This window comes from Lontra canadensis, unplaced genomic scaffold, assembly GCF_010015895.1.
Source record: "Lontra canadensis isolate GAN:19392208 unplaced genomic scaffold, GSC_riverotter_1.0 scaffold96, whole genome shotgun sequence".
NCBI lineage: Eukaryota > Metazoa > Chordata > Mammalia > Carnivora > Mustelidae > Lontra > Lontra canadensis.
Window position 1 is genome coordinate 7,876,573 of NW_022631090.1, and position 144,179 is coordinate 8,020,751.

Sequence of the window (144,179 nt, forward strand, 5' to 3'; positions counted from 1 at the left end):
TCTCTTTTGGTTTGTCTCCCTTTCTGGTTTTATCTTGTTTCATTTTTTCCTCTTCCCCTGTGATCCTCTGCCTTGTTTCTTAAATTCCACATATGAGTGAGATCATATGATAATTGTCTTTCTCTGATTAACTTATTTTGCTTAGCATAATACCCTCTAGTTCCATCCACGTCATTGCAAATGGCAAGATTTCATTTTTTGATGGCTGCATAATATTCCATTGCATGTATATACCACATCTTCTTTATTATTTCATCTGTTGATGGACATCTAGACTCTTTCCATAGTTTGGCCATTGTGGATATTGTTGTTGTAAACATTGGGGTACACGTGCCTTTTTGGATCACTACTTTTGTATCTTGGGGGTAAATACATAGTAGTGCAATTGCTGGGTCATAGGGTAGTTCTATTTTCAACTTTTTGAGGAATCTCCATACTCTTTTCCAGAGTGGCTGCACCAGCTTGCATTCCCACCAACAGTGTAAGAGGGTTCCCCTTTCTCCACATCCTCACCAACATCTGTCTTTTCCTGACTTGTTAATTTTAGCCATTCTGACTGGTGTGAGGTGGTATCTCACTGAGGTTTTGATTTGTATTTCCTTGATGCTGAGTGATGTGGAGCAATTTTTCATATGTTTGTTGGCCATCTGGATGTCTTCTTTGCAGAAATGTCTGTTCTTGTCTTCTGCCCATTTCTTGATTGGATTATTTGTTCTTTGGGTGTTGAGTTTGATAATTTCTTTATAGATTTTGAATACTAGTCCTTTATCTGATATGTCATTTGCAAATGTCTTCTCCCATTCTGTCAGTTGTCTCTTGGTTTTGTTGACCGTTTCCTTTGCTGTACAAAAACTTTTGATCTTGGTGAAGTCCCAATAGTTCATTTTTGCCTTAGTTTCCCTTGCCTTTGGCGATCTCTCTAGCAAGAAGTTGCTGTGGCTGAGGTCAAAGAAGTTGCTGTCTGTGTTCTCCTCAAGGATTTTGATGGATTCCTGTCTCACATTGAGGTTTTTCATCCATTTTGAGTCTGTTTTTGTATGTGGTGTAAGAAAATGGTCCAGTTTCATTCTTCTGCATGTGGCTGCCCGGTTTTCCCAACATCATTGTTGAAGAGATTGTCTTTTTTCCATTGGGCAGTCTTTCCTGCTTTGTTGAAGACTAATTGACCATAGAGTTGAGGGTCCATTTCTGGGTTCTCTGTTCTATTCCACTGATTTATGTGTCTGTTTTTGTGCCAGTACCATAGCTGTAATCATCAAGACAATAGGTACTGAACCCAAATCAGACACATAGATCGCTGAATTCACTTATTAACTAACTTTTTTTGGTATATTCTTTAGGATTTCCTACGTATATGGTCATGTAATCTGCAAATACCGATAACTTTATTTCTATCTTTCGAAATCGGATACATGTTATTTCTACTTGTCACCCAGTTTTGTCTGACTAGAACTTCTGGTATGTTAAAATATGTGGTTCTTTATCTTTGAGGATGTACACTAAGTTAAACCAAGCTAATGAATTTTTCATGCAAAGCTCTATCAAGATTTTTTATTGAAAAGAATATTCTATAATCAGCATATTAATATGTAATGTGTGTGTTTAATAGATTTAAAAACTTTGAGAAGCTGTCTCAGGGTTTCATAAAAAGGTTTCTTATGATAGAGCTAAGCAACTACTGAAAGTCTATAATCTTTCTTACAATATTTGTTTGATAATTTGATGCCCCTCCCAAAATTGTTATAAATTTAGAGATGAGCCTGTCTTATTCATATTCATTCAGACAACTTGTCTACTTAGAATCTGTCTTCAGGGATAGCCTGAGGTGCAAGGAACCAACCTCCTTTATTCTTTTTAAGTAACTCTATGCCCATTGTGGGGCTTGAACTCACAACCCCATGATCAAGAGTCATATGTTCTACCAACTGAGCCAGCCAGGTGCCCCCCAGTATCCTTTTGAGATAAGGAGAAATTAAGGATTCCTGGAAGCTGACATCAAAGTATTCAACTGTGAAGATGCATTTTTACTTGCAAAATTAATAAGAACTAAATGAAGAATCATCAATTTTTCATACATTTTTTAAACTCTCTGATGGAGGTGTGAATTGAATGTTCACTAAAATGATCAGACAAGAGTTACTATCTGGGGAGGTGAGATTCTTTAGTTAAAGGAAAATCCCATGTTGAGGTCTACATTTTGGCTCACTAAATGTTCCTTTTGGGTATTCTCCAAATTCTCACTTAAAATAGTTCAACTTTGGGGTACCTGACCGGCTCAGTTAGAAGAGCGTGAGACTCTTGATCTCAGGGTTGTAAGTTTGAACCTCACGTAGGGTATAGAGATTACTTAAAAATAAAATCTTAAAAAATTTTTTTTAATTAGTTCTACTTTTTTGACTCAGTTCCTAGACTCTCCCCCTCCCTCACCTCAGCCCCACCTCATCTGGTTGAGCCTTCAGACCAAGAACAACAGAAAATTGAGACACTTATAGTTGAGGGACTTGCTCTAAATGACGCAACTCAGATCAACAAGTGAAGAGCCATTGGGACAGCACAAAAAGTGGACCAAAAAAAGAGGCTTTTTGTTCATTTTTTTTTTTTGCAGAATGGTAGAAGGCATTAAAATAATTCATTTATGAAATGAACGGTCTTCACAGAAGATCTTTCCATTCATTCAAATCTTGTATGTTGAGGAGACATGTAGGACGAAGGAAAGATGAACACTGGGGATGAAAAGCAAACCTGGGGGCGCCTGGGTGGCTCAGTCGGTTGAGCATCAGACTTTGTTTCAGCTCAAGTCATGATCTCAGAGACTGGAGATTGATTCCTGTGCCAGGCTCTCCCCCTCAGCGGGGAGTCTGCTTGAAGATTCTCTCCCCCAATCTCTCTCTCACTCACATACTCTTTCTTAAAGCAAACCTGCATCCAAAATTTAACCAGCCCACTGGAATGTCATATGATCAGGCAATGCCCCCTCAGGTTAGGGTTGCAAGATATTCTATGGGTCATACTTGTCCTAAAAAATTATTTGTTGTTTATCTCAAATTCAGATTTAACTGAGTATCCTGTAGTTTTGTGAGGGTTGGTTTGTTGGTTGATTTTTGCTAACTCTGGCAACCCTATTAAGGTGCTACTCCATCACACCTGTGGCATTTAAAATTGGGAGTCAGGTTATATAATTGAACACTCTTTAAAGGATAAGGACTTTTTACACAGCTATGTGGAGAAAAAATGTTTTTTTCCCTTGACTGTAAAGAAAATTTGAACTCTGGCTGTCCTATTACTTTTCTAAAGGTTAGGATGATAATAATTTCACCTACAGAAATTAGAGCCTAAGTTCTATGCAGTTTCAATATCAATGTCACAGTAAGTTCTAGGTTTATAAGTTTTCTGACTACGCGTGGATTCTTGTCCTTTTCAATCAAGGCCCGATATCTATTGATACCAGGCTTTCTATTTCAGTGAACTTGGGGAACAGAGGGAAATTCAAGGACCACTCCTTTGCTATTCGTCCTGGCTCAATGAGCACAATGTGGGCTCTGTGTCGGCTTCATGCTTGCTGAGCAACAGAGAGTTAAAATCTTTTTCAATATTGCCACTCAAATTACTGTTTACCATCTAAAGTACAGGGTACAGAGTGAGGAGAAAGGCCACAAGGGTCATTATGCTTTGGTGCCAAAAGACCTATCATTATTTTTCTTCTATTCAATGCCAACAAACCGTTTATTAGAGGACGAAATTGGAAATTCTCGACTTCGCTCTTTGGAGGACTGTTTTATTTTATTTCCACAACCTGAGGAAAAGGAAGAAGGCTTCACAGATGAAGCACAGCAATTGTCAGGTCTTCTGGTGCCCACGGGCTGCCCTCATCCAGTGACACTACGCTCATTGTTGGGACAATTGAATTTCATTTTTTTCCCTTACATTGAGTTGAAATATTTCAAGATATTGTTACTGAAGCTCCGCTGGTTTCGTGAGACTGAAATATTAGGTCAGTCAGTGAGGGAAATGAATGACATGAGGTATTCAGCCTGGAGGAACCTCTCCCTTCTCTGGAGATGCATTCTCTTTCATTTGTACCTCGAACACGGCATTCATCCCTTTATGCTGTATAACATGGCGGCCTGTGCCTCGCCTTCCTTTCCCAACTCTGTGAGATCTCAGCAGAATTAAATTACTTAATTTAACTCGTTTCATCCTCCCATCCAGAACTTCATACTGGATATCCTAAGTTCTCGATAAATATTTATTAAATGAGTGAATGTAGGAACTGTTTTTAGGTTGTACTAAACTCCAGCCCCATCGTACCCAGATGTGTGGGGCTTCCAAGCAAATATCTCAGAAAGGAGTTTTTTCCTGTCTCACTAACTCAAAAGACTTTACATGTCTATTATTGGGAGCTACTTGAATGCAGAGAGAAAGAGGAGAGAGAGGTTTTGAGAGTTTCCCCGCTGACAAAGTCTAAAAAGTAAGTAGTGCTCAGCACAGCTGGATCTGTAACTCCTTGGTCCCCTGTGGGTCAACAGAGAGGTTTAGCTGAAGTGAGTACTGACCACAGTGCAGTGTCTTCTAGAGTCTTAGAACAGGTCTCTTGTCATATGCTCAAAATCGAGTGGTGAAAGCTCTAGCCTGGTTGGGATATCATTCATCATTTGTCAGGCTTTTGGTCAGTCTGTTCTTATATAGCTATGGGAAGACTCGGATGTAGCCGGAAGAGGATGACAAAACATGAAGGCTACAATAAGTTACTCTGGAGTAAGGGTGGGGGGTGGGGGAGATTTTAAAAAACCTGAGATACAAAAGCCCGATAGGGCACGTGGGTGGCTCAATTGGTTAAGCGTCTGCCTTCAGCTCAGGTCATGATCTCAGGTTCCTGGGATTGAGTCCCACATCGGGCTCTCTGCTCAGTGGAGTGTCTGCTTCTCCTCCTCATTCTCCCTCTGTCCTCTCTCCCCACCCCGCCCCAATAAATAAATAAAGTCTTTAAAAAAACAAACAAAAAAAGCAGGATAAATGATGCAAAATAAACAAGTTTGAGAAGGAGCCAGGAAAAAATGTGGGAGGCTAGTTGAAAGAGATTCCTCTGAGCAGAAGACCGAAAGAATATATTCAGTATTCAGGACACTGAGGACAGAATTTTCCACCTAGAGAGAAATGGTCCTAGATTCCAGAACAAAAAGAACCTCACTTCCTTAGAAATGAAAGTGGGAAGGACAGAGGAAACATGAAAGGGAAAGAGAAAGAGAAGGAAGAGCTGGGCTGGATGCTGCAAAGAAAGATGAAACCAGGAAGGAAGCAGACCCGAGGAAGGGGACTATAGCAAGGAGTTGAGGTATTTTCTATATTAGAAAATCAGAGGGACACCTGGGTGGCTCAGTGGGTTAAAGCCTCTGCTTTCAGCTCAGGTCATGATCTCAGGGTCCTGGGATAGAGCCCCGCATCGGGCCCTCTGCTCAGAAGGGAGCCTGCTTCCCCCTCTCTCTCTGTCTGCCTCTCTGCCTACGTGTGATCTCTGTCTGTCAAATAAATAAAATAAAATAAAAAAGAAAATCAGATAAGGAGTATGGAAATTGAAAAAAACAATGGTTGAAATTTGATTAACCAACTAAAAAAGGACACTGCGCCCTTACCGTGAACCAGTCAATACACCGGGTTCTTTTACTGTTATAACCGATTGAGTCCTCAAATAACTATTTGAGTAGACAATGTTATCTTTCTTTTCCAGAAGTATAGGATGGTGGCCCATAGACATCCTATTCAAGATCAAACAGTAAGAAATTGACAGGGAATTCCAACTCAGAAATAATTCAGGTAGCTCCCAACAGACTGAAGCCCATCTCTTTCCACTAGGCTTAATGAATAGTTTGCAACCGGCTGGTTCAAATAACTATGTGTATCTCTATTTACTGCTATATCATCTATTACCCACTGAGACTTAATCACTCTGGAATGTATTAACTTTGCAATAAAGGCAACTGAAATCCTACGGGAAAAAGAAATCAAAAAGGAAATCAGATTGTTCGGGGGGCAGCATACCTCCCATTTCCTGAGGCTGTCACAACAAAAAAAAGTACACATTTTTTGGAATCCTTCCACCTTCCCTCAAGCCCCAGAGCGCCCAATCCTCTAATTCTATGAACCTCTTCCGGGTGTCCCGTAACCTCACACCCTGACATGATCCTGGTTCTGAATGGGGAAGGGGAGTGATGAAAGAACTTGGTGGCTGTTAGTCACATTGCTCAGTAAGACTGAGACTCTTGAAAGAGCCTGACAGCTCTGTTCTTTCCAATGTGGGTCAGCCGATAGTAAAGCATAAAGGGATGAATGTCGTGTGAAGGATACAAATGAAAGAGAATGCATCTCTAGAGAAGAGAGCGATTCCTCCAGGCTGAATATCTCATGTGATGCATTTCCCTCACTGACTGACCAAATATTTCAGTCTCACAAAGCCAGCTGAGTTTCAGGGGATGTACTGCCCTCTCCCTCCGCTCGCCAACCCTCTCCCACCCCGCCTCCAACCCCCCCCCCCCCCCCCCCCCCCCCCCCCCCGCACCACACTTTCCCCCCCGCCCCGCCCCGACTTCAAGTCCTTCGGGGACAGGATTTCTTGACCCTGAACTCTACACTTGTCAACACTGAGTCTGTGTACCCCGGGGCCACATCATCTGGGTGCTGACCACCACCAGTACTTCCTCTGATTCTATCACTAACAATAATGCCTACGAATTTTGCAAGACACTATTAAATTTATATTTCCCCCAGTCTTCACCATCTTGTATGGTTGGGCACAAGTACTTCTTATCCTCATTTTATTTTTTTTAAACCTACCTTTAAAAAAAAAAAAAGGTTTTATTTATTTATTTGAGACAGAGAGAGAACACAAGCAGGGAGGAAGATCAGGGGGAGAGGGAGAAGCAGACTCCCCGCCTAGCAGGGCACCTGATACAGGACTCGATCTCAGGACGCTGAGATCATGACCTGAGCCGAAGGCAGGTGCTTAGCCAACTGAGCCACCCAAGTGCCCCCACGGATCCATTTCTTAAACTAATGTTCCTTCCTAGCTCAGAGATTCTCAAACTTTATTGGGCACAAGAATCACCTGGGATGCTTGTTAAAATGCAGATTCTAAGACCTCAACCTCGATGGATCTGATTTGTTATGTTTGGAGGGAGGACACGGGAATCTCCATCTTGAAAAGGAGTCCAAAGACCACCCTTTGAGAAGTGCCCTTGTAGGTATTCAGAAATAAGATAATCCTCGATGTGAAAATTGCTAGGGGAGTCTTCATTTTGAGTGCTGTGTTGCCTTGAGTTACGGAGCCCTTAAACAATGTGAAGTGAATAATGTGGAACATTCAATCAACACAGTTGTTCACTGCGATAAAATGTCAACATTTCAAGTCTTTTTTTTTTTTTTTTTCAAAAGACTTCTTAAGAATCCCTCTCTTCAGACACGGTCCTGTTCAAAAGGAATTACAGCTGCTCCTACTTTTGTAACTAACACTTCCAAGTCTGTGTATAAAATATTTAAAAAGAACAAAGAGCGGCAATAGCTATATTTGCAGTTGTGTAGAACAAATCCATTGCCTTCAAAATTATAAATCTGACTAATTAAAGCTAACCTAAAAAATCTACTGAATAAGAATGGAATTTTTAAGCATATAAGCAGTGGAAGAAACCACAAATGGAAAAATCAATAGACTTGGACTACACAAAAGTGGAAAAAATGGAAGCTCAAAAGCCATTACTAAATAAGAAAACCTAAGAGACCAGCCACACGGGCTAGGGAAAATATTTGCAACAGACTCTAAAAAGTGATGATAGATTTGAAGTATTAAAAAGCTCACAAAAATCAAAATGGAAAATGGCTAAAGAACAGGAACAGGGATAAATACACAGGACACAAGTTCAAGAACCTAGTGAATACATATTTTGGAAGGTTCAATATTTTAAAATACCAGTGATAGGGACGCCTGGCTGGCTCAGTCAGTCAAGCTCCTGTGCCTCTTGATTTCGGGGTCATGGGTTCAAGCCCCACGTTGGACGTACAGCATACTTAAAATCAAATAATAAAATAAAATACTGTGATATATATCATTTTTGTCCATGAAATTAAGAACTTTCAAATAATTATTTGGGAGAGACATCAGTGAAATGGACAGGCACCTTCAAATACTGCTGGTGGGCAGGTAAATTGATACAATCTTTCTTTAAACAATTTGAAAATTATTATCATGTATGTGTGTATATATATATTTTTATTTTTATTTATTGATTTGACAGAGATCACAAGTAGGCAGAGAGGCAGGCAGAGAGAGGGAGAAGCAGGCTCCCTGCTGAGCAGAGTCTGATGTGGGGCTCGACCCTGAGATCATGACCTGAGCTGAAGGCAGAGGCTTAACCCACTGAGCCGCCCAGGCGCCCCTGTATATATATATTTTTAAGTAAACTGTACCCCCAATGTGGGGCTCAAACTTATTACCCCAAGTTCAAGAGTGGCATGCACTTCCCACTGAGCCAGCCAGACACCCCTCATGAGTGTTTTTTGAAAAAAAAAAAAAATCACACACTTAGACCAAGTAATTTCCGTTGTAGGATTCTAGTCTAATGAAGCAATCAGAAATGAAGACAAAGATAAAGTCCAGAATTATTTTTAAGATGGAAAAATTGGAATCAAACTGAATGTCCAACAATAAAAAGATATTCTTTTTAATAAACAACGTATGGTACAGTCGTGACAAAATGTTATCCAGCAGTTTAAAATGTTTTCAAATACTTAATGGTACCTGAAAATGTTTCAGATGTAAGGACACTTTGAAAACCCAAGATGAAGCACTTTATATCTAATAGAATCCCAATAAAAATATGTTATACACACATTAGAAAGCTGTAAATAAATACATCAAAACACTAACATCTGTTATCTCTAGGTGTCGAGATTTTTATTCTTCTCTTTTCTGTCCTACCAATCTCTACAATGATCATATGTTACTATTACAGTCAGAAACTGCAACAAATGGTATTTCAAAGGTCCTTCTGAAAGCATAACATAAAGAAGGAAAAGTTGTCAACTTAATGAATTTATAGTTTGCAAGTGACAGAGAACACTCACCACTTGTTTCTATAGAAGGCACTGGAATCCTCTTATGGAATGTCAGTGACCTTATATTCTCAAGACAACTGCTTATCTGTCTCCCTAATTGAAAGACGAGGATATGGAGTAAAGACAACAGTCTCCGGGAACACATGTCTGAAGGGAGATAAGGCAAGTATCGGGATAAAGTAAAAGGAAAATTTTACTAACAATCCTTAGTCTAGCTACATTCTCATTTAAGACTCTGAGACTAAAAAGGTTTCACCTTGTACTATCTGATACATCAATTGATCAACATAACACCATTAATATTTATGAGGGTTTTTTATTTTAACAGAAAAGGCTTTCCTTCAAAAATTTAAAATTGTAATTGTAAGGGAAATGTCTTACTCCTTTCTTGATGACACAGGCTAGACCAACCGAAGACCAGCTTTGCATGAGACAATACTAAGGAAACTTAGGCATCCATATTAATTTTGTATTGGTCACGGTCAACTTTGCATCAGTCAGCTTGACAGACTCCTAAAGCAGCTAATTCTAGTGTCCTACTTGTTAGCTGAATACCCACCTAGAACACAAATTTCTTCACATTAAAATCAGCACGGAAGATGATCCCTTCTTGGTTGCTGGGCAAACAAAATGAACTGGGGGTCACATTAGATAATCTGGAAGGGAGGTAGAACTAAGATTTTTCTCCTAGCTCCATGGGAGGTCATGACTCGAGCATTCCCAAACTTGAGCGGGCAATTAGACATGATGAGGTTAATTCTCTAATTAATGCTCTATGTAAAAGGACAAGTTAAAAAAAAAAAACAAAAACAAGATATTTCACAGATGGGTGCACTATCTCTAACTTATCACATCTCTGCCCAGGGCTAGACATGCCAACTAACACACTGGATAGTCACCATATACAATGGAATTTGGGAGATATTTTAAGGACTATGCATCCAAATCACCCCCTCCTCCCAAACAGGCTGTGATGAAGCCAGATACACCGTCATTTGCCCGGACATTTACAGTACAGCTGCACTGAGGCACTGATTGGGAGAGAGAGCAAGGAGTTAGCTATTGAAACATTAGCACAGATGAGTTTACCTAATTTAAACCTATCCTTTGGTACTAGCAAAAGAAAGCAGAAACTGAGAACACGGAAAGACAGATATTGTAAGGATCCTGTAGTGGGAGGAGATCCTGAAGTAGGAGGAGGAGAGTTACTCAAATACAGAATAGGTAGGGGAGGGGGGCTCCTGGGTAGCTCAGTCGGTTAAGCGGTTAAGCATCTTCCTTCCACTCAGGTCATGATCCCAGGGGCTTGGGATTGAGCCCGTAATCATAACCGGACTCCCAGCTCAGCGGGGAGCCTGCTTCTCCCTCTGTCACTCCCCTGCTTATGCTCTCTTGCTCTGTCAAATAAATAAATAAAATCTTAAAAAAAAAAAACAAAAAAGAATAGGAGGAAGAGCCCTAATGACAGATCTTGCCTACATCAATTCAACATTTATTGATTTGGGCACTGTGTCACTGCTATGAATACAAGGAAAGAGGGCTTCTCTTAGATATCGTGGTTTAGTGGGGAAAATATGTGATTTAAAAAGTATAGTCAAGGGGCGCCTGGCTGGCCTAGTTGGTAGAGCATGCAACTCTTGATTTCAAGATCATGAGTTCAAGCCCCATGTTGGGTGTAGACATTACTTAAAAAAAAAAAAAAAAAAGGTATGGTCAAATCCTACATTCTAGAAAAGCTTTGGCAGACAACTCAGTCTCTTCATCTTTCAACAAACATTTAGTCGCTCTGTCGTATACTTGGAACTCAGAAAATAGAAACACAAAGCCCAATAAGGTAAAATCATAGCCCTAAAAGAGCTTCCTAAACATAATTGCGAAATAAATAAATTACCAATGGCAACACAGTGTTCTGAGAGGTAGGTGTAAGATGCTGTGGAAATGTGGAGCTAGAACCATTTGGTCAGCCTGGAGGGGCTGGAGAAATCCTCTCCAAAGACATGTCATTTGATGTGGGACTTGAACGGCTCGGGATTCAGCATTGTGCGGCAGTACAAATTCTCTGAATTTTCGTAAGGCACATGGATACTAAGTGATTTTTCTGAAGCCACACAGATAGTAAGAGGCAGATTCAAACCAAGTCTGACTCTCTCCTAAGCACACATGTTTTCCATTCCACCCCTAAAACTGGATTGTATAGGTATACAGGCATATTTGGGAAATGATGAAATTTCTGGTTTGGCTAGGATATAAGAGAATGTGGGGAGGGGGTGGGAAGTGGCAGCAGAAAATTTGTGGAATGTTTCACTAATTTGCATGTTAAGGTTTACATATCTGATCATTTGCGTTTGATTTTAGAAAAGGAGAAATCGTTCCTTTTTTATGCCTTTCCAAGAAGGTCCTGGAACAGGCACAATAATAACTTTTTAAAGTTTTTAGAAACTTATGACCCCACCATGTTAAGAGGGAAGAAAATCCAAGAAGGAATTAAAATTGACTCTCAGAAAAAAAAAATGACTCTCAGTGCAACCATTTTTTACTTGCAATTACTTTAAAATATCATGAATATTTGTCACTCAGCATTCCAGACAATATGCCAGAACTCAAGCAATGATAAGAGAATAGCTATCTGAAGCAAATATGGAGAGAAGGACCAAATAACCTTGACTTTGCATCACCACTGTATTGTATTTATGTAGTTGCATATTTACATATCCCAAAAAACATTGCCAAGATCTGCATATACCTTGACAAGTGTTTCTCAAAAAATTACATCTCATTAAACGATCTAAAAATAGGTTAAGTTGTGCTAGAAAATAAAAGAAAATGTTTGGCAACAAAGATTGAGTTGCTGATAATACTTTATATGTTAATTAATTGATTTTAAATAATTCTTTTAAGAAAGATTGAGTGGCTGAGTAGTGCAAACCTATAGTCACTTCATGAGACTTCTGTTTTGCCTTCAGGGCAATAATTGTAATGACCGATCTCAGGGGTCACAGAAAAGAATTGCACCCAGTGTTGAGGTTAAAGATGTTGAATTTATGTTTGTAGACATTAAATGTTTAAGCATATATTTCATATGCTTCTATTTTATATAGAAGCATATGCTTCTGTGGAGCACCAAAGCATTATAATTAAAGGCCCTTTAATTGGAATAACCAAAAACAGAGAAATTAGCTCCGAGCACTGCACTTTCATTTTAGATAAAGTAATTGGAAAAATTCTACTAATAGTTAGGTATATCTTGTATTTATATAACGTTTCGTGTTTTCATACACATCATAAACATTGTTATAAATTATGCACCAGCTTCCTTTTTAGAAGCTGAAATTGTATTTCTAATTATTTACAAAATGCTATGAGACATTTGGGAAAAATGATACTGCTACGGATAAGCACTCAATTAGCCCGATTTTCTGACCTGCTCTTTGGAGGCTGAGCTGTTCCATCCTTCAGAGGATTTTCTTTTCTACACACACACGCGCGCACACAACACACACACACAAACTGGGTTGATATAAATATTAATGGCAGTATTGATTCACTTTTGAAAAATTTATATTTGATTCAAAATGGAAAATAAAGCATAGGAACGACCTTAATGTTCTGAGTCACTTCTGGTAAAAAGAATGATGTATATTACTATTTTAAATATCCCAAGATAAGTTTTAAAGAAGAAAGCATCTTGAACAAATGGTTCGAGTCTTGCACATCTATTCTGTGCACCTGGGGAGCTCCAACACATAATCATATGTCGCTGGCAGGTCGGAGAGGCTGGTATTCATAGCTGGGTTGAAAGGAAGTAATTCCAATTTTTTTTTGCAATCTGTTACCTCTACCTCTCTCTTTGGGGTTTTCTGCTCTGCTAAAGTTGTACATTCTAATGACCCAGAATGATGATGCCCTTTTAATGAGCAGTACCTGCTTTAATCAAGGTAAAAAAAAAGAAGAAGAAAAAAGGAAAAGAAAAGAAAATAAAGAAGAAAAGAAAGAAATTGGGAAGAATGAAACCAGAATCTCATTCACAGATTCGATGAAGACAAAGGGCTTCATTGTCCGTTTACAGAAGGGAAAGAATTTTGTATAGTCAACAGTAAGGTAGGGAAGAGAAGGGAACCAAGGAAGCAAACTAGATGAAGTCTTTCCATTGTGTGGCCGAGTGACCTGACACATGACCTCTTTGCAGACACTGACTTGCTTCTAATGATGTAAATAATTCCCTCCAGCTTCCCAAGGAATAATGCAGTTCCTTCCACGCCTCTTAAAATCAGGGTAATTAATCAGAAGACCAGATTAGCTCTCTGCTTAGTTACTAGTCAGGTTTCCTTTACCTTACCTGGCCTTCTTGTCAAGCGCTCATCTCAGATGAGATTTTATTTTTTTAAAGATTTTTACTTATTTATTTGACAGACAGATCACAAGTAGGCAGAGAGGCAGGCAGAGAGAGAGAGGAGGAAGCAGGCTCCCCACTGAGCAGAGAGCCCGATGCAGGGCTCCATCCCAGGACCCTGGGATCATGACCCGAGCCAAAGGCAGAGGCTTTAACCCACTGAGCCACCCAGGTGCCCCTCAGATGAGGTTCTTAAAGCTTGCATTTTGCATTTCTTTTGGTTGACAGAGTTCCTGGTCTCCGTCAGTCCTGGCCCTAGTTTTGCTCCGTAAAGGTGCAAGGCTCTGGAGACGCACTTATACCCCATACGCTATTTGACTTCAGCCTCTACCCTCTGGTTGGCTTCCCTGGTCCAGGAAACTAGCAGCTGGAAGGACCCCCCCGGCTCCATGGCACAAGTTATGGCAATGCCTAACATATCTGCAAATCCACACTTAAAGTTGAATTACATAGAAAGAAAGTTATAATCCTCAAAATGCCACCCTAGCTCTTTCATCGGGGCTGCGGACATGCCATCGAGACTCAGAAAGACCTGGAATCATCGGGGCCACGGGACCCAGGGGAGCCAGGGGAGCCACGGGAGCCACAGCCACTGCCCCATGGGCAAGCTCCGGAAGCACCCAGGAGACTAGGGGGATGTTGGCGGCAAGCGTCACCCAGGATCAGCTTCCACAAATATCACCCAGGCTCCTCTGGCAAAGCTGGTCTGAGGCATCACGATCACGTAAAGAGGAACGGGAGCTTCTGCCCTACCGTCAACCTTGATAAACTGTGGACCTTGGTCAGGGAGCAGACACAGGGAAATGCTGCCAAAACCACAACGGAGGCAGCTCCTATCACTGATGTGGTGCGATCGAGCTACTACAAAGTTTTGGGGGCGGCAAAGCTTCCCAAACACCCTGTCATCGTGAAGGCCAAATTCTTCAGTAGACGAGCTGAGAAGATACAGGGTCAGGTGGAGGAGTGGGGCCTGTGTCCTGGTAGCTTGAAGCTGAGTCAAGGTTGGCAGTTGGGCTGATGTTTAATGAACAGTTCCTGTGCTTTATTTCTTGGGATAAAGTAGCGAACATTGCCTGTAATTCTCTCCTCCCCGCTCCCGTACCCCACCCCACTCCTGTATTACAAGCCAAATGACCTTGTGTAAAAGTTTACTTACTCTGTAAGCCTTAGCTTTCTCATCTGAAAATGGGGATAATAGTATGTCCATTGGTGGAATAGTTACTAGTGTGAAATGAGGAAATATACATTAAGTTCTGAGTGCAAGTCCCACTACATTGAAGAGCTCAATAAGGGATCACTGTAGATTTGTCCTTTTTTCCCCCCTTGGTACAATTTTGTCATTGTGATTATATTAAAATTTGAAAGCTGAAAAAGAAATGAGAGTAGAATATAACCATCTGTTTATTGCTTGGGATTAAAGATTGTGAAGACCTAAGATTGTAATGAGGGACGGGTGCTAATTTCTAAACGTTTCCTATGTCCAGTTGCCAACCAACTCTTCTTCTTTTTTTTTTTTTAAGATTTTATTCATTTACTTATTTGAGAGAGAGGGAGAGAACGAGCAGGAGGAGCAGAGAGAGAGGGACAAGCAGACTCCACACTGAGCGCAGAGCTGGACACAGGACTTGATCCCATGACCCTGAGATCATGATCTGAGCGGAAATCAAGAGTCGAAAGTTTAACCAACTAAGCCACCCAGGTTCCCCATGAATTAACTCTTACTTAAATATCCCTTTAAGAACACAAATTCATACAGATGTCAAATCCATATTGGAGGAAACAGAGAAACCCAGACAGGGGTCTACTGGCAAACCAGCCCAATCTACTGAAATAAAGTTTTATTGGCACACCAGCATGCCCATTTACTTACTGGTTGTGGCTCCTTTTGTACTACAACAGCAGAATCGAGTAGCTCCAACAAAGACTGTAGGAACTGTATGCCAAAAGTATTTACTATCTGGTCCTTTATAGATAATGAATGTTTGCTGATACTTGAGCTACAATATTCCTTAAGAGTTTGATCTCATTTCACATGATGTCCTTTCCGGAGGACTCCCACATATTTCAAACTTTTTTAAAAGCGTAGTTAAGTTTAGTTAATTATAGACCTATTCCATTCCATCCCCTAAATGAGATATATTTTCCTATAATGTTGCCCAGTGTGTGAACAGGAGTGCTTCTCTGAATGGACAACTTGACATTCCGTTTACACCCTTGTCCAGGTGACCCTATGGCATTTATAAAGAAACAAACAGTAAAAGCATTCTTGGTTCTGAATTATCAGAGATGTTTGCTGATTCAAGATGAAATTTCTGTGACACTTTCTAAGGAACCTCTTGGTTATTTAGACCAGATCTTCTAACTGCAATTTGTTATGAAAATCTTGGCACAATTTAAATCTTTAAACCAATACAGTCACATAATTAAACTTTTCTAAAAATATCAAAAGAAATACATCATCTTTCACTGTCTGGGTTCTGACTCTGGCTTATTTGGTTGGCTTAAAATGTGTTTGCAACATTGAAATCTCTTTTGTGGTATATCGAAGCACTTTGTCCTTCTTTCAATGACAGTGGCAAACAAGGGCTCACACTTGACCAGGACATCGAATCCTTTATATTCCAAAATACTTTTGATTTATGAGTGTAGTTTGTCTCTTGCAATACGGATCCATATAATAAGTTTTTGCCCTCACACATCATATCCTCATTGATATGGTTTTCCTGTGTTGAAGCAGCTTAATTGTGTCAATTTCTTTTTTAATACTAGCTTTACTGAGATGTAATTCCAGTACCATTCAATTCACCTGCTTAAATAGTACAGATCAATGGTTTTTAGTGTTACTTACAGAGTTGTACAACCATTATCGCAATCTATTTTTATTTATTTATTTATTTATTTATTTTTAATTTATTTGACAGACAGAGATCACAAGTAGGCAGAGAGGCAGGCAGAGAGAGAGGGGAAAGCAGGCTCCCCGCTGCACAGCAAGCCCGTTGCGGGGCTCGATCCCAGGACCCTGGGATCATGACCTGAGCCGAAGGCAGAGGCTTTAACCCACTGAGCCACCCAGGCGCCCCTCGCAATCTATTTTAGAACATTTTCATGAACGCAAGAAGGAACCCCATTAGCAGTAACTCCCCCATTTTCCTCCATGGCTATCTCTATGAATGTTCCCTTCTTGTACATTTCATATAAATGGAATCACATAAGTATGTGGTCTTTTGTAACTGGATTCTTCCATTTACCATGTTCTCAAAGTTCATCCATCTTGCAACACTGTCCATCTCTTTTCAAAGTCACATTTTGCATATTTAGTAGACACAGACTCAAATATTTATAGCATTTTAAAATCTGATTATATTCTCTCTCTCACATTCACACACACAGACACACAACCACACAAACACATGTACACACGCACTCACACACAGAGACAGACACTCCTAAATTCACCAAAATCTAGCCTAACAGTGGAGAATCAAACAACCAAACATAATAGGCTAGACAGGACTCTTTCTTGAGGAGCCCGATTAGTGGTGTGGAAATCTATGGATATGAATTTTAAAATATGCTCTACAACTTATTCTGAAAGTCTGTAGTATATCTTTAACAGACCCTTCTCATAGGAAAACCTTCAGTATTTGAAATTATGTTCTGATGCAGGGTTAGGTTGAATATTTCATCCAACAGAATGCTCTTATAACCCAGAGACACAAAATAGTGAAGTCAAGATATGTACAGGAGCTAGTGTACCCACCTACCCTGCCCCGTAATTTACAGGCATGTTCATTTTTCCTCTAGAACTAAACTGTGACATGTGCTAATTAGTTATGTAAACTTCACAGGAGGGACTAACAGGGCAATACCTAAAACGACTGTCAAAATTGCTGTACCCAAAGTCAAGATCTGGGGTGCCTGGGTGGCTCAGTGGGTTAAAGCCTCTGCCTTTGGCTCAGGTCATGATCTCAGGGTCCTGGAATCAAGCCCCGGCATCGGGCTCTCTGCTCAGCAGGGAGTCTGATTTCCTTCCTCTGTCTTTGCCTGCCTCTCTGCCTACTTGTGATCTCTGTCAAATAAATAAATAAAATCTTAAAAAAAAAAGGCAAGATCTTCTGTAATTTGCAATTTTGATCATTGTAAAACAAGATTCAGAAGTCTGTTCTGTCTCTAAAGGAAATATAGCAAATATTTTATCTTTGAAGTGGATTAAATAGATGAGATGTCAAGCCACCCTTTTTCCTGATTTAACTGACTGATTTTCCTGATTTAACTGATGTTATCACTGGACCTTTAAAACAGGCAAGATCAAAGCTTTTGTTTTGCAGATGGCGAAGTGGTAGCCTATAAAGGAAGCCCAATCCCAGAAACTCACCCAAAGCTGTCCTTTTGCTTTTCTCCTAGAAATGGAATGCCTTTCATTTCCACTTAGCCTTATCAAGTTTTATGCATCTTTTAAAACCAAACTCAAGTCCCATTGCACCAAAGATGCCTTTAGGACTGCTTTGGCCTAATCATTCCCATTTTCTCCAGAATTCCTACAGCATCCCTTGTATATTCTATCTTGCATTATTGTCTCAGTATTTCATCTATGTTGGTTTTGCTATTGATTTCTTTGACTATTAATTCCAGGTGTGTTGGGACCATACTTCTTCTGTGTTGCTTATAATATTTAATTCACTTTTTAAAGATGTATTTATTTGAGCAGAGAGGGGCAGGGGGAGAGAGAAACTTAAGCAGACTCTGCACTGAGTGTGGGGTCCAAAGTGGGGCTGGGGATCCCAGGACCCTGAGATCATGACCTGAGCCAAAACCAAGAGTCAGATGCTTAACCGACTGCGTCACCCCGGCACCCCATAAAATTTAATTCAATGCCAAGAACATAATAGGCATTTAAAAGAATATTGTCCATTAATGATATATTTGACAGGAAACCTGCGGGTAACAGTTTAATTCTGAGCATTTCCAAGGATGGATAGTGACCTTTATTGGGTCTACATAATAGAAGGTTAAAGTTGATCAAATATATCCTAATCCTAGTAAAGACATTTCATTTGACTTTTTTGGTCTTTTGTTCTTCTTTTTAACAAGTGAAAATGTGTAAACACTCTTGGATCTGTCACAATAATTTCTTCATGAAAATGTGCTTATAAGAAAATTGGAAGGTTTCAACAGACATTCAGATTGATAATTGATAGGAACTGCTGAGACTTGAGAAATATTTGAAAATGCCTATTCAAGGAATTAACATTCATGTGTTTTGAGTTGGAAACATGAAAACCACTTTCACTTAGTAAACAATGGAAATAACTTGCAATTATTACATTCTGGGTCAAAACATCTTAAGAAGTTACAGGTCTACCAAGATCACCTCCATGCCTAATATTTAAGAATAAGAGAAATCTTAAAAATCACACTTATTAAAGAAATTATATGTCACTATTCACTATGGATATTAACATATAAGCTATATTTTTTTTATATAAGCTGTATTTTTAACCAGATACAACATGTTGAATAAAAAGAGGAATCAAGGATCAATCCAAGAACCTAAAATATCATAACATGGAATCAAATTATCATAATAAAACATAAGATGAAAGCAAAATATATTGGTTCCTGGAAATGAACAGCTAAATCAAGAAGAAATTAATTAAAATAGATTGGTACACAATTACAAATTTAGACAGTGAGAAAACAATAATGCATCAGAAGGAATGTATTGAACTGATCGAGATTCTTGATTTCTTCTATCATATAATGGTTGTGTAGCAAAATCACATTTTAATGGGCTATAGAAAGAAGGCTTAAAAAATGGGTAAAAGGGAAACAGAGAATTTACCCTAAGAAACTGTTAGGGAAAAAAACTCAGAATATGTGCAAATAATAAATTGTGAACTGGACTGGTGAGAGCGTTGGCAAGATATACAGAAAGCAGAGCAAAGAAAAGGAAGGTATGCTTGGGGAAAGGAGGAAAGATACATTGGACAGAGATAAAACTTAAGGGTGAGACCAGAGCCTTGTCTGATGTCGAAAAAAATACAGGAAAAAAGAAACAGTTTTCAAAATTTTGTGATATTGATTTGAAGCTATTTATTTTAAAGGCCTGTGGAATTAAAAATTGGAGATGGAAGGAAAGGGTGAAAACTTACAGGCTGTTGATTCACAGAATCTGCGAGAGACCTATATATATATATACATATACTTTTTGTCTTGTTTTTGGTTTTACAAGAATAGAACCATAAAATAACCATTAGTTCAATAAACGTTTACTGAACTGCTACAGGCCAGGCTGTTGTGCAAGGTGTTCTGAGATGAATTAGGGCCTCTGTCCTGAGTAGAAGGAGCTAGAAAGGATGCTGGAGGTCGTCTGCCCCAAATTTTTTTTACAAAGATAGAGAAATGACCAATTCAAGGTTTGTCTGTGAATGATCCTGTGGGCGTTAAATTGATGCTGTGCAAGATCAGAAAGAAATGAAGTTTGAATAAATCTTCGAGTCTGAGGCTACTTTCTTAGAGAAAACGCTAATCTTTGAAGATGTCTTTCAGATTTGGGGCAACACAAAGGTAGCTTAGTTACACCAAAATGCCTATTTTAATAATATTCATGAAAATGCAGTTCTGCCCAGATGCCCGGGTGGCTCAGCGTCTGCCTTCCCCCCAGGTCATGATCCCAGAGTCCTGGAATCGAGTCCCCTCATCAGGGAGCAGGGAGCCTGCTTCTCCTTCTCCCTCTGTCATTCTTCCACTAGTGCTCTCTGGCTCTCTCTGTCAAATAAACAGATAAAATCTTTTTTAAAAAAATAAAATAAAATGCAGTTTGACCTGGATTATACTGCTGAGCTTGTTACCTAGAAATCTCAACTAGCATCCAAAGAGGTGCTTCCGTGTTTAAGGCACCTTTTTTTCTCTTGAGGTCATGAGTAGGGCCCCGCTTGGACACCCTGAAGCTTTCAGACTGTAGACCACTGCACTGCCATTAAAGTGACGTTTCTGGGCAACAAACTCTTGGCTGAAGTCTGACATCTGCAGCGTTAGTACTGAACAAAGACTCTAATTAACGTTTCGACGGAAGCTTTTCTGGTTGAGAAACAAGAAAGCAAAAAGAGGATATGCATAGAATTCTTAATATTTTGACTTACTCTAAATTCCAAAACTTGAAAAATAAACTAAAGTAGAAAATTAAGTAAGTGAGGCAAATATATCCATCCTCGAAAACGATGCTTCCCGAGTTCCTTCAGGAAATTGCTAAGTCTAAGTCTAAAAGCAGGTGGAAGTTTTCTGTGGTGACTCACAGATAAAAGTTAGGAGTACCAAGGGCACCTGGGTGGCTCAGTCAGTTAAGCGTCTGCCTCCGGCTCAGGTCATGATCTCAGGGTCCTGGAATCCAGCCCCGCATCCAATCGGGCTCTCTGCTCAGCAGGGAGCCTGCTTCCCTCTCTCTGCCTGCCTCTCTGCCTACTTGTGATATGTCTGTCAAATAAATAAAATCTTTTCTAAAAAAAAAGGTACCATATTTACTGTGTCTAGAAATTCTGGGCAAAGAATTCCAGAAACCATAACAAACCTCCGGACGATTATTGGAAGTCAGAAATCTCATTCTGGAGCCTATTGTCAATGTGTGTGGGTCAGGCTAACGGCAACGTGTTGAAATATGTATTTTTGCGGCGACCCCAACCTGACCTGGTATGAAATCTCTCGTAACAGAAATGTAATGTTTCTGAAAGCACTGTTGTCCTCTCATTTCTTTTTCACCTTCCTGTGCCTTTCATAAGTCCTTCTGGTTGGTTAATCATTAATAAATATTTAACGAGGCTTTTTTGCCAGTGCCAAATCCTTCTCCGCTTATCTAGCTTTTAGGCAGTCTATGGACTCCTCTACGCCTTCCCATTTAAGTCCCGGTACTCACTACAGGTTAATTTGTTTAAGGAAGTTCATAATAGCAGATCAAGTGGGGGTTTCTTTACAAGAGCATTCAACTTTTCAGGCCACTCTTAATTTAGCATTTTCCCCAAAATGCGTGGAAAATGGGATGTATTTGAACCAATTTTAAATTTATATTAAAAAAAATCCAAGTACGCATTTCTTGAACCAAATAGTTACGACTGGAAAGGGAAAGGGCTTAGACTTTCTCTTGGACAGCTGTCCTACAAGCCAATCACTTGTCCTGACCCTGGAGAATCCCTCCAGCTCTGGTCCTCCGAGCTGACCTGGAGTGAGCCAAAGGTTTGGAATGCAGATATGCAGGGGAAACCTCCCCGTGTATTAACGCAAGAAGCTAGCTATGATATGGATGGAGGCAATCTCACGGGTAAAGAAGAAAAGGGACTCTGGGGAACAGAAAAGGTATTCTGGGAAGCAGGAGCACGTCTCCAAGTTTTCTCTGGTGGAAGGAGATTGATGAGAATTGACATCCATTTCCCAACGAATGGAACGACGTTACTCCCACCATTCCTGCCCACCTCGACCTCTCACCGCTTTCCGTATGGACAACCCTAACTGACAGGTGATTTTGGTCAACAATTCACTTGGCACCAAACCAAAGACCCGAGAGGCGCGTCCTGCCCATATTCTGCTCCCTAGACCTCCGAAGGGAAAAGGGAAGATTGCTAAGGTTTCACACCTGGGCTGATCCGCGCAGACGAAACTGCTAGTAAATGGTCCTTTTTGGCCGAGACTCTCTTTACTATTCCGGGGAGAAAATGTACCCTCGGACTTAAATAGGGACTTGGTGACTTTCAAACGCCCATTCCCAACATTCCTATCTTTCCATTTATTCCACTTTATTTTATTTTATTATTGCATATGATTCTGAGCCAGGCACCGTGGACTTCTAATCTCTTACTTTTTAGCCAGGGAGAGGGAGAAGCAGGCGCGAGGGACCGGTCTCCGCTCCCTGCCGCAGAGTTAGAGCCCCCATCCCTCCAGGGTGCCAGTCCATTCCTCTCCGGGCTCCCCACCCAGTTGATGTGACAGGCTCGCGGCCCAATCCCCTTCCAGGTTCCCAGGCCGACCGTGAGCACCACCCGAGCCAATGGCGGCGGCCGAGGGGCGGAGGGGGCAGGCGGGAGGGAGGGAGCGCTGGCTTTAGAACCACTGCCGCAAAGATTCCAAGAGGCAGAAGTTGTCTGGCTGCGTCGGTCGGAGGCTGTCGGGCCAGATCCGGGACTCTGCGACTTTATGTAAGTGCTTTGTGGGCACGCCAGGGCACGACGGGAGCAGGTTCCCGGGGCGTGGGCAGGCGTGGGTCCAGCGGAGAGCATCTCCCGGAACCTCAGCTGGAACGTGCCCCGCGCGGGGGGACGCGGAGCGGAGAGGGGGCTGCAGAAATTTCGGTCCTGGCACCTTCGGCGCTAAAGCGGGTCGTTGGCATCCAGGATGGGTGGGAGTGACCGTGTCCCCCACGACCACCCGCCGCAAACACGTTTTCTGCTCTTAACCACCGGGATGGTGCTTTCTCGCTAGCTGCTCGTAACTTGTTGCTTACCTGGGGCTGCAGTCCTTGACGCCAACCCTTGTCCTCCCTTTCCGTGACGACGGCCCCGAAGTGGAAACCGAGCGCCTAACTTCCCTGTGTCGTCCTTCCCCAGCTACTGCTACCCTCCCCTCGGCCCCCCGCCCCCTCCCGCCCCGGACTCAGGAAATCCCGGAGCCCGCAGCCTGCGACGCCTCCGGCCCCCGCTCGCCCGCCTCGGGTGACCTCTCGGGCACACGCCAGTTCCGGGGCTCTGAGCCGCTGCCTTGGCCCAGGGAAGGAGCCGGGCGGGCTCCGGCTGCCGGCCTCCCGCTTGCTTCCCTGGCTATTAGCGAGAGCTCAGCGATTGCACCGCGTCTCCCTATGAGTAAGCACTTTTTTCCCTTTCAGTAGCACAACATCTCCGGGCCACTGGGGCAGAACCTCTCAGTTCCCCATCTCCCTGGACCCCTCTGTCCACTCCCTGCTCGGCTCCTCTGGCTCTGCAGCTCCGAGCGCGCGGCCGGGGCCGTGGCAGCCCGGGACCTCTCGGGGCTCCCGGGGACCAGGGCGGCAGGGGCGGTGGGAGGGGGGTGATTTCTCCTGCCCCCGCCCCCCAGCTGCACTTGCCTCTGTTTACTTTCCTCCACCCGCAGTACTTTAAGCGCTCCAATAAGAGGCGGGGGGACGCTGACCACCCCCGCCCTGGCTTCTTGCCAGTCCCAAAGTTGCCGCCGCCGCCGCTACTGCTGGTAGCGCGCTGGCGGCTCCACCGGCCCGGCTCCAGGACTGCAGAGGATCCCAGGCTGGGAGGTGGAGTGGGGTTAATGCTATCTGACATTTGTCCGACGCGCTCGCGGCTTCTTGCTCCCCGCCGGATCTGCACACCATCCCCAGGGGTGCAGGTTGGGCTTGGAACTAACTATTGGAGAGCCTCGCCATTTAGGATCCGATGGAGGGGATGCTGGGGGTGCCCGACCTGTTACGAGGGAGGCGGTGGGATGGGGAAGAGAGCCGGGCTGGCCCCACAGCAGGTAGAAAACATGAAGTGAAATGGCAAGCTCCTGAGAAGTAAGCACTCGGCCACTTTAATGATGTCACAGTGTGTTTGGGAGCCTCAACTGGATCCTGGAGATGCGGTTTCCAGTGAATTCCAGCGAAGTGGCCGAAGTCCCACACTTGCTGATTGGCATCACGTGCCCCAAGTCTCTGATGCCCCTAGGGTAATGGTCACATGACTTCTTTTGCCTTGAAAACTGGAATGTAATGGCTGAAGCCCATTTTCCAAAAACTACCACAACAAAAGAAAAAAGAAAAAGAAAGCAAGAAAGCAAGAAAGCAAGAAAGCAAGAAAGAAAGAAAGAAAACGAGAGAGGGAGAGTGTGAACTAGTCTCTACTCCAGGGAATTCTACTTGGACTTGGAGAAAGGGAACGGAAAGGGAATTTGGTGCTCCGATTTTATCCAAAATAAAAACGGTAGCTGTTTTTAAAATAAGGGCTTGAAATTTGTTTGTGCCGGACAAAAATCTCCCTGGTGGCTTTCCTAAATTTAAAAAAATATCTTACTAATTATTTTCTGGGAAAATCGACCTTTAATTCTCACACACTTCATCCCTAGATGATAGTTTTGAAGCCATAGTCCATGAGATAGTGTTAAAAAAATTAAGATTTACCCATATTCCTGGTTCTGGCCTATATTCTAGTTGAACTGTTCTCTTTATTAGGCATCTACTTAAAGGTGGTGGATCATTTCTTGACTAAAATTAACCACCGGTTTAATTTTTTGTGGTTTGCAATTAATTGGATCAGAAATGAGGCACAAGAACAGTGGATTCTAAATCTGACCAATCGAACTGATTGGGTTTTGCCTGTCAATATCTTGATGGAATAACGAGAGGCCCCCCGAAACAGCTCTGGTGATGACCAGGACCGGCCCATGTGGCCCAAGTTAAGATTGTTGTTGGAAAAAACGTGGCAGTTCTGGTATTCAGATTATATTTTGCAGAGTATAGAAATGGGCAGAGGAGTCTCTGAGGTCAGAAGTTTAAAAGCTTTACTTATTTACAAAAATGGATCCAGTTGATACATATTCAGCCTTGAAACTAGGGCAGCTGTAAATGAAACGGGGAACATTTAAGAGATGTTGGTTTTGTATGCATTAGGCAAAAAAAAAAAAAAAAAACCCTCAGTCTACTGCTGCAACCTCCTCGGAATGACTTGAGCACTCCATTTTTGTGCTGGGCTGGGGTTTCTGAGCCTAAGTACTAGAACTCCTTGAAAGCATAGAGTTCTGACCTCAAGGCTAGCCTTGTGGCACAGATTAGCTCAAAGTGGAATTAAGCAGCACCTGAGTTATTGAAATTAACTACACTGGTAGATAGAACCCCCTAGTGGAAGTGACGTGATCATAGAATTTTAGATTGAACTAATACATATTGTAACCTCAAAGAGAGACTACAGCTAACTATCAAATGAGGTTAAAGTGGTAGGGAGATAAGCTCTTTTTAAAATATTATTAACTCATGTCGAAACAGGATCATCACTAGGCTCTTGGTCTGTGGAACATTTTCTTGTCTTCCAGTGTCCACTCATTTAAAACCACTGACTTTGTTACAGACTTAATGTGAGGGGTATCATTTAATGAACTCGGGTTTTTATTAAGATTAGGGGGTTGTGAGTCTAATTCTTAATCTCTACTGTTAGATCTAGCAATTTATCAGCCTCTCTCTTTACCCGGGGTGGGGAGCCAAGCAAATTATGCTCTGCCTTGATGTAGTACAGACAATCAACATTGAAGTCCAGGGTCTCCAGTCTGATGCCATCATTTAGATTTCATTGCTAAAAATGTCTGGGCTTATGACATTTGGGGTAGAAGGATTAATTATAACTGGTGAGTAATATTTTGGTTGAGATTACATCTCTTCTACAAATGGTTACATGCACATTAGACTTGACTATTTATACTGGCAGAATGTCAGTATCCAAGGCACTATCAGAAACCAAATGAAATTTCGCTCCTAGGCAAACCACATGACTGTTGCTGAAAAGAAGGGGTAGCTTGGCCATGTTGCCTGAGAACTAAAGTGATTCTTTCTGGTGAAACTGACAGGGATAAAAAGGAAGAAAGTCCACTTTCCATTATTCCATGTTCTGTTTTAGACATCATTTCTGCTTGCCTTTCCAAGAAATATATTGACGTGATAGTCTTACCACATATGATCAGCTCCGGAATCTGCTGTTGTGTATCACGAGCACCATCTAGGCACCGTGTGAATGCTAAACTCTTCTTGCTGTTCAGCACAGATCCCAAAAGCAGCTGGCATAAAACTGAAACTGAACATCTATCGGTGCATGACAACTTGGGTGTCTGTTTTTAAAATCATTTCATATTTGCTCATGTGATAATTTTTCTGTTGGTTAAAAGTAATTCAGAGAGGGAAGAATTTGAGTTGTGAAACTAATAAAACACAGTTTGAACGAAAACAGCTAGATTGTGGTTTGAGTCCATGTCATTTCTCTAGAGAGTGATCTACCATATATATATGTTTGTTCAGTGTGTTGGGAGGTTTCAGAAGCTTTTTAGATACATTACACAGTTGGAAGTTCTTTTTTTTTTTAAGATTTTATTTATTTATTGGAGAGAGGGAGAACAAGTGGGTGGAGGGGCAGATGGAGAGGGAGAAGCAGACTCCCCACTGAGCAGGGAGCCCCAGGTCGGTCTCTGGGGCTCATTCCCAGGCCCCCAGAATCATGAACTGAGCTGAAGGCAGACCAAGTGAACCACCCAGGAGCTCCCTGGAAGCTGTTTTAGATACCAATGGTCAGGACTAGCTGTTTTTAGTTATGGTACAACTTTGGTTATAGTTATGGCTTAGAAATATAAAATACTGTCTAATCATGAAATGTCAGTCTCAGAAGATCCTAATTCTTGGGGCCAACTCACTGTAGTTATGAAGGTGAGGCACTGTCAAATTCAATATGTTTAGTAATATCTAATTTGCCTTAATCTTGGTACTTGAAAGACAAATGTTAGTATAAAATGTTTTAGGGATGAAAAAACATGCTTTTAAGTGAAAATTGAAATACTAAGGTAAAACCATATTGGCCTTGCTTTCAGTAGAACTAAGTTTGAGACAAGATTGTGCTACTGACTTATAGTTCGACCTAGAGAAAGTCACTTAAAATTATTATATGGATAACTAACATCGAGTACATTATGCATCTTGCCATTTGTACAAGTGAGAGCATGGCTCAGGGTTTTTGGTTTGCCGGGATTTTTTTTTCCCCCAGTAGTCATAGTCTGGCTTATTTCAGTTAAAATTAGTTGATTTTTTCAAATTTTAACACACCGGTGTAGAACCAAGCTAACTACTTTGTTAGCAAATTGGTAGCCGTGCAGGAAGACGATCACCAGTGGCCTATTCCATGACTCATGTTAGTTCTTTAAAATATAGAGGTACCGTGAACATCACTCCTTAGTGAGGACTTTGGTGCATTAAACCTACCGATTTTGTATTACAAGAAAGCTTAATTTTTCTTAACGGTCTAGAAGGTTGTTTGAGGGTAAGGAGGGAGTGTCGTTTATTGGAAAAGGCATCAAATGTGGAATCCAAGGGCTTAGCGTCCTCTGCAGTTTGGGCATATAGGCCATCGTCAGTAAATCACACAAGCTCTCCTGTGTCCGGGTTTGGATTTTGCTTTATCAAGCCATCTGTTTCCAATCTGTGTATGTCACAGCCATGCTGAAAGGATAAGTGAGCCTTGGCTCTTAGCAGACAGGTGCTATATAAACTCAAAGTACTGTCGTAGTCTGTCATTGACACACTAAAACTTTAACAGGACCTTGCAGAAATGGCACAGTCCTCATCACTTAAGTCTCGTCCCCACTTGTAGTTGCCTGCAGAGATTCTCCAGCTATCCACATTTACAAGCAAAGAAGAAATAAAGCCAGGCATAATCTACTTCTGGCTGATAACAAGAATAAAAACCTATATGTAATGCTTGCTTATAGTCTTTTTCCCCCTCAAATGTTGTGCCAGATAGCCTGTGAAAGCCATTCCTGTGATGGGTTTTGTTGTTGTTGTTTTTTTTTTCCCTCCTCCTGAAGTAACTACTGAGCAGTATTTTAGTGTTTGTTGGTAATCTTACAGAATCCGTTGGCTTATCCTACTTCATTCTTAGTTTTGTGTCTGCCCATAATGGGAGGTCTTGTGTAAATCAAAAAAGCAAGTGCTTCTCCTTATAATTGCCCTTTAAAGAAGTACGGGTTTGGAAAAGCTCCTAATGGAGGAGATAATCTGTATATTTAACTGGTATGCCCTCATTAACACAGAAAAGATGAAAAGTTAATGTAGATCTGCATTTGAGAAGCCTATTGGATAGCTGGCTGCCAGAGGGGTCCTTTTCAACTCCCACCCTTAAAACTGTTAACCTTGGATTAATTTCCAGTGTTTATTGTCATCTGGCCAATTCTATGATGGTTCATTAACTCGGTCATTCTTTGCGTTATAATGCATTTTTATCTCATTGGTTAAAATTATGTTCTTATTTATTAAATTCCAGTATAGTTAACATAGAGTGTTCTATTAGTTTCAGCTGTACAATATAGTGATTCAACATTTCTATACGTTATTCGGTGATCATCACCATTAAATGTACTCTTTTTTTTAAGGATTTTATTTTTTTTATTTGCCAAAGAGAGAGAAAGTGCAAACAGGGGGAGGGGCAGAGGGAGAGGGACTCGGATCCTAGGACCCTGCGACCATGACCTGAGCCAGAGGCAGACGCTCAACCAACTGAGCCACCCAGGCGTCCCCATAAATGTACTCTTAATCCCCTTCACTTGTTTCCCCCATCCCTCCTCTGGCGACCACCAGTTTGTTGTCCACATTTAAGAGACTTCTCTTTCATTTCTCTTTTTTCCTGTGTTCGTTTTGTTTCTTAAATTCCACACATGAGTGAAGTCATATGGTATTTGATAGTATTTGTGAAGATATCATTGGTAAAGTGATAGTGCTGAATTGAAATAAGCAGAAACATCTGAGTGAAAGAACTTTTGAAATAACTTGGTATCTTGTGACTAGTTCTGAAGAGTGGGTTCCTTTTGCTCATAGAAGTCAATTTCTTTTATAAAGTCTGAGCTCTTCTTTCTGCTGTCTTTGGTTTAAAAGATTCAGTAGCAAGTTATTTTTTGTAATCTCGTAGTGCTTTTATTGAAAAGCTAACTCTGATTCTTTTAAGCTGCTTGTAGATATGTAATTTTTATATAATATATATAGTTTTCCTCTTCAATAAAATAAAATTTGTGAGATCAGTATAATAGCTTTGAATATTTATTGTATGCTCTAATTACATAGTGTTGCACTCAGATTGACATTCTGCTGTTGACAGTGAGTAATACATTATCTTTCATAGACTAATATAATCTGTAGGCTTTTTTTCTATATTTCTTAATCAGCTTGTGTACTTCCAGTTTTGTCATTTCTTATCATTCTTTTTGACATTTGGGAGCTTGTATTTCAGGTTAGGGAGAATTACCATTATAGACTGCATAGTGTTTTCTAGAAGTGAACATGATGGGAAATTCTACAAGGGTCAATATGTATGATTTAGTTAATCTACTAGAGAAGTATCTTAAGTAGCACACAATTAAAATGTTTTTAACCACTTCGCTTTGAGTTAAAAAATACAAAATCATTGTAAACATTTTAGAGGAAAATATAAAAGGATTTATAATGAAGAAAATTAAAATTATTCATAATTGTACCACCTGCTCATATTTTTTTATCTATTTCCAGTATAGAAAGTTACATATTCTAAAAGTTGGAATCATACAGTTTGTATTCCATTCTTTTCACTTACTACTACATGTTTTCATGTAATCAAAATTTTTTTTAAAGATTTTATTTATTTGAGAGAGTGTGCATGAGCTGGGGGAGGGGCAAAGAGAGAGGGAGAAGCAGACTTCATGCTGAGGAGGGAGCTGGGAAGGGAGGCTGGATCCCAGGACCCCAAGATCACGATCTGAGCAGAAGTCAGATGCTTAATGGACTGAGCCACCCAGGTGCTCCTGTAATCAAATTTTTTTAAAAGATTTAATTTATTTATTTGACACAGAGAGAGCAAGAGAGGGAACACAAACAGGGGGAGTGGGAGAAGGAGAAGCAGGCTTCCCACTGAGGAGGGAGTCCGATGTGGGGCTCGATCCCAAGACCCCAGGATCATGACCTGAGCTGAAGGTAGACACTTAACGACTGACCCACCCAGGTGCCCTTGTAATCAAATATTTTTGAAAATTTTTTAAATTACTATGATATTCCATATAATGGGTATTTAATAACTTCTTTCACTAATTCTAGGTTGTTGCAAGTTTATATTGTTTCCGTATCTTATAGATAATGCTTCGGTGAATATCCTTGCAAAAACCATTTTGCAACTCTGATTATTTCTGAGATAAAGATTAGAAGAGAAATTGCAAGGTTTTTGTTTTTAAAGATGAAGTTCTTTGACAATCTCTGAAATTTAAACATGGGCTTAAGCAAAAATAGGCCTTGATTTCAAACAGTGGTATTCCCAAAAAAAAAAAAAAAAAAAAAGACTGTTCTTTATATAGTGTATGGTATTTGACTCTAAACGGAAGCTAGTTTAGGTAAAGTATATGTCTTGGAAATATTTTGGTTTCCTCTGATCTACTTAACAGGTGCAAAGCAGGATAAAGGAGAATCCTGTGGGGTATACAATCATAGGAAGTCTATTTTTTTCAAACGGAACTGTTAATGGGGGAAGGGAGACAGGTTTTGTTTTTAACTTGCCTTTAGATTTTAGGTTGCTTTAAAACTCAGTTCAAGTATACAGAGCTTATTTGTGACCGTAAACCTTCAGTATCCTAAAGGAACTTTCAGTCCTGGAGTTGGTTAAATGAATGTGTTTCTTGATAGGTTTTTTTCCGTCTCACCTGAGACAGAGGGTTATAAATGAAATCAACATTAAATTACCTTAAATTACCTTGACATCAGTCAATAAATTCCAAGTTTTATATTTCATTCACATTGCCTAAATAACTAAGCAGAGATCCAACAGTGGTAGAAACTCTGATATTCCCACTTATTTTGTGCCTAAGTTTGGTGTATGGTGGCTCACCAAATTGCAAACACTTAACAGATACTTTGTAGATTTGAATGGCTTGTTGTACACTGCATGTCCCTCTCATAACTCACCCCATGCTGTTTCACAGACCCTTCCCTGATATTTTTCTCTTTCCACCAGGTCACCAGTCTCTATAAGGTCCATGTTGGTCTGGGCATAGCATGATGACCCGGAAGTGATATAGAAAATTTGTCTGACCTGGGGCACCTGGGTGGCTCAGTGAGTTGAACCTCCGGGCTCTTGGTTTCAGCTCAGGTCATCTCTGGGTCCTTAGATTGAGCCCCACATTGTTGGGCTCCACACTCAGCGGGGAGTCTGCCTGAGATCCTCTCCCTCCCTCTCCCCCTCCCCCCACTCATGCACACATACTTTCTCTCAAATAAATAATTCTTTAAAAAAGAAAATTTGTCTGACCTGAGAACTCATTCCTACCACCTTCTTTTTTTTTTTTCTTTTCAGCATGATCATCTACAATTATGCTTTATTGTCAGAATGGATTTTAGCATAAAATATGGGTTCCAAGGGCTTTGCTGTTTACCATCTCTGTGACATTAGGGAAGTTCTGTAACTCCTCTAAACCTCAGTTTCACCATCTCTAAAATGGGGCTAATACCACTTGTTTTCAGTGTTTTCCTTCAATCAAATGAAAACATGTATAAAGAAGCTAGCAGATAGTAGGTGCTCAATAAATACTCCCCTTTTATAGGTCAGTGAATGTTGCCTTAGATGACCTTGTTAGGTATGTATATATCTTTCTGTTCATTTTCCTCTAATTCAAACACTTTTTGCTTACGTATCACCATTCAACCTAAGATTGTTTATTTTTTCTGCTTTATTTAATGGCATTATAAAAATATTGCTTTCTGTTGCTTTTTATTATGGATAGGGAAGATTTTAACAAAGTTACAGGTTGAAGAAGATTCTTGACTTAGCTAGGAAACCCGTTTAGCAGTTCATTTATCCTTTTGTGAGGCTATGCCTCCTGAAGGCTTAAAGAATTTGCCCTCAAAGGAAAATTGGAAACATTATTCATACATTATAAACCCTCTGCTCTTAACAAATACAGCTTCGATAATGGTGAAAGGTAGTGATAGATAATGTTGATCCTTGATTTGGGAGAGAGGGGGCAGAGGAAAAAAAGCTTCAAAGTCTTCAGTGTTTCTATAGTAGGAGAAATAGAAATGTGAATGTTAAGAAGTGTACCTTTATAAAAACAGGAGACAAGAGAAAATAAATTAGTGAGAACTTAAAGTGTTTGGGAAGACAGAGGGTTATAAATGAAATCAACATTTTCCCAAGATGACATGTAGCCTTTAGAAATGGGTGAATTCAAAACACATTAATCTTAAATTTATGATGCCCTTAGTTTCCTCTAGTGGAGGTTTTCAAAAGCAAAAACCAGGAAATGATGAAGGACACTGACACATTCTACAAATATTCTGAGCAGTTTGTGGGTCTCCAGTTTAAAGCTACAGTCGAAATCATTTTTACAAGTGGCTATGAATAATTAAAATGTCGTACTTTGTCTTATAATAACTAAAAAACAAAGATAGCCAAATTATCATTAGTATAGATAACCAAAAAGTAATACTGATAGATTTGCATGTTTTAAAATGTAAGCCAACCCACATATTTGGTGTCTGATCCTAAGTCAAAGTGTTCCAGCATTTTTTTTTCCTAGAAAAAAAAAGGAAACTAGAATATATTTATAGGTGTAAGCCAAAGATGGGAAACTTCCCTAACCAGAGATTTGTGTAAAGAGAAGAAAATGATGGTATGTCAAGTCAAGTACTTCGAAATATGTAAGAATCACATAAAAGAAGTCCTCTAGGCCATTTATAAATAGATGTAAACTCAGGAAAGCTTTCGAATGTGCCCAAAGTTGCCAAGTATGTATTGAAATAGTATAAACTAGAGATGAAGTACTAGTTAACCAGGGATAGTAACGCAGACAATGCCTTAATTACTCTGTTTGTGGCATGGTTTCCTCATTCAATGAAATGAAATGTCCAACAAAGACTGCTAGATGCCCTCGCTGTAAAGGTGGGTAAGAGACACCTGCAGTCTAGTAGAACAAAAAGCACAAAATATTGGATGTCATGAACCTTAAAAATATCCTTTACATGTAGAAAATGAACTTAAATATGGCCCTTTTTCTCGACATAAAATAATTTCTAAATTTAAACCGTGTGTGAACAAAGACATTCATTTATAACCCAATATAATCAAATCTAAACTAAGAACAAATCAAATTTAAACATTGTTATTTCTTTGCAATAATTATTGCATCCCAAAAAAAGTGCCCACTATGAGTTAATTTTACTTAAATAGAACATTGCTCAGCCTATAAATGAAGGTCAGCAGACAGCAGTGTCTTGGAATAAAATAGCCCTTTGGCAAGAAAATGAGCCACACCCCATTTAGTTTTTACAAAAATAAAATTCTTTCCAGCTTTACTAAATTGTAGATGTTGTGCACAGCGCAGAGTTCTGCGGTAGCTGGATCTGCAGCTGTGGAAACAGCCGTGTATGCAGAAGCCCTGGAAAACGCTGATAAGCCATGACTTGTACCTGCGGCTCTTGTACTTTTTGTAACACGGTATTGCTGTGAGTTTTATCTGACTCAATGGCAGGAGCAAGTAACTGCACCAGAATTTCCTCCCTTGAACTTCTCTATTGTCACAGACGTTAAAAGGAGCAGGAAAAGCCAGGATTCCAAATCTCATCCTTCTATTTTGGTGGGAGGGCATCAGATGCTCTTTGGACAGTGTCTGGAGGTACCATGGAAAGATCTGTGCTTCTGGGGAGAGAGGAAAAGGAACCCCGAGGGGAAGCCCCTTTCTTCTAGCTCTTTGCGCTGTACCTGGCACGAGCCAGGTCTCCATATATACATTTAAAAGAGCGAAAAATAATTGGCCATGAATGGCCTTGGTCAATAAAGATTAAATTGTGAAAACCTAACCAGCAAATTTGTAACTGATGAATCACACCAAATAAAATACAGAATGGTGTGAACCCTACAAGAAGACTAGGCAAATGATTTCCCTGGTCTTCTCGTTCTTTCAGCTGTTTTAAATCAGTGGTCAGGAGTGAATGTCATGGATGGCCCTTGCATTGTGATAACTGCTTAATTTCAGACTCAAAGAAGAAAGTGGGACATACTAATATTTTTTTAATGTGTTGCAGCAGTTTTATTAAGTGAAGTGTAGAGTTTCAGCAGATTTTGGTATATTCAGAGATATGTACAACCATCACCATAGTCAATTTCAAAAACATCTTCATCCCCTCAGAAAGAAACTTCATATTCTTGAGCTATCACACTCTCCCCAGCCTTCCACCTCCCCGCGACCTCCCCAGCCCCCCACCTCCCCGTTCTTAAGCAACCCCAATCTACTTTCTGTCTCCATCAATTTCCCCCATTCTGGATTTCCATATGAATGGAACATATAGCCACGTGGTCTTTTGTGATGGGCTTCTTTCACTTAGCATAGTGTTTTCAAGGTTCATTCACACTGAAGCATGGACAAAGACGTCGTTCCTTTTTACATAATAATAATTATGCATAATGTTCCTTCGTATGGATGTACCGTGCTTTGGTTGTCCATTTATCTGTTGCTAGATGTTTGGACTGTTTCTGCTTTCTGGCTATGAGGAATAATGGACAATGCTCATATTAAATGTCTAACCACAGGTCAGCTAATGGGGTAGAGGTGCTATTGACAAGATGACTTTTCATTAATCGTGACTTGGCTCCTACTGTAAATCTTGGCTTGATTGACTCTGAGCAATACAGATTTCCATGTCTCAATGTAGCTAATTTTTGGTTTCCTTATGTTTAATAGCATATTATCAACTTGTTGCCAGATCTTTTTTCCTTCATAATATTTTCACTTGAATTGAAAGCCTATAAAGTTGTGTAATCACCTTTTCTAAAACTTAACTGTACAATAGATCTATACAAAATTTCTTGTTTATACACCTTTATCAAACACGTACTATTAAGTATTGAGTAGTGCACAAGTAAATGATAAACACTTTGAAACACAACAGTTTCTGTTGACCTAGACCATTATTAGCACATCTGATATGTTTATTTTTTAATTTGCTTCTCAACTGCGACATCTGTTCACAGAACAAAATTCAAAAGCTACAAAGGAACATAAAGAAAAGAAAATGAGTCTCCTGCCCCTGACCCCAGTCCCCCATTTCCCTTTCCAGGAGCTGACCATTAGAACTAGTTTCTTGTGTATGCGTCCATAAATAAGTACATTTAATGCTTGCCATTTTCAGGAGATCTTGGTGTTTTACATTTAGGAAGTCTGATGTTAAAGTTGAGGGATTCTTTACCTACTGACTTAAAATATGAGAATGAGAAATTATCAAAGGATGATAAAAAGAATCCCCTTCAGTTTCGGATCAGAGTTTTTCTTTCAAGCACCTTTGACCGCCTCAGATTCACCTGTATGGTATCAGGTCAAAATAGCTGATGATACCTAGAACCCACATCTCTCATTATGTTCTGGATTCAACCCACAGAGAAGTTTCTGGACCCAGTCTCCTTAGTCTTTTTTTTTTTTTTTTTAAAGTAGGCTATAGACCCAGCATGGAGCCCAGTGTGGGGCTTGAACTCATGACCCAGAGATCAAGACCTGAGCTGAGATCAAGAGTTGGATACTTAACCATCCAGGCACTCCCTCACCCCCCATCTCCTTTGCCTTACGGGCAGTGCATATCTTGGGAACCCTTACATAAGGATAGGCCTCCCTGAGAGAGGAGGTTGGTTCAGCCAAGAGAAGATATAATTTCTAGGAGAGCCATTTAGAACTTCCTATGTAATTACTTAATTCATTTAACAGGCCTTTATTAATTATCAGCAGTATACCAGGCACTGGTACCAGCAAGATAAATAAAACGATGTGCCATTGTTTGAAGAGCTCAGAGTCTAATCCAACCAGTGATTTTTATAGATAAGGTGACAGAGGTCTAGTTGATTTTGTCTTGCCCCAGCATACAGTGGTAGAGGACAGTGATGGAAGGTGGGATCTCCTGATACCTAATTCATCAGTTTTCTTACATAAAGCTAAACACCGCATTCAGAGTCCAACTTTGTTTACTGAGAAGGCCTCTTGCTCTCTGAATTCCCTTATACTAAGTGGTATTTTTCTTCAGGTATTAACAAAATGGCAGATGCCAAGTCGTTCAAGTCGACATGAACTCTAGGACACACACTTCACGCATAACTTAAGCAGCTTGGTTTAACTCAGCCAGCTCTTCTATCACTAATGGAAATCCGTTAGTGATGGCTTTAAGTGGTAAATTATTTTTCTAGGTCATATATTCAATCCAGAGTACTCTCTCTCTCTCTCTCTTTCTTTTTTAAGATTTTATTCATTTATTTGACAGAGAGAGACACAGTGAGAGAGGAAACATAAGCAGGGGTATTGGGAGAGGGAGAAGCAGGCTTCCCGCTGAGCAGGGAGCTGGATGCTAGGCTCAATCCCAGGACCCTGGGATCATGACCTGATATGAATGCAGATGCATAACCGACTGAGCTACCCAGATGCCTCTAGTCCAGACTACTCTTAATGCTAACAAAACTGCAGTCCAATTACTGATCTTAAAGGAGTTTCCTATATTGTGATATATCCAAAAGATTTTGAAAACTCTAGTGTCGATATATTAGATATACGTTATGGGATTTATCACTCTTGATTTCTTTTAAAGTGGCTTTTGTCACTCTGAGAGAGCCAGTATTTCCTCTTTGTTTTACTCCTCACATACATACACAAAATTCCATGTCATTCATTTATTCAAATATTTACTGAATGCCTTCTATAGGTCAGGTAGTGTACTAGGCACTGGCGATAACTTTGAAACAGACAGAAATTACCACCCTTATGAGGTTTTCATCCTACTGGGGGAAGATAGAAAATTAAAATGATATAGTGTATTTGACGGTAATGTGAAGAAAATCACAGCAGGATTGAGGGTCTGAGGGAGTGGGAAGAGGGGCATTGCTCTTTCCAAATCAGTTGGTCACAGAAGGCTTCACTGACAGGAAGATGTTTGGGGCAAGCCATGAAGGAGATCAAGGAGTGAGCCACATGAATATCTGGGGAGAAGTGCCACTGAAGGAAATAATTCCAAGAAAAGATGCCTAAATTACCCTACATCGGTAAGTTTAGCTCTGAAATTCTCCTTTATTTCAGCTTTTTATTTTGTTATTGAACGAAAAAAAAAAAGGAATCTTTGACCCAGATCAGATACTCTAATGGAATCATGAACTGACTGTCTATGCTAAGGCTATTATGTTAAGAGTTACGTCAGTAATGTTTTTGCAAGATTAGCGGAAATAATTGAAGACGTAATATGGAATTATTGCGAGTAGATTTTCTTCTCTTTTTCTTATCAGTTTAATGATACTATATTCTGGGGGTGCCTGGGTGGCTGAGTCATTAAGCCTCTGCCTTCGGCTCAGGTCATGATCCCAAGCTCCTGGGCTTGAGCCCCGCATTAGGCTCCCTGCTCGGCGGGAAGCCTGCTCCTCGCTCTCCTACTCCCCCGGCTTGTGTTTCCTCTCTTGCTGTGTCTCTCTCTGTCAAATAAATAAATAAAATCTTTTTAAAAAAAATTATACTATATTCTGTGGTTAAGTCTGAATTAGGTTTTTTAAAAAATTTTTACTTTGCCATAATTGTAGACATGTACTTGTAAGAAAGAACTTGGAAAGATCCTGTGTACCCTTTACCCAGTTTGCCCCAGTGGGAACCTCTTGCAAGACCGTAGCACAGAGTCAAAGCCAAGTTCCATCCCTGCTAGAATCCCTTTTGTTACCTTTTTATAACAACACAACCTACTTCTCCCCACCTCCATCTCTACCGCTGGAAACCGTAAATCTGTTCTAAATTTCTGTAATTTTGTCATTTCAAAAATACATAAATGAGGGGCACCTGGGTGGCTCAGTCATTTAAGCATCTGCCTTCAGCTCAGGTCATGATCTCAGGGTCCTGGGATAGAGCCCCACATCCAGCTCCTTGCTTGGTGGGGAGTCTCCTTCTCCTTCCCCCTCTGCTTCTCTCCCTACTTGTGCTCTCTCTCTCCCTTCTCACAAATAAATAAATAAATAAATAATTTAAAAAAAAATATATATATATATAAATGATATCACAGGGGTGCCTCAGTGATGTCGTCGGGTTGAGTGACAAACTTGGTTTTGGCTCACGTCATGTCTCGGGTGATGAGATTGAGCCCTGCCTCAGGCTCTACGCTCAGTGTGGAGTCTGCTTGAGATTCTCTCCCTCTCCCTCTGCCCCTCCCTCTTGTGCTCACTCTCTCAAGCTGATAAATAAATCTTCTTAAAAAAAATTAATGAAGGGGCGCCTGGGTGGCTCAGTGGGTTAAGCTCAGGTCATGATCTCAGGGTCCTGGGATCGAGCCCCGCATCGGGCTCTCTGCTCAGCAGGGAGTCTGTTTCCCCCTCTCTCTGCCTGCCTCTCTGCCCACTTGTGATCTCTGTCTGTCAAATAAATAAATAATCTTTTTTAAAAAAAATTAATGAAATCACAGGGTATGTAATTTGGGGAATTTTTTTTCCACTGAGCCTAAGTCTCTGGAGGTTCATCCAAGCTGTCTGTAGCAACAATTACTTCCTTATTATTGCTGAGTAGTGTTCCAAGGTATAGAAGTACTACAGTTTTATGAACCACATACCCACTGAAGAACATCTGGGCTATTTCCAACTTTGGGTATTACAAATAAAGCTACTGTAAACATTTGCATACAGGTTTTTGTGTGAATGTAAGTTTTTATTTCTTTAGGATTCATGCCCCAAAAGTGCAGTTTCTGGGTTGTAGGAGAGTTGCATATTTAGTTTTGTAAGAAACTGCCAAAGCGTTTTTCCAGAGTGTCTGTGCCATTTAATCTCCCACCAGCAATGTAGGAGTGGTACGGTTTTTCCACATCCTTGCCAGCATTTGGTGTTGTCTCTGTTTTTTTGTTTTTGTTTTTGTTTTTTTTAATTTTAGCCATTCAGGTAGGTGTGTAGTGATTTATTATGGTTTCATTTTGCATTTCCCAGTGGCTAATGATGTTGAACATCTTTTTATGTGTTTCTTTCCTACCTGTATATCCTCTTTGGTGTAATATCTATTCCTGTCTTTTGCCTATTTTTCTAACTGGATTTTTTTCAATGTTGAGTTGCAAGAGGTCTTTCTGTATTCTAGATGATAATCCTTTGTCCAATATGTGGTATAGAGCTATTTTCTTAGTCTGTAACTTGTCTTTCCATCCTCTGAACCAAGGTCTTTCCCAGAACAAAAGTATTTATTTTGACGAGGCCAAATTTATCACTATTTCATTTTATGGATTGTCTTTTTGACGTCATATCTGACAGGCCTTCACCAGACATGGTTCTGGAAATTTTTCAAATTTCTTTTCTAAAGTTGTATGTTGTTATGCTTCACATTTAAGTCTGAGACCCATTTTGAGTTTATTTTTGTGTGAAGGTGTGAGGTTTAGGTTAAAGTTCTTTTTTTTCTTTTTAAATGGCTCTTCAGTTGCCTTCACTGATATGCTTCTGCACCCCTGTTACGAATCAGTTGAGCATACTCGTGTAGGTCTATTTCTGGGTTCTCTGGGCTGTTCTATCATTCTATGTCTGTTGCTCTGCCAATCCCACTTGTCTTGGTTGCTGTAGCCACAAGATAGGATTTTATACCAAGTGGAGTGATTGCACCCATTTTATTTTTCAATATATTTCACCTGGGCTAAGACCTCTTTGTTTCCACATAAGTTTTTAGAATAAGCTGGTCTGTGACTACCCTAAACTTGGCTAGAATGTTGATAGAAATTGCATTAATGAATTAGAATTTTGAGATTGCATATGTAATGTTAATTAAGTCAACAATGGTAATTCCAGTAAGGAAGACAATTTAATGTTTTCTATGGTCTCATACTAGGTCTTATTTTCTACGGTGGTCCCAATTTTTATGATTTTTATTTTTTGTTTTCCTTTCTAGAGGTTTGTTTATTTATTTAAGCAATCTCCACACCCATTGTGGGGCTCAAACTCATGATCCTGGGATCAAGAGCGAGCCAGGCACCCCAACTGCTATGATTTTTAAATCTTGAATGACTATTAATTGGTCATTTCTCTTCAGACATAACTTGAATGCCTTTTTTTGATTGCCAAATTTGGAAGTTTCCTTTTTTTCAAAGGAGTGTCACATTCTTGATTTAGATACATAACTTTCAGGTTCTAAATGATTGATCCATTTTTTAATTTAAAACTTTTTTGATGGCTTACTTCCAGAATTTTTAAGACCTCACCCCAGCCTCCCAACCCTGCATTAGATTTTTGTGTACAAGATTCCTAAACCTATTGTTCTGCCTTAAGGAAATTATGGTTTACCTCTCTGGTTGTTTTAAACAAATGCATTTCCTCAAATAGCAAGATAGACTATGCCACTAAAGCATTGGGATTTAGGGTTTTGAAGTTTGAGATGAGTTTGTTGTTCACGAATAATAAATCAAAAAGTTTTAAATGGAAAATTTTGTGCATTCTCATGCTTTGATGTTTGATTCTGCAAAATCAAATCTTAAAACTTACAAATGGAATCTCATAGACCTCTTAATTCAAATAGGACACTTGGAAACTTACTCTTAGGTGTAAAAAAAAAAAGTGGGAGACTGTTGATTAGGGCTGAAGACGAATGGCGAATGGAAGAGAAAATGTCACCTTGTTGCTTTTGGATGAAGGAAAGTGAATGAGATCATGCATTCATTTCTGTCTTGCTTTCTCAAGATAAAGCTTTTCCACCCTTCTTTCTGCTTACTGATTCAGGGTGGAGACACCAAAAAACCTCTGGCAATCTTTCCCATCCTGTTTCTATTCTAGATCAGCTTTTATCGCTTTAACAAAATATATCACTGGTGGCCTATAACATTATGTATGTGGTATTAAGGGGTTAGGCTTAGATAGGAATTTGAAAATCACAGTCCAATTATTCTATCTTAAATACAGTTAGCAGAATTAACTTCTCAATAATGAATACTAAGTTAATTCATTAGAGCCTAAGTTAGAACCTATGGCTCATAGTTTTAGTGTAATCATTACCACTGATATCAGCCCTTGTTTGTCCCCCGTCTCCTACACCTAACTTTGTTCAGGCACCATACCCTTCCCCATAATCGATAAAACGTGTAATTTAAGGAAGAATGCAATGAAATGGCACCTATCATAAATGGATATTCCGGTTTCTTTTTTCACATACAGGTTATCTGCGCTTGTTTGTATTTCGGTCTAATGAGAGACTTAAAAGTGCATTCTTTAAAGCGGTGAATTCTCAGAATCATTAAGCCCGTGACAGTCTACCTCATCGAAAGAACACTGCTAGAGGCTTTAGCCACCTTCCAAGGTAGCGTAGTACCAGGGAGAGGGACAGACTGAGAGAGGGAAGAAGTTACCCTGGTGTGGGTGACTTTTTGCTAACAATATGCTTTTTAGCAAGCGAAAGCCATACAAGCCATTTGCTTTGTGGCAGAATTATAATGAGACTTTTTAGTTGTACCAGCTAACAGATTGCCAAATAAAATATTGAGCAAGCAGCACTTTGGTCAGTTATAATTTTGTCTCTAAAAACCAGAGGCCGCATAGTGTAATGCTTATGGGTTCAGCTTGGTCCTCAGAGAAATAAAATTGGGGCATCTCAGCAAAAATATAATTAATAACATTTATGGGGCATCGCCCACAAGTTTGAATAGTAAGGGCAGATAACATTTTATTAGACCACAGTATTTTTGCGGCCAGTCTTAAGGATAACCCTACATTGTGTTCAGGATTCTTTGTTGGGCTAAATTTAACAAATGACCATTATGTGTGGAAAATAGCAACCATTGTTGTCGAATTAAACTCTCTCTGGAGATGCAAAAAAATCTTTTAATTAAGCTAATAAAAATTAACGGCAACATAACCAAAGAAAGTAATCATAAAAGAATGGATAGAAGCAGAAAACTTCGTGCAGTTGTTGAACGATACCTAGGAAAGGAGCCCTAACCTGGGATAAAGCTGGGGACTATGTACTTGCTTAAAATATTCCAAAGGTATACATACACAAAAATTTGGATTTGTAACCTAGACCTTTAAGCTGGCTGTTCATGACAAACTAGCAATGAAATGGATTAATTTGTGTTGTGTTTTGAAACTGTGTATATAGGTGCTTGCAAGAATTATGTGGAAGGGAGATTCGCTTAGAGTACTTGGTGGTTCTTAAAGTGAATACTGGCAATCCTTTCTTTTTTTAATTTTTTTTTTAATACTGGCAATCTTAAAGACGTTTTATTAGACAATGAGGCAACAGTTTTTCCCTGGGAACATGTCTCCACAGTAATAGTAGAAGTCAGAAAATATTTCACATGCAAATATATCTGAGACCCTTCATGAATGCATTTAACACTTTGAAGTGATGGCAACATCTGGTAACAAGTAGAAACGAGGTCATATAAACTATGGCTTCATGTTACCACTTCATCTGAATTAGTCATTTAAAGGGGTTTTATATGTCTTCCTAAGAACTGACAAGGTTAATCTGGGACTAGGGCAGGCCGACAGGAAATGCTAAAGCCGCCCTTTCTTGGGAAGGTTTCGGTATTCCTTGTGAGGTCGAAAAGTACTTGTTTTAAAGTTTAGAAAACTATCAGCGGTGGGGTCTTGACAGCTAAGTGAGATTTTTCTTTCTTTGTGTAGTAAATTTGAGGGGAAAGTTGATAAAATTCAAAGTTCTTTCTACTTTGTGTTCCACTGCTTTTCTCTGAAGGGCCCGAATTTTCTAGAAGCGGAGAATTTTAAGAATCCTTCCCTTCATATTTCATTCAGATATGATTGTGGATTCGGTGCCCCTAGGAAGATGTCACCTACCATTTGTTTTGCCAGATTAGCTCTCGGAATTCTCTTATTTTATAGAGTCACCCAATGTGACGGGAGTGGATGCCTCTTACATGTGTATGTTTGGTTTGCATTACAAGCGCTCAGAGTTTGTTCTTGGTTATGTGATAAACCCCTATAGCACATGAGTTTAATTCCTTTTGGATGCAATGTCGTTATCATATATTATGTGTGCCAAGCAGTGTTCTAGATGCTTGAGATAGATTGGTAAATGAAGCAGACAAATCAATGCCTTCCTAGAGCTTAATAATTATTAAATATTGAAGCAGTAGAGCAATTTTAAATCACTTCATACTTTCAGCTTTTCAAGACTTTCATTGCAGGAGTTTTGAGAACACTTAGACATTTTATCTGAAGCAGGAGTAGGGAAAAACTGACCATTTGTTCAGACTCTATAGTAAGAAGCTGGAGCCTGATAAGGAAATGATTGACTTCTTGCTTGCCACTTTTAGTTTTCGTTTATTAATGTTATCATCAGATCCTTTGAGTAACTGAGGGATGTTACTAGTTTACCGTGTGCATTTATTCTTCACGATGGGCCAAAGTCATGTGGAGGGATGTGGCAAAAGGGACATGGTAGCCCTCACGTTTGGCATTCATAAATGTTGCCTTCAGTCATTTGAAGGATTCTAGAATACTTAGTGTTCTCCGTGGAAAATGAGTGCACTGCTTAGTTATTTTTGCCTATGTGAGTAGTACAAGCGCTGACTCAAAGGATATGACATGATGGTTCCTGTCCTGCAGCGAAATAAGATGATGGCTTGTGGTGGAAACATGACACGGTCATGCCCATGTTCGCTCACATCCCTTGTTCATTTCCTTTTAGAGAAGAACTCCAGAGAGACTCTCTCGTCTCCTAGCTTCTTAGTTTCTTTTTTGTATTTTCTTTTCCTGCCCTTTGTCCTTTCTCTTTTCTGAAAATTGCATTGTGATGACTGGCTTTGCGTAGTGTAGGTGCCTCTAAGGACGGTCGGGGCAGAGGCATTATACCCATTTTGTACCCATTTTAGGGAATTCATGACATATATGGATGCAGACGTTCTGAGTGAGCCCTTTGAGTGTGGATAGAAACATCTTAATAACCTTTATGTTTCCTGAGCCTTCTAGTGCAGCGCCTTTTACTGAATGCACACTCATTCGGTGTTTGTCTCCGTGAATGACTGTGAGCCAGGAATTTTATTTGTGCTTGCCGGTGTACTGAATATTCTCTTACAAGTGCATGGAATTTTTAAAAACATATTTTGATGGAAATTCTCAAACATACAATGTAAAATACCATAGTGAATTCCGCCCCCCACCTCCAGGCTTCAACAATTATCAATATTTGATGTTCTTATCTCCATCTTTTTGCTCCCCTTCCTTTTTATTTGTTGTTTGGGATTTGCTTTAAAATACCCCATGTATTACTCATAAGTACTATAACACACCTAGTTTTAGTTAATTTTATTTATTTATTTATTTATTTATAGATTTGTTTATTTGAGAGAGAGAGAGCACATGTGAGTGTGGGGAAGGGGCGGCAAGAGAGGTAGAAGCAGACCCTCTGCTGAGCATGGAGCCCTGGGACATGAGCCTCTATCCCCATACAGGAGATCACAGCCTGAGTCTAAACCAGAAGCTTAACCCATTGAACCACCCAGGCGCCCCACAGCACACCTAGTTTTTTAATCTTTTATTTCTATTTTTTTTAAGTAAGCTCTATAAAATAAGTCAATCAGAGAAAGACAGTTACCATATGATCTCCCTGATACGGGGAATTTGAGAGGCAGAGTCAGGGGTTTGGGGGTAGGGAAGGAAAAAGTGAAACCAGATGGGATCAGGAGGGAGACAAACCATAAGAGACTCTTAATCTCATGAAACAAACTGAGGGTTGCCGGGGGGTGGGGGTAGGAGGTACACAGATAGGATGGTTGGGTTATGGACACTGGGGAGGGTATGTGCTATGGTGAGTGCTGTGAAGTGTGTAAGCCTGACGATTCACAGACCTGACCCCTGCGGCAAGTAATACATTATATATTAATAAAAATAATCAATAAAAAATGAGATTTATCCATAAGCAAATAATAAAAGATTATTGTAAAGAAAAAATAATAAGCTCTAAGCCCAATGTGGGGCTTGAACTCACGACCTCAAGATCAAGAGTCACATGCTCCATTGACTGAGCTGGGCAGGCAGTTTTTAATATTTTGTAACCTTTTTTTTTTTAAGGATTTTATTTATTTATTTGACAGAGAGAGATCACAAGTAGAGAAGCAGGCAGAGGAGGGGGAGGGGAAGCAGGCTCCCTGCTGGGCAGAGAGCCCAATGGAGGGCCTCAATCCCAGGACCCTGAGATCATGACCTAAGCCAAAGGCAATGGCTTAACCCACTGAGCCACCCAGTCACCCCAGTTTTTAATATTTTAAAATAGTAATACTTTCTGCATTTCACACAGAATTTAACTTTCAAACCCTTGCTTTCTGTTTTAGCTTATATCAGAGAAACACTGTTTATCAGAAAAAAAATCTGATGTGCCACCCATGAGCTGGGGATTTTGTAACAGTGTTATAACAGATATATTGCCATTCTTAATCTTTTTAAAAAATTTATTAGAAGTTTCTCAACTACACTATCATGATAAATTCATGTCTTACAGACATGAACCTGATTCTGCCAAATGTGCCTTGGAATGGGTAAGCTATGGAATGATCCCCTCAGAACTGGTATCAACGCATTCGTTTTTCTTTTCATAATTCAACAGCCACAGAACTCACATGGAAACTGCTCCATGCAATTCTGGCAATTTATTCTCAGTTTTGAAATTTCATGTCAAAACCTACACATCTGGGGTGCCTGGGCAGCCCAGTTGTCCGTTAAGTGTCTGTCAGTTTCAGCTCACATCGTGATCTCAGGGTTCTAAGATCAAGCCCCGCATCAAGCTCCACACACAGTGCAGAGTCTTCTTCAGATTTTCTCTCTCTCTCCCTCTGCCCTTCCCGCTCATGCACACTCTCTCTCCCTCTAAAATAAATACTTTTTAAAAGTGCACACTTTATATGTTTTGTCTCTCTAAAATTCGATGACTCCATGATAAATGTTACTAAATAAAGTACCAGTTCTCAAAAAACATGTTGGCCTACGGGCCCTTAGGGATCAAAATTACTTGCATACTGACACTAAGATGTTACTTGCTTTTTCGTCGGTGTTGACGTTTGCAGCAGTGGTACCAAAGCCCTGGTGGTAAAACTAGCACCTTAGCAAGAGGCGAGGCAGTGGCAGGGCCCTCTGTTGAGTGGTCACTGTATTCAACTCCATACCCTTAAAGACCTACAACCTGGGTTTCATTTATGAATGTCATTCATGAAGCAGGAAAAACTAATTTTATTAACTCTGAGCTCTTGGGCATACATCTTTTAATATTCTGTGTGATGAGATGGGAAGGATACATACGGCTTTTCTTGTGTACCCTTGTTGTCCCGAGGAAAAGTATGCGTGCGGTTGTTCGAGCTGCAAGCTAAATTAGCCGCATCTTTTCAAAACAGAAAACCATTTTTACTTGAAAGATGGAATGACAGGGGCGCCTGGGTGGCTCAGTGGGTTAAAGCCTCTGGCTTCAGCTCAGGTCATGATCTCAGGGTCCTGGGATCGAGCCCCGCCTCGGGCTCTCTGCTCAGCAGGGAGTCTGCTTCCTCCTCTCTCTGCCTGCCTCTCTGCCTACTTGTGATCTCTGTCGAATAAATAAAATTTAAAAAAAAAGATGGAATGACATGTTAACTGATTGTTCAGACGTGAGTATGTGGCAGATATTTTATCACAAATGAGCCAAGCAAGGGGCGCTTCACTGGCTCAGTTGGGAGAGCACACAACTCTTGATCTCTGGGTCATGAGTTCAAACCCGCACTGGGTATAGAGATTACTTAAAAACTTCTAAAAATGAACCAAGTGGGCCTGTTACTACCAGGCAAACAACTGAGAGTATTTGTTGCCAAAGATAAAATTAGAGCTGTCGAGCAAAAATTCAAAATTTTGAAAACTTGCCTCAGCCGCTGAGTGTCAATACTTAGATTTTTCTGAGATCAGTGGTGTTTTTAATGAAAGTGTTTTGTTAGATATGGTAAAATGAAGTGGAACAACATTTGGAAGATCTGCATTAGTCAAACAATATTGTTCCAAATGACCCATGCATGATGTTAAAATAGCAAGAGGCCCATTTAATGTGCAACACATAGACCATGGATTTTAATGTAACAGAGTAGGAAAAATTCATCTGGATGGTATCAAATTCCACACTGCAACTAACATTTAAGAAACTACCACTTCTCAAGTTTTGGTGTAGCATTATAAGGAAGAATATCCGTAATTATCTGAAAGGGCTCTTAAAATACTTCTTTCAACAATGTACCTGTGCAAGGCCTTATTTTCTGAATACACTTAAACCTAAAACAGCATTGAGTGTAGAGGCAGATGTGAAAATCCACTTGTCTTTGTTTTAAGTTAAATGATAAAGCAGTTTGCAAGAATGTAAACAATATACTCTCCACTCATTTGGGACCGGGGGAGGGGGGAATCTAGTGATTTTCATTAAAGAAGTTTCTTATGTTAACATTTATTTATACCTTAAAATTTTTTCCCAGTTGTAGTTTCTAATATGATGGATGGCTTGATAGATCTAAACCTCATATCAAAAAACTCTTTGGGGTCCTCAGGTCCTGAGCCAAAAATGTAGGAATTGTTGAGCTGAGCTTTTGTTGTTTCTGGTCCTTTCCTTTTTTCTCTCCTGTTTCCTTTTCTTCTTTCTTTTTTTGAATGAGAGACCCTCGGGATAGAAAGGTGGATAGCATCTGAGTTGTTCCTTTGTGTGGTTTTACTAGCTATGAACGGAACACAGATGGCTTTTTTCCCCCCAGTGTTCTTGAGATGTGATTGGCATCAACATTGCATTAATTTCAGGGATACCACATAATGATTCGATATATGTATATATTGTGAAATGATCACCACAAAAAGGCTAGTAAACATCCAACACCTCACATGGAGATTTTCTTATGATGAGAACTTTTAGGATTTATTCTCTTGGCAAACTTCAGATATACAGTTCAGTATTGTTAACTGTAGTCACAGCAGATGACTTTTAAATCAGTTCCTTGCCCTGTCTATAGTTCAGCTATTTTTGGAGGATAAATGCTTAAAACTACCTTCTACTTATTGCAACCTTTTGTTTTAGTGCATTAGGACAAAGTATATAATTTAATGTGTAATAAGACATCCTATTTTAAGATTGTGATTACTTTGTTACACAGATGCAGAGGTAATCCTTACTGTTGAGGAGACATCCCTTAGAATACTGAAATAATTAAGATGTATTTGTGGCTGATTTCCGCCTCAAGTATGAAAAGAATGATAACATAAACCAGACACGCTTGCTTGTTAAAGCAGACACATCCATGCCGCCGGAAGCTCGTGTACCTAATATTACTCCTAGTATAAATTTCCTAAACTTTCCAGTATAGTCCAAAATACAGTAGCAGTTCCCTGCCTATGATTTATGTACGATCCCTTTGCCTCGATGCTGCAGTGTGAGTGTTACTGTTTGTTTGTTTGCCTTATAAGGCGCGCAGATGGGTAAAATCCTGTTGCGTTAGAGGACAATAGGTCAGTGTTACTGAGGTGTGTCTAAGCACGGTGGGAGAGGCCTCCAGGGTTTATGTCACACATGGAAAGAATATTCTTGGTACTGGGTGCGGTGGAGAGCATGACGTTTGAATGAGAGTTACGCTGATACGTCTGTGAAACTCTCAGGCAACTTCGGGTGTGCCTCTTTCCTTCCTTTCCACCCTTAGGAGGGTGTGTGTGTGTGTGTGTGTGTGTCCCAAGGTGTGCATGTGTGAACTTTTCACTTTATGGATCTGGTTGTACCATCTAGACGTTCATCACGATGAATTTGGAATGCAGCGCCAAAGTGGTTTTCAATGTGTGGCCTGCTTAGAGAAGACGTGAAATGTCTTCCACAACGCCTGCCGCCATTTTCTGTTCTCACCCTGACTTTCACTACCCACAGTACAAACAGAGCTTCTGTTCCCACACAAGAGTCACACACAGGCACACGCGCTAACACGCCCCGCCCCCCACCCCACTTCACCCCACCCCGGCCCTGCACACCCACACATACCTCAGAGGGTGAGACACTGAGGTTACAAAATGGGCCACAGACGGAAACTGGTTCAACTACTGATGCAGTAGAACAGTCTTTCAGAAAATGGCCTCCTGGTTCCTCGGGAGAAGATGTGCCTTTCTGAAGGGAGTATCCATCCATCCATCCATCCATCATCCATCCCTGGAACTTTCATGACCTCACGAGGTTTTGCAGTTCACACGAGTCCTGTGACGCTGTTGATAGACTTTAAAACCAGAGACTGGGTGTTGACGGGATCGCCCTGGGATCACAGATGAGCCTTAGAGTTCACAAAGGTAGAAAGGAGACACATTCCCTCCAGATGGCCATGGACGGGCAGGTCAAGAGAAGTGGATTCCAGGGAGCATTATTATTGAAGAGGTCCAGAGGTCCAGAGATAGTCCTGAGGTCTGTCTTGAGACAGACCCATCCAAGTGGTTGGGAGTGACAAGTGTGGCGCAGAAAAGCGAAGGCTGGGAAAAGCCACTGTTTGGGGTCTAAGGCGGATACTGTCATCTTGCCTGAGGCAATTGTCTGCACCCCGGTTTTCTCTGTCTGTAAAACGCATGGTAACACATCCGAGTATCTCCTTCCTGCCAGTTAGCTCCAAGTGTTCAAGACATCCTTACTGTGTCCTGTGTTCCCTGGCAGGCCGCAGGCGGATAGTGCTGTGCTTATTTTCACAAATGGAGAAATCGAGACTCCAGAAGGTTGAAGGGGCTTCATGTAGTGACTCAGCCCCGGAGACAGACAGAAAAACACATCCTTTGGCTCCTGCCGCTATATTCCTTCTGTTCCGGATTTGGTGCCTTTTGCTATTTCATGCAGTTTTTGTGATTGACAAAATAAAGTGTTTCCATTAAGGAGACAACATGCAATCCAGGGTCCGCTAGTGGTGGTCCGTGATGAGGACAGGAGGACCATCTGCCTCTAAACATGGACTACCCTGAACCTTTTTACAAGCGAGTGCAGTCGGAGTCGCCTCCTTGTTTTGAGAGTTCTGTATGTTGTCAGAAAATTCCTTGGTTTGCTTTGGAGTATTTATAAAGGGCTGGAGTGTCTCTGATCTCACTTTGTTCATATTAGGTGAATAGGGCAGACGGTATGACACGTGTTATATCCCAGAAAGGTTATAATAATGTCTGCCACTTAGCACCTCGCCAGAACCAGACACACTTGCGTACTTCTGTCATCTCCTTCATTACAGTGACCCTGTGAAGTACATGGAATGAGCTCGATCTATACAGATACGAACCTAGGGCTCAGAGAAGCTAAGCAGTTGTGTGAGGTCACACAGAATTCACATCTGGCAGACTCCTAAGACCCTGACGCTTGCCCTGAGCTCCCTTTCCTTTCAGATCATCAACTTGCCCCACGTCAGTATTAGAAATGGTCTCCTTTTTTTTTTTTTTAAGATTTTTATTTTTTTAATTTGTCAGAGAAAGAGAGAGAGAGAGTACAATCAGGGAGAGCTGCAGGGAGAGGGAGAAGCAGGCTCCCCGCTGAACAAGGAGCCCGATGTGGGACTTGACCCCAGGACCTTGGGCTCATGACACAAGCTGAAAGCAGATGCCCAAGCGACTGAGCTACCCAGGCATCCCTAGAAGTGGTCTCTAGAGCCTAGCACAGTACCCCTATGGATTTTCTGTTCTTTCCCCGAAAAGGCACTCGCAGAGAACCAGTTGCTTAATTTAGCAGTTGACTGACTGGAATGGCTCGATTGGTTTAAAGGCAAATTTCAATAGGAAGACTACCAGTTATCACATACTGAACGCCTTTCATGTGCAAGGATATGATCTCAGTTGTGAACACATACTGCATCACTTACTTAACCATCCCAACAACGTAGAAAACAGTGACTATTACCCGAAGTCGTCACTGTTATCATCCCTACATGAGAAAACAGAGGCACGGGAGCATAAGCAACTTGCCCAAGGACTCACACAGCCCTTCACTACTCTGTGGGACCGCCCCTGAATAGAAAGTTATTCCGTTCGGCCGAGTATTGGCTTACTCCCCCTGTGCCATGCCTGTAGAAAATACAGTTCCCACACTTAATAGCTGACCTTTTCGAAAGAAAACAAGACCTAAATCCTTGGCAATAAACGCTACAACACGTAGCTTATGGAGCATAAATGTTGTATGAAGGCACGGATAGGTATAGACTGAAATGAACAATAGAGAACGCAATTCGTCTGAGAACCATTCATTTGCCTTTCTAAGTACTGTACTTTCCTGTGGACAAGTGACTTGGGCACTGGGGAGAAGCTGGTTCCAGGTGTTCTAAAATAAGCAGGTTACTTGGCTAATGTTCAAGCTCTAAATAGGTATGTGGGTTGTAGCTATTTGACCTGAACCAACTTTTAAATTCCCCTGTGTTCTTGCAGGATTTCAGCGGAGCTGGAATTTAAAAAAAAAAAAAAATTAACTTTTTGCTAAACCTCGTAAAGTTAGAATTTATTAATATTTGGCAGAATCCCACAAGGCTGTCCGGAAGGGGATTCGTAAGCATTGTATCATTCCTTTGTCAGGGTGTTCTCTTTTTCTAGCAGGAAGTGTTGTGACTTGCTCTCCAAAGTTGCAATTGTAAGAAGAATGTTGGGTTTCCAGATTGGCTTTCTGGGCGTGGGAGGTTCCTTCTATTAGTGCTGCGAGAGAGAAAGAAACAGGTTTGCTCTCGTCGCAGAAGGGTAACTATTTTAATACTGTTTTGTTAGGCTCTAACTTCTCGATGACTGAATATTTAAGCAGAAATTTATTTCAGAAGTTTGAGATTCTTACTCTGTGTTTGGGTAGTTAAGCATTTGGAGATGCATTCTAAACCTTCCTTACTCGAGGAGGACCAAGTACGAGAGAAAATATTTGAGGTTTTTCAAATCTAAAATTTTATCTTTATATTCTGCCTTTTCGTTATTTGGGGAATATTCTAAGGACTTTGTACTTGCTTAAAAAATTGGTTTTGAGATCTTAATTATATACCTGTATCTGTCACTTTAGAGGCTCGGAGGTTTAAATGACAGAAACTATTACTTTATGGATTGCGGGGGATGGGGAGTGGATGTCTTTGATGCCTTTGATCCATAAATGGTTCTTCAAAATTCTGTGGAAAAGATGAGGTAGCTGTCATGACAGAATTGGTTATGGTTAGACCAGTATTCTGCTCTTATAAAATGACTTGTGACAAACGTCATGTTACTGTTTATTTCTATTTTACAAGGTACATGAAAATCACTGGTGTTGAAACTTGGGTGCTGTTACTATAATGTGGGAGCGATGGTGATTTCCAGTGCCCACAGACTTGTCAGGGATTTCCATCCGTTGGTGATCACATGCGTTTTCTCTCTCCCTTTTTCAGCAGAGCTAGATATTCGACTCTGATGTGCTTATGCAGTAAAAAGTTTTTTCTCAATTTGAGAACATTGCAGGAGGTACTTTCAGTGACTAACAGATATTTTGTTTTGAATTGAAGTGTGTTAACTAGTCTGATCTTGCCTTGTGATGTGTGTGTATGTGTGTATATATGTGTGTGTGTGTGTGTGTATCACACACACACACACACACACACACACACACACATAGAGATGCATACGCACACACCTGAAGGTTGCCCTTGGCTTCAATGTTAATTTTCATAGAAAGGACAATGAAATACCCCTCCGATGTGAAGGTTAATTAATTTCATTAGCAGCAAATGTATTTTCTCATGAATTATTCAGATATTTGGGGAAAGTGTCAGTGTTCACTTAGGAAATATAGACGGGCTCAGACCGTTGTAAAGGGGAGTGTGCTGTTTCCATCCCAAGAGTTCACACAAGCTTGGCTATTGGTGGGAGAAGAAGAGGTGTCACTTTGTTATTTTATCTTTGGCTTTGATTTAGTATTTGTCAAGGGGAAAGGGGCTTTTAGAATATGATTAGGACATATGTAAAATATCTGTAAAACTCTTGACTTAAGAATGTAAAGAATGTCTTCAGTCTGACTAAATTGAATTGAATGTTTCCATTATTGGAAAAGTTACTAACTTATTTTTAAATAGCCATTGCTTTAAGGTCTTACCTCTCTCTCTCTCTCTTTATTAAGTACAAAAAGAGGAAACGTTTACTTTAAATGGAAGTATTTGATATCCCTCCAGGAAATGACACAGGATTGGGCACCCTTGGGCATTTAAGTGACTCATAGGTATTGGTACTTGAAAAAAAGATCAATTAGAATCTAGCTTATGCCAGATTTGAGAATAGAATAGAGGTAATTCCAGGAAATGAACTCATTTCTTAAGAGAGCTATGTAGGGCAAATACATGAGATGTCTGTCTGGGTTTGCTTTAAAGTAATTCAGGAGAGGGGCACCTGGGTGGCTCAGTGGGTTAAGCCTCTGCCTTCGGCTTGAGTCATGATCTCCGGAGAGCCCTGCGTTGGGCTCTCTGCTCAGCAGGGAGCCTGCTTCCCCCTCTCTCTGCCTGCCTCTGCCTGCCTCTGCCTACTTGTGATCTCTCTCTGTCAAATAAATAAAATCTTAAAAAAAATAACTAAATAAAGTAATTCAGGAGAGAAAGTGACAGAAAAGGGAGAAGAGATGAAGTAGTTTGGGGAAATCCTGATAAACATACAATCTGGATGGTGGGTTTATGAGTGTTTATTGTACTATTTTCTCTTTCGTGTTTATTGGAAATTTTCATAATAAAACATTGAAATGTAGCTAAATTTAGTTTGGGGCAATTTATGTTTTTTTCCAAACATTACTTTTACCTATAAATTGCGGGTTTGTAAAAGGACGATTTGTGTCTGATGGTTATTATTTGATTGCAAAATTGTAACAAGTAAAAACAGTTTCTGGGGGAAAAAAAACCCTTTCTGTTTGACTTTCAGCTAAATTCAAAGGACAGGCTGCAAACATCTTGAGTAGTTTTGTAGTATCTTGGAGCATTAGACAAGAGTAGATAGTTAAAGCATGCTGATAGGCCAATTGAATGTGAAGAATGCGGGAACATTATTTTGTTTTGACTGTTTTCTTCACTGCTTTCTCTAATAGAATATGCATTTTTAAAACCACAGGAGACAACTGTTTAGCCTGCTTTCTGCTTACGGATGTTCAATTTCCTTACTTGCCTCCATCATTTTATTTATTCAACAGACATTTAGTAGGTGCTTATGGCGAGCCAAAATAACAAAGTCAAATAAGATACCAGCCCTGCCTTCAAGGAGCTCCCAGACAGGTGGAAGAAATAGAGAAGTAGGTGGTCATCCCACAATGAAAGAGGGCGGAGCTACAGGAATTGGAGAAGGGGAGTTAGTGGTGACCAACTAGGACTCAATGGGGCATCTCCTTTAAAACAATGCAAACGAGGGGGCACCTGGGTGGCTCAGTCGGGTTGGGCGTCTGCCTTCAGCTCAGGTAATGATCCCGGGGTCCTGGAACCGAGCCTTGCCTCTGGCTCCCTGCTCAGTGGGGAGTCTGCTTCTCCCTCTCCTTCTGCCTCTCTCCCTGCCCCTGCTCATGCTCTCTCTCAAAATAAATAAATAGGATCTTTAAAACAATGCGAACAAGAGAATTTGAGATGGCTTAATTATTCGTAAGGGCTGGGGAAGTCGGTAGAGGGCTAACGTTGCTTAGTTTCATTAACTCTATGCAGTTGCCATGCATGACTTCCCAAGTAACAGCCGTGTTTGCGTGCCTGCACTTCTTAATAAAAGCTCTACCCTTCCCTCCTGCATCTCAAGGGTTGCTGGAGCAGCATACTTGCAGGAGATAGCAATCTCTTTGGCACATTAAATAGTAATGTTTAAGTCTCCTTAAACATTCAAGGGTACCTCCAAGGCCAAGTTGCAGTTGTAGGTGGGTAGCTCCATGGGTGGGGATAAAGGGGAATGTTAGCCTTCAGTCACTGATGAGCCTTCCAGAGTTCATTTCTCCATCCATCTGTAGTTTGAAACCTGTTCTGTCATGGAAGTAGCAGGTAAGGTTTTTCAGGTCACCCCACAAATGTCCCTGAAATGATACACTGTATTACCCGAAGTAACATGTTCATATTATTTTAATCCAAATGAATTATAGAAGCGTAGTTGCTAAAGATAGCCAGATTTATGTTGTCGGCCGGTTGCTTTACTCTCAACACCCTGAGAGTATATAAGGAGTCCTCAACACCCTATAACCTAATGGCATATACAGCAGTGCCTCATGGGAAAATGCTGTCCGTTTTACTTGGGGTCATCTAGCCGTGTCCTCTGTTCAGTTTGACCAGTTTGTGGCTGAAATGTCAGGTAGAATCAGCCGAAGACCTAGGCCCGAAAGACAGCCTCAGTGAATGATGTATGCCGTACGTGTTGAATATTGCTCTTGTACAACTTTGCTCTCCACATCGGCTATCGGAAGCAATTTGTAATCGACAGTAAAATCTGTCACCCCTTCTTAGTGCTCTAACCTTTCCTGAACTGTCAGGACTAGGAACCCATGGCACATGAGGGCATTTAGAGTTCGACTCACTTGTTTGAAGTTCAGAGCAACAAATCATTAATTCAGCAAGATGCACATAACGTCTTAAAGATTCCAAGATTCCATTGAAAATTTTTTTTAAGATTTCATTTATTTGAGGAAAAGAGAGTGGGAGCAAGCGAGCGAGCAAGAGAGAGAGAGAGAGTGAGCAGGGGGAGGGCAGGGAGAGAGGGAGAAGCAGACTCCTGGTTGAGCAGGAAGCCTGACATGGGGCTCGATCCCAGGACTCCAGGATCAAGACCTTAGTCCAAGGCAGATGCTTAACCCACTGAGCCATCCAGGCACCCCTCCATTGAAATTTTCTAAAAGGAAGAGCTATTAAATTTAAGAACTAATTACTAAAAACGAAAAACAAAAACAAAACAAAACAAAAACTATGGGTGTCATAGTGATGGTTTACATATGGAAAGAATTCTTCAAATAAAAGGTAACTCACGTAGCTACTTGAGTGTTTGGTTATGTTTATACTAAGTTATTAGCACTGATACGGTTGGAGTGGTTGTTCACAATACTTAGCATTTAAGAGGCTGAAATGAAGTCATTAAACCCCGTAAAGCACAAGCCTGTCATATCGAGGAAGGGGAATGGACCATGGGAGAAGGGAAGCATTGGTGTCCTTACTTTTTTAAAAGCACGGTCTGTCTTATTGTCGGTAACCCATTTAACATGAATGTTTGGAAGAAAGAACCCCGAGAATTCCATAGTACGTGATCTTCACTGAATCTGTTTCCTATATTCTGTATGTTTTCCACAATCAGTTTTTGTGATTTCAGTTCAAGGATCAAGGGAACCCCCTTACCCTTGAAGTAACAAAAACAAATTAGTATTAGGTAGGGGAGTCACTGTCTGCGTTTTCTGGTAACTGCATATTTCTGCATGGTCACGTTTGTTAGGAGCCTTTCAAGGATCTTGGGTAGGCTCTCCCAGGCGTGAGCCTTCTTCCCACAAAGCAGTGTGTAGCCTCTTTGTTTTTGCTTTTATGGGAAGAGTAGTTCATTACTTTCACTCACACATGCTCTTTTTTTTTTTTTTTTGAAGAATTTATTGATTTGACAGAGAGTGAGAGAAGGAGAGAGAGCACAAGCAGGGGGAGCAGCAGAGGGAGAGGGGGAAGCAGGCTCCCCGCTCAGCAGGGAACCTGATGCGGGACTCGATCCCAGGACCCTGAGATCATGACCTGAGCCAAAGGCAGAGGCTTAACCTATTGAGCCACCCAAGTGCCCCTCACACATACTCTTTTAATTTAATGTTTACTACGCAGCTCTGTGCCTTGGGCAAAATCATGTAACTACCCTAGGTACTTGCTTCTTCCCTATGACGGTTTCAGTACTCACCGGATATCGGGCATGCTGGGAATTATCACCACCCTCAGAACCGTGCAGTCAGTTGGAATTTTTTTTTCCTAAAGATTTTATTTATTTATTTGACAGACAGAGATCACAAGTAGGCAGAGAGGCAGGCAGGGAGAGAGAGGAAGAAGCAGGCTCTCTGCAAAGCAGAGAACCTGATGTGGGGCTCGATCCCAGGACCCTGGGATCATGACCCGAGCCAAAGGCATAGGCTTTAACCCACTGAGTCACCCAGGCGCCCCTGGAATATTTTTTGAGCCATGCCTCTCTACCTGGGATCCAACCGTCGATCATTGTGGTGGGAGTATAGAAGAGGAAGATGGAGTTGCAGCTCTGTTCCTGAGATACAATCTCGAGATGAGACCAGCAGAGCAAGTAGTTAGGCAAGCAATTGTGTGCTCTTAGTCAAGGAAGGAATCTTTTATGGGGGAAGATTATTCTCGAAGCATGTTTGAGGAGCTATGTGGGAGAGGTAGGTGAACTGAATCAAGGATGATGGATGCCCCAGCCTGACGGTTCTCACATCCACTTACATGACTAGAGGAGGAAGGCCATCATGAAATGGCCAGATTTTGTCACAGGATTCTAAAGCCTGCGGGATTTGAAGAGGAAGGGTGCCAGGGGTTGGAGGCATTGGGAAACGTGCTTTGGGGGAGGAGGGTGAGGCTTCTGCTGAACCTTGAAGGGTGAGTAGGATTTGGATAGGGAGAGAAGGAAAATTATGAGGAGGGCGTTGTAAGCATGAGAGGTGGATGCAGGAGAAGGGAGTCCTTGGCAGGAGAGAGGGAACAAGGAAGAGGGATAGGATAAAACAGACAGTCCTAATGTAGGTCTTAACAGGACCGGCTCAGGAGACTAGCTGTGATCAAAAAGCTGATTGTGAGTGTTGTCGAGATGTAAAACTGGTTAGATGTGTCCAGTAGGACCACTCTAGAGGACCTGAATATCAGGCAGAGATTAGATAAGCTATTTAAGGCATAAGCAATGATAGCTTCCTATAAGGGAACATACATGATGAGTAGGGGGATGGGCACTAGCTGTGGGCCATTTTTTATTCAGAAGAGATGTATTGAAAATGCTTTGTCGGGGCGCCTGGGTGACTCTGTCAGTTACGAGTCTGACTCTTGATTTCAGTTCAGGTCGTGATCTCAGAGTTGTGAGATCGAGCCCCGTGTCTGGCTCCGTGCCGGGTGGATAGCCTTTTTGAGATTCTCTCTCTCCCTTTTCCTCTGCGCTCCCCTCCCCCATTTGCATGCACTCTGTCTCTCTCTGAAAAAGAGATAGAAAGAAAATGCACTGTGTTTGTGCATTATTCTAAGGGCTATGGTAAATGCAGAGATACGTAAGCTGTGTCTCCACTCTAATAGGTTAAAGTCTTGTTGGGGAAATAAATCCATTCAATAAGCTGTCGTTGAGGAGCCTCCATAGCAAAATGGTTGAGACTTCAGTGGCAGGCAGACCTGGGCTTGAGACTTTGCTCTACCTCTCAAGAGCCTTTGGGAAAGTTACCCAACCTCTCTGAACTCACTTGCTCTTCTGTCAAATGGGAGTAACAGTATCACCCGGTTTATAGAGTTTTTTTCTGGGACATAACTTACATGATGTATATAAAGCATGTCGCAGAATACACGTACATAATAAGTCCTCCGTAAATGTCAGCTATCATGTAAACTTACAATGGCATGTTATTATATTGTCTTAATTATTATTATTACCTACTCTGTAGGCACTGTGATCAGGGCTGGGAATTTGAAGATGAATGGGGTATGGCCCCTTCTATCCAAGAGCTTTGTTATAAATGCTATCCTCCTGGGGACCGTATGTTCCCACTCAGACATTGATACCTACGCTCCGACGGAAAAAACAAGATACTTAGAATCTGAGCTGTCTGAAAGAATCCTGCACTGGCTGTCGGAGAAGAAAACATAGCCGGTCCTGGGCAGAGAGGATTGGGATCTCAGGTGGGACTTCCTTAAAGATGCTTTGGAAGAGCATTCCACTGGAGAGAAGCACAAAGAGGAAGGAACAGGGGGTAGGAAACTGGTGGCCTGCTTGGGAAATGGAATCTTTCTAGAGTGTGGGTCAAGGAGACCATGCACGTGAGGGGAAGTGACATTGGAAAGATAGGCAGGTATCAAAACAGAACCACTTGAATGTCATGCAGGAGAAGTGGGGCTTTTTTTTTTTTTTTTTTTGGTAGAATTGGTGGTAGATCTTCTCTTCAGGGAGCTGGCAGTGTGAAGATTACCTTGGAGGGACACGAGACTGGAGATAGACCAACGCAAAGTCTTTTGGAATAGGTCAGACACAAGGCGATCCAGGGGTATGATGGAAGAATCCAGACTGCTTATTTACTTCGCCCTCCCTTTGTTTCTTGTGGCCAAACCTCAGTCTCAAATTTGTAAACCTGGAGATGGAGCTAAGTGGGGAATTGGAAAGGGATATGGGATTTGGCAGGGGAAGATAGCTGAAAATGGGAACTAATGCGGCGGGAAGTTCAGTATAGACACTCAGACTTTTCTGACTGGAATCCTCCTCACTCAGCTTCCTTCTCCCTTGGCCAGAGGGTCAAGTCCGGATTTTGAGTGGAGCCTCTGGAAATTTCTTTTTAAGATTTTATTTATTTGAGAGAGAGAGCACAAGCCGGGGAAGCAGCAGGCAGAGGAAGAGGGAGAAGCAGGCTCCATGCTGAGCAGGGAGCCCGGTGCAGGATTTGATCCCAGAACCCTGAGATCAAGACCTGAGCTGAAAGCAGAGGCTTAACCAACTGAGCCACCCAGGCGCCCCGAGTGTAGTCCTTCTATGTTGGACCCTGGCCTTCAACTCTCAATCATGTCTGTCCTAAACCCCAGTCACAGTGCTCCAACAACACTTGTTTCTCTGCCTCCAGAATAGAATCTTCTCTTCACCTCTCTGTATCTGGAATGCCTTCACCAGGGATGTCTGTCTGAGGAATTCCTACTTACGTTCTGAGATTAAAGTTCAAAAGTCATCTTTGGAAAATCTTTCCTGACCCCCACGGCTCTCGTTCCACCACTCAGGAAATAGGACTCTAATGGCATGACAGCACTAATATTATGTCTTTGTTTTTCTGATTTTCCCACTGGACAGTAAGCTCTTCAAGAGAAGAGAACCTGGGGTCCTAATTCCCTAAATGTGTAGCACCTGACACATTGCCTGGTACCCACTAAGCTTTCAATTAAGGACTGGGTATAAATGAATAAGTGAGTGAATAGGGTAGACAATCAAGTTGAAACCTTCTAGAAAGTCATTTGGAAGGGCAGGTGTGGAGCTTGAGTAATCATGGGAAGAGGAGGGGAGCTCTAGCTGGGTGTTGAACACCCATGTGACCTGGAGACCAGCGCTACTGACTTACCTAACGAGGGAGGAGAAAGGGCGGCAGTTTCTGTCGGTGCGGGTAAGTATGTGGAGTGTGGGTGTTTCAGAGCAGTGCCTGATTTGGACAAAGGAAGGTGACTAATACACCCCTTCTTGTTGACCGCTGTTGAATTATTCACCCTTAGCCGTGGCTACGGGTTTGGGTTTTTTGCTTTTTGTTTTTTCATTTATTGTGAAACTGTATTCTTCCATGTTTTGTCCACCGTTTGTCGCGCTCTCCTTCTCCTTCCTGATGTGAGCTTGCCAAAGCTCTGATTTAAGTAACCAGCCTCGCTTTCCCAATCTTTTTTTTACCTGGCCTGCTTAGTGGCTGGGTTAGAGCCTCTGGCTGAATGAGTATCCTCTGCCTTTCTCTTGCAGTTCCCTTTCAGTTGCCAGAAAAAGAAATACAGAGTTCATAGTCGACTCCCGATTATCCACGGATGAGTTTCCCAGCAGTTTCCCAGCGTGTGTGTGCCCTGCGGTCCCGCCCCACATGCTGCTGAGTGACAAAGATTAGTAAATGGATTATTCAGTGGCTGCATTCCTCCAGTGAATCGCTGTAGGGGGTGAAAACAGGCACCCCTCCTCCTCTCCCATCAAATACCTTCCAGAATTTTTGCCTGATAGTTTCAGGTAGTTAGTTGTACGTACACCTTTCTCAGCAAAGATTTGTGTTCAGGATTTCAGTGTAGTTAAATGAGCCGGTGGAGTGGTTTCATAATTGCTGCATTGTTAGTCCAACTCTGTAATTAGAGATGACTTCATTGGCCTAAGGTTTCTCTATGGGTGACGCCCTGAATTCAGACCGAGTCGAACACCATATCCTTTTATGAAAAAAACCAACAAACAAGGTTTTGTTTGCTTTTTGTTTTATTCCCTTTTGGGAAATTCTGTTTTCCTTTGTCTGAGATGTTTAGGGAGGGAGAGGATCTGTGTCTCTGTTGTTGTTGTTGTTGTTTTTCCTGAGCTAGGGAGAAAACAGAATTTAGGACAGATCGAAGTGCTTTGCAGATGAGAAAACTCAGAAATATGCAGAGACCCTGGGAGTTTTTACTTTTTTTTTTTTTTTAAAGATTTTATTTATTTATTTGACAGAGAGAGGGGGAAGCAGGCTCCCTGCTGAGCAGAGAGCCCGATGTGGGGCTCTATCCCAGCCAGGACCCTGAGATCATGACCTGAGAAGGCAGAGGCTTCCGAGCCACCCAGGCGCCCCTTTACTTTTGATTAGTATTTCATTGGCTACATTTAAATGGAAGGAAAAAAAATATATATATATATATATTTTTTTTTTTTTTAATATCAGCACACTTTGTCTCTCTCTGTTTCTTTCTCTCTCCCATGTAAATAAAATTCACTTTTTTGGGAAGACAGACTGGGGAAAAGGACGTATTTCAAAAGCCAGACTTTCTTTTGGCCTGTCAATTACATACTGGGAACTTGACATTAAACTTTTATTCAGCAAGTAAATTTACTTTTTACCTCTTTACCTTTTACTTTTCATCACTGATGACAATGTGCAGATTGGGAGGACTATGATAGTATTGACAAGCTGTTAGTGATTTTTAAAAGTGGCCCCAAAATATTTAAAGTAAAATTTGCATTTTTGCCATTATCTCCTGGCCACTCTGCAAGTTGTAGTTAGAAACTGGCCTTAATGAAGGAGCCAGATTGAGTCATGGATGAAAAGTGGCTGACAGGTTTTCGTGGGGCCCATCCTTCTTAAATTACTTCGAGTAAAGGCTTATAATTTTTATGTACACAGGACATCTTTATACTCCGGAGTCAATAATTATAGGGCAAATGGAAAAACTTCATACACCCCATTGAAAAGGTTCTTATTAGAACTTACGCCTATTTTTATATAGCCTCTCACAACTACTTAGGCGTTCATTTATTCCACCATTTTTTCTTTTTTTTTTTCTTAATGATTTTATTTATGTATTTGAGAGAGAGAGAGAGAGAGAACACGAGCAGGGGTGGGCGTGCGGGGCAGAGGGAGAAAGAGACAAAGACACAGAATCTGACGTGGAGCCTGATGGGGGGCTCGATCCCAGGACCCCCGGGTTCATGACCCGAGCCGAAGGCAGACGCCCAACTGGTGGAGCCGCCCAGGTGCCACTCCCTATTTTCTTTCATTAAGGATTTGAAGTTACTATATAATATTTTATGGTTTACAGTATGTCTTCACATATGCCATCCTTAATCTTCATGAGGACCCTGGGGAAGGAGGTACTGTTGCTACTTTCAAATGAGGACACTGGGGGCCAGATGAATTTAACTTGCTCATGGACACCCTGCTAGGAGAGAGCAGAACCAGGACCCTGCTTGATGCTTTCTGATCGCATGTTCAAGACTTTCCATCTTGCCTTTGTCACACCCTACAGCCTTGAGTAAGGAACAACTATTGCCCGTGTACAGGGCAATAATGATGTCACATCCTCGGTTTTGCCTGATAAGCCCCAGTCTAGGATGTTTTAGTTGCTTTGAGGGAAGAAAGTCCTAAAGTGCAATGAATGGCCCATGAAGAGGAATAGAGCATCTATAATTTTAACTTGTATGATTGAGATTTTTGAAATCTTCATTTTAAAAACTTACTGGCAGTCTTTACTAAATTACTTAAGTGTGATATTTTTTCCCCCACGATAGTACTTAATTGCTTAATTTCCTTGAAGATACCATCAAATATCTACTAGTAGTCTTAAGAAAAAAGCTTTTTTTATTCATGATGGGAAAAGGCCTACGTTACATAAGCTACTTCAAAAATTGTGACTTTTGGGATGCCTGAGTCAGTTAAGCACCTGCCTTTGGCTCAGGTCATGATCCAGGGTCCTGGGATCCAGCACCCCCCCCATCATGCTTCCTGCTCAGTGGGGAGCCTGCTTCTCCCTCTCCCTCTGCCTGTTCTGCCACAGCTCTCCCTGCTTGTGCTCTCTCTCTTGCTCTCTTTCTCTCTGAAAAATAAATAAAATCTTCAAAAAAAATTGTGACTTTTATCCACAAAATCATCTACTGTGAGGCTTTTAAATTTGACTTTGTATTTTCTAGATTTAGCTCAGGTGTCTCAGGGCAGCATTTATTTCAAATAATTATAAATCAATGAAATTGAGTTTATTTAAGTAAGAGACTCCTAAATTCAGCAGTTCTGTTATCCTGGACCAACTTACCTGGCAATGTTATTTTGGGGATATATGCATATTCTAGTTCCTTTTATTCTTTCTTGTATGTGCCTCTTGAAGTCTCCTGTGAGTTATAGGTGTTGTTGGGGAGGAAACAATTTTTCTTCTGCCCTCCTAGGTTCTTTGGCTGCTGTAAGTACATTGACATAAAACAGATTAACAAGAGAAAAACAATAGCTTAATAACCTGCATACCTCGTGTATCCATGGGAGAGACCCAGGAAAACTGAGTAACTCCCTAAAATGGCTGAAACCACCACCTTAAATGCCACTTTCAGCTAAAGACAAAAGAAGATGCTGGGCGTGGGGAGTCAATTATGGGACAGAAAACAATGTAAGCTTGTTATGCAGATTTAAGACTATGCCTTCCTCCATTGATAAGAGTTTCTGGAGATTTAGATATTTTCTTCCTGTTAGAGCAGGGAGACACTCTGACAAATGGAGATTTCCCTTATGAATGTATATATTTCATATATTAACTTCTCAAGTTTCAGAGCTTCACCGCTGTTTGCTATCTTAAAAATAACCAGCTTGGGGCACCTGGGTGGATCAGTGGGTTAAAGCCTCTGCCTTAGGCTCAGGTCATGATCCCAGGGCAGGGAGCCTGCTTCCTCCTCTCTCTCTGCCTGCCTCTCTGCCTACTTGTGGTCTCTGTCTGTCAAATAAATAAATAAAAATCTTTAAAATAAATAAATAAATGAAAATAACCAGCTTAAAATAATTAGTATGCCAAGGAGGAATATTTTGGGGTGATATAGTCTGCTCCCCTTCAGTGTTAAAGAACTCACTTTAGGCTTTCATTAAGACAATTAGACAGGGACTCCTGAGTGGCTCAGTCCATTAAGTGTCTGACTTCAGCTCAGGTCATGATCTCCGGGGTTGTGGGATGGAGCACTGAGCTCAGTGGGGAGTCTGCTTGTCCCGTTCCCTCTGTCTCCTTCCCACTAATGCATGTACATGCACACGCTCTCAAAATTAAAAAAAAAAAAAGACAATTAGACAGGAATAAGAAAAGAGAAAGCTTGAAAGTATACTTTGAGTTTTATTAATGCTGCATTATATTGATCTTTAAAATTTTTATTTTTGAAGTACAGTTGACCTATAATGATTAGTTTCAGATGTACAGCATAGTGATTCGACAGTTCTATACATTGCTCAGTACTCACCTCCATAAGTGTAGTTACCATCTGTAATACTATTTTTTTAAGTAAATGGTTGTTTTGAAATCATTTCTATGAGATCTAAGTATTTCCTAACTTTGTAGGAAGAACAAAATTATTTCTTTCCTCGCCTATCTGAAAAGAAATTAATGATCTTTTAAAGTCTCCAGAGCCTTTCCCTTCTATACCTTTATTGCAGCCACTAATTCCCTTTGTGTCAAATTATAATTATTTTTATGTTGCCTTCCCCAGATTGTAAATTCCTTGAGGGCAGGAACTAGGCATATAACAGATGCCTAAAATATTGGTATAACTGTATGAGGATAGAGGTGTGCGTCTATGTTGGGGAGAAGTATGAAGAAGAGGGAAAGAGATTTCTGCCTCTATGAGCCTTGCTGCCTGCAAAAGGGAGAAGCCGGGGAGAAGGGTTTAGTCAGCAGGTTGAAGGGTGGGACAGGAGAGGGAGCTGTATCTAGGACCATCTTTGTCTCATGGTCTCTTTCGTAAAGAAGGGATAAGGTAGTATGAGAATAAAATCACCTGTCTTCTATTTTTTTTTTTAATTCACACACTTTAGATCATTACTGATGCCCAAACTGCCCAAACTGTGAAGGACCTTTAGAGACACAGGAGAGGCCACATGTTTTGGATTTTCTGAGATGGTCTCACTTTCAAACTTTGTGTCCCATTATTCTGTGTGGTATCGTTCATGGGGATGATTAATAATTTCATACTGAAAACATTACTACTTTAAATTTGCATAAAGAAAATTGGAGTAAATCCTATATAGTCTGTTCATAATCAGAAGTGTTAAACATCATAATAGTAAAATAAAGGATGCTTTTTAAAAGTCCCACCATTAGATTGTAAGTTAACATATGAAAAATAGCTTTTTACTCTTAATTTTTCAAATGCCTGCTTCATATCTAACTGAAGATCTTCCTTTACCTTCTAGAGCCTCAGACTACTTGGAAAGGTGATTCACCCAGCTTATCTGCTGAGAAGTTTGTCCCTCTTGAGTGAGATTTTAACATCACAGGTAAGAAAAGTTTATGGGGAAGCAAGTTCTGTTTTCTTTTCTTTTCTTTTTTAAGATTTTATTTATTTATTTGACAGGAGAGAGAGATCACAAGTAGTCAGGCGGGGGGTAGGGGGAGCGTGGTGGAAAGCAGGCTGCTGAGCAGAGAGCCCAATGTGGGCCTCCATCCCAGGACCCTGAGATCATGACCTGAGCCATAGGCAGAGGCTTAAACCCACTGAGCCACCCAGGCGCCCCTTGTTTTCTGTTTTTTAAGACTCTTTTTTGGGGGCACCAAGGTGGCTTAGTCAGTTAAGCATCTGGCTTCAGCTCAGGTCATGATCTCCGGGTCATGGGTTCAAGCCCTGCATGGGGCTCCCTGCTCTGTGGGGAATCTGCTACTCCCTCTCCCTTTCTTCTCCCCACCTCCCACCCCCAACCCCACTCCTCTCCCTCTTTCTCTCTCTCTCTCTCTCTCTCTCAAATAAATAAATAAAATCTTTTAAAAAGTAACATAAAATTAGAAAAATACAGTCTGTTTTGGGTGTGCCTGGTTGGCTCTGCCAGTGGAGCATGTGAGTCTTGATCTCAGTGTCATGGATTTGAGCCCCACACGGGGGGTAGAGTTTACATAATAAAAAAATACTAATAGGGGCACCTGGGGGGCTCAGTGGGTTAAAGCCTCTGCCTTTGGCTCAGGTCTTGATCCCAGGGTCCTGGGATCGAGCCCCACGTCGGGCTCTCTGCTCTGTGGAGAGCCTTGTTCCTCCCCTCTCTCTGCCTGCCTCTCTGCCTACTTGTGATCTCTGTCTGTCAGATAAATAAATAAAATCTTTAAAAAAAATTAAAAAAAAATAAAATTAAAAAATTAAAAAAATACTAATAATAAAATGGTTAAAAATAAATAAGTAAATAAAAGTCTGTTTTTATTTAATTTTTGAAAATAACCAGTCTTTAGAAATGGGTATTGTGTTGTGGTGGAAACATAGCTCATGGTATCATATGGTTGATTGAAAACATCCCAGGGATTTGAGAAAGCTGAGTGTGAATTCCAGTTCCATGGTCCCTCTGAACCTAAGTTATAAGAAAAAAGAGGAGAATATATACCCCCTAAGGCTGTTGTCAGGGTTCAGGGAATTAATACAAATATGAATTTATTTGACGTAGTGCTTGGCACGCAGTTGTTGAATGGATGAATTTAGTAAAAAGTTGTTTCATCGAGTGCTTTCCTATGTGTCTGGGACTGTGGTAAGTTCAAGAGAGAACAATTCTGGCTCTAAAAAGGACAGGTGTAGCCCAGCTCTCTCTTGATGAATTGGTGGGTAGATGTTTTTTTTCAAGTTTTCATTTAAATTCCAGTTAGTTACCATAGAGTGTATATTAGTTTCAGGAGAATTTAGTGATTTATCATTTACATACAACAGGTGGATAGTTTTTTTTTTAACTAATAACAAAAATATTGAAAAGGGGTAAATATACAATCTCTAATTTGTGTTTTATATAGATTGTGAAATTTAACATACAGAGTACTTTTTTTCAAGATTTTATTTATTTGACAGAGACACAGTGGGAGAGGGAACACAAGCAGGGGGAGTGGGAGAGGGAGAAGCAGGCTCCCTGCTAAGCAGGGAGCCTGATGTGGAGCTCGATCCCAGGACCCTGGGATTATGACCTCGAGTCCCAGGGCCTTGGGATCATGACCTGAGATGAAGGCAGACGCTTAACATCTGAGCCACCCAGGTGCCCCCAGAGTACTTTTTTGAAAGAGGAACACAGTTAAGGCCATGAAACTATCCTCTTTGATACTGTAATGGTAGATCCATGATATCGTGTGTTTGTCCAAACCCATAGAATGTATAACACCACAGATGAACTCTAAGGTATAACCACACACTTGAGCAACTCTGATGTGTCAGTGTTGGGTCATCGACTGTCGCGAAGGAGCCACCTCTGCTGGGGGAAGTTGATAACGGGGTGTGTGAGGACCGAGATCTCTTTACTTCCTGCTCAGTTTTGCTGTGAACCTAAGTGTTCTCTAAAAGTGAAGTCCTCAGAAAAGATTGAGAAAAAGAAAAAGCCAAAACAAAACAAAAAAGAACCCCAACCAAACCCAGAGAACACGTCATCATTTTCATGGCTTTCCATCCAAAAGTTGTTGATAAGCTTGTATTTGGGGATTACCCATTGTGAAACAGACCTCCTTTCTTTATTGCAGGGTTCAGTAAAGTTTTTCTGTAAAGGTCCAGATCACAAATGTTGTGAGCCAAGAGGCAAAATCAAGAATATTATATTGTTTGTTTTCTTATTTTTGTAAAGATTTTATTTATTCATTTGACAGAGAGAGAGACAGTGAGAGAGGGAACACAAGCAGGGTGAGCGGGAGAGGGAGAAGCAGGCTCCCCACTGAGCAGGGAGCCCAATGCTGGGCTCAATCCCAAGACCCTAGGATCATGACCGGAGCCAAAGGCAGATGCTTAACCATCTGAACAACCCAGGCACTCCTTCACATTGAATGATTTTTAAGTGACTTAATGGGAAGAAATGGTGAGGTGGAATGGGAATGGGAAACAATGTGAAATGACAGATGTGCTAACTAACCTTGTTGTAGTAATCATTTCATGATATATTAGTGTATCCAATCATCATGTTATATACCTTAAACTTATACACTATTATATGCCAGTTACATCTCAATAAAGCTGGAAAAAATGGAAGCAGCCAGTAAGAGAGAAGGAGCGAGAGAAGGGCTTAATAGAACAGTTACATATTCCCTCCACCTTCAGTCACAAAATTTGGACTTTCAGTTGTAACATAACCACAGATTTCTAGTATGGATCTCTTCCCGTCTTTACTAGGTACCTTGGCTCTTCCTTTCTAAGAATTTGTCCTTGAAAGGAGGATTCAGAGCTTTTTTTTTTTTTCTGAATAACTTTTGGTAAATAAAGTTTACCAAAAGACTTCTCATGTGTTTGTTTTTCTTTATTATGGCTTTAGCTGTAAATATGGAAATGTATTGAGATGGCTTTAGCAGTTTGCTGTTCTGTTTAAATTACCTCTAGATGAGACTTTCATAGGAATGTTTATAGTATAAACATCACAAACCTCTTTCAGTCTTAAACCTTTCTGGTTTCTCTTAGATCTTTAAATGGAGGAAATGGCTACCACTCAGATCTCCAAAGATGAGCTTGATGAACTCAAAGAGGCCTTTGCAAAAGTTGGTAAGTATTTTTTTTTAATAGTTTCAACTATAGTAAAGTCATTTTTGTTTGGCCCTGATGGAGGTTAATTCTCTAAAAAATCATATGAATGGTTAATCACAAACCTTAGGGCAAGGTAGTTAAAATCAATGGGGTAAAGTTTTAGAAGCTACGCCCTAAACGATTATTTCTTTTTTTTTAAGATTTTTATTTATTTATTTGATAGAGATTACAATTAGGCAGAGAGGCAGGCAGAGAGAGAGGAAGAAGCAGGCTCCCCACTGAGCAGAGAGCCCGATTGATTCGGGGCTCGATCCCAGGACCCTGGGATCATGACCTGAGCTGAAGGCAGAAGCTTTAACCCACTGAGCCATCCAGGCGCCCCTAAACTATTATTTCTAATTACATCTGTCTACTATGGTCAAAGGTGTTTAGTCTACCCTGGCTCCTGAAAACTTGGGACAAATTTTGTGTTGTTATTGCGTTGTGTATCTTATTTTTCCGAGGAAAAGATTTGGAGCTTTCACCATATTCTCAGAGGGGTGTGTGAGACTGCTGAAGATGTCAGATGATGATTAGATGATGTTTTACCTTTATCTCGTTAGCTTGGCTTTATTGCATTTTCCATCGATCTTCTCTGCCTTTGGATAACGCAGCCCGTTCTGCTTTCTCACATTATGTTCTAGTATCAGCATTACATGGGGAGACATAGCATGCCATCTGGTTTTTCCTTAAACCTCATTGAACATGTCTTGGAATTTAGCTGCTATGGAGTTTGTAGTATTTATATTCCAAATTTCAGTGCTCAGGTCAAATCAGTCAAAGCTGGTGAGAAAACAGGGTAAGAACCGATTATTGACACGTGTACTCACATGAGTCGACAGGGGCTTAGAGAGGTAAACTACTATTTGGTGTCTCCTTGATGAAAAGGTATAAAGTTAGATCATAATGATTTGTTATTTAAATCAGACTTGACTCTGGGACCTGTGATGCAAATCTCATTAAAGAAAAGTAAGGAAGCTTACATCTCTATTCCCATGGATTCAAGGCCAACATTTTCTGTGAAGGCATTTAGTAAGTAACAGCTTGCCTTGGGAAGAAAAATGACCGCTCCCACAACCAAAGTGACTGTTCACAATCTCATCAGAATTCTAAGTAGAAAAAAATAGATAGGCCTTATTCTAACACACTTTTCTGTGTGTGTTTGTAAAAAAAAAAAAAAAAAAAAAAAAGAAGCAACCTGTTAACTGGCCATAGATACTACCAACTGTAAGAAAGAGTACTATCGGTCTGATACAAGATTGCTTAGGAGAAAACAAGCAGGTAAATTGTTGGCTGCAAATTTTTTAAAATCTCATTGCTCTGTAGAAATAGCCTTATCAGAATTGTTTAGGATTGTATATCCTTTGAACCTTCTTTTTCTTTTTTTTTCTCCTTATAATCCTCCCTCAGTGTTGGGGACAGCCTCATTTGTTTCTTTATGAATAGAAGTTTGGGTAAGACCAGGACTTCACTATGGCCATTATTGAATCTTCAAGGCCTTGCTTCCTTTAAAAAAAAAAAAAATGTTTATTATTGAATACAGGCCTTGTTCTCATGAGAAGCATCTTGGAAATAATTGGGTGCAGTAGCTTTTTAGAATGTCGAGCTATTCAGTTGTGGCTTACCTGACAGAACTGAATACTCTTAATCAGGAAAAGAGCTTCATTGCTCCTGACAAGCTTTAATGACATGAAGAGTGCTCATCAGTTGTCGCCATGGAGGAACCAGGGTTAAATTGCCCTACGTGAGGGATCAACTCGGACTGCAAGAAAGGGTCATGGTAGAACTACTATCTTATTTTAAATCCTACATCTTGGAGGGGGTAGGGTAGACAGAGAGAGTCCCAAAGGCACAAGATCAGACCATACATGCTGTTGATGTCCCTAACAGGCATATATTCATTCCTAAGATATGCAGGCTCTTATTACTCTATGTGCTCTATGTGGAAATTCGGGAGTCCCCAATTTCTGCCTGCTCTGTATATTATTCGGTATCTGGCTCAGTATTGCACACATGTTAGGTTCACAATAAATATTTAATTGACTGAATCCCAAGGAATTTCACATAGTCTTTTCACATACTGGGACTTTGTCATTACCCACTGTAAACTAAAAGGGCCTTTGTCAGGGCGCCTGGGTGGCTCAGTGGGTTAAACCTCTGCCTTCAGCTCAGGTCATGATCTCAGGGTCCTGGGATCGAGCCCCACATCGGACTCTCTGCTTGGCGGGGAGCCTGCTTCCTCCTCTCTCTCTGCCTGCCTCTCTGCCTGCTTGTGATCTCTCTCTCTGTCAAATAAATAAATAAAATCTTTTAAAAAATAATAAAATAAAATAAAAAATAAAAGGGCCTTTGTTATGAAGATTTTCATCATGGTGGAATTTATTGCTAGAGGTTTTGGCCATCACATTGTAGCACATAAAATTTATATATATATTTTTTTTGGCATAATAAAGGCTTGTGTGGAGTCTGTCTTTTCAAAAAGTGTTTAAAGACCCAGCTGAATCTTTTGATTTTTTCCTTTAAAATCTTTGTAGTTTGTAGTTATTAGTTACGGAGCCCTCAGGCAACTGTCAAAGGTGTTATGGAAATCTTTTTTTTTTTTCTTCCTTCAGGGAAACTTGATTTGAAAAACAAGCTCTAGAACTTACTTTCCTGTCAAGGACAGTTCTTTCTTATTGGTGGGGGGAGGCAGGGAGGACCACTTTGTCTCTGTTCAGTTGTGACAAAATATGGAAATCATTATGTGATTTTTCCCATCTATTAACAATAATAGCCTTGATTATCTCTTTAGAAATTCAGCAAAATCACAGTGTGTGAGGAAAATCTCTGTAATTACCACTAACCATAGGTTTTGTCCAATCAATTAATAGTGCTTTGAAATTCTCTTTACTAGCAATAAATGGACTATTAAGACTTAAAGTTCTCCTTTCACTCACTTTCTGCACCTGCTTAGTGTTAAGCTCCCAGCAGTATATTTTCATTTAATTATTTTAATTTTCTCAACATTTGTTTCCAGTATTTCCCACAAGGATAGCAGAAGCCTTGGCTCTGGTTTTGTTTTTTTTTTTTTCTACTTCATCATGTTTCCCTATTAATGTAAATGCTGCATAAGTTCTTTCTAAAGAAGAATAAATAAAACTTTCAGAGTACTTAGGAAGTAAATATTTTACCAACTATAAAATGTCTTACACAATCTGAGAATTTAATCTTGTTATGGAAGCTAGAAGTCATTTGGATGATTACTTGTCATAGAGATAAATTCACATAATGTAAATCTTTTCAGATTGGCTTTAGTCCCACAAACACTGACATCTGACTTTTTTCTCTCCTAAGCAATTGCTACTGAGCTTAAAAAAAAAAAAAAGCCCCCACAAATTCAGCACTTTGAAATAAAAGAATAATGGGGTTTCGTAAATGACGAGGAATACTGTGGGTATATCCCTCTGTGGCTGCCTACCACACGAAGTCAAAAAGTTTTGGTTATGGTGATTTTCTCCTCTCAGGAAGTTGAGTTGTTTCCAATTACTTGATATTCTGTAGTACATAAAACCCACATCAGGATGATGCCACAAACGGCACAGTGGTTTAGTTTAATTTACTTTTAGTATTCAATAAAAGTCCACCAGTGCATATTTGTTTAATTATGACTTAAAAAATAAAACCTACAGGCCAGCCAAAAAAATAAACTAACCAGTGCTATTTCACTCAGCCATCTGGCTAATTCTCAGTGGACTGTTGGAGACGAAGCCCTTGGGATGGTCTGCAGACCATGTTCTGGGGGCGTGGAAGATTGGAGACGTACACACATGCGGATGGGTGGGCTTCTGAGAAAGAGTGCACGTGTGCGGAGATGTGTGTGTACTTTTAAAGTGGGAGAGTGGCAGCAGGTGGGAACTGGTGGCCAAACTTGTTGGAAATTTTGAGTTGGAAAATGATCGATAGGTGACATTTTTGATTGCCTGGTTTCAGCCTTCTAATCTTGCCTGGCCTTCAGCCGTCCTTGACCTCCACCTTTGAGGATCCACCATTAGGATGAACTCTTAGATAGCGACCTCACTTCTACCCTGAGCTGGGACTCATTAAACTGTCTCTTCTATTTGCTGGAATGAGCTACCTCAAAAGGTGTAAGCTGTGAAAGGCAAAACTCACGTTTAGTGAAGCATCTGGAGACGTTTAGTAGCTGCCTTTTCTGAAGTTTTAATGCCTAATGAAAGCTCGACTTTACTGCTTAGATCTTAGGATAGAATATAACCTAAATTCTTCTACACAAGTCTTTTGGCTGAGTCTTCCAAATCAATATTTCGTGTGCTTTCACGGGCATTGGAGATGGCGTATGTGCATGCGTACACGTGTGTAAATCCATTCCTGTTAGACGCATAGATTCCTTTTGTCTTTGGCTTTTGTTTTGTTTTGTTTTGTTTTTGTTTTTGTTTTTGTTTTTGTTTTTTTTTAGTGTGAAAATGTTTGGGGTATGTTGGTTAAACTAAATGGAACTTTTAAACCCAGCTTTTCTGAAAGGATGTGGATCTGTACTTGATTGGTTTTCTTCTTTAAGTCCTAATGCGCACTGTCCGTGATGGGTTAGTGAAGAGGTTGCATGTGTGTTACAGATGAGGACACACATATGCAACCTCTTTATAGAGACACTGGATTTAGACTGATTCAAGGATGGTTAAAACAACACAAACACACACACACACAGAACCTGGGGGTCAAAGGAAATCCCAGTCTTTCTTACTGTCAGATTTATAAGATGAAGTAGCACTCCAAAAAATGCATTTGAAGTGATAGATTTCGCCTCGTACCACCTGGACATGGGCAGTGTAGAACAGCTAAAATCAAAACCACTTGAATTCTGGCTCAGCGTTCTCCAGACAAGTACTTAAAATAGCTTAAATAACAGGATGCAAGGGGAGGGAAAACATTTCCTTTTAAGGATATGCATTCTTGGTGTGATTCAAACTTCTGCAGGAACACGGCTGTATAATAAGTTTATTTACTTTAAGGTTACTTGGGGGAGGGTGTTGAGAGAGTTAACTGGCATTTTAAATAATACTTGGTACAAGAGCATAATGGGGTTTCTTTTAAAACAGAATGCAGATGTGAACCTACACGTGTCATCAGAGAGAGACACACACACACACACACACACACACACAGAGCAACAGACAGAGAGAATCTGTTGTTACAAACAGTTGGTTCCTTTTTGAGGAATTCAGCAGCTAGTATGAAAGACAGGCCTCTCGGTGTAGCACTGGGAGCCTGCTGGTGATTTTTCTTTTTTTAAGTGTAGTGATTTTTCTTTAAAAAGAAGAACACTTGGTCAGTGGCCTGAATGTTTAGCTGTTTACTTTCTGCGGGAACTTTGTTCAGTGGGGATGTGTCCGGAGTTTCTTTTTTTCCTGCCATTTGTTAATGTCGACTCCTTACTGACCCTATTTTCTGAACCCAAAAGTTGAGACTTGCTTCCACAGAAGCATTAAGAATGCTCTAGATAGTACAGGCTATAGGATAGTATCTAGTTTATCAGGCGGTTGAAAATAGGAGTCTTCGAAATGCAGAACCTGTTTGACCCCATGCCAATGTGTAGTTTAATGAAGATGTGGCAAATGAGCCAGAAAGGGCTTCCAGAATATCGGCAGCTTTAATGAGAAAATAGAGGGCTGCCATTATGCCAGGACGTTGTGATGTTAGTTTCCAATTGTTCAGACTGTTTTCAATCCAGGTCTGTGTTTTTGGGGTCAGTTTATTATTAAATTCTCATGTTTATGTCAAAACTCCGAATAGAAAAAGATCACCGCCAAACCTCGTTTTGAGCTCCCAGTAATAATGTCACCGATAAGATGGAAGCTTTCTAAAATGCCATTGTGCTATTTCATTTTCTGGCTTTCCAAAGCACAGCATATTAGATCTCTGTTAATAGTTTAAGGATGTGTGTGTGTGTGTGTGTGTGTGTTTTGGCGGGGGATTGGAAATAAAATTAGCATAAAACTCTTTAAAAATAATTGCACCCTATTTTGTCTTTCAAGTACTTTTCCAGCTGGGAGATTTTGTAAAATTAATTGCAAGCTGCCTTTTTAGGCTCCCTCTGCCTTTTTATTGAAATTGAAATTGTTGTCTTCAAAAAGATACGATTTAGGAGTTCTAAGAAAGGCTGGCTCTAATTTACTAGTACTAACACTAAAATGTCTTTGATTATGGGAGGTAGTACGAGCTAGATCTGCTGATAAATTATAGGAAAACAGCAGAGTAGGTAAAACTTTTTTTTTTTAAGATTTTATTTATTTATTTGACAGAGAGAGACATAGCGAGAGAGGGAACACAAGCAGCGGGAGTGGGAGAGGGAGAAGCAGGCTTCCCACGGAGCAGGGAACCCGATTCGGGACTCGATCCCTGGACTCCGGGATCATGACCTGAGCCGAAGGCAGACGCTTAACAACTGAGCCACCCAGGCACCCAAAACTTTTAAAATATGTAAAACGCGATGGATATGTTCAATGATGTTTTTTCTCTCTTGGGAAAGATAGAGGCTAGCTAGGTATTCCAAGTGACTCCTGTTTTCACAAGGATTTTAAAGCTGCAGTTGCAAGTAAGAACCAGGAGAGCCTGGGTGGCTCAGTGGGTTAAGCCTCTGCCTTCAGCTCAGGTCATGATCCCAGAGTCCTGGGATGGAGCCCTGCATTGGGCTCTCTGCTCAGCGGGGAGCCTGCTTCCTCCCCTCTCTCTCTGCCTGTCTCTCTGACTACTTGTGATCTCTGTCAAATAATTAAGTAAAATCTTAAAAAAAAAAAAAAAAGAACCAGGAGAGTCCCTGTGATTAATTTCTGTATCTCTGGTGTCTAGCTTAGTGCTGGCCACACAGTAGGTTCTCCATTTGCTCTGGAGGCTGCCTTCTGCCAACCAAGTGCACACGGTATTTCTTAATACAGACAAAGCAGGTTTCTACATTTAGAACGGAACTCCTGACCTGACAGCCATGACTGGTTTTCTACCAGGGTACTCCTCTGTGGGTGTGTTCACTTAGAAAACCAAATTACAGATCTGAAGGCTGCCAGGGTGGGGACAGGATTAGAACAAAGGGAATGAGATTGAATGTTATTTAAGGGATATTTCTGTCGTTATGGTTTCCTGGTGAATTGCCATTCGGTCTTTCAGTGCTATTTCTGTATGTGTTCCTTATTGTTCATTTAATTCTGTTTTTAAAATGCTCGTTAGATTAGAACATTGTTTTCCTGGTTAATACCTGAGAATCAGTGGTCCTACAAAAATGGTCTTTTCCCATCGCCTGTTACATGCAAGGGACTAGGCCACGTACTGGGATTGAGGTCAAAAGATTTGCAACCTAATAAGGAAGATTGCTGCATTCTGACCAAGTCCTGCCCCTCCAGCCCCCTTTAAAATGGTCCTGTTGGTTACTAACAGCATCTGTGTATTACCACTCTTACTTCAAAATGGAGTTTCCAAACATGGTTATTTTATGTTAGTTATATTTTAGGGTGGGTACTTCTGGCATCTTTTAATCACGTCAGTGAGCTGTCTTCTAATTAATGCCCAACAGGTTATTTCAGAAAGGGCTCAGGCAAATGTTAATTCTCTTCATTGCCTACACCTCTATTCTACCTAAGGCTGATAAACTGGCAAATGGCCTAGACTCTCGGCGCCCTGGTTGGTTTCATGTCATTTTGAATTCACCGTTCTCCAATACTTATTTTAAAAATCTCTGCCTTCTGCTTCTGTTAGATCACTGAGAATACAAAAGGAACAATTAAGCACCTGTTCTATGCTAGGTCAAAACTGGAGTCAATCACAGGTTAAATTATGCTCAGAGGGGCACCAGGGTGGCTCAGTCATTAAGCGTCTGCCTTCTGCTTGAGTCATGATCCCAAGGTCCTGGGTCCGAGCCCCACAGCGGGCTCCCTGCTCAGCGGGGGGCCTGCATTTCCCTCTCCCTCTCCCCCTGCTTGTGTTCCCTCTCTCGCTGTCGCTCTCTGCCAAATAAATAAATAAATATTAAAAAATAAATAAATAAACTGGGGCACCTGGATGGCTCAGTGTGTTAAAACCTCTGCCTTCGGCTCAGGTCATGATCCCAGCATCTTGGGTTCAAGCCCCGCATCAGGCTCTCTGCTCAGCGGGGAGCCTGCTTCCCCCTCTCTCTCTGCCTGCCTCTCTGCCTACTTGTGATCTCTGTCTGTCAAATAAATAAATTAAATCTTTAAAAAAATAAAAAATAAAAAATAAAAATAAATTATGCTCAGATACATCATTTCAGAAGTCAAATAAATAAAGTAGAATACATTAATAAACAAATCTTTTTAAAAAATATTTTTAAAAGATTTGTTTATTAATTTAAGAGAGAGAGAGAGAAAGCATTAGTGGGAGGGGCAGAGGGTGAGGGAGAGAATCGTCAAGTAGACCCCATGCTGAGTGTGGAGCATGACACAGGTCCCATCCCAGGACCCCAACATCATGACCTCAGCCAAAATCAAGAGACGGCAACTTAACCTACTGAGCCACCCAGGCAGCCCATAAAATATTTTTCTATCAGAAATTGCCAGGTGGACAAAGTTGTGTTTTGGTTTTTTTTTTTTAAGACTTTTTTATTTTTATTTATTTGACAGAGAGAAAGCATGAGACAGCACAAGTAGGGGGAGCAGCAGAGGGAAAGGGAGATGCTGGGTCTCTGTCCCAGGACCATGAGATCATGACCTGAGCCAAAGACGGTCACTTAACCAACTGAGCCACCCCAGCACCTCCCAAGTGGACAAAGTTTTGATAGTGGCAAGGAATAAGCCATCTTTTCCTAAAAGATCTAAAAATGAAGGAATGTTATATTTAGGTGATGTGATGCAGTAGTGATCAGAATGTTATTATTATATATTTGTTTTTATTATGTATTACAATTTTACCTCCAATATTTTTAAAAGTGTATGCGTGTGTGTGTGTGTGTGGTTTGTGAAGTCTTGGCTACTCAAGTTTAGAATCAGAGTGTGTTAGAGTCAAAAAGGGAATCTGGGGATCGTTTGATCCAAAGACATCTTTTACAGATGGGAAAATGAAGACCTAGAGAGGTGACTTATGCAAATCCTATGTCACATTACTCCCACTTATATCCTTTCAGCCATGCTGTGTATCTTTCTCTATGCCATACTTACACCCTAGTAATGAGCTCTGTTTCACCTTTTTTTTTTGAGAGAGAGAGAGAGAGAGAGGGAAAGGAAGAGGGAGAATCTTTTTTTTTTAAGATTTTATTTATTTATTTGTCAGTGAGAGACACAGAGAGAGAGGGAACACAAGCTGGGGGAGTGGGAGAGGGAGAAGCAGGCTCCCCGCTTAGCAAGGAGCCTGAGGCAGGACTGGATCCCAGGACCCCGGGATCATGACCTGAGCCGAAGGCAGATGCTTAACTGACTGAGCCACCCAGACACCCCAAGAGTCAGAATGTCCACACCTAGCACAGAGTCCAATGTGGGGCTCGATCTCATGACCCTGAGATCATGACCTGAGCTGAAATCAAGAGCCAATCACTTTATGACTGTGGACTCAGCCACACAGGCACCCCTCTATTTAACTTTATAAAGAAAATGGGAGGAACTGGTTAGTTTATGCATGGTAGGAGGTGTATTTAAACTCAAGAATTTCATTCATCAAAAGTTGCTAAAATCCTGCCACAGTACCATGTGGATTACTTTGTTCTTTTTAGCAATTGCAGATGTTGTTGCTGGATTGACTTCTACGTATAAACACTTTACTAGTAAAGTGTTTGATGTATGGCCTTTTATTAATTCAAAGCAAAGAAAGTGAAGATGTGCCCTAGGGAAATTAAGTACTCTTTATCGAAGGAAATATTCATGATTTTCAGAAGTTTGGGGTAGCTTGGGGATAATGTTTGAGAAGTATAGATACTCTAATTGGTAGATTTAAATGTGCCAATTAGATTTAAGAGTATTTGTTTGAATCTACAAATATACTTCACTAAAATTAAATATAGAATTTTATCAGCCCTCAAAATATTGGGGAAATGGTTTTATATAGGATATTTAATATTTTAATAGTTGACAAAAATTAGCTGAAATGAATTATACTTAGATTACACTTAAAATAAGATCTGTGGGGTGCCTGGGTGACTCAGTCAGTTAGACATCTGCCTTCGGCTCAAGTCATGATCCTGGGGTCCTGGGAGGAGCCCACATTGGTCTCTCTGCTCAGTGGAGATTCTGTTTCCTCTCTCCTCCCTACGTGTGCCCTCTCTTGCTATCTTTGACCTCTCTCTCTCTGTCTCTCAAATAAATAAGCAGGATCTTAAAAAAAAAAAAAAATTCCCGAGTACTTTCCATGATCTGTAAGAGTATATGTGATCAGCTCCCTAGCCTCATCCCTGACTCTCTCCTTTGTTTACTCTGCTCAAGTCCTACTGGATCTTTGCTGTTCTCAACCCGTACCAGACACTCTTCCATATCACAGACTTTGCGTTTGCTCTTTCCTCTACTCGAAATCTCTTCCCCCTAGATATCTGCGATTCGTTCCCTTGCTTCATGTAAGTCTTCATTCAAATATAACCTTGTCAAAGTGGCCATCCTTGACCTCTGCCATTTTGAGCTGCGTAATTGTGTTTTGCGGGAGGGGGTCATATGTGTCGTAGGGTATTGGGAAGCGCAACACACTGGATGCCAGGAGCCTCCTCACACCACCCCTCACCCTGGCCTCCAGTCTTAGCTACCAAAAATGTCTCCAAACATTCCTGAAGGCTCCCTGGGCGGGGGGGGGGGGGGAATTAGCCCCCAGTCTGACCCCTTTCCCTGCTTTATTTTTCAGCACAGTACTTAAGTTATATTTCATTATATTATATTTTTATAGTCTTACCTCACCTTAGATGTTATTTGCTTAGTAGTTGTCATTAGAATAACAGGACTTCTCTATCAATCCCAGCAGCACCCCCATTCCCAGAACAGCACCCAGTCAGGTTTTAAAGTAACGTATCAGATAGATTAATTTTACAATACATTTTCTTGAACAGTGCTCTGGTTTCTCTATTGAGATTGTATCCTTTTATTGTAATAAATTTATGCGTGAAATTCAGTGGAGGAACCTAAGGAAAAGCACTGTTGAAACAGTAGGTATTTGAAATTTCTGGTGAAAGTCCAGTTTTCTTAAAACTATATATGCCCAAGAGATTATAGCCCTCAGGACATTAACCCTCTTTCTCAGTAAATTAACTTCTGGTCATTGATCCATTTTTTTTGTTTGTTTGTTTGTTTGTTTTCATTTTGAATAGTTTCAGACTAAGCATCATCAGCACTTAAGATATACACTCTGTTAGAACGGTCCTAGCACAAAAATAAAAAGGTTATTTATAGAGTCATGGTAAACGTTTGCATTACTCGGGACTGCGTTTATTTTTATGAACTCCGTATTTATTTACATTAGCTCTTGGAAAAAGTTTCATCGAAGAGGGTAGTTTAATTTCAGGTGTGCTTTGTAATATAATCAGCATCCATTCATAAACTCTTCTACCAGACTAATGGAAGAATGAGGGACATAAAACCGTTTTCTACCATGGCGGTATTTTATTGGTACGTAGTCTATTAATTATTTTTTAGAAGTCCTGTCACCTTCATGATTGAAAAATAATTTATTAGGCAACTCTGCTTTGTTAATATTAAGGATGCTATTTTTTTTTTAATTTGATAGAGAGAGATCACAAGTAGGCAGAGAGGCAGGCAGAGAGAGAGAGGAGGAAGCAGGCTCCCTGCTGAGTAGAGAGCCCCATGCAGGGCTCAATCCCAGGACCCGGGGACCATGACCTGAGCCAAAGGCAGAGGCTTTAACACACTGAGCCATCCAGGCACCCCAGGGATGCTATTTTTAAGTGAAGCTACATATACATTGTTTAAAATACAGAAAACATGGTGTAAAACTGTGCTCTTTCTGTTAAAATTTGCGTTTCCCTTTTAAACAACCTTAGGTACCAAACAGTAAGAAGAGCAAACACTATATTCAGGTGAGCTTAGTAGGAACTGAGTCTCAAATGAAAACGAATGCTCATCGTAAGACTACTCCAAGAGGTTCACTTATTTCTTCTAATTTTTTTTTTCCTTTTTTTGCCTGCTCTCCCTCTTTACAAAGATCTCAACAGCAACGGATTCATCTGTGACTATGAACTTCATGAGCTTTTCAAGGAGGCCAATATGCCATTACCAGGATATAAAGTGAGAGAAATTATTCAAAAACTCATGCTGGATGGTGACAGGAATAAAGATGGGAAGATAAGTTTCGATGAATTTGTTTATGTAAGTATGTGAAAGTCCACCATTAGTATAAGGAGTCATGACTGTTCCTTTGTCTAGCGGGATCTTAAAAGTAGTCAATCCTGTGAAGTTGCTAAATGTTTCATATCAGTACTGTTAGGATTAATAAAGTTTCCGTCATCCCACCAAGTGTCCTGGGTTCTCTTAGCCATTAGAGTATCTTAGCAAACAAATTGGGAAAAAGAACACTGACAGCTACATCAAGCTACTCTACTTGCTGTGAAAGGCGAACCATTTCCTCTAGGGCTTCCTGAAAGGGGATTTTTCAAGGTGCTAAGTGTCGTCCTTGAAGTGCTCTTTCCGTCTCCCTTGGTGTCTGCCTTGGGGAATAGGGTGCTCCCAGATGTTAGTTAATGCTACACCCTGACTCACAGTCTTGGAAGCTTCCTGACTTGAGCTTTCTGATTAAAAGAAGATGTTTGCGACTCTTGTCTTAGTAGTATTTAACCGGACGATTTTCTCGAGGATAATAATTTTGATAATTAAAAGTTAGAAGCGTATCTTTTTAGTCCATTGGAGGCAGCATTTAAAATATCTGGTATCATCAGATACTCCTCAGGGTTCGGGGCTGACTTAATTCTTCCACTTCCAAGCACCGAGTTTAGAGTTCGCACTCAGTGCTTGGGGAGGGGTTCTGTAGCCCTCCTTTGACACCGTAGCTGCCAGTGAGCGAGGTGACCGGTGCCATTTTCAGTCCATAGCCATTGACAGGAGTATTTGAGATGTAGCGGTTGCCTCTTCCATCCATGAAGAACACCCTGAAGATTTTATTGGTTGGGTTTATTAATTTAAGGCTGAGTTTTTCTAGATCTAATTAGGCATTCCTTTTACTGGGTTACAAACAGGTAATTAGTTGCCTCATTTTTCACCAACTTCCCAGCTTTCTCATCCTCCTTTTCCATGGTAACTGAGGCTCCCTATAGCCAGTGAAATTCTGGTATGTTCTCTCATTAGAATTAACTCCTTTAGAACATTGTTAAGAGCAGATTGGCTAATGATGTCTCCAGAGCTGAGAGCATTTGGCGCGGCGGGGAGGGCTGCTGTTTTAAAAATGTAGACATGTGTCATGATGCCGTTCTTGCCGGCTTCTTTTGAAATACTGATTTCCTACCCACTGTTTTTTGTCTTCAGTTATTGCCAAAGCCTTTTGTTTTGAATTCTGTGTTCAATAGTAAGTTGCAATTGACTTGCAGTATGAGCACTTGCATGTCTCTGATGTGAACGTGCTCCCCTTGGAACTGCATGTTGAGTTGTGAATTTAAAGCAGCTTAGAGCAGTAGTTAACTATGATGGATTAATTTTTGAGATAATTTACTGCCCAGAATTTTAATCTGCTAGAAAGAACGGACCTAAATCGTGAAGATCTGCAGTGTGGCCAGTATTATTAAGGACAAAATTGTGAAAGTGTCTTTGAGAAAAATGATCTTAGGGAACTACTTAATTTTGTAGGTCTTGAAATATTGCAGCTTCTCCCATCCGAGCTGTCAGAGGCTTTTAAGAGAGAAGGTTTGATTCCCCTAGTATATTCTTAAAAAGTAAATGACATGCATACTAATTTTGGCATCGCTAGGAATTTTTAGAAAATATTAATGAGGACATTTTAGGTTAAAATGTACATTTCTTTTAATTGGAAGGAATCAATATGTTTATACTCTTTCATTTTTTTTTAAGATTTTATTTATTTATTTGAGATCACAAGTAGACAGAGAGGCAGGCAGAGAGAGAGAGAGGAAGGGAAGCAGGCTCCCCGCTGAGTAGAGAGCCCAGTGTGGGGCTCGATCCCAGAACCCTGGGATCATGACCTGAGCCGAAGGCAGAGGCTTTAACCCACTGAGCCTCCCAGGAGCCCCAGTATACTCTTTTCATTTTTCAAATCAAAAATAAAAGCCTAGAGTCCTAAAAAAGGGAAGTAGCTTCCCCAACATTACACATAGGACTAGTGGCTTTTTCCAGTTAGTTCCCTTCTGTTCAAGAAATTTGAAATGTGAAGGACAGTAAAATAACCTGCCTGAAGTTTCAGAATGATACAGCCATGACCGGACTGAAAGACGGGTGTCTGAGCAAATGTCCGTCCGCTTCCATCTGCTTTGTCACTGATGAGACATCTTAGAAATTGTCAAAATATGGGTAGATTTTTGTCATCTGTGAAAAATCAAGGGAGTTATTCCTATCAGGTGTTAACATAAGGAAGTAGAAATAAACGTGTTCTTGCATCTTGGGGTTTTTTTTTAAATTGCTGCATAAGAGGTGTTAATTGCAAAGCAGCCTACAGACAAAATCAGTTTATGTTAATTTTGGAGAAGAATATATATAGGGCAGAAAAGAGTCCCTAAGTTATATGTACACTTCAAATGTTAAAGTTAAATTGAACACCTGGATTTTGTTTCTTCTAAGTCTCTCAAAACGACATTACTGGATTTTTATACCTACAAGGTAATGGTGGGGTTTTGGGGGGTTTTTTTACCCATATCTTTAAAAAGACTGGTATGGCCCTTCCTTTTAGCAGAGATGTCTGCATTAAACTCTTGTTTTTCACAGTGAGAAATTTGCTCTTGCCTAATGGCACTAAGTTGTTGACCAGTTCTAGGACTTTTGCTAATAGCCGCAATCTCATCAGATGAAATCACTTCATATAAGTAAAGTGCTTAGAACAGTGCCAGGCATATAGCAAACGCTATGTAGATGTCAGCTGTTGGGGGTAGTGATTTCTGTTCTGTCTTGTTTTGTAAAGCAGTGTTCTTTTCCCATTATTACTAAGCTCAGGCCTACAACAGATTCCAAAAAAAAGAAAAGAAAAAATTCAAGTGTACTACTTTGGAAACATTTTGGAAGCAAGCCTCAAACCCCGGAAGCCAGTCAATATTTTGCAATTCTTTCTGAAATCTTTCCTTCCTCCTAAGTCATTATGCCTCTGGATTGCTTTGCCGGGCTGCTAGTCCTGCACAGAGCTAGAAAGGTGACGAAACTTTAAAAAGGAATAAGAAATATATACATACATTCCATAAAGGGGGGGATGCATAGAACCAGAGCCGCAGGGTCCCCAGGAGTTTGCTCACGCATGACAAAGCCAGTCCTTCCTCCTCGAGGGAAAACAGCACTAACAGTGAGCTCATTAGTATCACAACGGGCAGCTTTGAAAAGATTCATTGAGAAGACTTCAGCACAGTAGTTGGCCTTGTGTTATCTCTGATTTCAGAGATTCTTGTTAAGCCAGGGTTTTCTACTCAAATAACTTTATCATCCGCTGGAGCAATTCTTCCCTAACGTAGAAAACAGAATGCAAGTTCTCCTGTGGTGAATCCATTGAAGAGATGTAAATCTTCAATTATCCCTTTTAATTTTTTTTTTTTTTTAAATCTACGCAACAGAGGAAAATGCCGTGAACCTGAAAGTTTGAGCATGGCTGGAAACATTTATTTAAAAATATTTAGAAAACGAAGGTCCCATAACCTCTGTAAGGCAATTAAAAATTAACTGATTTAATTGCAACTTTGCTTTCCTTCCCAAGCATGAGCTTAACTACAGTGACGTAAGTAATTGCATTAGGATATTACACAGTAGACCTTCTTTTTTTTTTTAACTTATCATTTGTATTGTTCCTTTTTTCCATGCTATATATAAATTTGGATTTATTTTTTAGCTGCAGTTGTGATCATGGAAACCAACCTGATTTTTAGAAGCAAACGATCTTGAGGCAAAAATAGGCCTAATAAAAAAATAATTTTTCATGGGTCATTTCTGAGGCAATAACATTTTGTGTGTGTGTTTTTTTTTTTGTCATGCAATTGATTTATGGTACCTCAGTCATGAGGGAGAGCACATATTTCAGATTTTAATTTACTAGACAATGTCTAAATAAAGTGGAGTTCAGAGGGGGGTAGAATAGTGAATATTGCGTTTTTACTAAGCAGATATATAGTTCTCAAAGGGGAGTTATGGGAACCAAACGCATCACAGTGAAGACTGCTACATTCACTGGTCACCATTTTATCATATAATCTTGGCTCAGAAGTTAAGGTAAATGAAATGAAACGAAAGTTGGATTTAAAAAATCAGTGCGCATAAAAATAATTTCCACCATTTAGAAATTGCCCAGAGCGCCTGAGTAGTCAGCTCTACGGTATCGATACCTAACAGGAGTCCGTATAATGGCCAGAAAGGAGGGAAAATGATTTTGTCAGCTGTGTGCAATATTTAGTCTGTGCATATGTATCTATAGACATAAGTAGACATAGACATACTCGCACACGTGCACACCCATTCTGAAATTCCACCTCTGACATTACAGGTAGAGCAGAGATATCACATCTCTGAAAATTAAGCTTGATCTTGTGGAACTTAACTACTCCCTAGTTTCCTAAATAAAATTGGGTTTGTAAGTCCAAGGAAAGTCAGGATTTTAGAAAGGCAAGAGGAAAAAGCATGGCTTCGAGAGAGAGGGCCACCCACAACACCTGTAACAACTTTTACACCAGTTACAGAAAATCTCTGTCTCTCTGATTTGGATTAATGGATTAGTGGATTAATGACAAAAAGGTTCCCTCCTGGGAAACCTAAATAGAAAAGGCCCTCGCAGCTTTTGGACCGATGTCTTATGCAGGACACAGGGGTTGGTCAGTGGCACATGGGGCTGGATTTCGAACTTATCCTCGTGTCTGTTCTCATAGATACAACCTGAACTGCTACATATTGTGACCCTGGTCTATGAACTTCAAACATGGGCTGTACCTCCTGAGATGTGTGTGTGTGTGTGTGTGTGTGTGTGTGTGTGTGTAACTGTCACTAATGCCAAAGGCCTTTAACTCCTGGTTTGTTAAGGAACTCTTCCATTAGGGTAGTATGTTTCCTTCTGTAAGTCCACTTATGTGTTATAAACACCTTCTTTAAAAAAGATTTTATTTATTTAGAGACAGAGTAAGAGAGAGCGAGCACACATGTACAATGTGGGGGGCAGAGGGAGAGGAGGAAAGAATCCCAAGCAGACAATCTGCTGAGCATGGAGCCCTGCACGGGGCTTGATCTCACGACCCTGAGATCATGACCTAAGCTGAAATCAAGAGTCAGACACTTAACTGACTGAGCCACCCAGGTGTGCCTTTTAAAGAAATTTTTTTGAAGATGCTACATCTTTCTCTGATTTTATTGGAAGTAGCTACCTTTTAGCCATGTGCATTGGTAGATCAGAAACAAGTTTGGGGGGCGCCTGCCTTCGGCTCAGGTCGTGAACCCTGCATCGGGCTCTCTGCTCAGCAGTGAGCCTGCTTTCCCCCTCTCTCTGCCTGCCTCTCTGCCTACTTGTGATCTCTGCCTGTCAAATAAATAAATAAAATCTTTAAAAAAAAAAAAAAGAAAGAAAGAAACAAGTTTGGGCTTAGGTGAGTTCCAGTATTTAAAAGTATATAGTTAGTCCTGGGACACCTGGGTGGCTCAGTCCGTTGGGCTTCCAACTCTGCACTTCAGCTCAGTTCATGATCTCAGGGTCCTGGGATCCAGCCCCGCCTCCGGGCTCTGCACTAAGCAGGGAGTTTACTTGAGGATTCTCTCTTCCTCTCCCTCCCCCCATCCCTCCCCTCTTGTGCTCTCTCTCTAATAAATAGATCATTAGAAAATATAGAGAGATCTTCAAAAAGTATGTAGAGCTGCGTAGTCCTTTAGAACATCCATTCATTCAATCAGGCAGTTCATTTTGTTCATGTTCTTCATGACGAGAAGCTAGATTTCATAAACACTCAAACAAGACAGCTACTGAAAAGCCTCTTTTTTGTGTTTATTCTCCAAAGTTATCTTTTTGCTGCCAACTCAACCCATTTCACCTGATTACTCTGTAAATTTTGATTGAACAAGCTCTTACCATTGTACCCCCAAAAGAGGTTTTTTTGGTTGAATCATTAAATTTTCGTCTTCCTTTGCATTAAGAATTGTGGTTAAAGAAGGGGGATCCTTCAGCTTTTTCTCTCCAGGGAACGAACAAAGCCTTACTTGTTGGTAGAAAATTAGCAGATTTACCTATGCCTTTGAACCACACTAGTTGGCGGCTTAAAGCGGATTCAATGCATGTGGCACTTAACATTTTTGACAAGTGTGTGCAATTGACTGTCTGGCTTCATTTTCAGTAGCAGTATTGTAGTATTTATTTAGCATCTTAAAAGCGCAAGCCCAGTTTTCCATCTCCTTTTAAGACTCACCACCCATATGGGAAAATGTAGGTGAGCAGAGTCTAAAAGAAGATAGAAGGGCTTATCGTTGCACCTGATTTAAAACAAACTGTGAATTAACAACATATTTCCATTCGTAGATTTTCCAAGAGGTAAAAAGCAGCGATATTGCTAAAACCTTTCGCAAGGCAATCAACAGGAAAGAAGGGATTTGTGCTCTTGGAGGCACTTCTGAGCTGTCCAGTGAAGGAACGCAGCATTCTTACTCAGGTAATAATAGTATGACTTCCATGTGCATCAGGGTAACACAATGACCTAAGGAGGGCTGCTAGAGAAACATTGCTTTCTAATTAAGAATACAGCAGAAGCCCACTGTGGTGTGTATTTAGACCTGGGACTAATAACTTGCTGTAACGGCATTGTAAGTATTTATTGTATGGCTTTGTTAGCTTGCAAGACATATTATATGATGTGAGCAATGATCGGCTTTATTATAGTAGAACTCTACAGGAATGTAAGTAATGTTTTTTTAAAGAATTTGGTAACTGGGCGCCTGGGTGGCTCAGTGGGTTAAGCCGCTGCCTTCGGCTCAGGTCATGATCTCAGGGTCCAGGGATCGAGTCCCGCATCGGGCTCTCTGCTCAGCAAGGAGCCTGCTTCTCTCTCTCTCTCTCTCTCTCTCTCTCTCTGCCTGCCTCTCCGTCTACTTGTGATCTCTCTCTGTCAAATAAATAAATAAAATCTTTAAAAAAAAAAAAAGAATTTGGTAACTAACTTTTCTAAGGATTGGTTAACCCTGCTCATTCTCTTGTTTTTTTCTGTTAATTTTGTACTTCGTAAGAGCCATGTTGTATTCAAGTATCTGGGTTTCCAAAGGGGAGAACTCATGTCTGTGACACGTTAACTTTCAATACTACTGTACAAATTATTTTAGGCTTTAGAGTCAACCTAGAGTGTGAACTAATTTCTTGTTATTCAACCTGACTATAGAGGAAGAAAAATATGCCTTTGTTAACTGGATAAACAAAGCTTTGGAAAATGATCCTGACTGCAGACACGTAATACCCATGAACCCGAATACTGACGACCTGTTCAAAGCTGTTGGTGATGGAATTGTGCTCTGGTAAGATGTTGGTTGATTTTGTGTCCCGATTTCCAAAACAGCCTTCCACCTAATTGATATATTATCGGTTTCTGGGTGCTTGACGGCTTCAACTCGAGAAACAGAACTGAAAGTCGTCTGGGTGTGTCTGAGAAAGTACCAGCAAGATACAAATCTATAACTCACTCATTTAGACTGGGAACCGCTTTATAAGGAAGCTGCCAGCTTCCGATTTCTGCTGAAGTACAAGCAGAACATGACAACTTAGTTGGACTTAAGTATGTCAGTGTCTACTTATTTTTAAAGTACCATAGCTTTAAAATACAAAAAAAGCTTCCTCTTTAGTTCTCACTCTCCAGTTACTTAGTTCTGAAAACTGTGTTGGTCCTTGCTGCCCCAGAGCCAACAGTATCTTGGTAGAAAGGATGTAAGATGATCAACACTTTGTCCTGTTGATGGTCTAAGAGCATGTGCTCCTTAATCAGTCGGCCTGGGTTCGTCCTCTGCCTCTGGGGCTCAGGAGCTTGTAAGAGCAACCCAAATGCAGTCAGAATATTCAAACCCCTTTGCATTTCACGCTGCATCTACTATGATCCCCATTAAAAACCATAACATAATCCCATTTCGTCCATGTATAGGCACTAAAGAACTAATTCTCCCATGTGTTTTAGTACAGAGAGATAATCACATGATGCTGTTGATTTGATGTTTAAATCTGACATAGGGGCACCCGGGTGGCTCAGTCCGTTGAATGTCTGCCTTCGACCCAGGTCATGATCCTGGGGTCCTGGGATCGAGCCCCACATCAGGCTCCCTGCTCAGCGGGAAGCCTGCTTCTCCCTCTCCCTCTGCAACGCCACCCCCCGCCCCCGCTTGTGCTCTCTCTCTCTCCCAAATAAATAAAATCTTAAAAAAAAAAATAAATCTGACATGGAAAGAAGCATGGCTTTCCCTGTGTGGAATCACATAGGCACTAAACTGTTAGACAATAAAATGTTAGTGTCTTCATCCAGATTTTACCAAATGAGATTCTACCTGAAGAAATCACAGATTCTATTCTAATTAGCAGAACATTTCTTTATCTCACAACTGGATTAGCAATACCAAATATTGTGCCTAGCTCATCATTTAGGCTCTCAATAAATATGGTGAATGAAAGAATCTCATGCTCAATAAATTGACCTCCTTGTGAATAAATGGTCATTCTTATTTGTGAATTTTACAATCAAGAAAGAGACACAATTTCCATGTGGGATTTTATCTGTTTTTAAAATGTATGCAGTAGGGTTTTTCCAGTATCCAAGTTATTCATTCTTACAAAATGATGGGAAAATACAAAAAATTAAAATGATAAAGTATGCCCCAATCCCCAACTCAGAAATACTCAACTACTGTAAACATTTTGTTCTTTTTTTTATGTGCATTTTTCACATGTATAGTTTTTTGTGTGTGTGATCAACATGGTAAAAGTCATATATTGCACTGATTTTTTTTCAGATTACATGAGAGACATGTCATGTGCCTTAAAACATTTGTGAATATTTACAGGCTCTTTAAAAGTAAACCAACTCCCTGCTAATTTGTGTTTCAGTAAAATGATCAACCTTTCAGTTCCTGATACAATTGATGAAAGAGCAATCAACAAGAAGAAACTGACCCCCTTCATCATTCAGGTACAAACGGATATCCCTGCCCTCTTCCCTGAAACGGCCTTGTGAAATCCTATTCTGTAGCCCATCAGTTCTGCCCTTCATGTCTTCCCATTTAATTCTTCTAACAACTCTTGAGTTTAGGACTATTACCCAGATTTGACAGAGGAGAGCTGGGACTCAGGCTCCTGAGCTTGCCCAAGGTTAACATTGGAACTGAAGTTCAAATCCAGGACTAACTCCAAAGCCCTGTGTTCTTCTCGGTACATGCTGTGTTCAAGCATGCAGAAATAAGCAAAAATATTTAAGCTCTTAGTTAATTAGCATGCTTAAGCAATGGAGCATTTTTCTTTTCTGTCAAGTGAGTGTTACACTCTGAAATAGCAAAATTCCCTCGGGCAACAGCACCTCTTGGGATGCAGAGATTACAATTCTAGAACTTTTTTCAGGTGCATGGATTAGACCCCTCTTTTAGACATTTTTAGAAATACAGTGACTCTGGTGCCTGGGTGACTCAGTTGGTTAAACGTCTGCCTTGGGCTCAGGTCATGATCCCGAGACCTGGGATAAAGGGACTCCCTGCTCAGCAGGGAGTCTGCTTCTCCCTCTCCCTCTGCTGGTCTCTCTCACAGGCACGCTCCCTGTCGATAGACAGATAGATAGATGGATAGATAGATGGATCGATCGATAATCTTGGGGGAAAAAGTAGAAATACAGCCACTCTTGGGGCACCCGGCTGGCTCAGTTGGTAGAACCATACAAGTCTTGATCTCAGGGCTATAAGTTGGAGTCCCAGGTATAGAGAGTGCCTAAAAATAAAATCTTTAAAAAGAAAACAGAAATGCGACCCTTAACCCGCATGGAGAGCCTGACTCTAGTCACTCAGCCTTTTCTTTTCGTGACAATGTCCGTGTACTTCAAAAGAGACCAAATAAAAATACCAAGTTAACGTCCCACGGAATTCTGGAAAAGACAGTAACAGTAATAAAGCTGAGATTTGTTTCAGCTATGCCTTTAACACCAAAGTCTGGAGTCGGTTGTCTGGACTTTGTTTTCTGTGGATCATGTGCGGCTGAAATTAATTTCCTCATTGAGCATTATTTTCAGTAAAGGGAGTAGACTCTTAAAAACTGGAAAGGTCAAGAAGCAAATGTGTACGTTGGCTCTCTTGCAGGAAAACTTAAACTTGGCCCTGAACTCTGCTTCTGCCATTGGGTGTCACGTTGTGAACATCGGTGCGGAGGATTTGCGGGCTGGGAAACCACATCTGGTTCTGGGACTGCTTTGGCAGATTATTAAGATCGGGTTGTTTGCCGACATTGAATTAAGCAGGAATGAAGGTAATGGAACACAGTCATTATTTTGAAAGTTGTTTATTGGGTATTTTTCCTGGTCACACAGACTGTCGTGCTTTCACTTAATTGAGGCGATTAGATGATAACTAGAATTAACAGAAGGTAATGCTATAGTGTTGATGTGGAAAACAGTCTAATTACAACTTTTCGTCTTTAGTAGTAATTCACATTTGCCTGGTGCTTTAGAATGCATTTTATAATAAAGACACAAAAGCACAGAGTTGAAGGAACTTTCCCAAGGTCCCCAGTCTGGGTTTCTTTTCATTTCTAATCTGTCTGCCCAACTCCCGCCCCATCTTCACCCCTGGATTTTGAGACCTCATCAAACTAATCTACCCCACCCTTGATGGTCACTTTTTCTGAACTTCTTACAACATGGGGTTTCCCATCACACCGTGGATTTGTAGATTCTGTAAGCACACACGATACAATTATCTTATGTCCTGGGCAATTCTACATGATCCTCTTCCTGCAACGCTTTAACTATGAACCACCACTCCAGATATTCCTATTTTATTCCAGAAATCGCACTCTCAATTCTTGTCACTTCTGGGAAATATCTCTTTGGGGTTCTCAGTCTTTTCAAGGTCCCCCAGAATATCTGTCAATGGTTTTATTATTTTGCACATTGATCCATGATAAGACTTTTTTGCACTTTTGAGACTGTTGCCCTTGCCTTTGTTTCAATCTGCTCAAAGGTACCTATATTTGAACTATATTTAAACAAAGACGATTACTCTCATTGCTGGCCTTCTTCGAGGTGGTGTTTGTCTTGTTAAAGAAGCTGAAGTCCAGGGACACCTGGGTGGCTCAGTTGTTAAGCATCGGCCTTCGGCTTAGGTCACGATCTCAGGGTCCTGGGATCGAGCCCCACATAGGGCTCCCTGCTCGGCGGGAAGCCTGCTTCTCCCTCTCCCACGCCCCCTGCTTGTGTTCCTCTCTCTTGCTGTGTCTCTCTCTGTCAAATAAATAAAATCTTAATAAAAAAAAAAAAAAGCTGAAGTCCGTTCGGAAAGGCAAATACAATCACATTGGCGTGTGGAATAAATCAGCCTTTCTCTGACAAGGTCTCAGGTGCACAGATGTCAGGCTGTTTAATCCTCTCTGGCTTCTGACGTGGTGGGGATGGGGAGCAAAAGGATGGTCTTGGACAAGTGACCTGCTGCTTCTACCCTTGCTTAAGTCCCCCTCAGCATCAGAATGATGTGGCATGAGGCGGAGTCCATGAGAGATGAAATTTGCCTGATAAAGGTATCACTTAGACCTCTTCAGAAATCAGGCAGTTTCAGTCTTCTTGTTCAAGGGAAACCTTTTATTTCAGGGGAGGTGATTACTGCCTTAGGGACCACATGACGTACTCCTGCAACCTTGCTGGAAGTTCAGCTGTTTTCCATGCAGACACCCCCTCCTTCTACCTAGTACCCATAGGGAATACTTACCAGGAACCCTTGGCTTCTTCACATTCAATTCAACAACAAAAAATAACTGAGCAGCTTTTACATGTTAGGTGCTATAGAAAATGTTAAGCTAAATTCTATCCCTTTAAAAATAGATTTAACCCGGGGCGGCTGGCTGGCTCAGTTGGTGGAACGTGGGATGCTTGATCTCTGGGTTGTTGGAGCCCCATGTTGGCTGCAGAGATTATTTTAAAAAATAAAACTATTTTTAAGAATAGATTTACCCCGGGGCGCCTGGGTGGCTCAGTGGGGTAAAGCCTCTGCCTTCAGCTCAAGTCGTGATCTCAGGGTCCTGGTATCAAGCCCCACATTGGACTCTCTGCTCAGAGGGGAGCCTGCTTCCTCCTCCCTCTCTCTCTGCCTGTCTCTCTGCCTACTTGTGATGTCTGTCTATCAAATAAATAAATAAAATCTTTAAAAAAAATAGATTTACCCCTTCGAGAGTCCATTAATTACATTTAAATATAAGTACTATCAGGTTAAGTATAGTCAAAAGGTTAAGTGTAAAGGTGCCACAATTTTAAACATCCTCTCCCAAATCTCTAATTTTAACATAATTAAACAAGGACAGTTTAGGGGTGGCTTGGGTGGCTCAGTTGGTTGAGTGTCTGACTCTGGGTTTCAGCTCAGGTCAGTATCTCAGGGTTGTGGGATCAAATCCCAAGCCGGGCTTTGCACTCAGTGGGGAGTCTGCTCGTCCCTATCCCTCTGCTTCTCTCCCTGCTCACTCTCTCTCTCTCAAATAAATAAGTAAAATCTTGAAAAAAAACAAGGTAAACATATGTCATAATGTAAACTGTTTTAAAAGCTGTAACTTATTTGCCATTTAGAACATAAAGACTAGTAAAATATAGTATATATTTGCTATATATTCTCATAACAGTGTCTTTATCTACATCATCATATAATTATCTACTAATATATTATCTTTTATTAGACTGACAGTACCTGAAAATGAGGAACTAGGTCAGACCAGTTATTGTCCCTCTGTTACCTAACAGAGTATCCAAAGAACGAATGAACTTGTAATGACCATTGTCATGTAATATCTTGGTTGTGGGTTTTTTTTTTCCTTCTAGCCTTGGCTGCCTTACTTCGAGATGGTGAGACTTTGGAGGAGCTTATGAAGTTGTCTCCGGAAGAGCTTCTGCTCAGATGGGCAAACTTTCACTTGGAAAACTCAGGCTGGCAGAAAATCAACAACTTCAGTGCTGACATCAAGGTAACCATGCAAAGAACCGTCATGCCTTTGGGCGTGGATACGATGGCTTGGGTGACTACCAGCCAGACAGAGGGAAAATCCTGCCAGGATATTGCCGGGCCTTGTTGGCCCTTGGCCCTGATGGTAGATTTCAGGAGAGCTGAAACCTAGAAGGTACTCTCCTTCTGTGGCAAATGGTCAAAGTATTACAGTCCTAAAGCTTTCTGTTCTGCTCCCTGTTAAACATGGAGTACCAAAGGGTGGGCCATGACCATTCTCTTCCTAACTGCCTTTCCCAGACCTCAGGGTACCTGTTAGTAAATCCTGGGAGAGAGAGAAAGGGCCCCAGGAGTCTCCTCCTCCTTTCTTACTTGGCTTCTTTCCATGATGTGCTCCCACCATTAGCCATTGAGTTCATGAGGGTAGTGATGAGCTCTTACATATGGCTGTCTCTCCTACCTCAGCCCTGCCCTACGGTCCTCCTACCAAAGCCCACTTCTAACCCCCAAGACCCGCCACATAAAAGACCTTCAGACATTTCTTGTGCTACATTTTGGCGTTTGTGTCTCAAAGGCAGTAAGGAAAAAACTAGCAGAGGAAGGAGACGTTGGTAGCTTCCCAAAGAGGGGGCCCAAAATTATGATGGCAAAAAAAAAAAAAATTCTCATTCATTGACTCCACTCTCTCCCAAATCTGAGTGTTGGGACACAGGGAACAAATTCAAGGATCTTCACCAGATGTCACTGACCCACAGGGCTATGAAAACGATAGTCTGTGATCCTATCGATGTGCTCAGCGGGGAGAGGGAGCCTTGGGATGTTTGCATTACTGGTTTCACCAGGGACAGTTAAGGATAGCTCCCAAATTACAAAACCAGCAGGCTTTCTACCTCTTCTTTTAACTTACACAAGATGTTTGGTCGGGTATATTTTTGCTTTATGCACGAGCTGTGTTCCCAGAAACCACTCTTAAATGGATTTTCTGTTTGGGACCTCTTTGAGAGGTACAAAGGGAAATATTGTTTAAAAATGGAGCCTGCCGTGGATCTTTTTAAAAAGCAAAGGATTGTTCAGTAATGTGAAAAAGAAAGGCTTCCGTTTGGTCTATACTCCAAGTGTAATTTTGCCCGGTAAAGCCCTTTCTGGGAGAGAAGACCCTGCTGGGTCCGCTCTTTTTACCCACTCTTGTCAAGGGCAGAGGATTAGATTATGAGCTGCTCATGCACCATTAGGAAGAAATTGTAAGCACAAGTGCTTTCACAACGGTAATGCACGATTACGGGAAGGCAAATCCTGTGCCTGCTAATGGCAGGATCTGGCTTTGCATTTCACGAATGGCTCTGAAGTAGATTTCACTGGCGTGATTTTCTCCTCTTTTAGAGTCATTTCCGGCATTCTGTATCCACCTCATTCAGGGAGCTTCTGTAAGATGCAGCTCCCAGAGATTCGTATTTGGTAGGTTTGGGGCCGAACCCAGTCTCCTGTGTATTGAACAGCTTCCCCCAGGTGATTATGGTGCCGGTTATCTACAGAGTTTGCTAGGAGAGACGTTCCTCATAAGCATGTCTGGACTGTCAAGGTTCAGTAATAGAATCTGATCAGTGCTGGGAGGGTCATCTTCCAATTCAGCAGGATTAAGGAGTCTTGACCCCAGTTTCTGTCCCCTCAAGGCAGACGCTTACTTGACATGGTTGAAGACTGTTATGAAGTGTTTGCCCCGGTGCCGTGGTTTTCAAGTTGTCCTCTGTGGAGGGTCCACACAGCCTGAATCCACCAAGCCATGTAAAACCATTCAAACAATGGATGAGTTCAGGAGCTTAAAACAAAAAGAAAATCTTCGGGGACACCTGGCTGGCTCAGTCGGTGAAGCGTCCGACTCTTGATCTCAGCTCCGGTCTTGATCCCAGGGTTGTGAGTTCAAGCCCTGCATTGGGAGCCTAGTTAAATATCTTGTTTGGTTAACTATGTTCAGGTCATACAGGGTTAAATGTTACTTCACCAACTCAAGTGTTACTTAAAAAATGTCATTTAAATTTACAGTTAAATACGTCTTTAACATAGCTAATCTCTTCTCCATAGGTTATGGTATATATTGTATTTCCTAATGATGTAACCTGTCTATTTTCTCTTTCCCTACGCTTCCTGGATTTCTGCTCCTCCTTTCTTTTCTTGCTTGTTTTATCTGCCAAGCTTATTGACTTCAGTAATTCAGTGAAGGTACAGAACTAGTTATGTGTTTACTAGCTTTATTGTATTGGCGATGTTAATCAGTTATAAAGTCATCATAAAATCCAGTTATCCATATTCGAGGCAGAAAGTAGGCCAGATGGCTGAACTTTTCTGGGGGAAAGATCTGTTAGATTAGAAGACAGCGATTTGTGCCATATATTCTCACAAAATCCCGTGCAAATATCCTTCCAAACATAGGACAATGGGATACATTCATTCTTTGTAGATGTGATCTCACTGAGATTTTCAATTCATTTATAGGATTCCAAAGCCTATTTCCACCTTCTCAATCAAATTGCACCAAAAGGACAAAAGGAAGGTGAACCGCGGATAGATATTAATATGTCAGGTTTCAATGTAAGTATAAGTGTTCATTTGAATTCTACAGTCTTACAAAGGGATTGTCAATTTCTTCTCAATAACAAGAAGTTTGATAATTGCATGTAATGGTGTTAAAAATTTTGAGCGTTATTTTAAAATTTATTGCTGTGGGTATAATTCAAAGACTGAAAGATGAGCTTTGGTGTATTTTGGTAGTTTATTAATGCATTCCATAACGATGGCGCTATTGGCTTGTATTGATTGCATAAAATATTCAAAGCCAGGGTCGGGAAATAAGTGCTAGAAACTAACCTTTTCCAAGTGTTTGGATTATAATCACAGTGAGAGATGTAATGACAAGATAGTCATATATGCATTGTAGTCTTCGTGTGTTGAGAGTAACATGACTGTATACAAACTGCAGATCCAACTTGGGGACTTACTCATGGACCATATTCCCTGGTTATATCACTCAGTTGTTCAGTGACCTTGGACAGATTTCTTCGCCAAATTGGATCTCACTTTGCTCATCCATAAAGGAAGGAGTTGGACTAGACAATTTAGTCTTAAGTTTCTATGATCCCCTGGTGCGTTCTTTGTACCCATTAGGTATAGAATGCATTGTACTAATTTAGAGAATCCATGTTTCTAGCCCAGTAGGCAATAGGATCGAGTAGATAACATGGGCTAAACCACTTACAATGCCCTTATCAGAACTGAATTTGTAACCGACTTGTGTGCTTCTATTTCTGTCTGGATGTGGGATGTGAGACTCTTTGGTTCAGGTGACTTGGTATGGATCAAGAGCTGTCCTGTGCATGGGGCAGCTGTCCGCGCAGGCTCTCCGGGTGACCTTGGGCCTGCGTAAATGGCACCAGTATGCTAACTGATGCTGATTTTAAGACCGCTCTTCTCTGTTCATGCTTCCGTGGTTGATCTTCAACCACTCCTTTGTCTCTTCCCTCCCCAGAATCCTTCAAGGACTCCCCATTGACTCTAGACTTCAGTCTGAAGTGTTCCGCTTAGCATTTAAGGCCCTACATGGTCTTGCTCCCCGTCTGCCAGCGAGTGCTCTTTCCCGCACTTAGTCTCCACTCCCACGCCCTCCCTCAACACTCATTTTACCTCTGAGCCTTTGCTCACACTTTTCCCTTGTCAGTCGGTGTCCTTCTTCATCTTTTTCAGCTTTATTACCTTCTTTAGGGCCTAATTGACAGATGATTAATTTTTTTTATATCCATTATCACATCAGGTTTTCTCATGATCCTTTGTAATACCTTCTGGCTCCCATCCTATACTCCCCCATCCCAGGCAACAACTCATTTGCTTTCTTTTGCTTTATATTCATTTGAGTTTTTACAAGTTTTATGTAATGAACCCCTACAGTATGGGTTTTTTTTTTTTGTGGTCTAGCTTTTTTCACTCAGTGTAATATTTTGAGATGCACTCATGTTGTCACATGTATCATAAATGCATTCCTTGTTTATTGCTAAATTATATTCCAGTGAATGGATATACCGCCATTTGTTTGCACATGTACTTGTTGATGAGCATTTGGATTGTTTCCAGTTTGGGGCTATTACAGATATAGCTGCTATTGAACATTCATAGAGAACTCTTTGTATAAATATATGCATTCATTTCTCTTTGGTAAATACCTAGGAATGAAATGGCTGAGTAATCGGGTATGTTAGGAAGCGGCCAATTCATTTTCAGTGTGGTTGTACATCTTACATTGCTACCGGCAGTATACAGAAGTGCCGGTTCATCCATATCCTCACCAGTACTTTAGTGTGGTCAGTCCTTTTAACTTGAATCATTCTAACAGGTGCCAAATGATCTGTCATTGTGGTTTTAATTTGTAGTTCCCTAATGACACATGGTGTTGAATATTTTTAATGTGGTTATTTGCCATCTATATATCATCATGTTCAAACATTTTGCCCATTTTTAATTGCATTGTTTGTTTTCTTATTAGCAAGTTTTGAGTGTTTTTATGTATCTTGGAGACAATGCCTTGATTGGATATGTGATTTGCAAATATTTTCTCTCAGTGTTTTTTAAAGAACACGCGTTCTTAATTTTGGCAAAGTCTGATTTAGTCATTTTTTTCTTTTATGGATCATGCTTTTGGTGTTGTATTTAAGAAATTTTAGCCTAACATAAGGTCACTAATATTTCTTCCTACGTGTTCTCCTAGAAGTTTTATAGTTTGAGGTTTTACCTTTAGAAATATAGTATGTTTGGGGTTAACTTTGCATATGGTGTGAGGTAGGGGCTGAAGTTTTTCATATATATTTTTATTTATTTATATTTCATTATTATATATTTGACTATTTAAAGTTGGTAAATAGCATAAAGCAAACAATATTAAAGTAATAACTGACAGGTTACAAGAAATAAAATAGGTTCTATGAGAGAAACTCACTATGCTCAGAGAGAACCCTGAAGAAAGGTTGAATCCACACAACTGTGGTTACTGATTGTTTTGCAGAAGGTAGCAAGGGTAACACAATGAATACACATTGTTCTGGAGTCTTGTACAATCAAGGCACCTCACTGGGGGTTAAAAAACTAATTAAAGATAGCATCACCCATTGAAGACAAAGCTAAGATTGTCAAATTATACATTCTGGGCAGTTTTAGTTTAAAAGTAACATCCCTCAAGTTTCATTTATCTTTATCTCTTCTTTTCCCACCAGATTGTAAAACCCTTCCTCCCATGACACTGTTCTGCAGAAGTGCTTACGTTTGCCCCCGGGCAAAACTGTACCGTGTATATGTAGGAAGTGCCCAGATTGCCACTCTGTTCCTTTCCAAGTGTAGGTCACTAGAAGCAGATCCAAAAGCACCCGTTCCTCCCACAGCTCCAGGTTTTTTACTTTTAGCCTTGGGAGGTAGGCATAGTGGGTGTTTGAGAAACCATACTTTTTACATCAGGCTGAAATGATTGGATAACTTAAATTCTTCACCAAACCCTGTGTTAATCCAGAGCTGGGCACTCATCTTTTGGGGTGGGTTGGAGGGGGTGAGGAGGAATGGGTTTGGGGGACGGGTAACAAGTTAGGAGTCATGGGAATTAGTTGGAAGTAAGTATTCTTTACAGAAATGAGTAACTCTGCTTCTGCCTGGGTGGAAAAGTTAAGTCAAACAAACCGTAACACCTCCCCCCCCCCAAAAAAAAAATCCTTGAGGAGGAAAACTACAATTTGAAATGCAGTTTAAACCTGAAGTTAAATTATTGGAAACTGCTATTCTTGATGATTATCTTTTAAATATTTTCTCATAATTTCTCAACCCTTTTCAGTCTTAACACCTTCCTTAGGGCCCAGTTGAAAAATCTAAGCAGTTTTAGCTTTTTTCTTGATGAGTTTTCACAGGAGCGATGTAATCCCATTTGAATTAAATGTACTGTCCTTCGATAAATGATCTGGTTCCACCTAGCGTGCCTTTGAGGTACTGCACCCAAATACCACCAACTTTTTTTTTTTTTTTTTTTTTTTTTTTTTTTTTTTTTTTTTTTTTTTTGCTGTTGCATTCAAAACAATTTTATAATAAGTACCATATGCGGCTAAGAGAAAGTAGAATTGTATATCCAGCCTATCATTGTAGGGAAACAGGTCTGTTTTTAGTATAGCCTTTTAAAAGATGGCTTCTTCTTTTGCTTCAACAGGAAACAGATGATTTGAAGAGAGCTGAGAGTATGCTTCAACAAGCAGACAAGTTGGGGTGCAGACAGTTTGTCACCCCTGCTGACGTTGTCAGTGGAAACCCCAAACTGAACTTAGCCTTTGTGGCTAACCTGTTTAATAAATACCCGGCACTAACCAAGCCCGAGAACCAGGACATTGACTGGACTCTATTGGAAGGTAATTGAAGTTTTCTCACATTCTAATGTGTGGGACTACAGACCAGAAATACATAGGCCACGATGATTCTAGGATCTTGGCCTAATAAATTTCCTTCCCCACTTTCCTTTAGCAAATCTCTGCTGGAAGTAGACCCGAGGGCTGAGTAAAAAGTGGCAGCTGATGGAAAGGGATGATACTGGGAACCTTGTAAAGTAGTCAGGGTTCACCTAGCTTAGTAAACCAGTTTTATTTTAATATTTTAGAAATAAATCACCTTCTAAACCCCTCACAGAAAAATGTATATATGCATTAAATTTGACCTATCAGTTTATAATATTATTTCATTCTTCCACAGTCAGACTAACCAGACAGAATTAGCCCCAGTTCCTTTTCTATTCACCTACTCAAAAAATCATCATACAGGGGGCCTGGCCGGCTCTGTTGGTATTGCATACAACTCTTGATATAGGGGTTGTGGGTTTGAGCCCCACACTGGGTGTGGAGATTACTTAAAAATAAAATCTTTAAAATGATTAACGTATGGCAATTATTTGAGTTTGGGAAAGGTAGAGTTTACGTTTTCCAGATTATAAATGCATGAAGTATAAGATTCAAAAATGAGCAAATGTAATAGTCATTCCTCGAATATCCACTGGCAGGACTATGAAATTTTTAAATTTTATGCTTTTCAGGTTTCATGTAACTTGCAGCTGTAATATAGACATGTAAAAGAAGTGCTTGTGTGTAGCTTATAATTTATAAATATGTAGAGGGAAGGTGTAAATTCATGAGTATAGAGGGTTCACATGCTCGCCGCCCCAAAGTTTGAGCCCCCAAATTTCTTTAAAGGTAAAACCGATAACATCAGTTACTTTTGAGGTATGGGGATTTGGGAAGATACTGGGGAAGCCTTAGAAGGGGGAGGAGATTATACAAAATTCATAAATCTCTCAATTGTTTAACTGGTTATAAAGTTGTATTCTTCAATTCTAAAATAAATCAGCAAATATTTTAAAATAAGCCTATACCTAGAGAGACTGTATTTAGAGAAAATGTTTGGAGATTCGTATTAGAGAAAACCTCTAGATTTGTACAGAGGAAATGAATTCATCTTAGCTAGAACTGATATTATGTGCACGTATAAAAGGTATTTAATTAATATCTAAATTTTGTAAATACTCTTAATAGGAGAAACTCGTGAAGAAAGAACCTTCCGTAACTGGATGAATTCTCTTGGAGTTAATCCCCATGTAAACCATCTCTACGCGTAAGCCTTTCTACTGTTACTATCAGTTAGGAACGGCGTGAAGGTGTTGAATGGTAACAACCATTATCATTTTCCAAATACACAGAAGCCCAGATTCTTTCTTTACATGATCAAGAGAAAGAGTGTATGAATGTCTTTCCGACACTCTACGAAACAGATCCTTTATATTTTGTAACAGAGACCGGGAAAAGACCTAAGTGCACCGTCCATGATGTCCTGAGGCCTTTGTACTCACTGTTCTCTCAGCCTGGAACGTTCTTGACACCTGGAATGTCCTACTCCCTTACTATCCTCAGATTCAGACCCTGACCACCACCTAACGCTCTGTAACCCTAACCCCGGTTCTTTTCATTTTCATAGCAAGTATATACGCCCCCAAATCAAATTATCTATCGATCCATAACTTGCTTATTGTCACTCTCTGAGTCTGGTGTAAGGCCACGGGTTTTCATCCTATATGCCCAGCTTCTAGAGTCGTACCTCGCAAACCGGAAGCTCTCAAGTATTTTAAGTGAACGGGATGGTGTGAGCTCTATTTTTAGCACAGACTGCTAGAAAATGTGAGCCGTGGGTCTTATCTGTGGTCTTATATGTTTCAGTTGCCAGTGTACTATTACTGTGTTTAAGGAAACAAAAGCCCGGCTGTCTGAAAACACTGATGAAATTATTTTTATTATTTTATTCTTTATTTTATTCTTTAGCGACCTGCAGGACGCCCTTGTAATCTTACAGTTGTATGAACGAATTAAAGTTCCTGTTGACTGGAGTAAGGTTAATAAACCTCCATACCCAAAACTCGGAGCCAACATGAAAAAGGTAGATCGGAAGTTACTGCATACAATTGTTACAGGCAACTGTTTTCAGTCCCAATTCGTTTCTTTTGCTTGGGAAACTTGCATCTGAGCTTCCTGAGAACAGGAGCTGTGTCTCACGTATCCCGATGTGCTAAGTACCCAGCATCGCATGCACTCAGTACTCGCTCATGTGTACAGATGAAGCCGATGGAAAAAAATCCTCAACCGTTTGCTTTTTTGTGGGTTTACAGCTGGAAAACTGCAACTATGCTGTTGAATTGGGGAAGCATCCTGCCAAATTCTCCCTGGTTGGTATCGGAGGGCAAGACCTGAACGATGGAAACCAAACCCTGACTTTAGCTTTAGTCTGGCAGCTGATGAGAAGGTATGGCACCCAGTTTTAGCCGCTCAAGCACCACTGTCCTAGCGGTCTGTGATCCGGCCCTTGTCATTTTCAGATAGACGTGTCAATGACTACACCTTGGAAACTTTTGGATTTAGACTCTGAAGTGAGCTTAAGTGATGGATAGTTGGAAAAATGCTGAACAGCCTGTGTATCCATTTGAAAAAAGACCTCTTAGCTAGAGTGCTGACATGTATTCATTACACCCGAGTGCCAGCCGGAGCACAACTGCCTTTAGGTCACGGCCACTGTCAGACTAGTACAAAAGGTGAATTTTGGGTTTTTTCCTCATGAAGTAGCTTGGGACCTCTTCTTTCACTTCTCCTTCTAGATATACCCTCAATGTTCTGGAAGACCTTGGAGATGGGCAGAAAGCCAATGATGACATCATTGTGAGCTGGGTGAACAGAACATTGAGTGAAGCTGGAAAATCAACTTCCATTCAGAGTTTTAAGGTAAGAATTGCATGTTAGACGATTAACTGTTCTGTTTGCCAGAAAGGATCAGTAATTTGGAAGGACGGCCTCTAGTTGGTTGATTAGTGTGATTTAGTGTTGGGCTAACGACGAGCTTCTCTTCACCTGCTGGGCTTGGTGTGTGGCAACTTGATACAAGTAATCACGTGTTAACTTGTACAAACCGGAAACTCGGATTTATTGTCCTTTGGCACTAGGACAAGACGATCAGCTCCAGTTTGGCCGTTGTGGATTTAATTGATGCCATCCAGCCAGGCTGCATAAACTATGACCTTGTTAAGAGTGGCAATCTGACAGAAGACGACAAGCACAATAATGCCAAGTAAGAGACACTGACGATAACAATGATTAATACCCATGGGCTTTGGGTAGCCAGGCAGCTCTGCATTCTCGCTCAGGTTCAGCCACTTTATGAATGGTGGTGCCCTAGGAGCGCCTGGGTGGCTCAGTCGGTTGAGCGTCTGCTTTCGGCTCAGGTCATGATCCCGGGGTCCTGGGATCGATCGAGTCCCGCATCGGGCTCCCTATTCAGTGGGGAGTCTGCCTCTCCCCCTGGCTCATCCTCTCTCTCTCTTTCTCTCTTTCAAATAAATAAATAAAATTTAAAAATCTTAAAAAGCAAAACAAAACAAAAATAGAGTGGTGTCACCTGAGGGAAACCTCTCCAAGCCTCAGACACCTCATCAGTACATATGGGAGCAATAATACTTATCTTAGAGATTTTGATATGAATACAAGATATAAGAGCCTAGACTGTGCCTGACATCATAGGCGCTTGATCAGCTGTTGCTTTAGGGAATTACCAAAATAATATACTTTATCTGGCAACAAGGAGAAGATAGGCTAAGAATATTCATGCCATAGATAAGAATATTCTTCTGTCTTGCTCTTTTTCAAAACGCATTATTTACTGATGTCTTTTTTTTTTTACTGTGCACAGATCCCCTTTCCTACATATGTTGAGTTTATTATCTTGGTCCCTAAATGGGCAGGAGGCTTAAGCCTCCACTGAAACTATGTCTTGAAGGTTTCTTGCGCCTGGATGGCTCAGTCGGTGAGGCATTTGCCTTCTGCTCAGGTCGTGATCCTGGGCTCCTGAGATCGAGCCCTATGTCAGGCTCCCTGCTCAGTGGGGAGAAAATGATAATGATAATTTTTTTTTTCTCATCTTTGTATCACATCAGCTTCAAAATTAATTCTCATTGCAGAAAAGGGGTGAATATAATCATCCCCAAGTCATAGAGCCAGAAAACAAAGGTCACTTAAGAGTGACCTCAAAAAACTAAAATGGTACTGCTCCAAAGTTTCAATATGAAAGTTTCCCCTCCCAGCCAAATGATTTTACAAGAGGAAACATGTCTCTTGTCACGTCCTTGACTAACAAGAGGTCTGTCTTGATTTTTGTTTCCTCTGACAATAGGTACGCCGTGTCAATGGCTAGAAGAATCGGAGCCAGGGTGTACGCTCTCCCAGAAGACCTCGTGGAAGTAAAGCCCAAGATGGTCATGACTGTGTTTGCATGCTTGATGGGCAGGGGAATGAAGAGGGTGTAAAATAACCAATTCGAATAAAAACAGCCTTGCTCCCAGGTGCATGATTAGCAGGTCAGCTCTTTCCAGGGGAAGCGGTCATGGCTTAAAGAACTGATGGTCACTGCAAGGACTCATAGTTTTGATGAACAAGATTCCTCATCTTGAGAGCTCACAGGGGAAGAGTTTTAATGGCAACAGCTCCTCTTTCCCATAGTCACAGCTGGATTTGTCAGGCACACCTGAAATGCACTCACGGCCAGATCATTTACTCTCTCCTCCTAGATCGCTGCCCGTGACATTTCCCATTGCTGTATGTCGTTTCTGTGTATCTTTGCCGCCCCCTTAGAATGTCCGCCTCTTGGGACTTGCTTAGATGATTGGATATGAATACCATTAGACCATAACTTTGCTTTTCCATCCAGGATGCTAGTTCTTATTCGAGAACCGGGCTCAGAGGGTATCTGGATAAGAGTATCCTTTGCTTATCTTTGTAGTACAGAACATTGGCAGAAGTAATAGAAGCTTTTCATATTCTTTTATTCTTAAGATCAGTATCTTTTTACAGTATTCTTTCTACGTGATCTTTTTTGTACATTTAAGAATATTTTGATTACATTAAATAAGACTGCTGATTTTGCTACTTTTTTTAAGGGGTCTCCAAGTACGTAAAAACCATACATTGTAGGTAGAGAAAAAGTGTACCTTGATTTTGCATCTACCCTCACACCCAAGCTGTAAACAGCTGACATATTTTGTCTTCACACACTTGGTTCCATATATGCTTATTTGTTTTAAAAACTTGTATCGTCAAACTCTCTCTTTAGATTTAAAATGCTGTTGAATATGACACTTTTGAGGAGAGAGCGTGCTCAGAACATAGACAGGAGACGGTAGGCCAAGCATGCTAAGTGTACCATTAATTTTCCACCTAAAACAAGGAGATGTGGTCACTAAAAAATAAAATATGTATGTAGAACGTAATGTACTCTTGCTTTGTCAAGCTATTTGCTATAGTTTCCAAGATCATGATGTTACTCTAACTCTGAAAAGTGATGTAATCTGGTAGCAATGTATTAGTTCCAATAAAGGCATTTACATAATAAGTAGTCTCCTCGTGTTTCTACCCTTCGTGGTTTGCCAGTCGTGTTTGCCAGATTTTTCCCCCCGATGTTCTCTTTTTCTGATGTACTGTACAAAATGATGTCTGTTCAATCTAAGCTCTTGGAGCTAAATGAAGGAGAGCCCCAGTGGGGTCAGAGGGCCTTCTCCAACTTACTCTAACTTCCTTATCCGGTTCCTCCCTTTTTCTTTTTTCCCTCTCACTCCATCTTTCCAGTGTTCTGTGATATACAAAAGACCTGAACAATGGAGCCAAATAACCAGTGACGGGAGTTGGTCTCTGGCAGGTTTTCTTATCTTTCTGGTCATCAACATTTTGGGGGCTGGCTGACTCCTTGCTGGGTGGGGGACTGGCCCGTGCATGGTAGGAGTTTTCCTTGGCCTCCCTGCCTCTAACCCCGAGATGTCCTTAGCACAGCCCCAGTGCACAGAACAAATACGTCTCCAGACACGGCCAAAAGTCCCATGTGGGGCCAAATCATCCCTAGTTGACAACCAGTGGTTTATGGTACCATTTTAAGGCTTTGTGCAAATGAGTAATATGTAATCCAGTCCCTTGACGAACTGCATGGTGATGGTATAAACAACTATATTTATAGCTCGAATAAGGAAGATTTTTCTGAGTATGACATAAACCCCAAAGACCTAAAATAAAAGAATAAGAAATTTGATAATTCTGCTTTGGAAAAAAAAAAAAAAAGAAACATATAAATCAATACAATAAGCAAAGTCAAAATATAGATGACCGGGGACGGGGGTGGGGTAGAGTGGGGAGTTTAGTCCCATTGCCTTAAGTGCATTTGGGCAGCTATAACAGAATACAGACTAGGTAGCCTATAAACAATACATTTGTTTCTCACAGCTGTGCAATCTGGAAAGTCCAAGATCAAGGTGCTTGCTGCCTGGTTCATAGAAGGCCTTCTTCTATCTGTTAACTTCACATGGAGGTAGGAGCAAGACAGCTTTCTGGGGTCTCTGGTGAGGGCACAAATCCCATTCATAAGGGGCTCCACTCTCATGACCTAAACACCTCCCAAAGGCCCCACCTCCTAATACCATCACATGCGGGATTAGCTTGGTGGGGAGACACAAACATTTGGTCCATATGATAGGTTAATTTTCTTAATATAAAAGCAGCTTTAATGAGTAAGTAAAAGGCAAGTCTTCTGCAAACATATAGAGAAAATGATAAGGACAATCACATCTAACGACCTGTCTTCTGCTTAAAAAATAAAAAGTTCCATTAGAAAAATGGGCAGGGGCACCTGGCTGGCTCAGTCAGCAGAGCATGTGACTCTTGATCTCACAGTTGTGAGTTCGAACCCCACACTGGGTGTCGAGATTACTGAAAAATAAAATCTTAAATAAAAATGGGCAAAGGATTTGATTACCCAATTCAAAAAATTATAATTGGCTGATGAACGTAAAAAGGGAATGCTGATTCTCAAAAGCAAGGAGGGTTATGTCATTGAAACCGAGAACTGCTTTTTTTTAAAGTAGAATTTACTTTTAGAGCAGCTTTAGGTTCAAAGCAGAATGAAGTGAAAGGTACAGAGCTGTCAGGTACCACCCCCCAACACAAATGCATAGCTGCTTCGATTATCAACGCCTCCCCTGGAGTGGTACATTTGTTAAAATTGATGAACCTAGGGGCACCTGGGTGGCTCAGTCATTAAGCATCTGCCTTCAGGCTCAGGTCATGATGCCGGGGTCCTGGGATGGAGCCCAGCATCAGCATCAGGCTCCCTGCACAGCGGAGAGCCTGCTTCTCCCTCGCCCTCTGCCCTTCCCACACCCCCAACCCCACTCATGCGCCCACTCGCTCTCTCTAATAAATAAACAGATAAATATTTTCAAAATTGATGAACCTACGTTGACACATCATAATCACCCAAAGTTCACAGTTAGCATCAGGGTTCCCTCTTGGCACTGTACATTCTGTGGGTTTTGACAAACGTATGATGACCTGTCCACCATTACAGCGTCCTAGAGAGTAGTTTCACTGCCCTAAAACTCCTCTGTGCTCTGCCTATGCATCCGTCCCCATCCACCAACCCCTGGGATCCACTGATCTTTTTCCTGTCTCCCTAATTTTGCCTTTTGCAGATATCCTGTAGTTACAGTCATACAGTATGTAGCCTTTTCAGATTGGTTCTTTCACCTCACAATATATGTTTGAGAGAACTGCCTTTTTTATGAACTGCCTTTCATGGAGTAAAAAAAAAAAAAGTAATTGATAAATTTTCTGTTGATGATGGTCTGTGAATACGGGCATTCTCTAACACCCAGATGGAAGAATGATCCGTTTACAGTTGGTTGAGGGCAATGTGGTAATTACAGTCAAACTGGAAACTGTCCTATCCTTCCACCATCGGTTTGTTCTCTATAGTTAAGAGTCTGTTTCTTGTTGGTCACTTTTTCTTTGTTGGTTTGTTTTGTTTCTTAAATTCCACAGAGTAGTGGAATTGTATGGTATATTACATATTTATATAATGTCAGGAGAGTTAAAATTTGAAATCTATTATTACCATAATTAGGCAAATAACAGATAACACTTTCTTAACCTCCAGAGAAGTTAAGAGTACTACAGTGAACACATATATTCTTCACCTACACTCACCAATTGTTAACATTCTGACAGATTTGTTTTCCTTGTGTGTGTGTGTGTGTGTGTGTGTGTGTGTTCTTCCTTTGTGTGTTTCTTGCTGAACCATTTGAACGTAAGTTGCAGACCTCATGATGTTTTACTCCTAAACGCTTCAGCATGAATCTTCTGAGAACAAGGACACTCTCCCACAGAATTACAATAACATTGTATTTGGAGATATACTGGAGATAGAACATATCTCCAAAATGTAACATAGAGGGACACCTGGATGGTTCAATCCGGTTCAGTCAGTTAAGCATCAGGTCACGATCCCAGGGTCCTGGGATAGAGCCCCGCATCACATGGGAGCCTGCTTCTCCCTCTCCTCCTCCCACTTGTTTACTCTCTCTGTCAGACAAATAAATAAATAAAATCTTAAAAAAACAATAACAACAAAATGTAACGTAGATATACTTAATACGGTCTACATTCAAATTTTCCAAATTAGACCAAAAATATGTTTAAGGATGTTAATAAAAATGTACACTTCGTATTTGATTGTCAAGTCTCTGTTCTGTAAGATTTAAGATACTGAAACAATCTTTAGTTTCTTTTGTCTTTTGTGCCATTGATATTTGTTAACAATTCAGACCAGTTTTGTTGCAGAATGCCCCACAAACAGGGCCCCTGGGTCGCTCACTTGGTTAAGTGTCTGCTTTCGACTCAGGTCATGATCCCAGGGTCTTGGGATTGAGCCCCATGTCAGGCTCCCCGCTAAGCTGGGAGTCTGCTTCTCCCTCCTTCTCTGTCCCTTGCTTATGCTCTCTTTCTCTCTCAAATAAATACATAAAATCTTTAAAAAAAAAAAAAAAAGAATGCCCCACAATCTGGATTTGTCTGATAGTAAAAAGAGAGATTGGCAATTAATAAGGCAAAATAATATTTCCAAACTTGGTATAAATGAGCACACGGTATGAGTTTGTGGGGTTTGTTAAATGGGTACAGTTGAAAAGGTAACATGACTTTTTCCAAGGTTCAGTCGTTTTACATTTTTATTTTGAAATGATTATAGGTTAAGAGGAAGTATTAAAAAATGAACAAATGGTCCCATACACCCTTTATCATGTTTAACCCAATAATAATATATAGCTATAGTACAAATATCGGGAACAAAGTGGGCGAAATGGGTGAAGGGGATCAAGAATTACAAATTTCCAGTTAGAAAGTAAGTCATGGGATATGACCTACAGCATAGTGACAATAGTTGAAAATAGTGTATAGTGTATTTGAAAGTTGCTCAAAGAGTAAATCTTAAAAGTTCTGATCACAAGAAAAATTTTGTAATTATGTGTGGTAGTGGTGTGTTTTTTTCCCAGCCCATTTGTTTCTTTTTTTTTTTTAATTTTTTATCATTTATTTTTATTTATTTATTTGACAGAGAGAGAGAGCACAGACAGAGGGAGAAGCAGGCTCCCCTCTGAGCAGGAAGCCCAATGTGGGACTCGATCCCAGGACCCTGGAATCATGACCCAAGCCGAACGCAGATGCTTAACCAACTGAGCCACCCAGATGCCCCATGGTGATGGCTTTTAACTAGACATTGTGGTGATCATTTCACAATATAGGCAAATACTACACCATTATGCTGTGTACCTGGAAGTAATATAATGTTATTTGTCAATTATATCTCAAACAAAACAAAACAAAAAACCCCAGGAGCTAAAAAGGAGTAAACAGTGAAAACTCGAGGAAAAAAACAACAACAGGAAAACACAAAGAATTGACACTGGTGCAATCCAGAGCTTATCCATAGTTCACCAGTTTTACATGCATTCATGTGTGTGTATGTGTGTGTGTGTGTGTGTGTGTGTGCTGTGCAATTGTATCATGTGTAGATTCATGGAACAACCAACACAATCAATGCTCCCTAGTGCTACCCTTTTAAAGTCACTGCTAACACCCTTCATCCTTAACACCTGGGTCTATTTGCAAGTTCTCTATTATGTTCTATCAATCTATGCATCTAGCCCTCTGTCAATTCCACACTGTCTTTATTAATGTAGCTACATAATAAGCCTTAACATCAGGTCAAATGATTCTTCCCAGTTTATTTTTCTTTTTCAAAATTGTTTTAGCTATCCTAGATCCTTTGCTCTTCCATCTACATTTTAGAATAAGCTTTTCTATGTCTACAAAAAAATTTTTATTGGAATTTTGATAGGAATTGTGTGATATCTATAGATGATTTGGGGAGTGATGTGACATCTTTACTGGGTTAACTCTTCCAATCCATGAATATGGTAAATCTTGCCATTTATTTAGGTCTTTGATTTTTCAATCAGCATTTAAAAAGTTTTCATATAAAAGTCCATATAGTTTTTTTTAAGTTTATACAGAAGTATTTCCTTTTATTTGGAGTGGTTTTTTTAGTTTTGTTTTGTTTTTTGTGGTTTTTTTTTTTTTTTTTTTGTAAATTCCTTGGGATTTTCTACAATCCTGTATGTAATCTGCAAATAGGAAAAGTTTTCCTCCAATCTAAAAATGTTTAAGGGGCACTTGCATGGTTCAGTAGGATGAGCATCTGCCTTTGGCTTGGGTCATGATCCTGGGGTCCTGGGATCGAGCCCCCTGTCAGACTCCCTGCTCAGCCAGGAGCCTGCTTCTCCCTCTGCTCCTCCCCCTGCTCATGCTTTCTCTCTCTCTTACTCTCTCTCAAATAAATAAATAAAAATCTTTTTTAAAATAAATAAAAATAAAAAATTATGAGGAAGGTAGATCTCATATTAAATATTCTTACCACAATAAAGTCAATTTAAAAAAAAGACAAAAACAATCATTGCTTTTTTAATGGGAAGTGGTCATCTGTCCTTTATATACCTGTATATACCTTCCTAGGAGCACTACATGGGAAGGTATATTTAAAGGACCAACAAGATGGAGACAACCACCACTTACTGGGAAACATAGTATTTGTGAAAGATTTTTTTGTATGAAACCATTCAACACCAGGTGTAGGAACTGCAGTGACTCCAGAGGAATTTTTCAGATTTTTTTTAAAGATTTATTTATTTTTAGAGAGAGACAGAGTGCCCACCTGGGACTTGCATGGAAGAGGGGGCAGTGGGGAGCAGAGGGCAAAGGGAGAGAGAGACTCTCAAGCAGACTCCCTGCTGAATGCAGAGTCTGATGCAGGGCTCGATCCCACAACTCTGAGGTCATGACCTGAGTGAAACCAAGTAGGATGCTTAACCAACGGAGCCACCCAGGCGCCCCCAATTTTTCAGAGTTTGTTCACTTTATGAAATGTCCCTCTGTGAAGAACTTAGGACTTCAGTCTTCCTCTTTTGCCACTTTTTTTTTTTTTTTTTTAGATTTTATTTATTTGACAGAGATCACAAGCAGGCAGAGAGGCAGGCAGAGAGAGAGGAGGAAGCAGGCTCCCGCTGAGCAGAGAGCCCAATGAGGGGCTCGATCCCAGGACCCCAAGATCATGACCTGAGCCGAAGGCAGAGGCTTAACCCACTGAGCCACCCAGGTGCCCCTCTTTTGCCACTTTTTATTCAACATACTTCCCAAAAATGGAGAAGTTTTCAAAGTTGTATTTTTCTGTTGAGTCTACTGTTAAACTATGTTTTCATTCATAATTAATCGATTGGACAATATAGAGACCTGCTCTTCTAAGTCCTGAATAGGATGAATGAAACACGTTCTTTTTCTTGAGCACTAGAGTTGTGTATCTGGAACACAAACACTTATCATAAAGTAAAATGTAACAGTGGAAGTTTGTATCAGGTGGGGGCACAAAGTCAGAAAGTATACATTTTGACAGTGGTAGAACGTGTAGGGGTTAGGAATGGTGCTCAGTAAAAGCCCCAATATGAAAGGATGTTTTAGCTGGTGATTAGTTTCTGACAAGTTGGACTGGAGAGAAAAGGGCTGAGTAGGTGGGGTTTTTTTGTTGTTGTTGTTGTTGTTTTAAATCCTGCATGTTCCTTTTTGAGGTCCCGATTTGACCCATACTTGTTTCCGGGTTTCAAAATCCCATTTCAAAACTGTGCTATGTTCATTACATTTCACAGAAGGGGCTCCTCGTAAGGCTTGGCCGCTTAGATTTAAAATACGTGTGAGACAGTCTTCTCATAGTCCAATATCGCCGATGAAAAGTGGAAATAGCCCCTCACATATGGGAGCTGGCCTCGCACTCACAGCTAAGTCTTGTTCTCTCTGAGCATAAACAAATTCATAGATCACCAATATCTTCTGTGTTGGTTGGTGATGAAGGGGGCCCGCGCATGAATGAGGTCCAAATCCCGGAAATGAGCCGACATCTCCCCCTCCTGGCGAACATGAGACATTGCGCGGCTGCTTAACCCCTCACGGCTTTCAGCTCGCTGTAATCGAGTCTGGTTTTGCAATGTCGGTAGCAAATATGCCTTGTCTTTAGATACTTAAGACTTAAACCTTGTCTCGAAGAGCGATTCTTGATTTTGTCTTCCCCACACCCAGGCTCCAAATTCAGAATACATAATAAAATTATTAAGATGTCTTTTGTGCTTAAACTATCTCTGGGTTTCCTGAAATGGCCCTTAGAGAATGCAAAGATTGCTCCTCAGTCCTATACAAGAAAGGACAACAAGAATACATTTTCCTAACTTTTAATGAGGTCAAAACTGCTATAAGAGTTTTTGTCTGTCTGTCAAATGTCCTAATGATGATGATAAACTTGACAGAAGAGTTTAACTTTCTATGTTAGCTAAGCATAAATAGAATATGATAGTTCTTTTTTTTTTTAAGATTTTATTTAGTGTTCAGCTCCCTGCTCAGCGGGGAGTCTGACTCTCCCTCTCCCTCTGCCTCTCCCCTCCACTTGTTCTCCCTCTCAAATAAATAAATAAAATCTTTTTTTTAAAGAAAGTGGATATTTTACATCAATAGTAAATATGATTTCAGGTTAGTCCAGGATGTCAACATAGCTTAGAAACAAAGAGATTTCCTGACCTCCCCCTCAAAACAAATGGTGAGTGAAAATATCTTGAGATGTTTTGCCATTATCTAAGAAGAAAACCATGATAAAAATGGATTTTAGGGGGCGCCTGGGTGGCTCAGTGGGTTAAAGCCTCTGCCTTCGGCTCAGGTCATGATCCCAGGGTCCTGGGATTGAGCCCCACATCGGGCTCTCTGCTCAGCAGGGAGCCTGCTTCTTCCTCCCTATTTCTCTGCCTGCCTCTCTGCCTACTTGTGATCCCTGTCTGTCAAATAAATAAATATATGAATCTTTTAAAAAATGAACTTTAGCAAAAATGCTTCATGATACCACTCTCGATAGCAGAGATAATGTGGCCATAACACTCTGGTGACAGAGACACACATTTTGCTGGTATTGGCATTCTAAAATCCTTTTTTTTTTTTTAAAGATTTTCAAAGTTTATTTATTTGACAGATTTTCAAAGTTTATTTATTTGACAGATTTTTAAAGTTTATTTATTTGACAGAGAAAGAGAGACAGCAAGAAAGGGAATACAAGCAGGGGAAGGGGGAAAGGGAGAAGCAGGCTTCCCGCTGAGCAGGGAACCCTATGCGATGTGGGGCTCCATCCCAGGACCCTGAGATCATGACCTGAACTGAAGGCAGACGCTTAACGACTGAGCCACCCTGGCGCCCCTAAAATCCTTTGAAGTAGCACATTTTACTCAGAAATTCCTCTGTGCTTATCCTATTCTAATTCAGAAAAATAAAGGCAATTAATAGAGTTCTAAACTTATAATTAGCAAAGCTCTCTAAACCCTTGAACTTGACAGCAATAAAATCAAACCTCTCACGGATACAAGTTATCTCCTAATAACGTAATAAAAGGCTGCCTCATGCATTTGGGAATTTTACTTCCAATCCCAGATTCTACTCTATTACAAGCTAACATAACTGAATATTCCTAGAGACTCACAAAATTTCTCCAGCTTTATGACTATCGGATACAACGTACATTGTCAAAATATACATCTGGATAATTCTCTGCACAATCTGCAGATTTGGTCTTCCAGAACAGACAACAGGTATAAAACTTTCCTTGGGCCTCGATTAAAAAAATACCATGTTTCTTGGTATTATCAACAACCGGCGTATCAGTAAAACTCCAAGATATTGACACTTGGGTTTTTGTAAGGCTATAAAACCTCTAACTTAACAGATATACATCACTTCCTCCCACACACTGCAATCCATTCTATCAGAAGACCTTAAACTGAAGGCTCTTAGGAATTCTCCAGAAGCTGCTGACAGTAGAAGTGGGCAACTTATGTCCAAGACAACAAAACAAGCTGCTGACTTCAGAAGTGGAGAGGTGCCACCCAAGATGACAGAATGAGATTAATTTTCTGATTTTTTCCACACTCTTTTGCTGTCCTTTCCTCCTTCTACTAATATTATTATTATACTTTCACATTCTTTAAAACACTAATGTGATCTCCCTTGTCTTCATCTTATAATTTTTGCAACCTATTGTCTTTTGTTTTATTCATTTATTTTAGAAAGAAAGAGAGAGAGCACATGAGCAGGGGAGGAGCAGAGGGAGGAGGAGACCATCTCCAGCAGACTCCATGCTGAGCACAGAACCCAGGACCCTGATATCATGACCTGAGCCAAAACCAAGAGTCGGTTGCTTAACTGACTGAGCTACCCAGGTGCCCACTTCTATGGTCTTCTAGAACTTGAAGGAGAGCAATATTCTGTGCATTTTCTTCCCAGGCCATAGCAACTGCTCTGAAATTTTTTTTAATATTTTATTTATTTATTTGACAGAGAGAGACACAGCAAGAGAGGGAACACAAGCAGGGGGAGTGGGAGAGGGAGAAGCAGGCTTCCTGCCGAGCAGGGAGCCCATTGTGGGGCTTGATCCCAAGACCCTGGAATCATGACGTGAGCCTAAAGCAGATGCTTGACCAACTGATCCACCCAGGTGCCCCAATTTTATTTTTTATTTTTTTGTCAGAGAGAGAGAGAGAGGGACAGAGCACAAGCAGGGGGAGAAGCAGAAGCAGACTCCCCACTGAGCGGGGAGCCTGACATGAGGATCGATCCCAGAACCTGGAGATCATGACTTGAGCTGAAGGCAGATGCTTGACCATCTGAGCCATCCAGGAGCCCCAGCTGTGTACTTTTAGATATTGAAAAGTACCATCACTCCAGTGGATCATGTTTCCCTGGAAAAAATACTACCAGAAACTTCCAAACATATGAGCTTATTTTATTTTCTTTTTTAAGAGTTATTTATTTATATGAGAGAGTGGGAGGGGCAGAGGGAGAAAGAGAGAATCTCAAGCAGATCCCATGCTGAGTGCCCGGAGCCCGACTAGGGGGTCGATCCCAAGCACCTGAGATCATGACCTGAGCCCAAACCGAGAGTCAGACACTTAATTGACTGTGCCACCCAGGCACCCCACAAGCTTATTAACAACAACAACAACTCCTAAAAGCCAATAACTGACTCTGTTTTTATGCATACTGTGTAAGTGGCAGTTCCCCACCTTAGGGACAGTATCACTGGCAAACATGGCCCAAAACTTGGCATGACCCTAATAAAAATCATTAAGTAACACAGCTTCAACTCTGAAAGCCAAACTAGTCTAAACTCGTTAGGATTGTTATGGACCATCACGTACACAGCCCTCGACTGCCTCTTAACTGGTCAAGGAGCAATTTATGCTACAATTTATGCTACGGCAATTTAAGCACTCCTTGCCATACCTACTGATAAGGTTGATTTGTACATCAGGACCCACAAAACGGAGGTCCCCCCCCCCCAGTGGGCTAACCCACATCACAAATTTAAATGTAAATCAGCCTGCACTTAAGAGAAACACCTGTCAAGGAAACCGCACGTACTCCTGCCCCAGCCCTCTGACTCAGCTTTAGCTGCTCTACCTTCCCGCAGAAAACAGGACCGGAGAGCCTAAGGAAATTGCCTTCCTCCTTCCCCATCGTGCCCTGTGTCCAAGCTGCCTCTTCTAAAGCTCAATGTAAGATTTACTCTTGCCCAAAATCCTCAGGAAGAGGGCTTCACCGCTTATGGGAGGCACTGGCCACCTCCAAACCGTGCATCATTTCCCTTTGAATCAAGGACATCAGACTCGCTGTCCAAATGTCGTTTCCAGGTTTGGGCGATGAGGTGGAACCAGAGGAGGGCGGCTGAAGATGCCGGGGAGGGCTCCCCAGTGCCGGGGCGGAGATACCGACTCAGGAACCTCCGGTAAGCTTCTCTCGCATCCGGCTCTGCTTCTTCTGCATTCTGCACTCCTGGAGTGTGTTTGTCCTAATCCTTCTGGGTGGAAGATTGGGGTGTGAGAAACTCCAGATTTTTCACAGGCTATGAAAAATTGGGGTAGGAGAGGCTGCAGAATTTTTCCAGGTGGGACTTCGTGGGCCCCGCCATTTGGGTGTGTGGCTGAACTCATCTACAAAGTAAGAAGCTTTGGAAGGTCCTTACCAGTCTCAGGAGTTGTGCAGGAGAGCCAGAAACAGGAAGTCTAAGTTAGGACTATTTCAACAAGGGAAAATAATGGGTTTCCCTCAGTCTAAGAGCCAGATCACAACCGTTAGGGGATTCACAAAGCCTTGAGGCAAATCCAGAGCATAAACCACTGGGGGATGTAGGGAAATAAATTAAGACAAGAAGTTCAGACTGCTTTGAGGCACCTGGGTGGCTCAGTCAGTTAAGCGTCTACCTTTGGCTTAGGTCATGATCCCGGGGTCCTGGGATCGAGTCCCGCATCAGGCTCCTTGCTCAGCAGAGAATCTGTTTCTCCCTCTCCCTCTACCTCTCCTCTCACCCACTCACGCTCTCTCTCACTCTCTCTTCAGTAAATAATAAAATCTTTTTAAAAAAGTGTTCCCAAATCAAGCAGAATGGGATACCTATTTTAGTGGGCATGCAAAAGCCTCTAGAAGACCTCAAAGTTCCAAAATAGCTTCTTTGGAAGATTTGTTGCAAGAGGCTAATGAAAAATGAAAGATTAAAAAAAAAGAAAGAAAAGAAAAGAAAGATACAAGAGGAACCTAAAACAAGAGGGTAAAGCTGATGTGACTCTTACTGCCCATCCTGTCCTCACTGACCTGAGTACTCACCAGCAATTGATCCTCTGTCTGAATTACCTTTCTGCTCTGCGGAGACTACAGTGTCGTAAACTCCTAGAGCTGGCAGGCCCACGAACCAGAAGCTCTGATACCCGAGGACAGGATTAAATGGGTAGCCCTACCTCAAGAAAAGAGAGAGAGAATTCACATTCCTCTGCCTTGTTGCTCTATCCAGACCCTCAACACATCGGATGATGCCGGCTTACACTCCTGAGAGGGACCCAACGCACTTTCCAGTCCCTTTCCCCTCCTTGGAGGTCAGTTTCAACCCTCTAATCGTGCCTTGGTCTTTCTGGGACCAGCCCTGAACTACAGGCCCCCAGACTCCAGTCATCTCATTAGCATATAAATGACACTCATCCCCCCCACCCCGGGAGAGTCCAAGGGTTCTAGAAAGAGTGTGCCAGCAGTCAAAGACAAAGACCAAATATTTATTTCTTATTATAGCACAGCATCCAATTAAGAACAAAGCACTAATCCTTTAAATTCTCTATAAAACCATTTCTTACAAATTCAAATCCTAAATTAAATCCTTTCTAATACCCTTTTATAGAGACAGGTCATGGTTCCTTCAACAAACCAAAAAATCCCATCTGTTTTATTACAAAGCTCGGTGGTCCTGGTGTTCTCAGACACTGGAAACAACTGTTTCCATCTCCAGGTAGTTTATAAGGAAAGCAATGAGAAAATGCACCAAAGATCAAACTTGGGTGGGGTGGGAGGGGTGATTGGGTGGCTCAGTCGGCTAAGCATCTGCCTTCAGCTCATGTCATGATCCCAGGGTCCTGGGATGGAGCCCCACATTGGGCTCCCTGCTCTTGGGGAGCCTGCTTCTCCCTCTCCTTCTCTTTCTCGAATAAATAAATAAAATCTTAAAAAAAAAAAAAATCGGTGGGGCACCAGGCTGGCTCAGTCAGGAGAGCATGTGATTCTTGATGGTGTGGTTTGAGTTTGAGCCTCAGGTTGGGTGTAGAGATTACTCAAATAAATAAGTAAATGGATGAGTGAATGAATGAGAATAGTTTCTATGCTTAAAAAAAAAAAAAACTAACTGTGGATAATTGTTCTGAATGAAATTTGGATCAGTTGTTCATGTTTGAAATCACATGAGCTCAGGAAACTTGCTTGGGTATTCCTGGAGACTGCCTTTGAAAGATATTTTCCCACAAAGTGGAGCCTCTGTCTTTGCCCTATATTTCCATTTTTTAAAAAATCTCTGATTTCGTTTGCTGATTAGAGTGGTTCTCCTTAGAGGGGTCCTTAACCGTGGAGACAGGATGTAAACAGGATAGACTTATCAATGTGGAAACCATGTAGATCAGAATTACACTTGCTAACGTCATTCTCAAGATAAGGATAGACTTGGGAAGACCCATGCATGAAGAATTCCTTTCACCAAAACTTGGTCAATTCCTCTTGCTTTGCCTGCGGCTCGCCAGAGTGACCACTTGGGGGGTGTTCTGAGACGTTTCTTGTGATGCTAACCTTGGACACTCCTGCCATCTAGTGGCCAAATTGCGCGTTGCTACTTGCTTGTCTGAGCTTGAAATCAAGATGTACAGAACCCAAGTTCACCAGGCTCCTGGTGCTTGGATGGAATAATAACAAAGCCTCCTGTATTTCAAGATGCAAGGAACACTTTAAACTTTTGGAATAGTCTGCTTTCTTTTTTTTTTAAGACTTAGTTTTTGTTTTCTTTTTAAATTTATTTATTTGACAGAGAGAGATCACAAGTAGGCAGAGAGGCAGGCAGAGAAGCAGGCTCCCTGCTGAGCAGAAAGCCCAATGCGGGACTTGATCCCAGGATCCTGGGATCATGACCTGAGCCGAAGGCAGAGGCTTTAACCCACTGAGCCACCCAGGCGCCCCAGGAATAGTCTGCCTTTGATGGGAAAAGAAGTCTTCATCTGGGAAAAACTTTGATTTGACATTGAAGCGGAGGTTCCTTTGACCACCACCATGTATGACTACATGTGTTCGTATTTGTCCTGAAATCATAACGGGATACATTCAGACAGCACAATAGGTGGGCATGCAGATTTCAGGCACAGTCTTCCAGACTAGCCTCTTTAACCACCACCCCCCCACCTACAAGGGTGCAGCCAACCTGGAGGGGGCCAGGATTTGTGTCCCAGAAGGCCAGAGAGAATTTTGGAATTAAAGGAGATGTAGGGAGGGCGCCTGGGTGGCTCAGTGGGTTAAAGCCTCTGCCTTCGGCTCAGGTCATGATCCTAGGGTTCTGGGATTGAGCCCCACATTGGGCTCTCTGCTTGGCGGGGAGCCTGCTTCCCCCACCCCCCTCTGCCTGCCTCTCTGCCTACTTGTGATCTCTGTCAAATAAATAAATAAAATATTAAAAAAAAAAAGGAGATGCAGGAAGGAGTGACTTTGATGCACTGAGTATTGAATTTGAAAATCAAAATCTGTCTACAGGATGCAGGGTCACCAAGTCCAGTGGTCAGGAAAAATTCTTGAGATGTTTTATGGTACAAAAAGTATTTTTATTATAACATGGGGATAGGACTCCTGAGCAGAAAGAGCTGCACTGTGATTGTGAGGAGTGACTGATTATATACTTCTAAGTGTTGGGAGGGAGGGGGGGAATAGAGATAACATCAGTTTCTAAGGAATTTCTCTATGTTGAAATTGACATTTACAAGACCTTGGAGGTCTGGCTATTGTCAAGAGACGGTTGTATTTAGTTTCTAATAAAACACCAACATGGGGCGACTGGATGGCACAGTTGGTTAATCCTCCTACTCTTGATTTCTGCTGAGGTGATGATCTCAAGGTTGGGGGATCCAGTCTCGCATCGAGATCCGAGGTCAGTGTAGAGTCTGATTGTCCCTCTTCCCTCTTCTTCTCCCCCTACTTGTACTCATGCTTGCTCCCTCTCTAAAATAAATAAATAAAAACTTCTTTAACATTTTTTTAAAAATCCACATTAAGGCAGCCATGAGTTCCTTAAAAATGTCATTCTCTGAACATCTCAGGTATTTATCAGGGGGCTGCAAGTTGTAAGAATTAATTTAAGCTACATTTCTCTTGCTTTTGTTCTCCTCATTTCCCCTCCTGAGCAATTTTGACCCTTGAATCTTTAAGGTTGCCAAGGGTGGAAGGACTTATCTTCTGTAACTTCTTCCTGCTGAATAAGGGTGTAGAGCTGTCCCTACGTGTGTCGGCATCAGTCAGCGGGGGTGTAGGAGTTAGGAAAGGCAGAGGCAGCCAAATGATCAGCAGTTGGCCTGAAGTTATGGCAGTGAAGGAGTCTCAGCAGCAGGCAGGAAGTTGGCAGAGGAAACAAAATAAGATTAATATTATTATGAGAAAAAGAAGCCCAATAAAAAGATGCTTGACAGCTGACAAAAATCCTCCTCCGATCCACTGAAGTTTAACCAATCATTAAAAGAGAGGGAGGGACGGCTTCAAGCACCGATTTGAGCTTTCATACCTTTTAGCAACCATGTTACATTTTTAAAAAAGATTTTATTTATTTACTTGACAGAGAGAGACACAGCAAGAGAGGGAACAGAAGCAGGGGGAGTGGGAGAGGGAGAAACAGGCTTCCCACTGAGCAGGGAGCCCAGCTCAGGACTCGATCCCAGGACTCTGAGATTATGACCCGACCCGAAGGCAGATGCTTAACCCACTGAGACATCCAGGCGCTCTTATACGTGCATTTTGTGACAATTTCTCTGAAGCTGACTTCAGGCCATCTGGCATCAGTTCTCAGGGTTTTCGGAAAAAGGGCAGTTTTAGTTTTTAATGACTTTAACTCAAGAGAATGGAAGAAGACTGGAAACCTGAATTTGGAGAGCCATAGCCAGCTATTTGAGGAAACCAGAAGAATTCAGGATCTAGTCTAGTTTATAATAAATAGTATTAAAATCTAATATCTACAAAGATGTGTTACTGAAACACATTTTCTCTCTATAACCACACTCATTTTTATCAAAGACAGCCAAATCATGACTCCTTTGTATTAAAAACAAGTCCCTCTCCTTGAGGAAGAAACACATTTTGCAAGGACATCAGAATAACGATAAATGAAAAAAGATTTTTTAAAAACAGTCACAGTTGGGGCATCTGTGTGGCTCATTTAAGTGTCTGCCTTCAGCTCAGGTCGTGATCTTGGGGTCCTGGGATTGAGCCCCACGTATTCTCTCTCTCTTAAATAAGTAGTCTTTTTTAAAAATGGTCATAGTTAAATATATGATACAAAAGTTCATTAAAATATGGCTGACAAGGAAACTCAGTTATTTTTGTAACACATAACACTTCAGTAATTAGAACAGACTTATACCAGAACATAAAAAAAAAAACTTTAGGAATTTCAGGGCGCCTGGATGGCTCAGTGGGTGGAGTGTGTAACTCATGATCTCAGGGTTGTGAGTTTGAGCCCCACATTGGATATAGAGATCACTTAAAAATAAAATCTTTGGGGCACCTGGGTGGCTCAGTGGGTTAAAGCCTCTGCCTTCGCCTCAGGTCATGATCTCAGGGTCCTGGGATCAAGCCCCGCCTCGCCTCCGGCTCTCTGCTCAGTAGGGAGCCTGGTTCCCCCTCACTCTCTCTGCCTGCCTCTCTGCCTACTTGTGATCTCTCTCTCTGTCAAATAAATGAATAAAATCTTTAAAAATAAAAATAAAAATAAAAAAACTTTGGGAATTTCAGACCATTTCTATAACAGTTATGTCATTCTTCCAAAAAATACAACCACAACTTATTACTTGTTTGCCGTGCTTCCAGAGTAACTTCACATACCAAATAAACAAGCTTGAGGAGTCAAAAAGACTTCGTTTACAATTCGTGTCTCAGGGAAGTTTGTTAAAACCCCTCAAAGTTTTAAAGCATATGCTAAGTAGGATTACAGATTATTATAAATTTAATATTTACATTTAACCAAGGTGGCAATAAGGGCTTCTACAGGAAGCTAAACTCATTAGCAAAACTTAACTCCTTTAACCTTGAGAAGTTTTAACTTTCTCAAATAATGAAAGACCAGATAAAGACAAAATATAGACACCCTGGTTTTCTGCGCAGATAAAGAAAAGAGAAAAAAAAAAACTTTATTTACATTTTCTTATGGATAGCAGACCAACCATCCAAGACAACTTGGACTTTTTAACAGAGAGTAATGCAGAATTTGAATTTTATACCAGTGTGCTTTAAAAATCCATTCATTTCAACTGTTTTATTTATTCAACCTACTTGGTTTTTGTTCTTTTTTTTAACAATTAGCCATGAAAACTTTGAGACAAACAAAATAAACCATCATTTTTTAAAAATTTCATTTATTTATTTGAGAGAGAGAGAGCGCACAAGTGGGGGTGGGGGGAGAAGGATTAGCAGGCTCCCCACCAAGCAAGGAGTCCCACACAGGACATGATCGCAGGACCCCAGGATTATGACCTGAACCAAAGGCAGATGCTTAACAGACTGAGCCACCCAGGCATCCCTTTGCTGACAAATTTGAACCGCGATGACATGAGCTTATTTGACCATCACTAAACCTTGGTAGAATAAGAGTTTTCTGTTTAATGCTGGTAACTCTAAAGACACACTTAACCTTAATTAAACAAACAAATTTAAATTGGCTTAAATACTGAATATGTTGCACCTGGGGCAACTCAAAGTCAAGCCATTTGTGCCCCACTGTCACTTTTTACCTGGGGCACCTGTGGGGAAATCTGAAGTGGATTGTTCAAGTCCAGGGATTGGTGCTCTACGGTCTTTGTTAGCAAGGAGGGGACGAGCAGGTACCAATGATGGCCGAGGGTTTCACAAGCTCTGCTGACTTTGGTGCTGAAACCGCGGGGGTTGGAGGTGGGGGGGGGGGGGGCCGGGGGGGGCCGGGGGGGGGGTGGGGGGGAGGCTTTGCAGAAGAGCTGAGGTGCTTCCAGCAGCCACAACCCTGGACAGAAGAAAGAGGACTCCCAGTCCTAAAGCTGGTCAGCTCAGACAGAGGAGCAGATGGGTTTTATTTCCACCAACAAAAATGGAAACTAGGCAGTCCAGGTTGGCCCAGAGAAGACAGAGAACCTCCCCTAGGTAAAAAGGGAGTTTCAGCAGCTGCTTGGGTTAAGTCCCATCCTGAGCTGGACTAGCCAGACAATTGGCTCCAGTGATCATAGCCATTAACCCGGGGAATGAATGAGGGAGAAAACCTCCCCCACTCAACAGGAGTCAGACTTTCTCCATTCATTCAGTCCTTTCAAGAGGTGTTCCAGATCTGACACATAAAAGAAGCAAACAAAGAGGAGAGGAGTAACTCAGGAGAAAGAGGGAGGCCTATACAGGATCTCTCGACAGAAATAGAACTGAAGGTTAAGGACACATTCATGGACCATTTTTGCCTCATCTACTAAGGAGTACTGAGGCCATGCGTTATTGCAGAAGATGTCCTCTCTTCTTTAAATCTTGCAATCCTGGGCCCCTGGGTGGCTCAGTTGTTAAGCGTCTGCCTTCAGCTCGGGTCATGATCCCAGGGTCTTGGGATAGAGCCCTACATCGGGCTCCCTGCTCAGTGCGAATCCTGCTTCTCCCTCTCCCACTCCCCCTGCTTGTGTTCCCTCTCTTGCTATCTCTCTCTGTCAAATAAATAATTAAAATCTTAAAAAATCAGTCAATCAATCTTGCAATCCAAATTGGCTCCAATGGGTTAAGAGACACCCCAAGGGGGAATTCTTGGGGCGTGAAGAAGAAAAACCCATTACCATAATCCAAGCCCCTCTGACCCCCTCTCCTGCACAGTGTCATGCTCAGGGTAATGTCAAGGGTTCCTAGCATTCAAAGTGACCAGAAGTGTCCCTCAAAAAGTAGTTATGATCACCGAGCTGTCCTACCGAAGGGGTGTGGATGTCCCTTCGCTTCCCTGTTGTTTTTCCCGGGACATAATAGTGCCAGTAGACGGATCAAGAGTGCCTACTGTTTTCACTCATGAAGATGCTAAGAATTTGCAGGGGGGAAATACCTAATGTTACAATTTAAGTAGTCAGTAGGGGACATTGACCAAGAATAGTAAAGATGCAGGGGCACCTGGCTGACTTCTTCCTCTTCCTCTGCCTCCCCACCCCCACAGTTTGTTCTCCCCCTCTCTTTCTCAAATAAATAAAATCTTTTTAAAAATTGAAAAATACAGAAAAGAATAGTAAAGATGGAAATCCATCATGGTCTAAGCCACATTCCAACACATGTAGTCTTTATAGACAACTTCCCCAGGAAACATCCCTGGTTGGGACTTAAATCAATTAGGCACTGGTTTCAGGCAGCTCTGAACCAAGTTCTCAAGGCTGGAAGCGGCTAGACCAGAGGCCAGGAGCTAGGGCGCTGAAGTGAGCTAATTCTTAAGGACCTGAGCAGAGGCAAAATGGGAGCAAATCAGCCCCAGCTCTCGATGGTCCCGACTTGGGGCTGAGAAAGGAACTGGAATATAGGACCTTCCCTTTCTTAATGTCAAAACACAACAGTGTTTGGAGGTTTGCAAGTCAAGCTGGTCTCCACCCTAAGGAGACATCAGTGCCTGGGCAAGGCTGGGAGCAGCCAGACAGCAGGTGGTCTTGAGGGGACAATGCAGGTGTGGGCAGGGGTGACTTCAGTTCTCCCTTGAAACACATCCGTAGTCATGAAAATGTTTTCTTTTCAAAAGTAATGGAGCGGGGCGCCTGGGTGGCCCAGTGGGTTAAGCCGCTGCTTTCGGCTCAGGTCATGATCTCAGGGTCCTGGGATCAAGTCCCGCATCGGGCTCTCTGCTCAGCAGGGAGCCTGCTTCTCTCTCTCTCTCTCTCTGCCTGCCTCTCTGTCTACTTGTGATCTCTCTCTGTCAAATAAATAAATAAAATCTTAAAAAAAAAAAGTAATGGAGCAAGGATTGCATTAGTCGATGAAAGAAACATCAACCAATGTATTTTCACAGTCCATTGTTTACTAACCAATTAGCTGAGCTTACCCATGGGCCTCGGGAGCTCCTTAGACAACTGTTTGGGTTTTTTTTGTTTTGTTTTGTTTTGTTTTAAAGATTTTATTTGAATTATTTGTTAGAGTGAGAGAGAGAGAGAGCACAGAGAGCACAGGCAGGCAGAGTGTCAGGCAGAGGGAGAAGCAGACTCCCCATGGAGCAGGGAGACCGACTGATGCAGGACTAGATCCCAGGACCCGATCCCAGGACCCTGGGATCATGACCTGAGCCAAAGGCAGGTGCTTAACCGACTGAGCCACCCAGGTGTCCCTCAGTCCAGTTTTATATAGACTGTTCACAGCTACTAGTGTGACAGTGCTGTACAAAATCCAAACTGTCCCCTCCTAGTGCCAGGGTGTTCATCCCTCACTGGAATCATTAAATAGCGAGTGGGGAACATTTCTGTATCCGTGGATATAGGGCTAACGGGGTATTTATTTCATTAACCTCAGGGACAGTGGCTTAAATAAGCAGAGGGGCTTATTTGTATCTTTGGCCACTGAATCCCAGCAAATTACAGCGTGAAGTCATGAAATGGTCACAGTGGATGACAGCACAAAGGGCTTGCAGGGTATCAAGCCCAGACCATCTCTAGGTCCAGGCTTATTTCTCCCACGGGTGTGTGGTGGCTGGAAGGGTTTCTGTTATAGGGCTAGTAAAAGACTGGTGTATTTTCCTCTTTTTCATGCAGAATCTTTACTTGGAGAAGTTGATTTGCATCCGCGGCAAGGGTAATCAAAAATCCTTTCTTTCCTTTTCAGGTCACAGTTTTAGAAGAAACCAAAGAGTGTGATCTACAGTGCGAGCTGTGGACCCCGCAGTTCCAGGTTAGACCAGGAGCAGACGCTGACCTCACACTTCTGATAGGTAAGTAAGTTGGCTCAGTTGTACTCCGATGCTGTGCTGTCCTTCTGCACATATGCTCCTTTGTCAAAGTCGGCCTCTCACTGACCTCCCTCTGTTCATATCTGGTTAGCACCATGACCACATATGCTCAGTCTCTCTAATGGCTCGTTATGATGATCGTGAGAGATCACGAGCCTGGGAGAATGGAACTATTAACCCATCTGGTAAATTCCAAACTCAAAGCCCAGAAGAGGCCATGATTCGACCAAAACTGATTTCATGCACCTGATAGGCATGGAATGTAAATTGTACCTTGTGTTTTATCCCCTTGATATTTACAAGCATGACTTTCTGAAAAATGCTTTAATCCAGTTTATCCTGATGCCATGGACATCTTGGAGGAATCAGGTGTACATCAGACTTCAGTTAATATTATAGCTCGGTTTTTAGTGCTCAAGGTTGGACAAAGAAAGGCAGTGTTCTTTCAGTAACTTGAGACCTTCCAAAGGTGTCGGAGTAGCCTGATAATACTTGCATTAACCCTAGAAGTAGGAAAGATTTGAGGTGATCCTGTTTGTCTCCCTGGACTGCTGGACAGTGGGAGTGTTTCTAGCTTTGGGCCATTATAAATAAAGCTAGGTACCTATGTGTGTGGGTCTCGGCATGAACTTTCATTTTGTATACCTTCATTTCTTTTGAGGTGTAATTTCCCTATTGTAAAATTCACTTTCAATGTGTACACAATTATACAAGTTTTGACAAAAGTATTCAGTCATGTAGAATATTGCTATAACTCCAGAAAGTCTTCTCAGGTTCCTTTGTAGTCTGTGATCTCATTCTACTTCCTGCCCTCGGCAACCGCTGGTCTAATTTCTGTCCATACAGCTCTTTTTTAAGTCATATACGTGGAATCATAGATCAATAGTCCTTTTGTTTCTGGCTCCTTCTACATAGCACAGTACTTTCAAGATTTATCCATTGTGTATCCTCATCAATGGTTCATTCATTTTTATTATTGAGTATTTCTTCGTATGGATATATTTTATTTATCTATTATTCACCTGTTGCTGGACATTCGAATTGTTTCCAGGATTTGGGGTTTCTGAAAAGCCTTATGGGAGAACTTTAGATCTTCATGTGGGTTTGAGTTCCAGTCTAGAACCCTTTTATTTCAACCTAAAGGATTTCATCATGCACTTCTTGCAGGACATACGTAATGGTAATGAGCTCCCTTCAGCTTTTATGTATCTGAATTTCTCATTCCATTTCATGTAGCGTTTTTGATGTGATTTTGTCCTGTTCTTTCATTTGGGACATCTTCCTCTGTGTCTTTGGTTTGTCTGTTTCTATGTATCAGGAAAATCTCCGACATTCCTGATCTTGAAGGTAATGGCCTTGCCAAGTAGAGGTCCTGCAGTGCCCTAGAATGCAGTGTCCCCTACTCACCAGAACCAGGCGCTCCCGGGGTGTCGGCTGTGTGTGTGGCATGTGCCCTGCTTTGTGGCGAAGCTGCACTGCATTCCTTCAGGTTGTACTTCCTTTCAATAGGGGGTTCTTTGTAGAATTGCAAGCTAGTAACCTCGTTCTGTCTGCCATGGTCTCTAAGGTCACTCTTCTAGACAACAACAAAATGGTATATCTCTCCTCCTTTCCCTGCTTGGAGTGACCTTACTTGGTTTCCTTGAAGTATTTAATTTAAAAATTTTAGGACGTGCCGGTGGTTCAGTCAGTTAAGCAACTGACTCTTGATTTTGGCTCAGGTCATGCTCTTGGGGTCCTGAGATCAAGCCCTGCGTCCAGCTCCATGCCTAAGATTCTCTCTCCCTCCATCTCTCCCCCTGCTTGCATTCTAAATGAATAAATAAATACATAAATAAATAAAATCTTTAAAAAAATTGTGATAGTGCTATTTCATGTAGACTTGCTGGAATTTGAATTTGCCTTTTCTTCCCATGTGAATGACTTATATAATTGTTACTGAACAAATGCCAGATTGATTACTATGTTAATGTTATTTAAATCTAAATTTAAGTCTAGATTCCTAAATCTAGTTATGAAAGCATAACTACAATTAGGTTCTTTTTAAAAAAAAATTTTTTTTAATTTTTAAAAATATACTTGACATTGCCTGTCTCTCTGCCTGCCTCTCTGCCTACTTGTGATCTCTGACTGTCAAACAAAAAAAAAATTTTTTTTAATCTTTAAAAATAAATAAATAAATAAATAAATAAAAAAGAGAACCTTAGAATCAGCTTAATTTGGGGCTGGCATTGTCACCGGGTACCATAAGAACGAAGCAAATGATGATGAACTTTCACAGCTTTCCTGTAAGGTTTTTTCAGGAATCTCTATACCCAAAGTGGGGCACAAACTCACAACCCTGAGACCAAGAGTCACATGGTCCACTGACTCAGCCAGACACCCCTATCTGTCACAGCTTTTATTTTTTATTTTGCTTTTTATTCTTTAAAATATTTTATTTATTTATTTGACAGAGAAAGAGATCACAAGTAGGCAGAGCAGCAGAGAGAGAAAGAGAGAGTGTGGGAAGCAGGCTTCTGGTTGAGCATAGAGCCCGATGCAGAGCTCGATCCCAGAACCCTGAGATCATGACCTGAGCCAAAGGCAGAGGGTTAACCCACTGAGCCACCCAGGCGTCCTGTCACAGCTTTTTTTTTTTTTTTTTAAGATTTTATTTATTTATTTGACACAGAAAGAGAGATCACAAGCAGGCAGGGAGGGGGAGCGGGAAGCAGGCTCCCGCTGAGCAGAGAGCCCCTTGCAGGCTTCAATCCCAGGATGCTGAGATCATGACCTGAGCTGAAGGCAGAGGCTTAACCCATTGAGCGGCCCAGGTACCCCCGTCACAGCTTTTAAAAACACATGTGTTAAGAAAAACAGCACTGAAAAATAATTTTAAGAAAACTAAATTTCAGTGCTTGGTGATTTATTCTCATCACCAATGTTTAAAATTAAAATGAAAGTATGTATGTTCTTCCAGTGGCTCCCTGCATGGCTTCTCTTGTTCTGAGTCATTTAAAGTGGCAAGATAAAGTAATTACAGGAAGTCCTAAGAAGTCTCAGCTTTGTTATTAAAGGCTGTGGCTTCAAGTAAGTCATTTACTCTCCTCAGATTTTCATTTCTCCTTCATTAACAGGAGAGAATAAGATTAGTGAATTAATAAGGCCCTCCCAGTTCACATATTTCAGATTTGTGTGATTCTATTTTTTTTTAAAGATTTTATTTAGGGGCTCCTAGGTGGCTTAGTCAGTTAAGCATCTGCCTTTGGCTCAGGTCATGATCCTAGGGTCCTGGGATCAAGCCCCGCATCAGGCTCCCTGCCTGTTTCTCCCTCTCCCACTCCCCCTGCTTGTGTTCTCTCTCTCACTCTCTCTATCAAATAAATAAATAAAATTTATTTTATTTTATTTATTTTTTTAGAGAAATTTGTCAGATTTTGTTTATTTGTCAGAGAAAGAGCACAATAAGGGGGAGCAACAGGCAGAGGGAGAAGCGGGCTCTCTGCCAAGCAAGAAGCCCAGTGTGAGACTCGATCCCAGGACCCTGGCTGGGATCTTGACCCAGGCCAGAGGCAGTTGCCCAACCAGCTGAGCTACTGGGGCATCCCTGTGACTCTGATTTTATTTGTGGTTACACACTGTTAAACCAATTTAAATTACAAGCAGAACGATTGAGCGCCTTTCTGAAAATGTACAAATGAACCATTTACATAAAAAAGGAGATTGTGGACAGTGTGCTTATATAGGCACCAAGCATGGGAGGGGGAAAAAAAAACAACCACTTGGAGAAGATAGCTTCAAGGAGGGTAGATAAGAGTATGGATTCAGAGAAATCTTAACACGGATAATAGCCAAGTTAAGCGATCTCACACTGGAGGTCCTCCATCTTCTGGGAAGGCTGTCTTCTGCCCATGAAGGCTCTTAGGTGGGTTTGAAATTTAAATGGACTAGAAAAGTTTTGGATCAGACCTTATGGGACATTTTCCAGGACTCAAGTAGGGATGGCTAAAACAATTAAAATAGTAAAGATGTCCGTGATAAATCATGCAGAACTTTTCTTTTCCACAAGTGAAAATGAGCTGGTTTGCCTTTGGTTGGAGACCTTTTTCTTCATTCCTTCCACTACACTCACTACCACCAGCAACACTAGCCACACCCCCACATGGGTCCTTAATTGTCGTGAAAATAATCATGACTGTGGATCTGAAATGTAATGCTGTATTTCATACATAATAGTGTTTGACACTATATGATTAAGTGTATATTTATGCTGGTGATCATTGCAGGTAAATGAAGAATTCAGAGCCTGAAAAAAAGTTTAAACCAAGATGCAAAAAAAGAAAAAAAAGATCAATCAACCTGGAACAGAATGCTGGCAATAGGGAACACAGGTAACAAAACTAGACCATACTGTGTCATGTCACGGCGAGTCCTATGGCAGGAAATTATTTTGTTAGATGGAAGGAATATGGGACCAGAAGCAGACTTTCTGGCAAATTAACATTTTCATCTACGTAACTCTTCAGATTTGATTTACTAAGACAGTGAACCATGTTCCTATGTAGAAGAGACTCGGGCACCAGTGTCTTAAACTGCACTGAACTCCTCAGCTGGCTGAGAACAGGCTTCAGGTCAGCTTATATTTGGAGGGAATATCCAGAACCTAAAGATTGCATCTTAACAGAGGAAATGCTCACTCGCTGTTTGTTTTTTACATTTGTCTTTTTGCCATTCTACTAAAAACTTATTGTTGAAAGTTGCCACTGAACTCCAAATGGCCCAATCTAGCAGCCTTTTCCCAGATTCATTCTGTTTCATTGTAATATTTTATAATATTCCACGATATTTATTTTTCTGATCCTCCTTCCCTTTTCACATCTCTGAGAAGTCGGTTACTCTCTCTTTTTTCACCCCTGAGGATTTATCCTCAGCTCATGACAGATGACATGCATTCATGAGGAGGTAGTCTCATGGAAAGGGAGCTGGGGGGCCCCTGGGGGGCACAGTCGGTTAAGCGTCCAGCTCTTGGTTTTCAGCTCAGGTCGTGATCTCATGGGTTGTGAGATCAAGTCCCGCATGGGGCTCCACGCTTGGTGGGGACTCTGCTTGAGATTCTCTCCCTCTGCTGCTCCTCAAATAAATAAATCTTTAAAAAATAGAAAGAAAGTAAGAAAGAAAGAAAGAAAGAAAGAAAGAAAGAAAGATAGGAAGAAAGGGAGGGAGGGAGCTGAATTAGATGTGTGAGGAACTGCAGTCAAGTCCTAATCATGTTTTGCACTAATGGCACGAACATTGTTCAGTCCCTTAAATCTTGACAGTCTCAGTTTCTGCATCCACAAGAAGTGAAATGAAACTTCCCCCATACATGGTACAAAGTTATAATGAGGAACAAAAGAGATAATAGGTGTAAAAACTCTGATAAGCATATTACTATGCAAATGGCTATAACTGACATTGTTAGAAGACATCTGGGTCATTGGCACTGTGGGACAGACTGTTTAAAGCTAATGGATCCCAAGGGGAACAAACCAAGACCTTATAGGAATCATCCCTATTTTGAGACCTTATATCAATTATCCATATTCAAACCAACTAGTCTAACAGACTCAAGCTGTGGAGATTGATTCCTCTTTGTATTTGCTCATCATGAAACCTAATTTTGCATCATTTGGGGGTACTGTTTCACAGAGCTTTTGATGAGGGTGCCAACTCTTCTAGCATTAAGTGTTAGCAGATGCAGTCATTGTGTAGAACTTAAAATGCTGATCAAATGTCCGTAGAAGTCTTTTGCCTATACTGTTAAGTCCTTGAATGGTAATAAGTATCGAAAAGCATGATAAAATGCTTCTATCACCTTGAATGTGTAAGAAAACACAAATGTCTACTGTTACGAATTATTTGCTGCATATTTGATTGCCAGCACTTAGACATTGGATTCCTTATGTTATAGGAGCATGGTCCTTCAGGTTGCCCTTAAATTTCAGGAGCTTTTCCACCATATTCACAGGCAGATAGAGGGCCATGCCCACCACCATCTCTACCCGCGCCATCTCTACCCTGAGGAGTTGTTCCTCCTTCTCCAGCTTCTTTACCTAGAATAGTGGTAAACCATCATCGCCACGATCACCTTTGATGGAAGACCTCCTCCAAAATCACCATTGGCTTTGTCTTACGGAATAAAGCAGAAAAAAATGACCAACCTGAATCCTGTGCATTTATTCTCGGGGTGCATGACTTGATTCTCCTTTGTAAGAATCGACTCAAAGGGAAAACTTTGTAGAATGTTCTTGAGCATCTTCTGGCCATTAGTGGTCATTAATGTAGGAAAAGCGCATACCTGTGGGTAAGTATTATATAATGTTAGAAAATAACACTGCCGACTCTTGATTTCCTTCATGGGTTCATCATCTTATGTTTCTCTATCAGACAGTATCTTAATGGGAAACTCTATAGAGTCAACTCCAAAGAGATATAAAATTCATATAACAAAGAAAGAATCCATAAAGTCATATAAGGATAAACGTAGTCGTTTCCTAAGGTTGCCATGATAAATGCTTACAAATTGGATGGCTTCTAAAACACAATCTTTTCTGTCAATTCTAAGGGCCAAGAGTCCAAAATCAAGGTGCTGGCCGGGCCACACTCTGTCTGGAGGCTCTGGGAGACGATCTCCTCCTTGCCTCTTCCAGTTTCTGGAGCCTGTTAGCATTCCTTGGCTTGTGGCTGCATCTCTCTCTGCTCCATGTTCACATGGCCATCCCCTCTGTGTCTGTTTGTAAACTCCTCCTCCCTCTCTTATGAAGATATATGTGGTTGAATTTTGAGCCCATTTGGATAATCCAGGATAAGACACTATGCTTTTTAATTTTAATTTAAATTTAATTTAATTTTCTAAAGATTTTATTTATTTATTTGACAGACAGAGATCACAAGTAGGCAGAGAGGCAGGCAGAGAGAGAGGGGGAAGCAGGCTCCCCACTGAGCAGAAAGCCCGATGCAGGGCTCGATCCTAGGACCCTGGGATCATGACGTAACCTGAAGGCAGAGGCTTTAACTCACGGAGCTACCCAGGCACTCCTTATTTTTATTTTAATTCCAGTATGGTTAACATACAGTGTTATATTAGTTTCAGGTACACAGTATAGTGATTTGCCACTATATTGTATATTACAAAATGAGTGTTCTCTTGATCCCTGTTACCTATTTCATTCATCATCCCACCCACCTCCCCTGAATGGGAAGAAATCAGAGAGGAAGACAAATCAGAGTGAGAGACACTGGACTCCGGGAAACAAACTGAGGGTTACAGAAGGGAGGGGGGTGGGAGGATGGGGTAACCGGGTGATGGGTATTAAGGAGGGCACCATGTTGTGATAAGCACATGTTATATGCAACTAATGAATCGTGGAACACTACATCAGAAACTAATGATGCACTATATGTTGGCTAATTGAACACAATAAAAACAAAAAACATGTGTTTGCTAAAATGTACTTTAAATATTTGGTCACAATGTACAATCTCCCTGGCACTGTATGACACTTCCCAGTTGCCTCAATACCCCAGAAATTGACCTGAAGACTGAAAATTAACTCCCCCAACTAAAGGTCTCGAGAAGAGGCCAAACAGAAGAAGGTAGGAAGTGCAGAGACATAGTTTGGGAGAGAAATGGACAATGGCCGTTATGGTGGGGAGAGAGCCATGTTCACAGAGAAGGATGAGAGAGACTAACACACGGGGCACATGGGGAGAATGAATCTCCATAGCAATTAGCTTAGAAAGTGAATGGGGCCAAATTTTATGACTTCCAGCAACCAGTGGGGCTTAAAGCTTGAGTTTTACAAAAAATTGGCAGGAAACAATGGCTTTGAATGACACATTGGGCCAGGTGGATTTACCAGATATATTCAGAACATTCCATTCTCCAATACCTGTTGTCTCTTCTGTTTTTTACTTTATAAAGCCATTCTGACAGGTGTGAGGTGACATCTCATTGTCGTTTTGATTTGCATTTCCCTGATGATGAGAGATGTTAAACATCTTTTCATGTTTTTATTGGCCATCTGGTTGTTGTCTTTGGAGAAATGTCTGTTCATGTCTTCTGCCCATTTTTAATGGGATAACTTTTCAGGGAGTGTTGAGTTGTACAAGTTCTTTATATATTTTGGATAATTACCCTTTAATGGATATGACACTTGCAAATATCTTCTCCCATTCTGTAGGTTGCCTTTTAGTTTTGTTGATTGTTTCTTTTGCTGTGCAGAAGCTTTTTTATTTTGATGTAGTCCCAACAGCTTGTTTTTTTTTTGTTGTTTCCCTTGTCCCAGGAGACATATCTAGAAAAATGTTGCTACAGCTGATGTCAGATACATTACTGCCTGTGTTCTCTTCTAGGATTTCCAGTACTAGCCACAGCAATCAGACACACACACACACACACATACACACACACAGGCATCCAAATCGGTAAGGGAGAAGTAAAACTTCCACTATTTGCAGATGACATGATACTAGATATAGAAAACCCTAAGACTCCACATAAAAACTACTAGAACTGATAAATCAGTAAGGTCTCAGGATACAAAATCAATATACAGAAATCCACTGCATTTCTACACACTAATAATGAAGTAACAAAAGTGAAATTAAGAAAACAATGCCATTTACAATTGCACGAAAAAGAATAAAATATTTAAGAATAAACTTGACCAAGGAGGCGAAAGACCTGTACTCTGAAAACTACAAAACACTGATGAGAGAAATGGAAGATGACACAAACACATAATATGGAAAACAAACACAAAATGGAAAGATAGCCCATGCTCATAAGTTGGAAAAACAAGTATTATTAGAATGTCCACACTACTAGAAGCAATCTGCATATTTAATGCAATCCCCATCAAATTATCAATAGCATTTTTCATAGAAGTAGAACAAATAACCCTAAAATTCCTGTGGGACCACAAGAAACCCCAAATACCCAAAGCAGTCTTGAAAAAACAGAAAGAAGCAGGAGGCATCACAATACCAATTTCAAAACATACTCCAAAGCTGAAGTAATCAACACAGTATGGTACTCCCACAAAATAGACACATAGATCAGTGGAACAAAATAGAGAGCCCAGAAATAAACCCATGATTGTATGATCAATTAATCTATGCCAAAGGAGATAAGCATACACAATGGGAAAAAGATGGTCTCTTCAATAAATGGTGTTGGGAAAACTGGACAGCTACATGCAAAAGAATGAAACTGGACCACTTTTTTATACCAGACACAAAAATAAATTCAAAATAGATTAAAGGCATAAGTGTGAGACCTGAAACCATAAAAACTGTAGAAGAGAGCACAGGCAGTAATGTATCTGACATTTCCAGTGCTATGTTGAATAAAAATGGTGAGAGTGGACATCCTTGCCTTGTTCCTTACCTTAGGGGAAAAGTTCCCACTTTTTCACCAGTGAATATAGCAGCTGGGGGTATTTCATAGATGGCCTTTATTGTGTTGAGGTGTGTTCCACCTCAGCCTACTCTGCTGAAGATTTTTATCATAAATGGGTGTTGTACTCTGTCAAGTGCTTTTTCTGCATCAATTGAAATAATATGGTTTTTTCCTTTCTATTTATTTATTTATTTATTTATTTATTTATGAGAGAGAATATGTGCAAGTGGGGAGGGGCAGAGGGAGAAAGAAAATCTCTAGCAGGTTCCACACCCAGTGCAGATGCTGGGCTTGATCTTAGGACCCTGTGATCATGACCTCAGTCAAAATGAGGAGCTAGATGCTTAACTGACTGAGCCACCCAGGTGCCGCCATAATTTCCCTTTTTAATGTCATGTATCATGTTGATTGATTTGTGAATATTGAACCACACTTGCATCCCAGAAATAAATCCCACTTGATTTCAGATACTGATTTTTTTAATGGATTTGTTGGATTCAGTCTGTCAATATTTTGTTGAGGATTTATGCATCTGTGTTCACCAGGGATACTGGCATGTAATTTTCTCTTTCTTTCTTTCTTTCTTTCTTTCTTTCTTTCTTTCTTTCTTTCTTTTTTTGTACTATCTTTATCTGGGTTTTGGTATCTGGGTCATGCCGGCCTTCTAGAATGAATGTGTAAGCTTTCCTTCCTCTTCTATTTTCAGAATAGTTTGAGAAGAATAGGTATTAGGTCTTCTTTAAATGTCTGGTGGTGATGTAGTTTTGGAATCTTGGTGACGTCCGGAGAAGTTGGATAAGAAAGAATTCTTGAGATGTCTTCAGAGCAAAAAAGTGGTTTTAAGTGAAAACACGGGGATAGGACCCAGGGACAGGAAGAGCTGCTGCCCCAGGATCCTAAGGAGCAACTAATCATAGAGTTTGGGGTTGGAAGAAGTAAAGATTCAAGAAAGTTTCCAAAGGACTTTTTTTTTTTTAACTGAAGCCATTCTCTATTGCTTTTTTAAAAAAATTTTTATTTATTTTATTTTATTTCTTTTCAGTGTTCCAGAATTCATTGTTTATGCACCACACCCAGTGCTCCATGCAACACATGCCTCCTTAATATCCACCACCAGGCTCACCCAACCTCCCACATCCCTCTCCTCCAAAAACCTCAGTTTGTTTCTCAGAGTCCACAGTCTCTCATGGTTCCTCTCCCCCTCCAATTTCCCCCAGCTCACTTCTCCTCTACATCTCCCCATGTCCTCTGTGTTATTCCTTATGTTCCACAAATAAGCGAAACCATATGATAATTGACTCTCTCTGCTTGACTTATTTCACTCAGCATAATCTCTTCCAGTCCAGTCCATGTTGATACAAAAGTTGGGTATTCATCCTTTCTGATGGAGGCATAATACTCCATAGTGTATACAGACCACATCTTCCTTATCCATTCGGCCGTTGAAGGGCATCTTGGTTCTTTCCACAGTTTTCATAGGGTAGCTGTATTTTTAATTTCTTAAGGGATCGCCACACTGTTTTCCAAAGTGGCTGCACCAACTTGCATTCCCACCAACAGTGTAAGAGGGTTCCCCTTTCTCCACATCCTCTCCAACACTTGTTTACCGTCTTGTTGATTTTGGCCATACTAACTGGTGTAAGGTGGTATCTCAATGTGTGTGTGTGTGTTTTTAAAGATGTTATTTATTCATTTGACAGACAGAGATCACAAGTAGGCAGAGAGGCAGGCAGAGAGAGAAGAAGAGAAGCAGGTTCCCTGCTGAGCAGACAGCCCAACTTGGGGCTCGATCCCAGGACCTTGAGATCATGACCCAAACTGAAGGCAGAGGCTTCAACCCACTGAGCCACCCAGGTACCCCCCCCCCTTTTTTTAAAGATTTTATTCATTCACTTGACAGACAGAGATCACAAGTAGGCAGAGAGGCAGGCAGAGAGAGAGGAGGAAGCGGGGCCCCGCGGAGCAGAGAGCCCTATGCGGGGCTCGATTCCAGGACCCTGAGATCATGACCTGAGCCGAAGGCAGAGGCTTAACCCACTGAGCCACCCAGGTGCCCCTAAAGATTGATTTTTATGTATGTATTTATTTATTTATTTGAGAGAGAGAGAGGGGCTGGTGGGGGGTGCAGAGGGAGAACCAAAGTGAGAGTCAGAGAATCTCATGTGCCCAGTGCACTGTCCCACAAGGGGCTCCATCCCACAACCCTGAGATCATGACCTGAGCTGAAACCAAGAGTTGGATGCTAAACTGACTGAGCCACACTGGTTCCCCTTCAATGCAGTTTTGATTTGAATCTCCCTGATGGCTAGTGATGATGAACATTTTTTTATGTGTCTGTTAGCCATTTGTATGTCTTCTTTGGAGAAGTGTCTGTTCATGTCTTCTGCCCATTTTTTGACATGATTATCTGTTTTGTGTGTGTTGAGTTTGAGGGGTTCTTTATAGATCTTGGATATCAGCCCTTTGTCTGTAGCATCCTTGTGAATATCTTCTCCCATTCTGTGGGTTGCCTCTTTGTTTTGTTGACTGTTTCCTTTGCTGTGCAGAAGCTTTTGATCTTGAAGTCCCAAAACTTCATTTTAGCTTTTGTTTTCTCTGCCTTTGGAGACATATCTTTCACATGCTAAAGAAAACTCACAGGAAACCTGAAGCCTTACTATTGTCAAGCTAAGGTTGTTTTCCCCACTAGTACGGCATTAACATTAAGACAGTTTGTAGCTTCCTGGAGGAATGTTATACTCTGCCTGCCTCAAGTCTTTGTCAGTGGGCTGCAGGTTACAGAGACATTTAATTTTATGTCCATTTCCTTCTAACTCTGTTTCCCACATCAGTAGAATTTACCTATGAAGCTGTCTGGTCCTGGGCTTTTGTTTGTTGGGAGTTTTCACATATTGATTCGATTTCCTTGCAGATAATTGGTTTGTTCAAATTTTCTATTTCTTCTTGATTCAGTTTTGGAGGTTGTATGTCTCTAGAAATTTATCTATTTTTTTCCAAGATTGTCCAGTTTGTTGGCATACAATTTTTCATAACAGTCTCATATAATCCTTTGTGTTTCTGTGGTGTTCTTTCTCCTTTTTCTGATTTGTTTGGGTTCTCTCTCTCTCTCTCTCTCTCTCTCTCTCGTCTGGCTTAAGGATTATCAATTTTCTTGATCTTTTCGAAGAACCAGCTCCTGGTTTCATCTATCCATTCTATTGCTTTTTTCAGTTTCTCTTTCAATTATTTCTGCTCTCAACTTTACTGTTTCCTTCCTTTTACGGGTTTTGGGTTTTGTTTTTCTTCTTCTAGCTCTGTTAGGGGTAAGGTTCTGTTTTTAGTTGCTATTCTTCTTCCTCCTTGAGATGGGTCTGTATTGCTATAATCTTCCCTCTTAGAACCGCTTTTGCTGCATCCCAAAGATTTGGAACCATGTGATTCTTTCTGATTGTATTTTTTCTTTTGTTCAGATTATACACTCTTACAATAAGTTTTCCAGTTCACTAATTCTTCTAGTGGATTTTTTCAGTTTGGTTAATGTAAGTTTTAACTTAAGAATATCCATTTGCTTCTTCTTCTATGGTATCTCTTTATCGATATCCTGTATTTTATGACTTGCTGTTAGAATGCATTCTTTTCCTTCTTTCAGATGGTTTCCCTTAATTTTTAAACTGTGTATATAAGAGCTGATTGGCAGTGTCTGTCTTCTAAATCTACCATTTGTCACCCTTCAGAGGTGGTTTTGATGGCCTATTCTTGCCCCTGTGTGTAGGTTACACTACCCTTTTGTTGCATCTATTTTGGTTTTTGTCATTGTTTTTGAAAAGCAGACATTTGGGGGCACCTGGGTGGCTCAGTGGGCTAAAGCTTCTGCCTTAGGCTCAGGTTATGATCTCAGGGTCCTGGGATCGAGCCCCACATCGGACTGTGCTCAGCGGGGACCCTGCTTCCCCCTCTCTCTCTGCCTGCCTCTCTGCCTACTTGTGATCTCTGTCTGTTAAATAAGTAAATAAAATCTTAAAAAAAAAGAAAAAGAAAGAAAAGCAGACATTAAAATATTGTTTTAGAACTGCCTTTGATACAAGATCCCCTCTCCTCTCCTTCCTTTGGTGTTTTTGTGTGGCCATTGTTTGTTTAAAGACTTGGTGGCACTAATTCTGCAAAGTCTATTTCTTCCACAGTGTGTAGCCTTAGGTGTTACTGCTTAGATTTATTTCTTGTGTTTTTATCACACTCCGGCAAAATAATTGTTCTATAATAGAGACACGTGTAGATTCGGAGAAGGGAAGGAACTTAAATGGTCATGTGGATCCTCCCAGCAGGCAATTCCCTAAGGACAGAGAGGGAGGCCAGGATGAGAGAGATGGCATATAAAGATCTTTTAAAACAGTTGTTTAGGGATGCCTGGGTGGCTCAGTCTGTTAAGCGTCTGCCTTTGGCTCAGGTCATGATCCCAGGGTCCTGGGATCGAGTTCCATATCAGGCTCCCTGCTCAGCGGGGAGCCTGCTTCTCCCCCTGCTTGTGAGCTTTCTCTCTGACAAAGAAATAAAAGCTTAAAAAAAAAAAAGATAAAACTGAATTGAGTCACGTGAGATGCTAAGCAAGGAACAATTTATATGCATTTTCAAGAAAGACCCAGTTTATAGAAGCATACATGCTTACTATGCAGGGCTAGAGCTTCAGTTTATTCAAACTGGCAAAGGTCTTGAACCATATCTTGATTACATAAACCATCCAAGTAATCCTGGCCCTAAACCTGCCCGCTGGCATGCTGCCAAAACACGACACAGCCCCTGCTGCATCGAAACTGGAGGGAAAACGACGATCCATCAGGGGCGAAAAGATCTAACAGAGTAAGAGCTACAGGATATTCCCTTCTGTTGCAGCTTTCATCCCCAGCTCTCCCCAGGGCTCTCCCCCTACCCTCTTCACCTCTTATGTCACCTTCTCAATGAGGCCTTTGCTGTCCCATCTACGGGAAGGTGCAAATTCCCACGGCCTCCCCAAGCCCTAACACCCCCTGCCTAGACTTGGTGCATAGGCTAGATCACTATCCATCATGATATAGACATGAGTCTCAGTGATCTTATTTTTTCTTTTTCTCCCACTAGAACGTGAGCCCCATGCAAGCAGGGATTTCCACCCCCTCCCCCTTCACAGTGTGTTTCTAGCATTAAGAATGGTGTCTGGGGGCACCTGGGTGGCTCAGTGGGTTTAAGCCTCTGCCTTCGGCTCAAGTCATGATCTCAGGGTCCTGGAATCAAGCCCCACAGGAGCCTGCTTCCCTTCCTCTCTCTCTGCCTGCCTCTCTTGCCTACATGTGATCTCTGTCTGTCAAATGAACAAATAAAATCTCAAAAAAAAAAAAAAAAAGAATGGTGTCTGGCACATAGTATGCGCTCAGCAAAAATGAATCACCTTGGCCTTCTGCCCTCATTTTAATGCCATTCCTAGTGGTGAACCTGTTAACCATGTAATGTATGTCTTTCAGAATTTCCTTCCATATGTTTGCATTTTAATAAAAGGGCCCATTAGATACCATGCCCCACAGTTAAGCTCTCAAATATGCCTATAATACAGTAGCTCCCCTTATCTGTGGGAGACAGGATCTGAGACCCCCCAGTGGATGACTGACACCATGGATAGTACCAAATCCTATACATGCCATGTTTTTTCCTGGCATATCTATGAGAAAGTTTACTTTATAAATTAGTTACAGTAAGAGTTTAACCATAACTAATAATTAAATAGAAACATTATAATAATATACTGTTATAAAAGTTGTGAATGTGGTCTCTCTCTCTCTCAAAATATCTTATTGTACTGTACTCATTCTTCCTCTTCCAGTGAGGATGATAAAATACTTATGTGTCAGGATGAAGTGACAGCAATGACAATAGGCATGGCAATGTAGCATTTAGGTTGCTGCTGACCTTCTGACACTATGTCACATGGGGCATCTGCTTCTGAACTACCACTGTCTATGGGTAACCAACTGGGCAAAAAGAAACTGTTGATAAGGGGGAGCTACTGTGTTTAAACTCACTTGGGGGCACCTGGTTGGCTCAGTCAGTGGGCCATTTGACTCTTGATCTTGGAGTTTTGAGCTCAAGCCCCATGTGTGGTGTGGCTTTTATTTAACATCTAAAAACACATTAAAAAAATTTTTATTTATTTATTTATTTGAGAACGAGAGAGCATGAGAAGAGGGAGGGTCAGAGGGAGAACCAGACAACCCACCAAGCAGGGAGCCCAATGCGGCACTTGATCCCAGGACTCTAGGATCATGACCTGAGCTGAAGGCAGTCGCTCAACCAACTGAGCCACCCAGGCACCCTAAGAACACGTTTTTAAAAATCACCTGTCTTTAGTCCTAAATGGAAACGCAACCAATCACAGTTCTGTAAATATAACCATGATCAACACTTTCAGTTTGGTATTTTATCCATATACCTCAATAACATACTCAAAATATGACTATGTTATCAGTCTTGGTTGGCATAATTGTTTTTGTATATCTTTTTAGTTCTTTAACATGGAACATTCAGGGCACCTGGGTGGCTCGGTCGTTTAACTATCTGCCTTCAGCTCTGGTCATGATCCCAAGAGCCTGACGTGGGGCTCCCTGCTTGGCGGGAAGCCTGCTTCTCCCTCTCTCCTTGCCCCCCTCCTCTGCCCTTGCACATGTCCTCTCTCTCAAATAAATAAATAAAATCTTTTAAAAAATAGATCATTTAAACAAAGCAGATATAAAAATATAACAAATATTCTATGTACCAACGAGCTTCAACAAGGACCAATATTTTGCCAATTATGTTTCATTTATTTAATTTTTTGCTTGCATATTTCAAAGCATATTCCAGATATCATACATCCTCATGCATAAATTCAAGGAAGGTATTTCCTCCATGTACTCTACTGTACCATAAACTCTAACAAATAGGGCTTTAATAAATCAAAATATTATCATTACATCTAACAAAAATTACAATTATTCCCTGATACCACATGAAAACATCCATGTATAATGAACCTGTTGGACTTGAATGTGTCTTTTTTTTTTTTTTTAGGATTTTATTTATTTATTTGACAGATAGAGATCACAAGTAGGCAGAGAAGCAGGCAGAGAGAGAGAGGAGGAAGCAGGCTTCCTGCTGAGCAGAGAGCCCACTCTGCGATGCGGGGCTCCTTCCCAGGACCCTGGGATCATGACCCGAGCCGAAGGCAGAAGCTTTAACCACCTGAGCCACCCAGACGCCCCTTGAATGTGTCTTTTAAATTTGATTTATTCTTACTGGGATGCAAAGGAGGATGAGGATCATAGATAGCATTGGCTGAAATATGACATAATCCTCTTTTCGTTGATAATCATGCCCACCCCGTTTTTTTCCTTGCCACAACTTTGATGAGAAGACTGAATTATTTGTCCTGTAGAATTACTGACATTCTAGATTTCTCTGTATGTATCCTCGTGCTGGCCATGTTGCATGAGAAACAGAATTTCCCGAAGTGACATCTATGAACTTGGTTACACTTGGGCTCTATTACTTTAGCCAGAACATTTTATTGTCAACACTTTGTACTCTGATTATATTATATCAGAACGTACCTGACATCTGTTGCTCACATTTTTGATGATGTAAACATCGATCAGTGGATTGCAGTATTCTTACCTTGATTCACTCACACTGTACAATTTCCTAAAAATGTTTTACCTAAATTTTATTGAATTGATATGCTGGTTACATTTTTTTTTTATTGATAACGCCATTCGAGTAACATGTAACTCACCACATTAAAGTACACCAGTCACTGTTTTTTTTTGGAATACAAAGAAAATTGTGCAGCAATCATCATAATAAATTTTAGGACATTTTCATCACCCCAGAAAAGAAAAATAAATAAAGAAATATTTATTATTAGTCATTCCCCATTCTCTTGATGGGACAGATAACCCACCTGAATTGTGTAACGATGGCTTCAAAGTGAAAACACCTGAGATGGGCAG

At 41.0% G+C, this 144,179-nt stretch overlaps 1 protein-coding gene and 1 long non-coding RNA gene across 5 annotated transcripts; both read left to right on the forward strand.

Annotated features, from left to right (window-relative positions):
• Nucleotides 1-22,609: 22,609 nt before the first annotated feature.
• PLS3 (plastin 3) lies at nucleotides 22,610-105,687 on the forward strand. 2 transcript variants are annotated; one of them, XM_032837036.1, is made up of 17 exons: nucleotides 22,610-22,674; nucleotides 65,693-65,776; nucleotides 68,893-68,973; nucleotides 81,121-81,284; nucleotides 87,598-87,727; nucleotides 88,448-88,580; nucleotides 90,151-90,232; nucleotides 91,383-91,548; nucleotides 94,100-94,242; nucleotides 96,711-96,806; nucleotides 100,444-100,639; nucleotides 101,810-101,888; nucleotides 102,590-102,704; nucleotides 102,934-103,067; nucleotides 103,417-103,540; nucleotides 103,759-103,883; nucleotides 104,982-105,687. In XM_032837036.1, exons 3-17 carry the CDS (start codon nucleotides 68,901-68,903, stop codon nucleotides 105,112-105,114), a joined length of 1,893 nt encoding a protein of 630 aa, XP_032692927.1. In that variant the 5' UTR covers nucleotides 22,610-22,674; nucleotides 65,693-65,776; nucleotides 68,893-68,900; the 3' UTR covers nucleotides 105,115-105,687. The 2 variants fall into 2 exon arrangements, with proteins under 2 accessions (XP_032692927.1, XP_032692928.1); XM_032837037.1 differs by lacking the exon at nucleotides 22,610-22,674 and adding an exon at nucleotides 51,779-51,873.
• Nucleotides 105,688-126,444: 20,757 nt separating this feature from the next.
• Nucleotides 126,445-132,942, forward strand: LOC116854909. Of its 3 annotated transcripts, none has more exons than XR_004380238.1 (4): nucleotides 126,445-126,548; nucleotides 126,644-126,749; nucleotides 131,036-131,140; nucleotides 132,757-132,942. It is a non-coding gene; the product is annotated as an uncharacterized LOC116854909 (long non-coding RNA). The 3 variants fall into 3 exon arrangements; XR_004380239.1 differs by having other exon boundaries at nucleotides 126,485-126,500; XR_004380240.1 differs by lacking the exons at nucleotides 126,445-126,548; nucleotides 126,644-126,749 and adding an exon at nucleotides 126,893-126,952.
• The last annotated feature ends 11,237 nt before the right edge of the window (nucleotides 132,943-144,179 follow it).

Excerpts from the sequence above, each read along its gene's own strand:
- PLS3 (XM_032837036.1), top strand. The coding sequence starts at position 68,901 with ATGGAGGAAATGGCTACCACTCAGATCTCCAAAGATGAGCTTGATGAA. Across the intron at positions 88,581-90,150 it reads GGTGATGGAATTGTGCTCTG|TAAAATGATCAACCTTTCAG; the intron begins GTAAGATGTTGG and ends TTTGTGTTTCAG. Across the intron at positions 94,243-96,710 it reads ACTTCAGTGCTGACATCAAG|GATTCCAAAGCCTATTTCCA; the intron begins GTAACCATGCAA and ends ATTCATTTATAG.